This window comes from Chelon labrosus, assembly GCF_963514085.1.
Source record: "Chelon labrosus genome assembly, chromosome: 13".
NCBI lineage: Eukaryota > Metazoa > Chordata > Actinopteri > Mugiliformes > Mugilidae > Chelon > Chelon labrosus.
The window spans coordinates 5,234,300-5,351,581 of NC_140346.1; the positions used below are offsets into that span (position 1 = coordinate 5,234,300).

At 41.3% G+C, this 117,282-nt stretch overlaps 8 protein-coding genes across 11 annotated transcripts; 3 read left to right on the forward strand and 5 right to left on the reverse strand.

Moving 5' to 3' along the window:
- Nucleotides 1-3,992: 3,992 nt before the first annotated feature.
- sacs (sacsin molecular chaperone) lies at nucleotides 3,993-24,769 on the forward strand (the record flags this gene model as incomplete). Of its 2 annotated transcripts, XM_084559566.1 has the most annotated exons (10): nucleotides 3,993-4,015; nucleotides 4,937-5,087; nucleotides 7,966-8,056; nucleotides 8,131-8,216; nucleotides 8,839-8,950; nucleotides 9,214-9,360; nucleotides 9,613-11,098; nucleotides 11,534-11,625; nucleotides 12,198-12,224; nucleotides 12,740-24,769. In XM_084559566.1, the coding sequence occupies 10 exons, from the start codon at nucleotides 3,993-3,995 to the stop codon at nucleotides 24,289-24,291; spliced, it is 13,767 nt and encodes a 4,588-aa protein (XP_084415692.1). In that variant the 3' UTR covers nucleotides 24,292-24,769. The 2 variants fall into 2 exon arrangements, with proteins under 2 accessions (XP_084415692.1, XP_084415693.1); XM_084559567.1 differs by lacking the exon at nucleotides 12,198-12,224.
- A 1,991-nt stretch (nucleotides 24,770-26,760) lies between these two features.
- Nucleotides 26,761-39,099, reverse strand: sgcg (sarcoglycan, gamma). 2 transcript variants are annotated; one of them, XM_084558883.1, is made up of 8 exons: nucleotides 38,920-39,099; nucleotides 34,356-34,570; nucleotides 33,711-33,815; nucleotides 32,314-32,401; nucleotides 31,393-31,512; nucleotides 30,316-30,388; nucleotides 30,005-30,128; nucleotides 26,761-28,417 (listed from the first exon to the last, which is right to left on the reverse strand). In XM_084558883.1, exons 2-8 carry the CDS (start codon nucleotides 34,548-34,550, stop codon nucleotides 28,250-28,252), a joined length of 873 nt encoding a protein of 290 aa, XP_084415009.1. In that variant the 5' UTR covers nucleotides 34,551-34,570; nucleotides 38,920-39,099; the 3' UTR covers nucleotides 26,761-28,249. The 2 variants fall into 2 exon arrangements, with proteins under 2 accessions (XP_084415009.1, XP_084415008.1); XM_084558882.1 differs by lacking the exon at nucleotides 38,920-39,099 and having other exon boundaries at nucleotides 34,356-35,295.
- A 5,472-nt stretch (nucleotides 39,100-44,571) lies between these two features.
- On the reverse strand, nucleotides 44,572-47,034 carry rps25 (ribosomal protein S25). Its single transcript, XM_084559228.1, has 4 exons — nucleotides 46,985-47,034; nucleotides 46,310-46,399; nucleotides 46,011-46,194; nucleotides 44,572-44,738 (listed from the first exon to the last, which is right to left on the reverse strand). Exons 1-4 carry the CDS (start codon nucleotides 46,985-46,987, stop codon nucleotides 44,644-44,646), a joined length of 372 nt encoding a protein of 123 aa, XP_084415354.1. The 5' UTR covers nucleotides 46,988-47,034; the 3' UTR covers nucleotides 44,572-44,643.
- A 183-nt stretch (nucleotides 47,035-47,217) lies between these two features.
- On the forward strand, nucleotides 47,218-49,435 carry trappc4 (trafficking protein particle complex subunit 4). Its single transcript, XM_084559142.1, has 5 exons — nucleotides 47,218-47,480; nucleotides 47,837-48,011; nucleotides 48,141-48,244; nucleotides 48,861-48,987; nucleotides 49,095-49,435. The coding sequence occupies exons 1-5, from the start codon at nucleotides 47,306-47,308 to the stop codon at nucleotides 49,171-49,173; spliced, it is 660 nt and encodes a 219-aa protein (XP_084415268.1). The 5' UTR covers nucleotides 47,218-47,305; the 3' UTR covers nucleotides 49,174-49,435.
- A 1,077-nt stretch (nucleotides 49,436-50,512) lies between these two features.
- slc37a4a (solute carrier family 37 member 4a) lies at nucleotides 50,513-55,856 on the reverse strand. Its single transcript, XM_084559608.1, has 9 exons — nucleotides 55,307-55,856; nucleotides 54,484-55,087; nucleotides 53,887-54,119; nucleotides 52,888-53,131; nucleotides 52,372-52,530; nucleotides 52,206-52,291; nucleotides 51,625-51,738; nucleotides 51,407-51,545; nucleotides 50,513-51,118 (listed from the first exon to the last, which is right to left on the reverse strand). Exons 2-9 carry the CDS (start codon nucleotides 54,629-54,631, stop codon nucleotides 50,952-50,954), a joined length of 1,290 nt encoding a protein of 429 aa, XP_084415734.1. The 5' UTR covers nucleotides 54,632-55,087; nucleotides 55,307-55,856; the 3' UTR covers nucleotides 50,513-50,951.
- A 197-nt stretch (nucleotides 55,857-56,053) lies between these two features.
- On the forward strand, nucleotides 56,054-60,368 carry cfap45 (cilia and flagella associated protein 45; the record flags this gene model as incomplete). Its single annotated transcript, XM_084558125.1, has 12 exons — nucleotides 56,054-56,071; nucleotides 56,201-56,311; nucleotides 57,781-57,887; nucleotides 58,075-58,219; nucleotides 58,326-58,496; nucleotides 58,600-58,778; nucleotides 58,903-59,032; nucleotides 59,115-59,261; nucleotides 59,414-59,527; nucleotides 59,619-59,812; nucleotides 59,900-60,124; nucleotides 60,227-60,368. 12 exons carry the CDS (start codon nucleotides 56,054-56,056, stop codon nucleotides 60,291-60,293), a joined length of 1,608 nt encoding a protein of 535 aa, XP_084414251.1. The 3' UTR covers nucleotides 60,294-60,368.
- Nucleotides 60,369-60,443: 75 nt separating this feature from the next.
- On the reverse strand, nucleotides 60,444-84,393 carry LOC311497895 (clathrin heavy chain 1-like). The gene is made up of 32 exons (XM_084558270.1): nucleotides 83,682-84,393; nucleotides 82,022-82,229; nucleotides 77,237-77,505; nucleotides 76,702-76,863; nucleotides 76,494-76,607; nucleotides 75,685-75,858; nucleotides 73,862-74,059; nucleotides 73,472-73,672; nucleotides 73,082-73,234; nucleotides 72,791-72,913; nucleotides 72,483-72,620; nucleotides 72,128-72,292; nucleotides 71,812-71,992; nucleotides 71,529-71,692; nucleotides 71,312-71,437; nucleotides 70,910-71,052; nucleotides 70,522-70,756; nucleotides 70,300-70,422; nucleotides 70,032-70,177; nucleotides 69,614-69,797; nucleotides 69,301-69,493; nucleotides 69,008-69,165; nucleotides 68,719-68,883; nucleotides 68,410-68,517; nucleotides 67,808-67,975; nucleotides 67,522-67,671; nucleotides 67,261-67,392; nucleotides 67,013-67,123; nucleotides 66,731-66,901; nucleotides 66,410-66,631; nucleotides 62,538-62,613; nucleotides 60,444-62,419 (listed from the first exon to the last, which is right to left on the reverse strand). The coding sequence occupies exons 1-32, from the start codon at nucleotides 83,721-83,723 to the stop codon at nucleotides 62,289-62,291; spliced, it is 5,034 nt and encodes a 1,677-aa protein (XP_084414396.1). The 5' UTR covers nucleotides 83,724-84,393; the 3' UTR covers nucleotides 60,444-62,288.
- Nucleotides 84,394-84,531: 138 nt separating this feature from the next.
- vaspb (vasodilator stimulated phosphoprotein b) lies at nucleotides 84,532-109,682 on the reverse strand. Of its 2 annotated transcripts, XM_084558271.1 has the most exons (14): nucleotides 109,227-109,682; nucleotides 95,065-95,236; nucleotides 92,685-92,865; nucleotides 91,597-91,663; nucleotides 89,844-89,932; nucleotides 89,071-89,360; nucleotides 88,761-88,876; nucleotides 88,521-88,572; nucleotides 88,345-88,372; nucleotides 88,201-88,240; nucleotides 87,939-87,995; nucleotides 87,213-87,282; nucleotides 86,056-86,113; nucleotides 84,532-85,965 (listed from the first exon to the last, which is right to left on the reverse strand). In XM_084558271.1, the coding sequence occupies exons 1-14, from the start codon at nucleotides 109,229-109,231 to the stop codon at nucleotides 85,931-85,933; spliced, it is 1,260 nt and encodes a 419-aa protein (XP_084414397.1). In that variant the 5' UTR covers nucleotides 109,232-109,682; the 3' UTR covers nucleotides 84,532-85,930. The 2 variants fall into 2 exon arrangements, with proteins under 2 accessions (XP_084414397.1, XP_084414398.1); XM_084558272.1 differs by lacking the exon at nucleotides 87,939-87,995.
- Between the last annotated feature and the right edge of the window lie 7,600 nt (nucleotides 109,683-117,282).

Below are 117,282 nucleotides of genomic sequence, written 5' to 3' on the forward strand. Positions count from 1 at the left end.
ACGCTGGTGTGTGTCTGAACCGTGCAAGGCAAAGACACAGAGGACAAAAGTTCAGTACTGCAGCAAAAGTGGCCAATTACTCTACAAGTCTGGACATGTTGTGTATCAGTTCCAGGAAATCAGTGCCTACCTTGCGAGTGTAATTAGCTGTTCCTTAGCCTACCATGAAATATTGATTGGATTAGATATTATACTGATTACTGATCATAGATTGCAGTTAATGCACCTTGTAACAAACCTGTTATTGTCATTATTCTAACTTGACTTAAAGTATCACAGTAGCCTACTGTTTTTGTTTAGCTTTGTTCATTAAAGTATGTAGGAAATTAGCAGGTATAACAAAATATTATAGTTTCTCTTTTTGATTTTTCTTTGTGTTCATTTGTTGAAGTCAAATCCGTAGACCTGTGACCGGCATGGCACTGTGACATGAGTCATCTAGCGGTGACAGCATGGTACTGCAGTCAAACTTAAGCCACATACAGCAGGAGATTCAAGCTTTGCTCTTGTCTCCATCTACTGGTGTCAAGATTTGTTAGCGGCTCTAAACTGCTGCTGAAATGTTGTTTGTTCTGCAATAAAACATCTATTGACCTGTCATTTAAAAAAATATATACTCTACAGTATTATAGGGTTAATTGTTCTCCACGGTGTATAGTTACAATGTAACATTTCTAACAGCCCATGTAATTTTTTCTTTCAATGGTAGACATTTTTTTTACAGTCATTGTTTGCACAAATTAAAGCTCCTTTTTGCTCTGCCTCATGTTGCACGAAGCACTACCCCACAGTTTTTGTAATAGTTTTAGCAATTATTTATTTGTAAAGTTTCCATCCACCACAATGTACATACTGAATGTCTTTATACTTGTATTTTTCTCAATATATTTTTCAGTGTTGTCATTTTTGTATATATTTTTCAAATTTGTTATTGTCTTTTTCTAATTTTCCTGTCGCATTCGTTATTGTTTTTATTTTGTATATATTTTTACCAAATTCCGCTCTACTGTGACATGGAAATGTCCCATAAGTGGGATAAATAATGTCTTGTCTTTTCTGCAGTGTACAAAAATGAGTTCTGTTCTATTCTATCATCATGTTTAGGACTTGTAAAGTTTTCTGCATTGTCCTGAGAGACTATTCTACATTGAATTGTTCTGTTCTATTCTACATAGATTTATTCTATTCTATTCTGTTTTGGACCTTTGCACCATGTTTTTTGTTTTTTTCTTTTCTATTTGTCCATCCCATAATTTGCTGGTGTGGTTTGTCCCATTTGTGTCCCCCCCGGAGCTGTACATAGGGACTGTCTCTTTAAGAGACCTGTGCGTTAGACCTGCAGTATGAAACTGTCCAGGGTCGTTCAGACATTTTAAGGGAGATTCCATTTAAACTACCGTCACCGGAGTGTGCTCGTCACTGGAGTGTTAATGCGGTCATTTAGAGGAGTTTAACTCTGCGCTGCAGAAGGCAGGACAGAGATGCTTCGCTGATGCTGCTGCCTTTCCTGATGTGAGTATCCCCTTCTCTCTACTGCGGCATTAAGATGTGGTCTGTTGGGACGATAGGGCATTTGGAATTGTAGTATATATCAAGGGATATTTAAAGATTACAAAACATTACACTACGATTATCAATGAACAGTGATAAATTAGCATGGAGGCGATGGGTCTGTAATGTAGCCCTGGGCTGATTGACATCGTCGTACTCTGGTAAGTTTGACGTATTTGCGCATTTGGCTTAAGCTAGGGTGTTTTGAATGGCAGTATGACTTCTCTGAAAAAAAAAATGGTGTTCTGTAGATTGCATATGTGTCCTCGGGAATCCCGAGCATGATACCACTGAGAGCAAGTTTACATTTTTAGGTGCCCAGAGTCCTTGACTATCAGGTGATGTAATTTTGTACGTAAACCTGCTGGTTTCATCTAAAGCACTGCACCACAGAGTGATGTTTTCAAATTATTTGAGAGGTCCCTATGTTATAGCTGTGCCAAGGGTAACCAGATGCCATGATGTGAACAACCTCTAGCTACATCCAAACCAAGCCAAAGAGAAATACATCAGTGTTTATAAGTAGTGTTTATTTATTTATTTATTTATTTTTGCAGTGTGCTCTAAATGTTTTAACCTGATTTGGTCTTAAAATTGTCGCTGATCAGCTGGATGGGCATAGGCCCGTGTCTCAGCCTCTAATTGTTCAAAGTTGATGTGCGCATCTTAGACTGCAGTGTGCTGGCGATGGAGTCAGACTACAACTCCCAGAATTCAGCTGCATCAGATACGCAGGCTGGTCAAACTCGTGCAAGCTTAGCAAGCATTAACGTTTAGAAGTTTACATGTCACTGCTAAAAAACTTACAAACTACAATATTAACAAATGATGATGATGATAACAAATGATGGATGTGCAGAATAGTTGGTGGTGTTGGGGAAGGCTGAACTATATTAGCATGTTGATTTATTTATTTTTCTTTTGTATCAGCAATCAATACAATTTTTATCTAAAGAATCACAAAAACCTAAGACAAAAATATTAACTGACTTTAAATAATTGAGTATCAATTGTGTTTCTTCACTGTAAAACTAACTTTGAGTTTTTATATGTAACTTCTTAAATTCGATTTATTGTGTGTCAATATTATATTGTGTTATATTCCATCCTGTTACGTTTTCCATTTTATAATTGCACTGACTTGTGTTTATCAGAACACTTCATTAAACAACAACAACAACAAGATATTTATTATTGGACTTACCTTTATCTGGCAGCTGAACGACAACTCTAAATTAATTCTAATGTCCTTCCGTCTGCTGCATGCTAGATGTGGAAACAGACAACTAACAGCGTTTGTCACCGTGTCACTGGTCATATTATTTTCCAGTTTGGCCTTCATTTGCCCTCAAGTGACCAAAAAAAAAAATCAGTTAATGCAGTTTGTGACCCTTTCAGCACAGATGGTCATAGTGTGAAATGATGGTTGGAAGTACTCCAGCTGTCAGTCACTAATTTATCATTGTCAATGCAAAAGATCAATAGGTTACTTCCGGCACACTAGGTTTGTAGAATAAGAGTGGGTATTCTGGATTATTTATAGTTTCTGCTCAGACCTACAACTGATCTACATATTAGCGTACACGTCACACCTACAGTATAAAAATATATTTAGATGGACAAGTCCTTAAGGTATGCAACACTTAATACTTAGAAGAATCCTGTTAAGAGATTGTATCATGAATACGATACTACGCATGCGCGCACCCACCCCACCGCTTGTTTATAGGAATATCACAAACTACCCTTATAATATTAGTACTTATAGGGACTTATGGAAATGACCTTTCTTGTGGAATAATATAAATATTGGAAGGATATTTCAGAGAAACACAATGGCGCACTTCCAGTCAAACGACAAGAGGTAGCTGCGATTGCCTTTTCTGGCTGACGGGATTTAAGACAATCCGGAAGTAAGCCGGCAGGAATGCTCTCGCTTCATCTCCGCAGTCTTTGTCCTCAGACGCAGTGTAATTCATTATTATTAGAACATCGCCTTTGAAGGACTCAGTATGTAGTTGGGGGGAAATAAGTATGTCACCTGCTATTGTTGTTGTTATTGTTTCCAGGAACAGAGGCTGCCGTGAAATGTACCAGCTTTTTGAGAGGACCGTTAAGGGCGCGCACTGGACAGATTCAAGTAAGTGGGGTTTGTTGGGATAACGCTCCTAAAGAGGCTGAACAAAACAACCGGCACCGGCGATGTGCAGCTGAAAAGAAGCTTCTTAGCCACTGTCATAACAACATATTGTATTTTTTTTCGTCTTCCTTTCTGTTATATTCAACCAACGAATAAATGTTATGGCATTAGGCAGGTGTTTTGAGGAAAATAACGGGTTTGTTGTTTTGCGACAGTCGTTTTCCGGGCGGAGTATTCCTGCGCTCAGGGGAGAAGATAGTCCGATGAATTTGTGTGTGCTGGGACACAGAGCGGCTACGACATGGCAATATGTCCGGACCCGTGGTAAGTTTATTTTGTGCTATAAAATGTTTGTCATATTGAAAGTTTTTAGCTGACAGCCCTCCTGTGACAATTAGAGGTAATGTTCAGGCTTATCAGCAGAACAGAATTAATATTTTTCAGTTTCTCTGCTGCAAAGTGTCGGTCATCTATCTTTCTAGATAACGTTTTGATGGGTTAGTGCAGTTTAATAGGGGCTCATCGTTTGCTGGAGCTGGCTGCCACACCCACCCAGCTCCAGTGAATTGCACCAGTGTGGACTTGGCTGCATGGGTCCAGTGGCCTGCTGCTGAATAAGCAGGAATATTTTGCTTTATTGCTCTTAATGTGTTGACAGGCTAACTTAGAGGTTTGCCTTATGTAAGGGAAACATCCACGTTGTCCCCTTAAATAGCAGCACATTTCTAGAATGTATTGGGCATGGAGGCAGAGTTGACCTGCTGCAAAACGACTGAGGTAGCAGACCTTGTGGTGGGGAACAGTGCAGCTCTCCTGAGGGATCAATGATCTTGGCTGGGACCACAGTTACATCATTTGACTTTTAGGGATAGCATATCACCCAGCAGCGCTTCCTGTATGTGACGGTATCCAAGTTGATATGCACAAGATCAAGATGTATAACTTTATACAGACATAAAATGGCACTAATGGGCCATTAACAGATGGACCTGGTGAGGTGTCCATTCTCATATTTCCTTCAAACTTAAACCTTGATCAATACTGCAGTAGTGTAAGCAAGACTCTTCTGTCCTCTGTTGTTGAGATTAAATTTGACACCACCTCTTCTCTGCAGTTGAACTGCAGTAGGTACTCTTGTATTTGGTGTTGTCTCAATGCATAACAATTTTAAATTGTAATATGCAAACAAAAACATCCATTATATTTGCATTTGTTCCAACTTGTTATTATGTCTGTATTTTCCAGGCTGCCGCGAGTGACAGTTCGTCATGAGTGCATTGGCCTGAGGTCCTACCAGGTCTCTCCTCTCACATCTGTTCAAGATGTGAAACAGTTGCTCTACGAGGAGACAAACCTCCCAGTCAAAGAGCAACGGCTGACTCACAATGGGAGAATGGTGAGTGTGATTTGTTTGTGCAATGTGCAATTTGAATGTAACACTGTCATCCAATTATCACCGAAAAATGCAAACGATCCACAACAGCAGCATGGTTATATCTGTTCATGGTTCATTCTTGTTCCTTGCATTCCTTTAAATTAGAGCAGTACACAGGTCCAACACTTCATGTATATTTGTCTAAGTCTTTTAAGTTATATTTTTTTGCCTGATGTTCTGTGGCTCTGTCACATTTTACCAATATAACCGAAAAACAGCATGAAACGCCTCTGTTTTAATGACCCAATGCCATAACTGCAGGGCAGATACTGTGACACTCATATAAAGTGTTAACAGTGCTTTCTTTGTTAGAAGTGCTTCCCTTGAGGTGTTATTGGTTATTTCTGTTAGTCGTACATTTAGTTCCCTGTAGACTCACTATCTTCTTATGATTTCTTTATCAATGCTGTAATAAACAAAAGTGATTTAGTGACTTAATTAAGCCATTGTGATTTGTAAAACATCTTATTGGAAAGAAATGGGTGTGATAGTTTTGCTCATTTGATGATGTCTCTTTTTTGGTGGTTTAACTGACCGTATGATTCTTGAGTGGTAGTTTGTGAAAGTGCACTCAGTGATTGGCCTAACATGGCTACAGCTGACCTCGTGTCATGGGGCTCAGCTGATGGAAGGCACCAGGTGGTGGTCAGTGCTTGGCAACCCCCCCGATCTCATAGGCAGACTTTAACTGCAAGCCACACCACTAATACTACATACACATGGTTAGTTTTAAATAAAACCCATGTGTATGCGAGATCTTTCCTAGAATTAAATAGATTTCCCTTTAGCCCTCTATATGTGAGTCTGTATTTTGAGTTTCAATTCTGTTCTGCGTCATTAAAGCGTGCAGCAGTCTGATGGAGGAGGTACTGTGTCAGATGCTGTATGTTGCAGAGGGGTGCTGTGCTTTTAAAGAGAGTTTCCGAAGCCTGTTGGTGCTTTCAAATAAAATAAAAAAACTCAGTCCAGTAGTCAAATAAATAAAAACACTTTACTCTGTTACACTAGTATGTATGAAATGCACCGGCCACATTTTATTTTAAGTTCCTCTATTTGAAGTGTACTACCAATATGTAAATACTTAATAAATGTTTTATATTTAGCTGCATTATTCTGTTGTTTTGCTTACATCATAGTGTGTTATTAACCATTTACTAAACGTAAACTCTAAATTAGACTCAAGGGGAGGAAAGGTGTAAGCAAAGCACTCACAAGATAAAATGTATGTATTAGATATAACGCTCAAGTTTTTCTCACTTGTTTTGTCCAATTGGTATTTGTGTTGGGAACGTTACTTTAAAAAAGTAATTAGTTATAGTTACTCACTACTTGTTCCAAAAAGTAACTGAGTTAGTAACTGAATTACTCTACAATAAAAGTAACTCGTTACCAGGGAAAGTAACTATTTGCGTTACTGTTAAAAAAAAAAAGCTGCTATATGTCAAGAAGAATTTGGATTCTTTTGAGCAGTTTTCACAAGTCAGTTGAAATTACTAGAACAGACAGGTGGTTTGTACATAACTTTCGATATTTATATATATATTTTATATTTATATTTATATTCTATTTATATATATAATATTTATATTTCGATAGGGTTTAGACAGCGAGCTATCATCTGTGGTGGAGGTATCGGTGTTTTTGGCCACTAGCTTTGTAGATGCGTGTCGTTGTGTGATGCTTCATTAAATTAGAGTTGCTTACATGTACGTTCCTCCCTTTGACCACAATGAATTTTTTTATTTATTGAAGTAGTGCTTATATCTCCACCTTGAAAATGCCAACTTTTCATCGGATTGCTCCTGACTCGCCGTCTCTGCTGCTTCATCGAATCTCTGTTTAGCTGTTGTGTGTGTGTGTGGCGCGTGTGCTGGCATGTGTGTAAAAACACTGGCTCTGATTGGCTACCATGAAACATGACTCTGCCTTAGCCAATCATAATCGCTTACCTCGTTATTAACCCACCTCCTCACTAGGGTGAGCCAGGGGTGCGTTCGGATTACACAGTTCATTCAATCAATGCATAGTAACGCACCGCATTTAACCTCCAGTAACGTTAACGGCGTTGTAACGACGGGAAAAGTAATTAGTTAGATTACCCCGTTACTGAAAAAACAACGTCGTTACCTAACGCCGTTCTTTTAAACGGCGTTATTCCAAACACTGTATTTAACATAACCTCAAAGCCTCCCAGCCTTCAGTATGATGAACTGAATTACTTAGACTATGTATTTATTCTAACTAAAAGAGACGGGGGGTCAGATTGTTGTACCTGTTATACATTGCTTCTACATTAAATATCAATGTGACATTTCAAGACTTAAAATCCTTTGTTCTGAAGTGATTATCTCATAGTGCAGTGGCCATGATGAGGATGATGACTGAGGGTTTTTCTAGTGCAGCTCAGCTTGCCAGGCACCATGTTTGTGTGCAAAGACTGCTGAGTGCAGTAGGCCACAGTGTCACCTTGCCGAGCCCCAAACAGCAGTAGTGCCAGGCCTGTTGCCGAAACTGGCTCCCTGCTGCATTGATTCTGTAATGTGCACCAGGAAAAGATTGTCTATCAGCTAATGTGCAATAACACACTCTGCATGATTTAACAGTAGCTATGCTGAGATAGTGATGATACATCAGGAGACAACTATAAGTCTATCAAAATGTCTCATAAAAATGTTGGCTTTCAAACCGTTTTATGAGTGCAGCAAGTAATAAACTGCATGCAAAAGAAATTATTTTAATAGTCATGCAATTATATGACATTGCAGTATCCTTAAGCAACTGTCATTACTTTCTTGCTGTATGTTAAATGATGTCCTGTCTTTACATCGATCCTATACAGCTGGATGACAGTGTGCGGATTGGCACCTTGGTGCCGACAGGGAGCCCAGAAGTATCTGTCACTCTGGAGGGAAGAGGCCTAAAAGGGGGAGGTAAGATCAAACCACCACATCTCTTCTATAAACCAGTTATAATAGCAGCAAGGCTTACCGTGTGTCTTTTTCAGGGAGGTTTGGACAGACTACACCTCCATTAGTCGAATTTTTGAAAGATATTCTGAGAAGGTACCCCGAAGGTGGACAGATCCTGAAAGTAAGTATCATGTCACATTATTGGTTAATTTTCTCATTGACTGAAATGAATTTACTGTAGAAGGTTACGAATTGATGCTAAATGTATTTATTTGGAAAATTAGAATAAAACAAAGATGACTAAAGACTGCATTTCCTAAATTTCTCTTAAATCAAGCTCACTAATCCTAACGTGGTAATGTGGGTGAGATATAGGCCTCTGTGATAAAGCAGTCTGTGGTACATTCTCAGCAGTGTGTTTACTTTTTAACCTATTCTGGTTCACCAAATGACTATATAGGTCATAATTAACTGGCAGCCCTGGTAGAAATACTTCCCATGCAAGGTCATGATACAGATAAAGGATTTGGAAAGAGGAAATGTGTTTTGCTCGCACAAAAACAAAAGACATAGTTTTACTTTGGCTTTAACTTGCCAGCATCAGCTTTATTACCATATATGGAGGCACCACTGCCAGGGTAAAGAGGTGAATTCCCATCTGGGCCATCCACTCTAATAATGCCCTAATTTCACTGCAAGGTATTTTTGAACAAACGCATCCACACTAAATAAACTAATGTCACTGTGTACGTTCACTGACCTGTCCTATTAAATATAAACCTTTGCTCTGTTTTATTTTGAAGGAGCTGATCCAAAATGCAGAGGATGCAGGAGCCACAGAAGTCAAGTTCATGTATGATGAGACAGAGTATGGAGTGGAGTCACTGTGGTCACCTGACATGGCTCAGCATCAAGGTTAGCAGTTAATAACTACGAACAGCAGAATAGCTCAGTGATCAGCGACACTGCTCTTTAATCAGATGGCAAGATCAAGCTCTCAACCTGGCAAAAAAACATCCTGCTTAAGTAACACTCTGCAGCTGATGTTCTGCTCTGACCTCCCTATGAACAAAACACGGAAAGGCAAATTTATAAAAATACTGACATTTACTAATTTATTGTACATTTACTGCATATGTATTCTTCCACTTTCTCATCTTGTGTATGTTGGCCTACAGGGACAGCATTGTATGTATACAATGATGCTGTGTTCACTGTGGAAGACTGGAATGGGATTCAGGAGATTGCGAGGAGCAGGAAGAGGGACGATCCATTGAAAGTTGGACGATTTGGTATTGGCTTCAACTCTGTGTATCATATTACGGGTGAGAATTTTCTTAAATTTCTAAATGTTTACTTATTTACCATTTTCTCATGTGGAATCATTCACACTCTACTCTAGGTTTGACTGCAACACAATGTATACTGCAAGGCATTCTAAACAATAACTTTGAGCTTGTGAACCTTTTTACCATTATAGTCAATTGAAGCACCAACTATCCATTTCAGATAGAAATGTAAATGTAATATGTATACCTTTTCATGGATAATATGCGTTGTTTGCATGTATGTTTCAGATGTTCCAAGTATATTCAGTGGAGACCAGATTGCCATGCTGGACCCTCATCAGACCCTGTTTGGAGTGAATGAGTCTGGGCAGTGTTGGAACTTGAAGACAGACATTAAGGAGATCACAGAACTTGCTGACCAGTTTGCGCCATACATTGGGATGTTTGGGAGTTCTGAGAAAACCATTAAGGATGCCAGCTTTCCTGGAACTCTGTTCCGCTTCCCACTGCGCATGATACCCTCCCAGCTCAGTGGCAACATTTACAACAAGGAAAAAGTTTTGGAGCTCTTTGAGTCTTTCAAAGCTGATGCAGACACAGTGCTCCTCTTCCTTAAAAGCGTTCAGAAGATCTCCTTGCATGTACGCGAGTCCGATGGCACAGAACGCATGTTGTTTCAGGTTACAGCAACAGAGAATTCTGATGATAAGCTAGAGAGACCAAACGCCCTGAAGACACTGGGTCAGGCTGTAGACAGCTACAGCAATGGTGTTCCCAGCTCTGCCATCACATGCGTCACTTACCAGGTCAACATAGAGACTCAGGATGAAACAGTTAAAGAGACTCAGAGGATGACGTGGCTAGTATGCAATGGAGTTGGGGGTAGAGGGATGTGTGCTGAGTTGGACTCGCTGGCAGATGATTTGAAGTTCATGCCTACCATTGGCATTGCCCTGCCACTAACTGTGATCAACAAAGAGGACAAAGGTGCCACATCTGGTTTCTCAGGACGAGCTTTTTGTTTCCTTCCTCTGCCCCCTGGGGAGGAGAGCGAGACGGGGCTTCCAGTTCATGTCAGTGGCTTCTTTGGCCTCACAGACAACCGGAGGAGTATCAAGTGGCGGGAAGTGGACCAGTGGAGGGATCCAGCTGCCTTGTGGAATGAGCTGCTTATAATCACAGTCATCCCAAGGGCTTACTTCACTCTCATAATTGAGGCTATCAAAAGGGTACAGACCAAAAAGGACCAAGACTTTCCATTGTCCCCTATAGGGACCTATAGAGCCTGGCCAGATCCTAAGCGAATCAAATCCCGCTGGAAACCCATCCTCCAGCTGCTGTTTCATGAACTGCTGCAACAGCAAGTAATTTATTCTCTCAGTGAGAGCTGGATCAGAGTGGACGACGCTGTGTTCTCAGAGTTGGACACAGATGAGGACATTTCAGAGACTGTGATCAACTACCTCCAAAGCTCAGGAATGCAGGTGGCAAAGGTGCCTGCTGCGGTGGACTTTGTCATGGCTGCATACGTGACAGAGCCCACTGAAGTGAAGAAGGTGACTCCATCTTTGTTGCGGCAGGTGATCAGGAAGTACAAACACAAAGGTCCCTCACAGGAGAAACTACTGCTGCTGGAGTTTGCACTTCGTGACAGCAATTACAGTGACCTTATAGGGCTTGAGCTACTGCCACTGCAAGATGAGACATTTACATCATTTTCATCCTCTGTCAGTGAAAAGGATGCCATTTACATTTCTTCCGAAGAATACCCCAGGTACAGATAGGGTGATATTGTTTGTTTGGTAAGGTCTGTTTGAGTTTCAATCAGTTTTATTCTCCTAAGGAAAGCATTCCTGATACTTTGTGATGCAATTGTGTGATCTAAACCAATACACATAAACAGAGTAGTTTTTTGTATATGGCTTTAAAAGTAATAATTATGAAGTGAGACATTTCCACGTCTTTTAAAAAATACAAATTTAATATTAATTGGAATATTAATTGGAGGATAAAGCTGATTGAACGATAAACTGTAGACTTTGTTGCAGCCTTTGAAAATATGCTAACTTTTTAAGACAATAAATTCAGCATATGTGTGTCTTATTTTCAGTGTATACAGATGAATGTGATTGTCTTTTATACAGATACATGTGCACACTGAATTAAATTTGCTATTTATCACCTTTTCTTTCATTTGATATATTCTAAGGTCTCTGTATCCAGGATTGGAGTATCGGTTCATACTGGAAAGTATTAAGCCTTCAGTGATGGACAGTTTGAAGAAAGCAGCGAAAAGCAGAGGTAATTTACATCTCACCTATTTCACCTATATACATACATATCTTTGGTTTAAACAGTAACCACAAGATGAACAATAAAAACTAAATCTGGATTGGTGAATTTAAGGGATATCTTAAAACACTGTTTATTAACATGTGAGAATCACCTACAGTATAATGCAGAACTGCATCTCAGAATGAAACTGAAAAATCAGTGATGCAGTGATGACTATGTGGGCCATTCAGCCATGTTGTTGTAATGCTGGCTCATCTTACTCTCCAACAGTGCCAGCATGGCATTAAATCTGGTGCACTGCTGATGGATAATTTAGGAGTGAGAGACAGAAAGGGAAAGAGAGAGTGAACATGCTGATTCATGGATGAGTTTCACCCCAACACACTCTCCGCAACAACTTCCTGTTATCTATTGTATATTAGGCTGAAAAATTCATAATTAGATCAGTGGTTGACATCCATATTTTACTGACAATAACGAAGTAATTTTGTTGTGTGTCTATAATTCTTAAAAGTTAGTTGTTGTTTTTTTAACAAGGAAAAATAGCACCACTCCTAAATTTGTTATTTGAATTGCAGTGCAACAGTCTCTTTGGGGGTGCACAGGTAGGCATTTCAGAGTGTGCCACGTCAAATATGTCAAATATTTTGCTTTTATTATTAACCAAAACTAACACATGACTGAAAGTAATCACAGTTGTAACTGCAGTCAGAAAATCCTCACAGGTATGAGAAGCAAAATCTCATAACTTATCGTTATTCGTGAGGTGTTTTATGGTACACTTTATGACTTGCATTGTTGTTTGTCTCTTGCAATAATGGTTTCACCTACACTGAAATGAGGGAAATGTTTGAAACTAACTATATGTGTGCGAGTGCACATAACAATGTCTTTGCAAGTGTGGTTGCATGGCTTACATCAGAAATATTGCCACAGTATTAATATATTAATTATTTATATTTAGTTGTTTTTTTAAGTCAGGATTAATCCTGTAAATGTAATGTAGCTGTAGTTGCTGCATTATGCAATAACAACAACACCAACTTTCAAACTTAAACAATTTTGCAATGTCTATAATAATTACAGATGCAAATTAAACTTTTCCTTGTTATTATAACAGGAAGACCCTGCACTCAGATACAAGTGCTGAACCCTGAACGATCAGCTCGACTCATCAAGGAGATCCTATCAACAGCCTGGCCAACTAGAGACTTTAATGTCCGATGGGAACCTGGAAACAGAGAGTTGAAGCATCCTACAGTGTCTTGGCTAAAAATGATTTGGAAGCATCTCTACATACATTTTGCTGATGACCTATATACCTTTGAAGATATGCCTTTAATCCCACTTGTGCCACTTGACGAAAACATGGAGATTATTGGGCTTCTACGTCTCAAAACTCCATCCCCCATAATTCTTGTGGATGAGGAAGAGGCTCCGCTCCCTGAAAACCTTCTAGAAATCATGGAAAAACTTGGTGGAGTAGTGATAAAAAAGCTGGACTCTTGCTTGCAGCACCCTCTGCTAAAGAATTACATTCACCCATCCTCTCCTGGCATGCTTCTGCAAATTATGGATAGACTGTCAACACAACGATTATGTAGCCTGGTTTCTTCTTTCTCAGTCAAAGAGAAGATTGCACTTAGAAACTTTCTTGCAGGACTGTCTGACATTACAGAGAAGGAAAAGCATACCATCCTTGATCTTTCCATTTTTGAGAAAGTGGGAAACTGCTCTGAAGGTACCTCAGCATTTACATCACTGAGAGGAGCTAGAGCTTTACATCACAGGGCCAAATACCCACCAGATGTGAAACTGTCTGATAATCTTGTGGCTTGCAGTGACGAGGAATCAATCCGCCTCATCAAGATGCTGAATGTCCCACAAGTGAAAACAACGGAATGTTTGAAGATGATTATCCAGGATATTGAGAAGGGATTCTACACAGTAGATGAGACAACCCGAGTCATGCTCTGGGCTCTTAAACATCTGGCTTTTCTGAAGAATGAAAACTCAGCAGTAATTGGATGGCTTTCTGTTCTTAAATTCATTCAGTTGCCCTGTGGAAAGTCAGTCAAAGCCTCTGACCTTTTTGATCCTGAGCTCGAGATTCTACAGCATCTGTTCTACATGGAGGAGAAAACCAGGTTTCCCATAAGTACATTCACCTCATCTCCTGATATTCTTCATTCACTCAGACAACTGGGACTAAGAAATGAAGTGCAGCTCAATGAAAAAGATGTACTTCGAGTCGCAAAGAAGATAGAGGAGTTACAAAGCAGTGAGGAACCTGAGTGGGACTTCATAATCAAAAAGGCAAAAACACTCCTGCAAATACTCAACAAACAGACCAAACTAATAAAATCATCTGATGCACAGACATCATTGCTAAAACTGAAATGGGTACCAGTTGGTAAAGAAAGACCTCCAACTTACCCTAAATCCCTTGCTTGGGTTGGAGATACTCTCAATATCTGCTCTTTGTCTGAAATGTGTGAAATATCACATGCAGTACTTGTGGGATCGTCAGTAGCACTTGTTGAACACACATCTGCAGGTATGAAAAAAGCACTGAAACTAACTGTGCAGCCACAAGTGGATCAAGTATTACAGCACTTGAAAGCGGTGAATGACTGGCATAAATCTCAAGCGTTCACTACAGAGGACTGGTATCAGTTCCAGCAAATCTTGTTTGAGATTTATGGCTTCATGCAAGCTCATCTTGAGGACGCAAGGGAAGCAATGAAATCACTGCCTTTTGATTGGGTGTGGACAGGCAAGACATTCTCATCACCAGGCCAGACAGTCCTGAAACCCCTCCCTGATCTAGACTTACAGCCCTACCTGTACTCTCTGCCAAAGACAATTAGAAAGTTTCACAAGCTTTTCAAGTTTTGTGGTTCCGTTGAGGAAGTTGTCCCAAGCCATGTGTTTGAAGTCATCTCTACCATCCAGCAAAGATGTGAAGGAAAGATGACCAGGGAGGAGAGCAAACATGATATTCTACTTTTGATCAACATCCTGAGATGGCTCTACAACAATCAGATAACTGTAAACACTAACATGCATGTGCCGATTCTTTGTTACAAAGACCCAAGCAGATTAGCAATGAAGCCCATTCATGAATGCACCTACTGTGACATCAAGGTTGATGATTTGCATGACTTGCTTGAAGATGCATCAGAGCCAATCATATTGATCCATGATGACATCCCGATGAAAACTGCAGAGTGGCTGAAGGTACCATGTTTAAGTACAAGGTTGATAAACCCAGAAAATCTTGGCTTTGAACAATCAGGCCAACAAGAACCTCTAACAGTGAGAATAAAGAATATCTTGGAGGAATATCCATCTGTAGCAGATATTTTTAAAGAGCTCCTCCAGAATGCAGATGATGCAAGTGCCGTAGAGTGCAGTTTCCTCATTGACATGAGAAAAAACACTGACATTCGAGAGAATCTCCTTGACCCTGGCATGATTATTTGTCACGGGCCTTCCCTGTGGTCTTTCAACAATGCTGTATTCTCAGATACAGACTTTCTGAACATTACAAGGTTAGGTGGATCGGTGAAGAGATGTGAAGCAGACAAAGTTGGCAAGTTTGGCTTGGGATTCAACTCTGTTTATCACATTACTGATATCCCCATCATAATGAGCAGAGAGTTCATGATCATGTTTGATCCAAACATCAATCACATCAGCAAACACATCAGAGACAGGTCTAATCCAGGGATCAAAATCAACTGGAGCAAACAACAGAAAAGGTTAAGAAAATTCCCCAATCAGTTCAAACCTTTCATTAATGTCTTCAACTGCCAGCTTCCTTTAGCTCAGGATTCACCATACAAATACAATGGCACGCTGTTCAGACTACCATTTAGAACAGAGCAGGAAGCGTCAGTAAGCGAAATCAGTAGTCTGTACTACAATACCACAGATATCTATTCTCTCGTTGATGAGTTCAGCATATGTGGCCATCGGTTCATTCTCTTCACTCAGCATGTTGGAAGCATGGTTTTGAAATACCTAAAATTTGAAGAACCAAATCCAGCAGCAGCACAAGATGTTGTCACAATCAACAAAAGTGTGTGGTCATCCAAAGCCTCATATGGACCGCTGAGTATCCTAAAATCTGCAGCAAAGGTTATGAAGAAAGTGGCAAGCACTAGCAGGGTACCTGCTGATGTTCCCAAGTCTGGCTGCATCATACGGGTTTTGGTGGAAGAGTTTCATAATGTGTTCAAACGCATTGTTGATCTCCACTCCCCACTGTTCCGTGGTCCAGAGGAAGATCCCAACCAGTACTTTGAGATGGCTGCTAAAGGAGTTCAAACAAGAAGGCTCACAGATGAAATGCCACAGAAGGCAGTTGAGGTCACCAACTGGCTCATTTGCTCATGCATGGATATAAATGAGGCACTCAAGTTTTCTCTCAGTGATAGCGGGAAAAGACTTGGACTAGTGCCTTGTGGAGGAGTGGCTGTTCTTCTCTCAGAGGAAGAGAATCGGAAATGGACAGTGAAGACAAATGCCACACCAATTGGAGAGGTGTTTTGTTACCTTCCCTTGAGAATCAAAACAGGCCTACCAGTCCATATTAATGGCTGCTTTGCTGTGACCTCCAACCGCAAAGAGATCTGGAAGACCGACACAAAAGGACAGTGGAACTCTGTGTTCATGAGACATGTCATTGTCCAGGCCTATTTGGCAGCACTCACAATGCTACGTTCAATGGCTGAAAGTGGAGAACTACTTGAGTACAGCTACTATGCAGCATGGCCAGATCCAAGTCAAGTACATGATGACTTTACACTGGTCAGCCAGGGCGTCTACCAAGAAATAGCCAAAGGAGGTGACAGTGAGCATGCAAAGGTTTTCTCAGATGGCAAAACCTGGGTATCAATCAAATATGTCAGATTCCTTGATGATGCCTTACTCTGTAGGCCGGACATTGGTCCCGCTGCTTTCAAAATATTCTTGAAATACCTCAAGAAGAGTGGCTCACAAAACCTCTGTGCTGTTGAACTACCTGACTGGGTGAAGGAGGGATTTGATGATGCTGGGTGTAAAGGGAAGCTGATGGAAAACACCCTGACAGAAAAGCAGTTCTTTTCAGATGTCTTTTTCCCTCACATTCAGGAAATTGACAAAGAACTTCGAGATCCACTGATGCATTATGTTTTGAATGACAAACTAGAAGAGTTTGCATCAATCCTCAGAGTTACTCCTTGCATCCCATGCTCTGGCCCCAGTAAGGCACTGGTTTTACCTTCAAAACTCATTCACCCAGAGGGAAGAGTTGCTAAACTCTACAACACTGATGATGGAAGATTTCCTGAGGGGACTTCTAAAGACTATGTAAACCCAGTGTGTTTAGTAAAGTTAGTGCAGCTAGGCATGGTGAAAGACGATCTGTCATGGGAGGACCTGACTGAGCGAGCTCATTCTGTTCTTGAACTTAATGAAAATGATCATACAGCTGCATGCTTCCGTAGCAGTATACTTCTCAGTCTCATTGATGAGAAACTGAAGATGAGAGATACAGGAGCAGCTGAGTACTTAGAGAAGCTACAGGACATCAAGTTCCTTCCATTCCTGACAAGACCTGCTGGGTTCTCTCTACCATGGCATGGAAACAACTTTTCCCCAACAACAATGTTCTCTGCTAGAGAGCTCTTTACAACTGAACATCAGGACACAGTCTGTTTGATGAAGCCAATACTGAACGAGAATTCCCCATCCTTCAAAGGTTGTGGTGCAATATCATTGGCCGTGAAAGACTGTCTTGGTCTAATAAGGAAGCCCTCAGTTGGTCTGGTCATCAGCCAACTAAAGAAACTGTCTCAGTCATTTGATGGTGTCACTCTGTATCAGGAGAACATAACAAATGCCTGTTACAAGTATCTTCATGAGGAAATGCTACAGGATGAAAAAGCCAAAGGTCAAATAACAGAAGAACTGGAAGCCTTTAACTCCATCCTGGTGGAAAACACTTATGTCAGCCCCTCCAAAGTTGCATTTCATTTGAATTTTGATGCAGCTCCACATCTTTATCAGCTTCCTAACAAATACAGAAACAGCTGTCGTGAGCTCTTTGAAAATGTTGGGGTACGACCCAGCTTTCCAGTTGAGGTTTTCTCAGCAGTTCTTGAAACTGTTAAGGAAGAATGTGGGCGAAGGGCACTCACCGAGGAAAACTTCCAGTTATGTCGCAGAATTATTAGTGAAGGAATTTGGAGCTTAATACGAGACAAGAACCAAGAATACTGCCAAGCCAATTATGGTGGGATTCTGTTACCTGACTCCAATCTAACATTGCAGCCATCAAAATCACTATGTTACAATGACTGCCCTTGGATCAAAGTCAGGGACTCTTCTGTGAAATACTGTCACGGGGATATTCCAAGAGAGGTTGCTGTGAAATTAGGAGCAGTCCCTAAACGCCACAAAGCATTGGAGCGATATGCCTCAAATGTTTGCTTTACTACTCTTGGAAGTGAGTTTGGGCAGAAAGAAAAACTCACAAGCAGAATTAAAAGCATTCTCAATGCGTATCCATCAGAAAAAGAAATGCTTAAAGAGCTGCTTCAAAATGCAGATGATGCCAAAGCAACAGAAATTTACTTTGTTTTTGATCCAAGGACACACCCCACAGACAGAATATTTGACGATAAATGGATCCCAATGCAAGGCCCAGCTCTCTGTGTTTATAACAATCAACCATTCACAGAAGATGATATCAGAGGTATACAGAACCTCGGCAGAGGAACAAAAGAGGCTAATCCGGGAAAAACGGGTCAATATGGCATAGGTTTCAACTCTGTCTATCACATAACTGACTGCCCATCCTTCATCTCAAACAATGACATTCTTTGCATCTTTGATCCACATGCACAGTATGCACCTGGGGCTACATCTGTGAGTCCTGGAAGAATGTTTAGAGACTTGGACTCTGACTTTAGAACTCAGTTTTCAGATGTTCTAGGTCTTTACTTGGGAGCTAATTTTAAGTTGGAACGCAGCACAATGTTCAGATTCCCCATTCGCTCTACAGAAATGGTAAAAACATCAGAGATCAGTTCTGTTCCTGCATCTGACAGAATGGTGCAAAATCTTCTGGACAAACTAAAAACTGATGGTGCAGAGCTTCTGATGTTTCTCAACCACATGGAGAAAATATCAATCTGTGAAATTGATCATTCATCTGGTGACCTAAAAGTGCTCTACTCTGTGACAGCAAAAATAACAGATGGTGATCGACTGAAACGCAAACAGTTTCATGCCTCTGTCATTGATAGTGTAACCAAAAAGAAGCAGCTCACTGCTATCCCTGTCCAACAGATAACCTACACAATGGACATAGATGACACTGATGGAAATTTGACTACATGGATGATCTGCAACAGATCTGGTTTTCCTGATATTGAAAATGTTTCAAAAAGTGTGATCTCAGCTCACAAAAACGAAGATATAACTCTATTTCCACGTGGAGGGGTCGCTGCATGTGTGAGCCACAACTACAAAAAACCCCACAGGGCTTTCTGCTTTCTACCCCTTTCACTGGAGACTGGCTTACCTTTTCATGTGAATGGGCATTTTGCTCTCGACTCCGCTCGAAGAAACCTATGGAGAGATGACAATGGAGTGGGGGTAAGGAGTGACTGGAATAACAACTTGATGACATCACTGATAGCCCCTGCCTTTGTGGAACTGCTGATTCAGCTAAAGCGTCGATACTTCCCAGGTCCTGATCCCACCATGACTATACTACAAGGAACACCGCTTCATGTTGTTAAAGATACATTGCGGAAATATCTGTTCTTCTTCCCAGTCAACAGACTTGACATACAGCCAGATTGGTACTGCCTGGTTAAAGCAGTTTACAACTGTATTCATGCTGACCTAAAGCGTCTGCTTCCAGTTGTCAGAGCAGCGCAAATGGACAACTCTGACATACATTCTGTCATTTACATTTCTTGGGTGAATACATCTACTACAAACAGAGGCAGAGCCTATTTTGATAATCTCCTACAAGATGAGCTTCAGCACTTGAAAAACACAGAGTACAACATGACTTCAAGGAAGTCTGTGGCTGAAAATGTCTACAGATTGAAGACCTTGCTTCTTGATATTGGTTTCAACCTGGTTCACAGCTGCGATGAGACTGCAAATCTCTACTTCTGTTTGGAGGATTCTGGGATTCCAGTCAGTTATGTTACGCCCAGCGATGTCCGCAGCTTTCTTCACACTTTTTCATCACCAGACACATCTTGCCATGTTGGAAAACTCCCCTGCCGTCTCCAACAATCAAGCTTTAAGTTAGTTCATAACTTGAAGATTCTAGTGGACTACTGTTTCAAAGACATAGAAGGGGGTGAAGTCAAAATCGAGGGTTTGCCTGTGTTAATCACAATGGACAGTATGCTTCAGGTGTTTGATTCTAAGAGACCAAAGTTCCTGACAATACATCATGAACTAGTACCATCCAGGAAAGAAATGTTCATGAATACACTGTACATCAGGTACAGCAACATATTGTTCCAGGCAGGAGTTGCTAAGAACTTTGACATCAGCAGCTTTGGTGATCTACTAGGGTCTGTACTTCCAAGAGAGTATCGAACAAAGATCCCTGTGAAATGGAGAGACACCTTTGCAAGTGAATCTTGGCTAAAAAATGTGTGGAACTTCATCAGTGAGAATACTGCAGTTAAGGAGGATCAGATGGACATTAAACCAAGCTTCGACACAGTAGTTGACATTCTGAAAGACTGGGCTTTGCTGCCTGGAGTCAAATTCATGGCAAGAGAAAAGCTCGTTCTCCCAGAGCATGATGTGCTTTTACCTCTGAGCTTGATGAACATTGCCATATTTCCACATGGCCAAAATGACAAAGTCTTTCACACCCTAATGAAAGCAGGGTGCATTCAGCTTGCAGTGAACAAAATCTGTGCTAAAGATAATCAAATCATTCCTTGTTTGGCACAGAACACAGCAAACATTGAAAATCCATCAAGTGTCCTGAAAGCTGTAGAGTACATGATTGAGACATCTGCTTTCAAATCAGCAAACCTAACTGACAAGGACTTTGAGGCTCTTCTTTTGTATTTCAACAGCAACCTATCTAACCTCACGCAACAAGATGTGCAGAGCCTAAAACTTCTCCCGTGTTTTAAATCAGTAAGCGGGAGATACATCAGCATTGCAAACTATGGGGCAAACTTTATCCTTGCAAAAAGCATCCCATCTGCAGACATAGAAAAATGGGCTCACACAACCTCCTACGCCTTTCTTGCTGATAATCCACAGCTGAAAGAATTGTACATGTTCCTCGGCTGCATGCCAATTGATGACTTAGAAATCTACCTTGAACATCTCCTGCCAAAGTTTGAGAGTCTTTCCTACGATGCCAAAGTTGAGCACATTGTCTATCTGAAGGAGAGACTTTTGTCAATGGAAGAGTCCTGCAAGATGAAGGATCAACTCTTTGAGAAATTGGAGGGATTGTCATTCATCTATGACTACGCAAACAGACTCAGGCCAACTAAGTTTTTCTATGATGAGACAGTGAAGGTTTTTGAAGTTATGCTACCTGCAAAGTCATTCATACCAAGTGACTTTTTTAAGAAAATAGAGCAAGTGTCAAAACCCAAGAATGGGACATTATTGCTCACCTCATGGATAACTTTTCTGAGAAATATTGGTCTCAAGCATGAAGTATCACAGCAGCAAATTCTTCAGTTTGCAAAAGAGGTCAGCATCAAAGCCCAAACAGAGAGCTGGACCAAAGAAAAAGTGCAAACCATTGTTGATGTTCTCTTGAACCACATTTTTAAAGAGAGGACAGACCTGTTCCAGGGTAATTTTCTCAAGGAGCTCTCAATGATACCCTTTCTGTGTCCCGAGAGGGCCCCAAAAGAACTCATCAAGCTTCATTCTCAGTACCAAGAGATGAGTGGCACACTTCCTCTGATTCGTTTCAGTGGGTCTCAGGTAAATCCAAAATTCAAGCAGACGGATATCATCCATTTGCTTTGGACAGCTTGTCCGATTTTGCCTGAGAAAGCTACACCTTCAAGCATAAAAGAACAAGAGGAGAACACTTCCACTGGACAGGAGCAACTTGACCAAGTGCTGAACATGTTAGGTGTCAACTTGGACCCGCCACTGGAGAAAGTCATAAGCAACTGCAAGAACATCTGCAACATACCCAATCCAGATGACGAAATGGTGAAAACACGGAACAAGGTGTTAAGATCCACATATGAGTTTCTCAACGGAGATAAAAGAGATTTCCGTTATCAGCTACGTGGGGTGGCTTTTGTCATGGTTGAAGATGGCTGGAAATTGCTGAAACCTGAAGAAGTGGTCATTAATTTGGACAATGAATCAGACTTCAAACCTTACTTGTACAAATTACCTCTAGAACTTGGCACATTTCATCAACTGTTCAAACTTCTTGGCACTGAAGACGTAGTGTCAACCAAACAATATGTTGAAGTGCTTTGGAGAATTTATAGAAGTTCAGAGGGAAAGCAGCTTGACCCAAATGAAATGAGAACAGTAAAAAGGGTTGTTTCAGGATTGTTGAAGTCTCTTCATAATGATCCAGTGGAAATTCGCAAAGACCTTGAGAGTCTCAGAGATTTGATATTTTATCTGCCAAGCCATGATGGTAGATTAGCAAAATCCAATAGTCTGGTGTTTGACGATGCTCCACACTACAAGAGCAGAATTCAGGGAAATGTTGGCGTTCAGATGCTTGTAGACTTGAGCCAATGTTACATGGGCAAAGACCATGCTTTCCACACAAAGCTGATCATGCTACTTCCACAGAAATTAAGGCCTCGACTGCTGAGTAGCATTCTTGAAGAGCAACTTGATGAGGATTCTCCAAAAATGTGTCAGTTTGGAGCTCTTTGCTCACTGCAAGGTCGCCTTCAGCTGTTGCTGTCATCAGAGCAGTTCATCACAGGACTGATCAGAATAATGAAACACGAGAATGATAATGCATACTTTGTGAATGAAGAAAAAGCTATACGTCTCTGCAAAGCACTTTGTGAAGGACTGAAAGTGTCTTGTTTTGAGAAACTCCAAACAACCTTAAGAGTGAAAGGATGTAGCCCCATCCCTCACAGTCGCAGTGAAACACTTGCTTTCCTCAAGAGATATGGAACAACAGTGATTCACCTTTACATTCAGCATTCAGACAGCAAAGACATTAACTTTCTTTTGGCACTAGCTATGACATTGAAGTCTGCTACAGACAATTTGATTTCGGACACATCCTATCTGATTGCCATGTTGGGCTGTAATGACATCTACAGAATCACAGAGAAGCTGGACAACCTTGGTGTTAAGTATGACTCCACAGAGCCCTCAAAACTTGAACTACCACTCCCAGGAACCCCAATACCAGCTGAGATACATCACACTCTCCTCATGGATCCAATGAATGTATTCTACCCAGGGGAATACGTGGGTTACCTTGTAGACTCTGAGGGTGGAGACATATATGGGTCCTATCAGCCCACATATACATATGCCATAATCGTTCAAGAAGTTGAAAGAGAAGAGGAGGATAACACAAATTTTCTTGGGAAATGCTTTCAGATTGACATTGGTTACAGCGAGTACAAAATAGTCAGTTCCCTGGACTTGTACAAATTCTCAAGACAAGATGAAAGCACCCAGGTCCGAGACACTAGTGCCCCATCAACTCCTACAAGCCCAGACAGTCGTTCCTCTGGATTGCGAATGATCCCTCCTCTTTTTCCTGGGAAAGAAAATCTTCGACCCCCAACTCAAAAAAAATCTCCAAAGAAGATTAAACTTCATGCATTGCCTGAAATTCTGAAAGAAGTGACCTTAGTAATTGAACAAGCTTGGAAGCTTTCTGAGGCGGAAAGAAAAAAGATAATCCGCAGATTGTATCTCAAGTGGCACCCGGACAAAAATGCAGAGAATCTGGACATTGCCACAGAAGTCTTTAAGCACTTACAGAATGAGATCAACAGGATGGAGAAACAGTCTTTGGCTGACCAGCAAAATACAGACAGGGCTTCCAGGAGATCCTTCTCCACATCATCAAGCCGCTTCCAGTCTGAGAAGTTCTCATTTCAAAGGTTTTATTCATCGTGGAACCAAGAAGCAACAAGTCATAAGTCAGAACGGCAGCAGTTCAGGGAACATTATAAAAGCTATGCAGGTTCATCACACTCTCATCGTTTCTTTGTGCCGCCAACTTTCAAGACAGTTGGAAATCCAGTTGAAGCCCGTCGGTGGCTGAGACAAGCCAGAGCGAACTACTCTGCCGCTCGCAATGATCTTCATAAAAATGCCAATGAGTGGGTTTGTTTCAAATGCTACCTGGCCACAAAGCTTGCACTGATAGCTGCAGACTACGCAGTGAGAGGAAAGTCTGACAAAGATGTCAAACCAACTGCTCTGGCTCAAAAAGTGGAGGAGTACAATTCCCAGTTAACAGGCCTTTCCAGTGACGTTCAGATCCTGGAAGGCTATGGTGTGGACAGCCTAAGAACTCGTTACCCTGACCTCCTGCCATTTCCACAGATTCCCAATGACAGATACACATCTGAGGTAGCAATGAGAGTGATGGAATGTACCGCTCGGATTATCATAAAGCTTGAAACCTTTGTGCAGCAAAAAATATGATACAGTTGTTAAACGTGAATATTCTCTGCGAAATAGAGGACTGTGGCTGTGTGCAATACTGATAATGTGTATCACTTTGAATAAAACTGAAGTATCCAGCTGGCAGCTTATGGTACATATGCAGTTTCTACCTGTAATGGCGGTGCTGTGGCCCATGCACAGTAAATAAATGTATGGCTCCAATAACCTATTAGGCTGTCTTAATATAGATTTGCTGTAATATGTGAGAAAAAAAAAATTCTGCATACGCTGTATATACCAATGCCTCAGCAATATGTTTTGTTTACCAAAGTCCCCACATTGACTATAATTGCTCTCAGTTAGATTAAAAAATATGCTGCTTTTTTACTTTATCTTTTATAAAATAAATAAATACATATATTTTCTTGCCACAGAAAACCAGTTGAGTGTATTTAAAAGATGGGCTTATAAAAAAATAGATTAACTCCATCAAATACTGCAATGTTTGTCATGCAACATGTCCTATCTCCAAAAGTTCTGCAAGTCAAGGAAAAACAGTCATGTTTGTACGTTTTCTTTTTTGTATTTTTTATGGTTGTTTTCATATAATTTCTGTAAAGGTGTACATTTTCTGTAAAATAATCACTTGTTTATGGATAAAGCACTTTTTGGAAACTCATATACTGGCACTTGCAGTCCAACTGTGAATATAAACTCTTATGTTACGTTTCAAACTCACTTTTCAAACAACTTTTCAATGGAATTATGTTTAGCATCATTAATGTTTCATATGAACCACATGTACTTGTACTCCGAGCTGTAGATTCCTGCTTTGATAAAAGGTAGTGAAAACTCATGTAGTCATCCAGATTCTTTTTTTTAACCGTCTTGGAATACTCAGCAGGGCATTGTGATAAAATAAAGAGCCTATACTTTATGCCATAATATGGGCACAGACTGCAACATATTAATTTAGGCTGGCATGAAACCATGTTCATACATGTTTTGTAATTTTAATCTTTTCTGGTTTAAGGAACATGCTCATGTGTTTTCACTGCTTCATCGGCTTTATTTTAACTTTGATTTGAAGGACTATACGCACACTGAACACATGATGTAAATGCCATTTTGAAACAATTTAAATTACGCTTCTTGGTATCTGTTGTCTTATTACACCTCAAGCCTGAGGTGACTCAGCTGAGGGTGTCTCCTCAGAGAAACAATGAGGAACCTTGTGTATGATATATGTTGACATACACTGTGCCATAGCAAGGCCTAATAAATTCTCCCTTAAATAAACTGTGTCTGTTTTTGTTACTTATTATAAAGTAAGAAAAGGAGTGTGTTTGGGTCTTAAAGTCCTAGTTTGTCATATTAAGTATTTTAAGTGTTGTTTAAAGTGTGGCTTGAAGTAGCAAGCAAACTATTAATTATTTTAAATGGCTTGTTGTTGTTGAGCCTGTTGTAATTTACCCTGTTTATGGAGACTGCTACCACAGGGGTGTCAAACATAAGGCCATCTGGCCCGTGGGATGAATTTGCAAACTACATAAGGACAATCTTATTAATAAAAGTGACTGCTATTTGTAATTTATCCACTCGGGGTCGTTCTGTTTTAGTAAGACTTACCGACATAACAGTAAGAGCCAGAACTAAACCGTAGATGGCAGCAACTTGCCAAAATTTCAAGAAAGATGCTTCACATTAGGTTGTTCATAAATGTTTTTTTTTATAATATGATAGTTCATTTAATGTAAACGTTTTCATAATGTACTTTTACCTTTTTGCACTAAAACAATGGGAAAACTTTGTTGTTATTTAGAGAACATTATGCTATTATGTTTCTGGTCCAACCCCCTTGATATCAATATGAGCTGTATGTGGCTCCTAAACTAAAATGACACCCCTGCTGTGCTTGTGTGGATGGAAAGGCCTCATCCAAACATATGTGACATAATTTCAAAGCTAGTGTTGTCCTCTCTAAGGAACATCAGGACTTAGCAGAGTGGCATGTATAATATGAGAGATATAAGCAAAAACTGAATGTGTACTACAGTGCACAAAAATAAATTACTGGGTCTCAGAAGGCTACTTGACTATTCTTACCTTGTTGCCTCCAAACTGCCTTTTTAAAAAAATAAAAAATAAAAAGCATGGGAAATTACTGGCCTCTGGTCCATCTGACTGCAAAATTAGTTAAACCTTAAAGAGATGATCTTACTCACTGAATTTAAAGTAACATTAAACGGCCTGCAGGTATGCACATCTGGTGTTCATACTGATCCTGTTTCATCCATCATATTGATGACTTGTGAAGTATTTTGATGAATGTTTTTGTGTTTCTGTAACTTGATCCATATCTGAAATCCTGTCTGCAGACATGTAATTTGTGCTGCTGCTTGTTTTGGTTATGCTTGGTTTGTCTTTTTTTTAATATCAACAGAATAAAATCTCATAAATAAAGATTATAAATTGGTGCTAATGTTATGACCGGGTGAGCTTACAATGACTCGTGTGCGCCTTCTGAACAAAGCAGAAAGTTGCTTCACCTGTGTAAATCCCTCAGTCTGTTGAGCATCCTGGTGGTGCTGCATAGCGTTTCCACTAGAGTGCAACAGAGAGCCAAGAATAATGGATGATCCAATCTGCACCAGTCTGTATGCACCACCACTACACAATTCAAGAGCAAAGCAGAAAATACTTTAAGAAGAACAGCAAAGTTTATTCAACATACAAAATGAATAAATACACATAACACACTATAAAAAAAATGCCAGCACTGCAAATCAATGACTCAATCAACACTGACATCGACATCACCATAAGGTCTTCATTATGCTATGAACTGTAAGGTTAGACAGTGTTACTGTCATTGTAAAATATTGTCCTTTTTGGCACGGCAAACTGGGGGCCTTAATGTCACAACAGAGCAAATGTTCTTCATTTAAATAATATTGTGATGAATGAAAAGAAAATCGAGACAAAAAATAATGATTCCCACTCAGCCATGACCGTCCTTATTAGACCTTTTTTTTTTTTTACTGTCGTCCCTCGGCTGTAAAGGAGGTTATTGAGCAAACAAACTCGCAATAAAAAGTTTCAGTCTTGTAGATGCATGATTATATGGTTATGAAGGGCTTCAAAATAACACAGGGCAAACACACATAGACTCAAAGCTGGAAAGAACACATAATTACACATGGGATACCAGGCTAGTAACACTTTGTGGTGCCACAAGGGCTTGGTATTTTAATCTTAACCCTATAAAGGAAAAGAAGCAAAACAAGAAGTGTGTTGCTTCGTGAACGGGAGGTTGAAAGAAAAGAAGAATTTGTAAAAAAGTGTGGATTGACTGTGACAATACCAAAATATGCCAGCATTTATCTGATTTCATTCATCGGGTCAAATAAAAAACAACATGCTAAACACCAAAACAAAAAAAACAAAAAAACACAGCATACCGAGGGCTTGGAGCCAGAAGGGCTTGTATAAACCAAAATAAATAGCTTCAATAACATTCTGTCGCCATTTCAGGGATATATTTTTTAAATTTCCAAGCCCTAGATATGTGTTAAATTCATTTATTGCACCACAAGATAATATTGCATAGGATGTAAGCTGTTACCAGCTCCTCTTTGCCCAGCCATGATACTGTGTGTGTAAAAAAAAAAAAAAGATTCTCCACAAAGCTCTGATGCAGACAAATTTAGATAGTGGAAGTCAATTTGTTTGAGCTGAATAATTAGACGTCAATAAATGCAACCGAAAGGATACATTTCATGATGCCTCCCACGTGTATGCCAGGAGGCATTTGTGTTTTTACAGGCCTCAGTGTGCCTGTGGGACCATCATAGATCCAGGGCTTGTGGTATAAAGGGCCTGTGGTATAAAGTTTAGAAAATGAAAACCCAGGCTGCATATAAACAGTTGTGCTTATTTCCTCCCACAAGATGCATCTTCTGAGAGATGGAAAACCAATGACCTTGTCAGTGTCTATCTAGCACTCCTGATTATCGCTGCAAGTGGAAGTTCTTCCAGCCTTGGAGAGGAAGAGCTTTCCGCTGGGACAGACGCAGACCTCGTAGAGGCCCTGAGCGTTTCCAGAGTCCCCTTCTTTGCCCAGAGGCAGGCTCGGCATGCGCACTGTCTCAGCATCCAACACCAGCTGCACAGCAGACATCACGGAGAGCAAGGACGATTAAAGGAGAATGTTTCATTGAATCAGCGAGCAAATATCAGCCTGCTTCATTCTTCTCATTTAGCACACAATATGGAGGGAGCTATACTGTAGAGGGATGTCTTGTTAGTGCCCTACATGTGCACTACCCATGGGGATATTATAATAAAGAGAAAATTAAGTGAATAGTTAAGCCCACAAATTACTTCTACTATTATCAAGGACAAGTTTACACCAGTTTTTGACTTGGCAGCAATTGAAGAAGCGGGGATGTTAAACCCTGCGACTTCATTGTCATATAAATGCACTCGTCGACTGAGAATGAATTGTTAAAGGTCAGATAAGTGCCTGTGATAAACATGCTTTAAGTAATTCAGCCGCTTAGCTGAACCACATCAGTTAAGCAGGACATATTCAGCCACAATCAGTTTCCAAGACACACTCTAAACAGTAACATGGAAACTGCAAACCACAGCACCACAACCAAACAAACAAATGGTTGGTAAGTTCAAGGCACTGAACTCGTTACAGATGAGTGTTTTACTGTGCCCTTTGCTCTGTTAGAAAGTACTCAGTTCAGAGATACAGAATAATTCTGCTGTGGCAACAAAGATGTATAATAGTAACATTTCAATGGTATATATAAATACAAAGGAAAAAAATGAAGTACTGAGCTACAGTCTAACTGCAGATGAGCTACCAGATGTGAACCGTAATAGAGGCATATCATATACACCAATCAGCCATAACATTATGACCACCTGCCTAATATTGCATAGTGCCCCCTTTTTGCCACCCAGCCCTGACCCCTGGTGCCAGCAACGCACACGTGCCTTGCCATCCACCTGATGTAAAAGAAAACGTGGTACATCAGACTAGGCCACCTCCATGCTCCATCGCTCCATGGTCCAGTTCTGATGCTCACAAGTCCATTGTAGGTGGACAATGGACTACAGGGGTCAGCATGACAGCATTACATTTTTCAGCAATTTGGGCTTCATGGGTACTGACCACTGGGATAAGGAACACCTGTCAAGAACTGCGGCCGTGGTGATGCTTGTTGTCCATTTTTCCTGCCTCCAACACATCAACTCTGAGAGTAAAATGTTCACTTCACCCCCCCCATACACATACACTTTAGTCAGATGTATGTATCTATGACAGATGTATGTGTATCTTGTTCCACCTGCTGCTCTCTCCTCTCTCTTTTTCTGTCTCTGTCTGGTTGTCTCTCAAACAGACTGGTCCCTCCGTATGAGTTGGGTTTTGCTCAAGGTTTCTTCCTGTTAAAAGGGAATTTTTCCTTCCCACCATCAGATTCATGCTTGCTCTAGGGGTTTCAGACCGGATTTTGTAAAGTGTCCTGAGACAGTTTGTATTGTTGTTGGCACTATATAAATAAAATTGAATTGAAATGAAATGAACTGAACTGAATAATGTGAGATATTCACTTCACCTGTCAGTGGTCATAATGTTATGAATGATCAGTGTATGTTTCCTCGGCAATCTAAAAACTGAAAGAAAGCCAAAGATGGTATGTAGCAGACGGCAGGAAGTGAAAAGCAGTTTGCTTACCAGTCCATCACTTGACTGCAGAATAATGTCCATGTTGGAAGCAGCTTCAATGTTGCCAGCCAGAGCTTTTAGATGAACTCCTTTTGGTGCGTCCATACTGAGTGACCGAGTTGGAGACTCCAGCCTAAAGAAGCACCACAGTGTTTGTATGCTCTTTTATTTCTTTTAAACAACACAGTTTCAGATATTTAAAATGTGCTGAATGCAGAAATCAATTTGCATAGTAAAGCTAAAGTTTTCTGAATTCCTACTTTAGGACAGTGTTCTGAACCTTCCTGATATACTTGCTAGCAGGCCATTTAAATGCTCACCGAAGATCCTTCAGCAGTTCAGATCTCAGCTGTGGCACTTCCACTGAATGCTGGAAGAGAGCTCCTTCAGGACCTGAGGGAGAAATAGCCACACTTTCACATACATCTGAGTCCAAATCATCACTTTTGTGCTATCTACTATGTACAAACTGACCACAGGGATAATGGCCACATTGGCCTTTAAGCCAATTCACCACTTGGTTCCCAACTAAAATATCTAAATAATGACAAATTGAAGATGAGGTAACATAAAAAAAATTAAACTTATAACTAATTTAAGGATTTTGCCTTGCTCTCATGCATCCTGAGTGATCTCAAGTATCTAGCTTTAAGCCAGCACTCAAAATCCGATCACAATTGCAAATAAACACTGTCATCCTCTGTGAAGTTTGTGAAAGGACACGCTCTCTCTATTTGATTGCTACGACTGTATCAAAATCACAAACAGCACCTTTTTGTGTGTGTGTATTTCGAAATGGGGATATGAAAATTTGGCCTCGGTGAGTCGAACTCAACTCTCCTATGTCTTGGGTGTGTTTCATCTGTGATCAGATCCCTCAGGACGCATGTTATACCAGGTTTGAACAGGGCCTGTGGATCAAACCGACTCTATGAAGCTGTAAAGCATTAATCAGTCATCACAGTGGGTGGGCGGTGACACACACACCACCATCAATACACACAGAGAGGCAGAAAGATGTAAAGCGCTGTGGAACCGTGACTTAATATTTCATTTGCTGACTCTAAACTATAAATAAGAGCTTGTTTTGAATCTTCTATTAATGTGATGGATATCATTTGTGAGGCATGCTGAGGTTCAGATAATTGAACTCCTGACATTTCATTTGTTTGTGTACTTGAGAGATATCCATGCTCTCAAGTGAGCGGTGCGAACGATTGTGACTGCGACTGAAAATGACTGCATTTGTCTTTGTCCTTGGTTGCCGGATTGTTGAGCAGATATCTGCCATCAAACCAAACAGCTCCTGTTGATTTCGCATCTGTCGCGAGCGCTCAGTGTTTGTGGCCAACAGGTGTGAGCGATATCCAAGGGGACAGCACGTAGCAGCCGTGTACCTGTGACTCGTAGTTTGTCTGGACCAATCACAGTCTGGTCGCCATCTGCAGTGAACAGCATGTTGTCATTGTGGGAGTTAATGAGCAGGTTCCGAATGTGTCCCTGTGCCTCTTTAGGACCTGCAACAACAACAACAACAACATCAAGAATACCTGACACGGTTAGACAGTAATACATGTACAAAATGTTATCATCGCGATCAATACTCCTTCTCTTCCTGCCATATTTTGTGGTGCTCAGAGATTAGAAGAGACACGTTTACGCTGCAGAGAGGTATGGATGTAGAAATGGTGAGTAAACAACCATATGTTGGAGAAAATGAATGGATTCCAAATGTGCAAATCTGGAGTTAAATGACTGAAACATCATTTGAGGTTATTTTGCTTTGCCCTTCACTACATCAGACAAATCTAAGGCAGGTAAATCACTCTCTGGGATATTTAACCCACCTATGAGCCTACAACTGTGAACCGAACAGTTTTCCCTAACAAGCATTTTACTTTTATTCACAGAGGGCCGAGAGCAAGCAGACTATGCTTTTTACGGCTTAATCATCAAGGACACGTAACGGCTCAGTGGAACACAACAATTAGCTGGGTCATTTGCTGGCCTTTTAATTATGACACAATACCCCAATGTGGCCGTTGGTAAGCCATAAAAGACACACGGATATGATCCTCCACAGGCCCCGGGCCCCTCCGTGTAATACAGAGTGATCCAGACGCAGCAGCAGAGAAAGGAATGCTGCATTTAATGGATTTTAAATGGAAATCTAAGAGATTATAAGTTAAAAGATGGCCTCTTGTCACCGTTAATGTTGAATGAGAAATCCCCGCAGGAGAAGCAGGAGAGTGTCTTTACCATCGCCCTCATACATCAGTGAGTGCTGCGCGTGTCTTTGTGTACATGTATCCTCTTACCCACAGATATCCTCCCGGTTACATTGCCATTGTCATCGCGGGCATTGAGGGATACGTTTTCAGATGAATGCGCTAGAAGTGGAGAGTCCTGTGGGGTGAAAAAATGCAAGATTTGCTTATTACCACGCTGCAAAATCCTGCTGATAACAGAAAACAGAAAAATGACATATATGCAGGTTGCACGTTTTTAAACTTGCTAAACTTTTCCTTCTAGCGCCACTAGTGAAGTATCAAGTCAGGTTGGTTGAAGCTGAATTGTTTTTATGAACCTGTTAGCATGCTACCATTAGCATTTAGCTCAAAGCACCACAGAATAATTAGTACAACCGTAGAGTCTATTAGTCTGGTTCCACTTTCTGAGTAGCTCTTTATGAAACTGTATCAACTGTGGATTTAATTATCGTTGATACATTAACATATACATAATTGGTAACTATAAAATAACAGCTTCTGGGTCAACAAAATCATTTGGCTGGGATTTTTACACTTATGGATAATTTTGTTCAACTGTCAAATGGATGCATCCTGCTTGGAAGAAGATACACACCAACCATACAAAACATCATTACTAGACCTTTTTAAAAAGCCATTTCCTGCACTAAACCCCGACAAAAGTATGCCTTATTGAATGTGCCACTTATTATTTTGCATAGATATTTTCACATGACAGTTACCAGGTTTGTATCAGCACACATGGGCAAAACAACTGGAAATCATATAATGTTCAAATGCTTATCACTTCTGCCCCAAGACATGTTTATAAAAATGAGCTAACTAACTTTCAATGTGGAAGGCGATTCTCATTAGAAATCCATAGAGACCGTGTCCGTCTATAAATGAGAAAGACATTGCCTTTTTAATGAGGCCAACGAGGCAAAAAAATAAAAAAATGCTAAAAAATTTGCTGCTATGAGCAAGAAAAGCCATAACATGTAAACAACTGCAGCAAAGTGTTCCCATCTGCTGCAAGCAGGCGGGCCATAAACTACTTTCCACCACAAATATCCTTGAGGTTAATGGGGAGCTCAGTGCAGCAGCACCACGTGCACCGTGAGGGACTGCCAAATCCAGTTTGTTCTGACACATCTCCCAAAAAAGTACAGTCAGAAATATGCAGTTCACTCACTGCAGCTGGATAAAAACTGCTCCACTGTCTGAGAGGAATTAGATTTAGATGATAACAGGATGTGCTGTCTGCACGGATCCCACTCACACTCCTGTTTAAGTTTGGTAAACAATGAGATGAAGTAACAGCCAGGTTGTCAGGCTACTTAACTGTGCAAACAGCAGTTTGAAAATGAACCGAGAAGAAGTGAAAAGAGAGAAAGCAGAGTGAAGAAGGCTGTGGGAAGAGGGGAAAGCAAAAAAAGAAAAGAGTGTGTTCTTCATTATCTTACTTCTCTGGAGTGGATCTCCTCGGCGAATACAGGAAAAAGAAACTCAGACTCGCCCTCCTCCAGCTTGACCCCATCTGAGTGTACTTGTAAGAGTCCCATCCCTTCCTACAACCAAAAATGAAAACACAAAGCTATGTATTTGGACAAAGAAACAAGATTTACCGTACTTAATTATATATTGATCAAATAGCTTTGTCTGAAAGGCAGGAGTGACAAATATGGAGGCTAGAAGGGGAAGCTTTTGTTTAGCAATTCTGGAATACATTTAAACACTAGCAAGAGGCTCTTGTGTATTCTTTTCACGGTAGCGCTGTGTGTCCAAGTGTGTGTTGTTGTTTATTTCCATCTCTTTTTCTCTATAAATCGAGAGTTGCCATCTGGGCTTGAAACAGAAAGCTGACAAGACTCCGTGAAACAACAAACACATTTACTATCCTGTACAGACAAGCCAAGTGCCAGTTTATGATGGATGGCACTCTCACTACAGCTACTGCTAATAATAATAAGCAGCTAACAGTTGGTCATCATATAATATTAATGGGTAGTACTGATCACTGAGAGTTTGTTATAATAAAAATATAAAGGCAGGAAGAAAGAAAGGGAAACTCCCAACACAATGTGCCAGTGTGAATGAGTCATGCGCACCGAGTTGAACCACATCACCCGGAGGATCCAGATGGTGAGGGCGAGGTTGACCACCAGGATGACAATGAGCAGTAGCACGAACAGGTAGAGGCAGCGCTTCCTCCAGCCATAGATGCCGATCTTGTAGATGCTGTCAGGCACCGGTCTGGGCGAGCTGCTGCCCTCGGTGGTGGTGACATACTGCTCTCGCACCATCTGTTGGCTGGGTACAACACCTGACAGGCACACGGGCAACAGAAATAGACGTAAAAGACAAATGATACCTCCTGGATCTTCCATGCTTTTCTGTGTTTTGACATGGCTTGGCGCAGAGTCCAAGTTTGTCAGGGATAAGAGGGAAGAGGCCACTGAAAGTAACTTAATTTTAACACCAGCGTAATGTAGATCAGCTGGCTGCCCAGACAGAAATCTATTGACAAAGCTTGACATAAAGTGACGCATAACAGACATATTGTCACCTTTTAAAGTGATCTGGTGACCCTGTTTGGAAAAAGTTGCTTATTTAGAAATCCAGCAGAGGCAGCACAACATTAGCATTATTTGATCTCTGTGTTTGGTTTCCACCACTGCAGTGGGAGACACCAGGCTCTTTAGCTGCTGAATTGTTCTCCAGCTAACCACTAAGTGCGTCTGTTTTCTGTCTTTGTTTCTGGGTGAGTTTTCAGAACTTTCTTGCATGACTAATAACTATGCTAAGATAAAAGTGAGAGTGCACTTTCAGTGCGCAAAACCAATCCAAGAAAGCTGCTATAAATGTTAGTAGAGCTGAGCAGCAGCGTGTAGCTGGGTTACAATTTTTTGTGTCTCTTCTCCTCTTTAACTTTTGCTTTATTAATAAACAAAAACTGGTTCCATTCACTGACTAAGAATCTCAGTGTGCAACTAATTTAATTTTAAAACAACTCATTTTGTTGTTAATAATAGCAGCTTTAAGACAGACTCAGAGTGATTAACAACATAGTTGTAGCACACATCACTTGCCAATATAAGATAAGACCAGCTTTTCATTCCATTTACACTGGTTTGCTTGTAATCAGTTTAAAACATTTATATTTTCCTTTCAAGAAGGTCCCAGGTTCGAATCCATGGGCCACGCCTTTCTGTGTGGAGTTTGCATGTTCTCCCTGTGTCTGTGTGGGTTCTCTCCAGGTACTCCAGCTTCTTACCACCATCCAAAGACATGCTCATTAGGTTCATTGGTGATTCTAAATTGTCTGTAGGTGTGCAAGTGAGTGTGACCCTTCACAGGAACACAGGAACAAGAGGTTACAGAAGATAACAGAAGATAAATGAATGAATGAATTTTCCTTTCATTTTTTATTATTTTTTTTTATTTTAAGTCATTATAGAAGAATTATTTACTGAATTTGAAGCCATCTACTGTATATTGTATTGTATTGTATATTGTAGTATAGAAGAGAGAGTGATGGTTTGGAGAAAGAAATCAGACATCAGCAAGCTGCAGATATTGTGAATGAAAATATGGTATTGTAACATAAAAGATGGTGAGCAGCAGATCTTTCCTATGGGTGTGGTCTGAGGTGTCTTCATGCTTATAGAAATGAGTCATGGGTGGGTTTCCATCTCTGACAAATTGCTTCTATAGACCCTGCAGAATCTTCTCAAACATTTTCCAGCCTTTAGGTTTATTTTTACACATTATATAAAGTTGCCTAATTGTACCTCCTACATAATGCCTTGTTCACACAGCGTGCAGTTTATGATTCATGAGCCCAGAGCTCGTGTTCAGACCCAATGGATATCTGGCTCGTTGCACCAGTGGAAAACTTGACTCCATTTCCAGCCGTTTTTCAAAAAGGCAAAGGAAAATGCCACTTATTACAGAGGGGAGGCGGAACTTTCTGGCTACACAGCAGCTGGATATCAGTGACAAAAGCTAAGTCGATGAATGTCAGCATATTTCAAACCGTAGCAATTACGAGTTGCGACACAACAGAGGTTTTCTGTATTCGGTTCACGTGAGGGCAGACCGAGCTCCAACTGCAGGGCTGCAGGACCTGCAGGCGAGGCCTTCCAGTCAGCACATTTGGACCATCTGACACAATGACAATCGGCAACCTCAGGGACAGATTTCACAGCCGCACAGGAAGTGTGTGTGTTCAATCAGCCAAGGACCTCAAAGGGCTGCAGGCAGAGGGGCTGTGTCGCTTTCTATTGATTAATATGCATTAATAACCAGAAACATACTGCAGAGGAAGAAAAGGCTGTCAGCTGGAGATCACTGTTGGTCAATTAAACACCCAAAACAAGCACAAACACAAAGACGCTGCAGATTTTAAACAGCGCAGCATCTCTAGGAATTCTTTAGAGCCACCACACTGTAATTGTTTAGGAAAAGCTATTTGAACAAAGACCTATCAGTTGTCTCAGCACCTGGACTTGACAGCTGGTGCCAGTAGCAAGGCTGATTTACATACACAGACAGATGTTGCATCTCACTGTCAGAGTAAAGGCATTTTCCATCATGTTAAATGAGCCACTTTTCAAACCAAATAGTGATTCTTCCCTGACATTAACAGATGTTCAGCAGAGCACATCATCCCGCTGGAACTCCCATGGGCCAATGATGTGCAGAAGAAGGAAGCCGGCAGACTCTGCATGCAGCAGCGTAGCGTATGAACAATCATAAGTAAGCTGTGTTTCTGCAAATAAGGATGGTAAACATCACTCTGTCCTCACACCCAGGCCTGGTGAATGAAAGCAAACAGGCTCGATGCTGGGATCCAAGCTCTCGGAGGTTCAGGAGAAGACATTTTTTGAGAGGAGATAATAAAGGCACAGGGTTTGTTTCTTGTTGTTTGCAAGAAACAGCCTCTCCACAGTACCTGTCACAGGGCCTGCAAGCCTAGCTGTGATGAATAGCCCTTCTTTCACAACCAAACAGATGAATGTTGCCAGCAAAAAGAAGGAAAAAATGTGTTTCCACAGGGGAAGGTAGATAAGGAATAAGTTATGTGGATTTTCCTTCGCTTGCATCTCTCCTCATCTACATGTATTAATCATGTTTGTGAAAATGTGTCAAAATAGTAAGTGGAATCTCAACAGCAGCATTTAGCGAGGGTGTCAGCTACAACATGGCTTAGATCTGTTCATTTAGGTTTGAGAGTTTGGTGTGTTTTCTTAAAGGGAGTTCTCTGTTGAAGCTTGAAAAAGGAGTAAGAGCAGTGAGTTTCTGGTAAATTGACCAATTCCAATATCCCCACGCTGTGTCTATTAACAGTCTCCGTTAAAGAGTTAACATGTTGATCGGTTCAGCGCTAGAGCTCTGGCATTGTTCATTATGACGGTAATGAATTTGATCTGAGCCAGGCTAATTACTTTAAATGAAGGCATTAAGAGGCCCCCGTACTTCGGGAGGAATCAGCTTCTGAGGCCGGGTCTTTAAAGGCATCTTCCAGCTCTAGTTTCAGTCTCACCACTTCAGCCACAGACTGATCCTTCCATAGCAACCCAAATAAACACTCCCCGGACAGCTTTGCTGCTCGAGCGCCAGGAATGCTCAGTTTTTGGGACTTAACAATTGGAAATACATCTGACTTGATTTTTTCCTTGTGAAAGAAAGCTGGTTATAAATGAGCTCCGGTATTTAATCTTCACAATTATGGACCCTGCACCTCAAAAGAGACAACGAATAACTGTTTCAAAAGTACCGTGGCCCTCTAACACAAATTTTCTTCTCCCTATGATGAAGGCGTATTTAGTTCAGCACTGTTAGCGGGGCTATTTATCTCAGGGCACCTTTTCAATTAACCTTACGCAAGTGATGCTCCCCGCCTGGCTCTGGCTTTCTGTCTCTGACCTCTGGATGAAAGCGAGGGCCGGGCCAGACGGGCTAACTGCTCACTTACAATTCTCAGGGTCCGGCTGTAATTGAGAATCCAGGCTTCCCTGTGAGCTGAGGCTTGACCTGACAGAACTCCTGAAGTTTCAGCAAGTTAGGGGAGCGCTAAATGCGTTTAGGTGGAGGACCATACTCGGTGTGTGGAGTGATCGAAAGCTCCTGAGCGCCGGGCTGAACTTTCTGTCTTTCTGTCTGTCTTACTGTCTCTGTGTGTGTGTTTGTGTTTGTGTGTGTGTGTGTGTGTGTGTGTGGTAAGTAGCCTGCGTCAAGTCTCCACTCCGCTCTGATGCCTTAACTTCTAAAAATAGGGCACAGCATTGTGAACTAAATTTAAAAAAGCACCAGGGCAAACACACAGACACACAACCCCTACTCAGTGACTAATAAACACTAATGTATTGCTGTTATCACATTTAAAACATTGATAACAAGCTCTTCAGCAGAGTTATTTTTGTATTTCAATACAGTTGGCCATGTATGGTAAAACTGCCGACAGCTGGAAGACTAAAAACACATTTTCCAAATCCCAAACTACCTCTGTGAGGACTGCAAAGTAATCTCAGCACAACTTAGGACACAGAGAAAGACTGAAAGCATGTACAGTAGGCGAAAGGTTGCCATTATAAAACACTTTATCTTAAGAGGAGGCGGTGGGAGACTCATAGAAATGAATATTTCTGGAAGAAAAGGCAGACTACTCACCGTAGTGTGTTGAGGCACGGCGGTCCTCTTTCCTACAGCACGCAGAGCTCGAGCTGGTACGAGCAGCTTGAGAAGCAGCAGTGCTTGAGCTCCTCACACGTCTGTCAGCCACTCAACAGCTGCGTGCCATAAATCCAGCTCTGGAAGTGCCCTGACTAATCACCACGAGACGGCGCTCCCACTCTCCTGCATGCCCACTCCCTCTGCATTTTTAGCCGTCCCACTGACATTTGAACATCATCATCTGAGTGCATGTGTGAGAGAGAGGGAGAGACAGAGGGAGGAGGAGAATTAACCATCAGCACCAATGTCTTTCTCTCTTTCCTGCACACACAGAGCCATCCATAATGAACAGAGGCAGTTGTTTGTCATGCACTCCACTGAGTCACTTTCCCCAGCCAACCCAGGGCTCGGTGCAGTGCAGTCTAATTTGAGACTTCAGTCATGCCTCTCAACGCAAAGTTAAGCTGTTCGTCCAGATAGCTCCGCTGGCTGACAGTCAGTGGGAAGGGTGGACCTTGAAGAGGACAGTCTGTAAGTCAAGGGGGCGGAGGGGACGGGCAGAAAACACACACCAGTGTTGGTTACTCAAATGGAAATTGTTGCATGAGCTTTCAATTATATTAATAAGCCTGTGTTCAAAACTTGATATAAGTATGTCAGGTAAATAGATTTGAAAGACTCAAGGTCATCTGTCAGTATCATTAAAAACGCATGAATCAGACCAAGTACTAACACCAGTAGGCTGTTTCAAGGCTGTTCAAATTATAGAACACATTTTGGTTATGAAATATTTTCACATACACCACAACATATTTTGGGGGGCTTGAGACAACAATGAAGACACGTTAACAACTCAGTGATAGCCACTGGATCCATTTGCTGTTGGTGAACTGACACTAATCTTTGGTGACAAGTTAAAAAGACAAACTCCTGAAGCTAAATTTCAACGCAGCACACTGAGGGAGTCCACATTGATGTCTGTGCCTGAAAGGAAAGAATTAAAGGAATATTCTGGAGGACTTAGGTGCACCAATTGTAATTATACCATCTTCAGGGCAGACATTTTGAATTGTCAGTGTAATCATGCTAATTACAATAGTGCTAGCTACATTACCTGCAAGTCGTTGCCTTCAAATGCAGTGCCTGTGCTTGTGGTTACAGCATTGGAGGACGTGTACACAAAATGTTTGGTGTTCAAGGAGTAACCTCAGTCATAAGTCATCAGAACATTGCCGCCAGGCAACGGTTAGCGTCAAGAACCCACTGAAGCTAATAGTTAGCAAGCTAACTAGCAAGGTAGCAGTAAGTTCAAAGACATACTGAAAGAAAATGTCTAGTTGTAATATTGTGAATGCCACAAGACGGTGCTGTTTGAAGTCAGTAAGTGTGCCAATGGAATTCAGCCAATATTCATTTTATCTTTCTCCTTTTTTTTTTTGCTTACACATGCTCTTTTCCCACTGTGGCACATCAAAATGCATTTAATATATTGGAATATTATCTGACGTATCCATTTACTGGTGATAGAGGTAGTAATAAAATTAACAGGAGACAAAAAGCACAATCTGCTCCTAAAGTTGCCAAATACCAAAATTCCATGTATATACAAACTGGAAGCAGAGGAAAAAGCATGAGTAGGGGTAGTAGAGACAATTCACTTCTTAATTTCTTGTTTCTTATCAAACACCCCTAACCTGTCCCTGTCCTGACACTGACCACAGCCAAGCAGCAATTCTTCTTCTAAAGATCCTTTGAACAGAATCGTTTCTGATGACTTTTAAAAGCTGAGTTAACACTGGTATCATTTCCTTCCTTCAAGTGGTGTTGTGTACACCAAGTAAACACTCTGATGACCGTCCTCTTATGGTATTCACAACCGTGTACGTGTATGGATAAGGCCAGAGTTCCTGAACTGTGTACACGAGTTCCCACGTCGCCATCACAAACTCACAACTTCCATTTGAAGGCAGCATATGATGACATTAATTATGTCCCTGTCCTTTTAGTGTGGGCCAGGGCTCTGGCCTACCTAAATGGAACAAGGCCATAATACATTTCATCAATTAGACTTGTGCTTAGCTTAGTGTGACATGTCAAAATGGCTGTTGTGGAACGGGTCCATCTTTCTACCCATGTTTAATCCACTTGTAAATAATAATATAGGGATTAAAGGGATTATTTCAGGAATGAAGAGCCAGTGCCACACTGTCTCCCAAACTGCTTAGACAAGGGGTGTCAAACAAAGTGCAAAAAATTACATAGATGACACTGAGTTCATTTTTTCAGTATAACTGGCACGTATTCCCTGTTTGTCCTAAGGGTCGCACTGTTTTAGTAAGAGTTGAGGATACAACACAACACTGAGACCCAGAGCTAAACAGCAGATGGTAGCAATGCACCAAAATGGCACTTATTTTTATTAAGAAAATATGCTCATAAAATCTTTTGTAAAAGGATAGTTAATTGAATGTAAACATTTTCATAATGTACTTGTACTTCTTTGCACTAAAACAATATCTGGTTATTTGTAGCTTATTATGCTATTATATTACTGATCAGGCCTGCTTGAGATAAAATGTGGTTGTATGTGGCCCCTGAACTAAGATTACATTTTACACCCCTGGCTTAGAAACTGAATTTAGGGGCATCTAAGTTTAATCGGACTAAACTGAAATGATGCAGGCCAATTCACAGCTGGAAGCAGTTTGGCCCACTTCCACAAAGAAATAATAGGAAGTGTTGCGACTGCGTCATGAGGAAAAGTATAATCAGGCAAATGACAGCTTGATGACCAGCCAATAGCCAGAAGCAATGGTGCACTGTTTTTCAATGACTATCCTTGAATTGTTACCACCGTATTTTGAAGCAATATTGCCCTAACAGTCTACAAACTGCAGCGTTGCTGATATCAACGGTTCACGGTGGTTGTACTGATTGGAATCATGACGTCAGATCCTGTTGTTGGAGCTAATTGCAGGGCAATTTCATTTAGCTGAATCTGACTGTATCTCCACCTGCAGTCTGGTGACTTCATGCAAAGTTCCAACCACCTTCAGCCTGTGTGTGTGTGTGTGTGTACTGAGCCTAAAACACTGTGATGCATTCATGAGCAAACAAATACAGGAATTCACAGAGCTGGCACAGAGACACAGCAGGAAAATGATTACTGCACTGATTACTGTTATTCCATTGAAATGAGAACAGCCAAACACTGATTGCATTATTCAAAATTATAGTTCCATGTTAAAATGCCTTTTCTGTGCCCAACAATCATTGTTACTGACACGTGAACCAACACCCGACGCCATTTACACCTTGTAATGTGAAGAAACAAGTGCTTCTAGGTCTGATAAGTCAAACATCTTTATCAGGTTGATTCTTTGCATCAACGTGCCACAGACAACCTTACAGAGAAGTAAACCTGTGAAAATAAAGGTTTTACTACTCCAGCATGTGACAGTTGCTCGGTTAAGCAGCCACTTGTGGGACACGTCAGTGAACAGTCAGAGGCAGCATTGTGTTTGTGTCCTCCCAGGCTGATGCTGGAGCAGCTGATGGATGGTGCATCTGTCAACGTGGGGTGTAGTTTGTTTTGCGGCTGCCACTTGAGGCAACGCCGGGCGCTGACGAAGGGACGTCTGACGGCATCCATCACAAGACTCCTGCAAACCTGGTGCCCTGAGCAAACATTTGACGGGGAAGACAGCTTCTTCATTTGGCACCATTCTTATCAATATCTTATAACCTTTCACCGCCCGTGGCTTTGAAGAGACAGACAGAGGACATAAATGATGAATCTTTCCAAACAAGTTCAATTACCTGTCTTACACCGAAAACAAGATCAGTTGAGTCAGGATGCCTCTTTATATTTACTGCATGATAACACTAGGTATATAGTGTAGGTGGAGAACTGGGGACTTTCATTATCGGGGACGATGAAGGTAACTGAACGCAGCGCGCTAAATGAAGTGTGAATGCATCCAGCAGCACAGGCTGTTCTGTTGGTGTAATAGTCATCCCTTTTGTCTGCTTTTGAACACAATGTCTCTGCTTTAGTACTTAGACTGGCTCCATGCATGTACTACACATAATGCTAAAACAATAACGTTAAACAACTGCTGTTGCATTCTTTATGTCAAAATGTGAATGAAGTGACCTCAGTAACTGCCCTTCAACTGTAGACTATATGCTTTTAATTTTTCACTTTCACCCCACAAATGCCCAGAGCCCAGTTTATACTCTGACAATGCATCAATGCAGAACCTACATCCAGTGTTGGGGAGTAACGGAATACATGTACCGGAGTTACGTATTCAGAATTCAAATTATGAGTAACTGTATTCCGTTACAGTTACAATTTAAATAGTTGGTATTTAGAATACAGTTACATTGTTGAAATCAATGGATTACATGACGATACTTCTGTTTCACGAGTTTATTCACTTTCTAAATAAATTAAGTCAACTCCATGCATTTCCCAGAAGCCCCAATATGAAAACGAAAAAATGAGCTGCGTGATCAGTCACAATGGAGTTGGAAGAGGAGCTGGCAGAGGTAGAGCTGGAACCGGCACAACAGGGCAAGAATGCGTTTTCATCGTGGAAATTCAAAGATCATTTCACCTTCAAGAAAGAGAAGGGACGCAATATAACTGTGCAGTGCAATCTCTGCTTGCCTCATCCTGAAGTTGCAACACCTATGTTAGATATATTAGGTAATAACAAATTCTGTACAAAAACAGAATATTTTATGTTTGTCTGTTTTCCCACATTTAACAGCTGAGTAAATAAAGAAACTGAAAAGGGAAAATTGGTAAATTCTTCACTTTTTTAACAAAGCAAAACATCTTTTGCATAAACATACCCTTATAGTCTTGTTTCTCTACAGCAAATTATAATATATAATTTGCACTTTAAGGGAGACTTGGGCCTAACACATTCAGCCAGTTGGAACAGAAGAACACACCAGAATAGGCCTGTTTAGTAAGCAGGATTTGATGGTCGCATTCCTACACTTATAAAATGCAATTCAATGTGGAAGTAATCCAAGTATTCAGAATACGTTACTCAGATTGAGTAATGTAACGGAATACATTACAAATTACATTTTTGGGCATGTATTCTGTATTCTGTAACGGAATACATTTTGAAAGTATCCTTCCCAACACTGCCTACATCGGTGAAAACCTTTCTACCTTTGCACTGGTCTGTCAGCATTCTGTAACTACACTGCTTATATGCTATACAGGGACTAATCAGCTGTGTTGAGACTTTGTGTACAACTGATTGGCTCATGTTAAAGTTAATAAATATAAATGAGGTTATTTTCATATAAATCACTGCAGCACAGAAAACAAGAGTTGCTTTCTGTGTAGGAGGCTGAACACGGAAATGCACTGTAGACAAACGACAGCTGTTGTGGTGTTTGTTGTTCTGGTGCAGAGCAACATTTCTGTGGAGGTGCACATCAGGCTATGCAATAGAAGTGATGCATTACTATAAACCAAGCTTGAGACTAATTTTATATTAGTTTCACGGCATCATGGTCATCTACAAGGTAATGAATAACCAATGACTGGTAATTTTATATACCAGTTGGCAATAAAATCTGGTGAATGGCAGACAAACAGGAAAAAATACACAGCAGAGATTTTTGTTTTTACATTTTTATTTCACCTTTCATTACAAACAGCTCATCACAGGAAACAAATAGGAGAACTGATTATGCTTTCTCTGCTGCTGCCTCCTCGTCTCCACCCTTGGTGTTACGTGTGTAAATCAGCTGTGCTCTGTGTTTGGACACCAGTTTGATCATGCCTGGAAAACAGAACAGGAAAGTTCTCAGTCAGCACATTTTCACCCACAACACACTTGACCAGTAGATGTGTGGAACAAAACTTTAGTGTCACCAACGGTGCGTGAAAGGCTGAGTTTTCAAACACTGTCTGGTGCATGTTCCATCATTTAGATACAAATTACAAGACGATTAGAAACAATGTTGCTTCAGCTACTCAGGTCGACCACAACCCTCACAAATGATAGCAAGACTGACATAGGTTTTAGCTCCAGGAATTATGCAACTCATTTTTCCTCATGCCAATAACTGCTGTCTACCTGCAAATGATGCTGCACCATGTGTGGGACAAGAAGTTGTACAGGTTCACTTAATGCAGTGAAAACACTCACGGCTCTAATGAACTTTAATTTGTGACAGGAATGAACAGCATGACTCAACCTGACAATACTTACTATATTTTGGTGAAATTAAAATAGTCTTTTCAAATTCACCATTGAACCGTTTGATATGTGATGGGACGCACTTGTTAAGCACAATTCGAGATTGCTGAAATGGAAATATATATATATATTTGGAATATTTTTCAAATTAGTCTAAATAATGGTGCTGTGCTTGGCATCGTAGGCTGACAGGACAAAGGCTCTGACATTGAACCCGTTGCCCTCTGTATGTAGTTTGTGTGTTCTTTTTTTATTGGCGATTCCAAATTGGCTGTAGGTGTGAGTGTGAATGGTTGTCTCTGTGTTCGTCTTGCAACTGACTGGCAAACTGTTTATGACGTATCTTCAACGTCAGCTGGGGCTCCATCACCCTTCATATTACCCATGCATATCAGTGTCATTTTGGAACAAATGTTGAAATGCTGTAAAATATTAATTTATAAACAGACCAGTGAAAAGTAGAGCCAATGATTGCTGGGCGAATTCATAGCTTTATGCTGCATTATGTTATTATGCGGAGTTGGAGCCATCTGCACTCAACCTTTTCTGCAGAGCTTTAATTTAAAACTTTAAACTTATGTTACCTTCGATTAACTTATTCAGTGCAATAAATCATTCATTGTAGATTTATGACCTATCAAGACATACTCTTCTGCTTCTTAAAAAAAAAATTTGCCCTGCAATTGCCCTCTCTGGTAACTGGACTTGAAGTCCAAATACACCAACCCATAATACCGAGACCATAATCCAATGAGACTCCAGTGCAAAAACAGCATTTCATTCAGATGGAGCACTTGCTTTATATCAAGACTCAACGTGCATCATTTGGGGACTGTGTGAGTTGAGGTTCACCTTTGCCAAGCAGTTCCTGCAGGGCGTTCCTGGCCAGGGAGCCACGGATCTTCAGCCTCTCAGACACAACAGCCGGGGTGATGAGCTTGTAGTTGGGAACTTCTTTGTACAGCTTGTCGTAGGTAGCCTTGTCGAAGAGGACCAGGTTGTTGAGCTTGTCCCTCACTTTTCCCTTGGACCACTTCTGCTCAGAGTCACAGAAATTTTAGTGGTTAGAAAGGTTCAGTGCTCCTAGGTCAAAATATGCCTTAAGATTCAGGTGGTGTGCATTCTAATTTCTAGATGACTAAACCACGTACCTTCTTCTTGGCTTTGCCTCCGGACTTGTTGACTGGGTCCTTGTCCTTCTTGGACTTCCCAGCGTCCTTCTTCTTATCCTGCTTAGGAGGCTGGAAACAGAGGACATCAGTTAACCATCACCATCAGTCATGCGTAACCTAATAGCACATACCAGGATGTACTTATAAACAAAGATTTTTTATTTTATTTTATGTTTTTAAATCTAGCGTTACAAAGATTAAAGAGTCCAGCTAGTTGACACAGTTATCCGTTAAAGAGGAGATCGGTTGGCCGGCATGGGACGGCCTTGTCTTCACTCAGCCTTTCTAGTGTCACATTCATCATTATTCTCAAAACATTAAAGCACGCTCATCAGTGTAGTTATATGATTTAGTTATTCGTATGTATGTGCATCATTAGCGAGGAATTAAAAAGGAAAAACTTTATTCGGCTTGTTTTCGGTAAGCACAGTGTAGCTAGAAGCATGGTGGAATTAGCTAACTAGCTAGCTAGCAAGCCAGTGGTTTAATGTGTAAAATCTAACTACATATCGCTTCACCCACACACCAATATCACAACGTAGGGAAGCCCTTTCAAATCGCAAGATATTCCGACTAACTGCGACACTAGAAAAGTAACAATAAAGCGGGAAATGTTTTATTTGCTTTAACAAAACGTGTAATAACTGTCCTCACCATGTTTCCTCGTCAAGATGTCGGAGCGAAAGGAAGTCCACCCGTGCGAGAGCCCCTTAGACAACCCGTATATGCGGAAGTGAGCTGAGGAATTCTGGGAAACTGAGTTTTTTCCCGGTGTGTTGGCGTCCTTTTTTACTTAAATGGTTTTTAACACTCGAAACAATTATATACTGAGTTTATTTTTAGATTATCTTGTTTTAGGGCAAACATTCTCACAAAACAAACTGTCCAAGTAACTACTTTAGATTATTAATAGCTTTTACGTGCTCTTGAGATCACGTGACACTAGTTTTGTCAGCTGGTCGGGGCGCCGCAAAGATGGTGATCTTCAGTGTGTATGTGGTGAATAAAGCTGGAGGTTTAATTTACCAGTATGACAATGTTGTTCCGAAAACTGAAGTCGAGAAGACCTTCAGCTACCCTTTAGACGTAGTGCTCAAGCATCACGATGAAAAGGTGGTCGTGTCGTTTGGACAGCGGGACGGGATCAGAGGTAAGAGCATATAGCTAGCTCGTTTCATTAGCTGCCTGATACTGGAAATACCTGCTGGCTGTCCTGTCATGTATTAGCTAAACAGCCAAGGGGAAATTAACTTTTCTAATATGCTATCCGTTTAATTAACTAGTATAAACTAATCTGAATAGTTCCCTACAGGCCAAGCTAGCTAGAATTATCTTGCTTTGCAGTTAGCTATCTGCATTAGCATTACTTAATTTAGCATTCACGTTGTACAGGTGAGTGTTAATCAATATGTTATGGTGTAATTATTTGACCATTAGACTGATTGACTTTAGGTAGTATGCATTTCTACCTTGTGAAACTGAATCGCTCATGTTGTCATGGCTCAGTGGGCCACGCAGTGCTGTCAATCAATGGAGTCGACGTGATCGGAAAGAATACGGCAGATGGGAAGGACACCCTTGAATACTTGAAAGACCCCGCAAACTATCCAGTGTCTATTCGATTTGGACGAGCGCGCCTGAGCTCCAACGAGAAGCTGATGCTGGCCTCCATGTTCCACTCGTAAGTGTACAAGACACTAAACACAACATTCAGGACTTTTTTTTAGCTCTGATCTTTTACCTTCTCTACTTCCGTGGCCCTGATGTGTCTCAAACATAAACATCACTGTGGTTTTTCTTTTATTTCCAGGTTGTTTGCTATAGGTTCACAGCTGTCCCCTGAAGTTGGCAGTTCAGGGATCGAAATGCTAGAAACGGATGTCTTCAAACTCCACTGCTTCCAGACTCTAACGGGTCAGTGGTGCAAAGAAGGACTTTCTTAGTTATTATCAGTGTCTACCAGTCAGCCATAACATTATAGCCGAGTGGTCATGGTCACGGGTCAAGTAATAAACACTTATTATCTATTAATCATAACACTTGTCAGTGGGTGGGATATGTGTGACAGGAACTGAACATTTTTGTCCTCAAAGTTGATGGGCTAGAAGCAGGGAAAATGGACAAGTAGAAGGATTTGAGCGACTAAAGGGTGCAATTTCGTTGCTTATCTGCGGAACATATGGCAGCAGAATACAAGGAATGCCCCCATGTCATTGCCATGAGGGGGTATGCCCGGCCTGCAACAATGTTCAAAGTAACTTAAATGCCAGGACCCAGCTTTCCTAGGGTTTCCTTGGGTTTTAATGTCGTGGCTGATCGGTGCATATTCTAAATGGGATTTAAGTACAATACATGAGTAGCTGAATGGCAGTGGTATAAAATGCAGAGATGACGACATGCAGCTCATATTTGCCCATTAAAGACCCACCCCATCAGTAACCTGCATTATCCTACATTTTAGCTTGTTGTTCATTTTACAGTCACTGTTTAACCAGCGTCTTACTTACTTGTTTCAATTTTGGTCTTTCAGGAATAAAGTTTATCGTGCTGGCAGACCCCCGACAGTCTGGCATCGATGCGCTGTTGAAGAAAATTTACGAGATCTATTCAGATTTTGCCCTCAAGAACCCGTTCTATTCTCTGGAAATGCCAATCAGGTAACAAAGAGGATCGAACTGATGTGAATTTATCTTTGTTACATTACTGATCACAGGTCACATGTCTAACCCGCACGTATCCGATTCTTGCGCCTTCTGATTTTCAGATGTGAACTCTTTGATCAGAATCTGAAGAGTGCTCTGGAGGTGGCAGAGAAAGCTGGAAACTTTGGAGCTGGCTCTTAAACCAGAGAAGACTGAAAGAAAATGAAGATTTTGTTTGCTTGGACTTTTCTGAAATTAACCCATTGTAAATATGTTTTGTAAATACTTAAAAATGATTAAATCCGACAGTGTATGTAAATGTTCGTATTTGTTTTTTGCTGCTTGTGTGCTTCACTGCTGAGTGGTCTTATTGTAGTCTTTGTCACAGCAGCCATTTTGACATGAAATAGTGGGTAAACACAGTAGTTACTAAATGTTTTATTGAAGGTTCTTCTCCATTGTCTTCAATCTTTCTTCTTCAGGGCATTTGTGTGTGAAGACCACACACTGTGCCTTTTCAGAAAAGATTCTTGTAATTCCAGTAATAATTTACAGGCATGCAAACTGGTCAGGGGTCAAAAAGGTGAGAAGAGTGTGAAGAGGGAAATGGCCACGAACCCCCCCCCCCCCCCCCTTGGTAAACAGAGATTTACAAAGACAACAGACTACAAATTCACTAATTTTTACCAAAAAAAAAACTTTTGAAACTGTTTTTCCTCGGGCCTGAAGGGCATATTTCACTGCCGGGCCTTTATTTTACTCAAGCACATCGCGGTCCAGGCCTTTATTGGAAGGAGGCCAGAATTAGAGGCAGGCCTTAATTTCTATTTGAGCAAAACGAACTACGAGTAGAATGAATAAAAACAAGATTTTGTGTCTATTTGAACCTATAAAATACTAGGTTCATTTATTGAAAACGTACCGTTACCATAACATGGTATGCATACAGAATATTAACAACAAATGAGCGGCGCGACGCGGTCGGAGCGCACTGAGGACAGTGAGTCCGCTGCCGGTCGGCAGTCGCGCCGGGAGCGAGTGGGACCCGTCCCTCCCCGCACGGAGAGAGGGCGCAGTGAGCACTGATTCCACGACCCCAGGGACCCCAAGTGAGATGCGGGGGGTCGCTGTAAAGCTCGCGGCCGGAGCCGACGAGCCACCTTCGCCCCGAGCACTTCCAGGTCGACCCAGAGCCGGTCGCGGCGCACCGCCACGGAGGAAATGCGCCCGGCGGGGGCCGGCCGACGCCGGGGAGAGGTCCCGCTGAGGGGATCCTCCCACACCGTGCCGCCGAAACCCTGACCCGCCGAGATGACCGGCCTTTATTTACCTCCGCTGACAGCGAGACCGGCAAATGTTGGAGACCCGGCCGCTAATGGAATACAGGCCAATATTAGAGGATTTACGGTATATAGAACATTATATTATTATATTATTAAAATATATTAAAATAAAAGTCAACGAGTAGGCTACCCCCCCCCCCCCCCCCCCCCCCCCAAATATTTTCTCCTCGGATTTGCACGAATCACATAAGTCACCCAATTTGGATTGAAAACGGCGAATTTCGCCGAAAGGTGAGGAGTTTGCATGCCTGATTTATCATTACTCAGTTCATGTTGCAATAAACCAGGATCCAGTTTATTGCCTTTTTTACAGTATGACAGTGGCCTTTGGAGAGAAACCCCTCTCTTGATATGTTTTTATCACATTTTTTTTGCATGAAAAACGCAATGTGCAGTCATTTTACATTTCTTTGTTAAACTACTGATGCATTGTGTTTACAGACTGTCAAGGTGTACGTGGAGAAGCACCTTGTGCAACACGTATCTGAGGAAAAAGTGCTCAACTTCTCTGAGCTGTCCTGTAAGACAGTGGAAATAATGAAGTATACATATATAAAAAAAAAAAAAAAAAAAAATACAATGATGTCTCAAAGCATTCAGTGTTCCTCTGGGCGTAGTGGTTGAGGTGTGATGATGTTAGTCTGCCTTCTTGGAAATGTGTCCCATCTTGGTTTGGATGTTACGCAGCAGGAAGAATGCGACAGTGGCGACTAAACAGATGATCTCTGCTACCCAGAAGGCCATTTCCCAGCCATGGTGCTTGGCAATGCTGCTGAATGGAAGTCCAGACAGGAAGCCACCAACTAAGGAGGAAACAAATGGATAAGCTAACCCCGAAATCATAATAAAATATAAAAAATACATTTTATTCAAGGCTAAACCTGTCCCAGAAATGCCAAGTTAGCATCCTGTGGAAAACTCTAGGGCTAAACATAAACTACACTGAGCTAATGCTAAGGATTATTATTTTTAGTAGTATGCAGTTAATAGCAGTTTCTAATGGCTAATTCTTGCTATATATTAGCAAGAATTAGCCATTAGAAACTGCTAGAAGAATGTGATAATTTTCAAATGACGACTGGTCAACTTACTGTTGGCCATTAGAGCAACTATGGCATGCGATGTCCCACAGTAGTTGGATGGAGCGCTCTCATTGGCTATAACTCCAAACAATGCGATCGGTCCATAAGAGGAGAACCCAAAAACGGCACCCAGGCTGAGTATCCACATCTGAGAGTGCAGATGATTGCATTGCATTAGAGAAAGGCACTGATTATTTTATAATTGTCCACTGGGAGGTGGTCATTACCTTTGAGCTGTCTGGAGTAACTGTGACTCTGAACAAGTACATGGACACAAACATTCCCGCCATCATGCAGATCAGGAGGAAGTGGCGGGGATTGCCATAGATTCTCATCCCTTGCTGTACAAAATAGGGAAATAATGATGAGATGTTGTTGGCTTCAAGCAGAATCATTGTCTTGAGTGTGTTTTCATGTTTTGTTTTGTTTTTGCAAAATTGGATTCAAATGAAATGAGGAAATGAGGGGTTATGGCTTGATGTGTATCTTACAAAAAAAGTTATTGTAAGAGGGAAGACCATTTAGTGTGTACATTTTCACAAATAGTTCCCCATGAACTGTCAGCACTAAAGTTATGTTGTAAAAATACAGCACCACATTTCTTTGACCTTGTTTCATTAGGTGTGCTTAGCTGGGGGTTTCTGCACCAAGCTAAGTGAAGCTCACATCATATTAATGTAGACTCAAACCATTCATACAAATAAAAATATAATCAATTTATTAAACATTAAATTTAAACCTATTTGCAAATCTTTCTTGACCAAAGCTAGATTTAAAAAAACAAAAAACAAACATAAAGTAAACTCACTTTGGCCACAGCCTTATCAGAGAAGTAACCTGCTGCGAGACTGCCCAACAGGCCTCCAACCTCCAGGGCACTCATGTATGAGCTACCTATGAAGAGGAATACGGTGAATCACCAGAGGTGGTAAGATGAATTCTCAGCACATGTCTACTTCACCCTTCTCTCGTACCCATGAGAGTGGACTGGCCCTTGTCTTGAATGAGAAACAGCTGGCCCCAGTCGGTGCAGGCCGTCTTCACCCCAAACACCACCAGGTAGGAGAGGGACAGCAGCCACAGGTAGGGTGAGAGCAGGAACTCAGACAGAGTGCTTTCATTGCTGGAGGATCCTGAACAGGGAAAGAAGCGATTATCATCAACAGGCCACAATGGATGTAAGATGACACCCCCTTCTATGACTGAGGTGAGTTGAGGAGGGATCTCTTCCTGCATAAAACACCACCTCACATACTGTGTTGTCACTTTGTCTTTGTAAGAGCTAGACACCATTCACACTAGTTGCATGTGAGGGGCACACTGGGTACGGAGTCCACAGATTCACTGACCTTTAGTCATAACACTAGAGGTGCACACTGTGTAACAGCACACATGGTTACATGTTATCTGAGTAACGCCCGTATCAGACGAGAGCACTGGCCAAAACTTGTTCCTGATTCTTAGCAAACCTCAGTAAAAGTAAGCCTCACCTCCTTTGCCCTTCTTGGCTGCCGCCTCCACATTGGGCAGCCCCACGTCCTTGGGCTCGTTCTTGATCAACAGCAGGCAAAAAAAGGAGACGACCACACAGATCATTCCTGAGACGGACAGTATCGCCCTCCAGCTGTAACTCTCGGCCAGCACTGTGGCGATAATGGGGCCCAAGCTGCCAGCCAGATTCATGCTGCAGGACAGAACTGCCCACCACGTCCCGAACTGTGAGGGCTCAAACCACTGAGAGCAGAAAAAGAAGAAGAAATAATGGCATTGAAACATGACAGCGTTGACAGGGAGTGTCACAATACTGCCTTTTATATACAGAATTGAATCAGTGCAGTGTTCTAAACTGACAGCAGGTAATATGTGAGGTTATTTGATAGTTGACATATTTTTCCATTTTATAAAGACAATATTTAAACATAAGAGCTACTTTTTATTTTTATTTAAAGGTTTAACACAGTAAACATTTTGAAGTATTTAAGCTTCTAAAACCGTCTAATCACAATCTGGGGTAGATATCAAAAAATTACATTTACAGAATGTTGTTAGTGGGGGGCCTTTGGGTCCTATGGGTTGAGAGGAGGAGCCCCTGTGGATCATCCCACAGATACTTGATCAGTTTGGGATCTCGTGAATATTGAGGTCAGGTCAACACCTTGTGCTGTTCATATGTTTTAAGTTGTTCCTAAACCATCTTTGTGTGTGGGCCTGTGTCAGGCTGCATCCTGTTGGGGATGGCTGCTGCCATCAAGGAGTGTCATTGCTATGGGATGGGGGTGTCTTGTCTGGTCTGGTCTAGATGGGTGGTACATATGTAAGTAAGTTTATATTACTAAGTGTGTTTATATTGTAATGTGTCTTTTAAATATTAGGGTTATGTTCCAGCTTATTTTTATCTTTATAACACTGAGGAGGAAAATAAAAGTAAAAATAAACTGAACCAGATACCAGTGTATCAGCGCTCATATAGTGGGATGTGGGTTATGTACCTTACGCAGCACTCTGCCACAGGGAGGCCAGCCCAGGCCTTGGCCCAGTCCATTGAGAAACCACAGGGCAGAGAAGACAGCAACAGTAGAGGACCAAGAGAAGATCACGTTGATGCCTCCCACCATGAACAGGCCAATGGAGAAGAGCCAGCGGGCGCTGATCTGGTCCGAAAGCACTCCACTGATGAACTTACTGATAGCGTAGGCCAGAGACTGACTGCTGGTGATCATACCTAAACAAAGAGAATGCAGAACACAGTGCACACACAGCAGATCAAACCCATGACAAGATTTTCTGGTCCTACTCTAAATATCTTTGGCATCCAAATAATTCAGAAACACACACATGTTATAATGAAACATATCTGTAACACAAGAAAAAGTAGTATTTATGAGCGGGTACATTAATGCAGCAGCGTGCGTAGAAGTTTAAATGTTGACTCTTGATGTGCAAATAGACAATTTACTTTTAAGTTAACTTCTGTTAACTTGTTATAAATTACGGAAAAGGCATGCAACATTCATGTAACAGCATTAATTATAAGTTAAGTTTCTTCTAATATAGAATATACAAAACAATCAAAAAGTGTCTCATACCCAGATCATCCTTATCCAGCTTAATTTCTTGCATTAGAGAAGGCATCACAAAGGAGAAAGTCTTTCTGTTAAAGTAGTACAGCGTGTAGCCCACAAACATGGCCAGAAATATAGTGGTTCTGTAGTATCCATAATTCGCTTTAGCCATGACTGCAGATTTGGTCCCTAAGAAAAAAGGCGATGCAAAGAACAGAGCAAGCTCCTGAGGTCTGACAGACTTCTGCTGTCTGTGACAGTGAACTTTGCTTCAGGAGTCACCGTGCAGAAGCAGCTGCTTACAAGTGAAGAAGTGTTTGCAATCAGCGCTGGAAGTTAATGGTCAACTTCTCTACCCTGGAGCTGATTGAATTAGTTACCATGCGCTGTAGGCCATCCAGAGAGGGGAGATGGAAAAGGAAACCATCGGTTTGTGACTCAAGAGCTGAATATGATCCGTTGTTTCCTTTAAGCAACAGTCCTTCTATTTTAACAATGACCTTGGTGCACGTCTTGTTGTTTGTGAGTCCTCACAGCCTGATGTGTTTAATGATTTACTAAAAAATCCAATAGACTGGGGGGAGGCTCCTCTCCAAGTGGGGGTATGTGATCCTCATCAATAGAAGACCTAACAGACAGAAGTATAATATAATCAATGAGGTGAGAGTAGTATTTGTTGTTGTACACAGATACACGAGATAAGGCATACAATATTGCTGTACACATTCATAAAATCTGTCAATTAAGTTCAAGTTGAAATCTTACATTTACTAAATCATACTTTACAGTAGGTAGTGTGTAAAACATAAAAAACTCTACAAAACTTGATTACAAACAAACCAACAACCTCTGTATATGCAGCTCCTCTCCTTGGGACAAGATGGTGACCGGGCTGAACTTTTTCACAAAACAACTTTGGCTCTGATTACAACGACGGTGATTTAAAATGCAGCTCATGTTGTGTCTGTCAATGAAAGGAGAAGTAGAGGATGTGGCAATTCCGCATCACGTGGGGTACCTGGCACCGCCCAGCCACGGAAGCTAGAGTTACAAACAAAACAAAGTGTATTGGTGACAGTATAAACTTCTTGAATACACTTAAGGTCCGTTATAAAAAAGTAATCGTCAAACCACAGAATGCAGTCTGACTTGTTCTCTCGCCAAGCACAGTAGCTGTGTGCTGCTTAACAACACGTCTTTTGAGTGGCTAACTTAAGAAGCATCATTTTGAGCCATTAATTCATGAATTTACATTCATCAAGTTAACTAACTAAAGCATTTAGTATAGCACATTAAGCTAGCCGCTCGTTAAAATGGACTATTCCTTACTCTTCTTGTTCTTGCTGTTTTCCTTTTTGCGCATAATACTCAATGAAACATAATAAATTCGTTCGCATTTCATTAGTTGCACAGGATATTCTTCCGGGTTAGCTACAGTCTCCCTCTCCCTTCTGTCCCTCCTTTGTTCCCATGGCAACCGGTAACAAACGTTTCAAAATCGATGTGAGAGAATTTCAGCCAAGTTTTCTTTTTAGTTAGCTAGGTTTGAGTTTTTATATTTTGGGGCTAATTTCTTTCTTTCTTCTCCGTCGCCATGGAGTCCAGGACCATGGTGAGTCTAAAAGAAGTAGTGCAGTAACGCTTTAAAAATGCGCATTCATTTCCTGACAGTCGTTATTAACGATGACAGAGAGCGGTTGTGTGTTGACAGGTGTTTTGACATTACTGTTAATCCCTACAGAGGCTGGCATCCAGCTCCGCGTCTTCAAGGAGCAGATCTCTTCCGGGCCGGTACCGCACAGTGGCCCCCAGCTCTCGGGTGGATGAAACCTTATTCGCGAGCCCCATACCGGTAAGGGGGTACTCAGGTCTTCTAACCCAGTAATAGTTACAAGACCACAGGTTACAATAAAAAGGAACAACTAAAAGTCCTACATTCTAAACCACTTAAGTAAAAGGAAAAAAATATCATCAAAATGTACTTGAGAGCATTTAAATAGTAGGCCTACTTGTGGAAATGATATTTTTACATGGCAAATAAGTAAGCTCACGGATTCTTGGGAATTTGGATAAAAAATGAAAAGTTAGTTAAATTACAAAATCTGAAATTACTTTGCCAAAGTTTCAAGAATCTGTGAGGTGTAGTAGAGTAGAAAAACAAAAGATCCAACAGTCATGACATGCATGCTACTGATTCCGTGAAATTTAGTCATTAATTAATTGAAATTAGTTTCAATTCTGTGAAAAAACAGGTGTCAATCAGGTGGCTCTTATTTTAGGACAAAGTCACCAAATACTGTACATGCTAGTTATAGTGCATTTCTCTCTGAAAATCGGGGTAAAATGGGTCGTTCCAGACATTGCTCAGTACTTTGATTAAAAAGCTGAACAAAGAGGGGAAAACATACAAAGAAGTGTAGAAAATAGGCTGCTAAGCTATAATGATCTCATTTGCTTTAAAATGGCAACCAAGACCAGAGAGGCGTGGAAGAAAAAATGGCAAAAGACTCAGCCAATGATCAGCTCCAGGGAGATCTAAGAAGGTCTAAAGTTACCTGTGAGTACTACAACAATTAGAAGACACCCATGTGAAGCCAAGCTATCAGAAAGATGCCCCGTAAAAAAAAAAAAAGCGACGTGCTGAAATGGTGCAACAGTTTGTGGACCGATGAAAGAAAGATTGTTCTTTTTGTGTCTAGGGGCCGCAGACAGTTTGTCAGATGCCTCCCAAACACTGAATTCAAGCCACAGTACACTGTGAACCATGGTGGCATAAGCATCATGATATGGGGATGTTTCTTGTTCTGCGGTGTCGGGCCTATTTACCGCATACCAGGGATCATGGATCAGTTTGAATATATCAAAACAAATAAATAGATAGATAGATAGAAACTAAAAATAGATAAATATTTCTTCATGTTTTGGAATTCAATGTGCAATGTTCCCAATACATTTGTGTGCATGGCAATAAAAGCTATTATTAGGGTTTTTTTATATCACTCATAAACATCTTGAAACATTTTTTAAATCCTAATCTGCTGTGAAGTAAATGTAGTGGAGTAAAAGATCCAACATTTCCCACCTGCAAGTAGAAAGTAGCATACATGTAAAATACAGGTGAGTGCAATGCTTTCTGGAGAAATGCACTTAGTTACTTTACACCACTGATCGCGGCCCAGCACACACACACACACAGTGAAATGTAATGCCTTTTAGCCGGTATATTGAAAATATACCAACAGTACACAACTAACACTGGAAATGTTCAGAAATTGTAGGTATGTGTATGTAACATCTGCCCATACATCATCTTCATGGCAGTCGGAGACACGTGAAAACGTAGCCACTAAAGTGAAAGATTGGCCCCAGAAGAATGAAGGAGGGGAGATGGTTCAAATCATCACCAAAGACCTCATCCGCAATCTCAGGTAGACTAACTCTCTCTGGGATAGTTTATCTGTGGGTTTGAAACAAATAATGTGCATTTTAATAATGTAATATTATAGAGATAAAAAATTTAAGTCATGATCATGTAAAGATGGTACAACGCGGTGATTATGCTGTGCTGAAACCCAAAAAGCATATCTAATGAACCAATGTCTGTACTTGTGCCAGGATCCCACTGAAGGACCCCTCGGGAGATTCCATCATTCTTCCACGGGCTGAGTTTGGGCGGATCACCTCGACATCCCGGGTTCTCTTCAAGGAGGAGAGGGAGGCCTTGAAGCAGGCTTATCAGAGGAAACGGGATGAGGAAATTGTATGAAACAAGCATTCAACAAAAACTGTCCTTTGACTTGCAGATTGACAACGGCACACAAAGCTCCTTACTTATTTTTTTTCCTCTAAATATACTCCTCATTCAGAAAGCTGCAGAGGAATGGAAGCATAAACTCTTCGCAGCGGACCTTTCACGTGAGGAAAACCAGGCCCTGACTGAGATGGAGCTGGAGGCCCAGGGCCGTACACAGCGTTTGGTGGAGCAAGCTAACATTTTAAGGATGGAGCAAGAGGAAGAGATCAAAAGGCTCAACCAGGTAAGAAGCAGCTGCAGACGTGTGGGTGACAAAAGTAAAAAAAATAAATAAATTAAAAAAAGCCTGGGGTGCATCAATACTTGTGTGTGTGTGTTCCCCTCAGCTGATTCTAGGTGCTCAATGTCAAGCTACACGTGATGCCCAGATCCAAGAGAAGAAACAGATCCAGGCGGAAATGGAAGAGGAGGAGAAGCGTCTGGATGCCATGATGGAGATAGAGCGACGCAAGGCTTTGGAAGCAGTGGAGAAGATTGATCTACTATGCAAACAGCAGAAGATCAGGTATACCATTGTTCTCTTAAATGCATATCACCCTCTTTTAGGGCATCTTTGTCATGAGATAAGTTACTGAGAAGCAGTGGAGGGAAACGAGGAGCATCGTCACTACATGTGTCTTATATTTCAGAGGAATGGAGCAAATTTGCAACCAGATCCAGCACCGTCTGGAAGAAAAGCAAATGCAAAATGAAATCAAAGAGCAAGAAAAACTGCAGTTAAGAGAGAAGCAGGAGAAAATGATCCTAGAGGACCTCCAGGTATAACATTTACAGTACATACTCAGAAGGATAGGAAACCAGTGGAGTATCTTTCTTCTCTGAACGGCTTTTTTTTGTCCAGGCCCTGGAGAGGAAGAGGTTGGAGCAACAGCGTCTGCAGGAGGAGGTCATGCGCATCAATGCTGAGACTATGCGGGCCAAGGAGCAGAGGATGGAGGAGGAGAAGCTGGCTGACATGAGAAATATGGAATTCATCCAAAAGAAACTGGTCAGATGAAAAGCAGCTCACCTCCAGATCCAGTCCACAGATAATCACTATGCAGCAGAAATATAAAAATTGATACACATAGTTTTGATATGTATCCTTTGTATCCTTGCCTGCTCTGGGCGTCTTACACTAACATTTTACGACCTTTGCAGGAGCGAGAGGAAGAATATGAAGCAGAGCAAATTAGAATCAAGAAGGAGAAGGAGTTGGAGATTGCTAGGCTGAGGGCCCGGCAACAAAAAGCAAGAGACTACCAGGCAGAGAAGGTCAGGAAATAAAACCATTACATGTGACTGCAGATTTTAAACACTGGCAATAAATTGTACTCAACCACTTGTGCGTCTGTGGATTTGGAAGGACGAGCTCCGTGCTAAAAGGAACCAAGACATCCTAGACAGAGAATGGAGGAAAAAGGAGAAGGAGAGAGCAGCAAAGAAAGCGCAGGACGAGGCGATGCTCAGGGCGGCTCGGTCAGAACAAGTACTATCCAAAGAGCACTGCCTGTCTGTCGAGGCTGGCCGGGAGAAGGCTGAGTTTGGGAGGGTGCTCAGGTGAGAAAGATCTTTTTAAACTACATTTTACACAATTGAAATGTTGCTTTAAAATGTCCTTGTCCACTTCTACCTCTCTCCACACAGGGCGCAACAGGAAGCCATAGTCAAAGAGAAGGAGCAAGAGGAGAGGCAGGCTCAGAGGGCCAACTTTCACGCACAGGCCATCCGACAGCAGATGAAGGAACGAGAGCTGTCAGCCATAGCCAAGCGCAGAGAGATCTTCAAGGAGGCCGATCGGCTGGTGGAGGAAGCCCGGCAGAGACGTGCGCGCCTCGATGAGATCAAAGGGAAGAAGCTCAAGGAGCTCAAGTAAGTATGGGCAGGTTAACAGACTGTCCTGGAGGTGGATAATTCTATGACCGGGAGTGTGTATTAAGTGAATAAACCTAATGTATGCTTGTCAATGTGCAGGGCTACAGGGCTCTCTGAAATATACTGCAGCGAAGTGGAAAGAAAGGCCCGGACTTACTTACATTGATTCAGATGGTGAGAAGCCCTCGTCTGGTTCCTCCATCACATCTACCAGCTCTCACCTAACATGTTTCAAGTACTAATGTAACTTAAAATGACAAGAATGTAACAATAAAACTTCTATTGCACTTTCATACAGTTTTGATCATTAGTCTACACATATTTGATTAATGGATTGTATTATAGTGTTAAAATAATGCAAAAATACACAAATCTGGCTTAACACCTTCCTAATATTGTATAGGTTTCTCTTGTGCCTCTAAAACAGTTGTGATTCGTCAGAGAATGGACATGGTCCTTCTGAGGGTGTCCTGTGGTGTCTGGCAACAGAATGTTGTTAGTGGGGGCCTTTGGGTCCTATGGGTTGAGGGGAGGGGCCTCTGTGGATCATCCCACAGATACTTGATCAGTAAGGGATTTAGGGAAGTTGGAGGCCAGGTCAACACCAGTCAGGATGTATATGTGACACATTACTACTTTGTCTCACACGCACTGACCTCACAAGAGACTGGATACAATTTTTAGTTTTTTTATTTAGGCTAGTATTTCCCTTTCAGTGAAGTCATATTCTTCCACTTATCAATGACAGAACCCCTTTATTATTAATATGCATGACAACAGAAAGGAATTCAACTTAATGTTAGGGTTAGGATGACACTTTACACACACACAGCTTAAAGCATGTAAGGAAGTTAAGTACATCAAGGTAAATAACAGGCTCTTGTTTCATACCATTCTTGACAAAGAACTGGATGTACGGAGACCTAATTTCTTCATCATTACCATCTAAACACACAGCCTACAGGAGTGTTTATGGATCAAACAGAGCTGTCTTTAGGACACCAAACATTCCGCCAGCCTGTCTTCTTCTGCCTCCTTGTTTGTTCCTGCCGCTAAGCATTAACCAAAGAGGAAACAGGACAGGGGAGTGGGCGGAGGACAGATAAGTGGGAGTCTCCATCTAAAAGTTTTCAATTCTTCATGTTCACTGTACACGCAAGAGAGAGAGAGAGAGAAAAAAAAGTAATGGTGACCGAGGGAAACAGCACAACACCTGGCATACACGGACCTCAGCACGAGGAGGGTTCAGAGTAAATACACACACACGGTACGGTTAAGGGGCCTGGGGTTTGGTAGCCGTGGTCCCGTCCTTGCACATACACAGATACAGTCTCAAACAAGCACTGTACACGGCACAAGAGGTCACCTAAATACATGGAGCCAATGAAAGAGAGCTAATATCTAGGACGGTGGATTGAACAGCCCAGTACAGGCTGAAGGAGGGAGGAGGGGTTAAAATTCTTATTTTGACCTTCAGGTCACACTCACACACAAACACACCCTCAGTCACTCAGTGACATACGTCTGTATGCATTTAAAACTCCATAAAGCTACACGCCTGTGCAGAATATACTATCATTACTTAGTGTTGCTAGCTATAGCCATTGAAATGGCAATATATGTTCAATATTATATGTAACCTTTTTTTCTCAGAATATACAATGATGAAATGCATTATACAGACAAACAAGACAATGTAAGCTGTTCACATGTTCAGTACATCAAAAGTAAGAGCTTCTCTACATTAATTTCTTCATGAGTGCAAAATCCAATGCTCCTCCACCTACTTCAAAGGTTCATTGCTGAGCTGTAACAAGTCCACTTCTGCACAAACCAATAAAAAAAAACATGACATTAACATAAACACAAAATAATCTAAATAAGCAGTCATAAATATGGAATGTTCAAAAACAAACGTGTGGTCCAATTTCTTTCAAACAATACAAATAAAAGTCCTTCGATGCGGTTAATTGTGTTCTCTTGTAACAGGACAACATAATAAAAAAATAGTACTCAAAATGAGAGTGGGCTGTTGCTTGCTTGTGGCCCCTGTTGTGAGTAGAAGACCATGGGAAGCTGGTGAGGAACACAAAGAGAGGAGGACAGATGGAAGGAAGGTGTTGGGTCAATTTGTGGTGGGGGTCGGGGGCTGTGGGGGTGTTCACATGCCATAACCGAAGCTGGGCTGCGGTGGCTGGCTGTAGCCGGGTGCTGCTGTGTAGCCGTAGCCGTAGGCCTGCTGAGGAGGCACGGCCACGTTGGGCCCTGCTGTGAGCATGAGCTGGGGTGTGCCTGCAATAAATATGGCAAAAATAACTCATCAGAAACAGCCCCGCTAAATTCATATGGTCAAATTTATTCTTGCGGTTCCCTTTAAATGTGTTCAGCAACATGCTTATCATCTTTTTACCGTAAACAATGGGTTGAGACTCTGTCGCCTGCTCCTCCTGTTTCCTCAGAGACTCAGAGGCTTCAAGTTTGTCCACCTGTGGAAAACAAGACAACAGACACCGTGTCAGACATCAGTTAAAAAGCAGGCGGTGGGGCTCTTGAAGAGCAAGGGCTGAGACGCCAGGTTTTGTAAAAAAAACTGACCTCGGGGTTATTTCACTGGCTGACGGATGGGACCATTCCTGACGGGCGAAGACGAATACAGTCCAGATTTAAATAAAAACAGGCTGCAGGAGGCAGGCCTCGCTAATGTGTTGGGGGCCCTCTATGGGCCGAAAGGAGGAACTACAACTAGAGAGTTGGTGGCTAGTCTATGAAGCCTGGCTACAGCGATCTGTTACATAGATATCCACGCATTTGTGGAAAGAATTAGGGATTAAGGAGGGAGACAAAGACAAGCTGCTACTGGGCAATAATGGTCCCACCATCCAGCCACCCAAAACACCTACGAGTATGTAGAGAACCAACCCCTCACCAGTGCCAACAGACTTACAAAGAAATGATTTTCTTTCTCCTTACAGTTGGCAGAAGACCAAATTGCTCTGAACATTAGTCACAAACACATGAGCACACCAACAAGTTTTATTAGCCTACTCATTATTCAGTAATGCACTAACCACATGGTTTAAAGATTGTCAGAAAGAAAAGGTCATTTTCTACATCTGTAGTTGATAAAAATCATGTCTCCAAACCTGTAGCATATCACACAGGTTGAATTTGTGGTTGTTATCAATTACACATGCTTATTAACTGTAGTTCAAACCATCAAATATACTAACAAATATGCTTGCACCAACATCTATTGTCTCATTTGGTTTGTCAGTAACAGTGTGTGTAGAAAACAACAAAACAAGTCACATTCACCAATGATGTGTTATAGTGTGTCTGTTTAGAGAGGGAAGCAGCTGGTCATCACACATGGGCATAAATGAAGTCACTGCTTGAGTGTAAAAGCTTAAAGAATCAAGCTGCTAAAGCTGTCTCCTGGTTTTTGGTTGGTGCTTTAGTGTCTGCTAAGCAGCTCAGAGAAAAGACAACGACAGGAAAAGGACAAAAGATAGAAGGAGCAGGCAAAAAGCTTCAGATATTACCCTTTGCAGTGTCAAGGGAGTTTAAAACAGTGCTAAAGGATCACCTCTTACGGTGGCTTTTGGGTTCAGTTCTCTACATACCATCTAGTTCACTACTACACCAGTCAATCTAGTAAAGCAGGCTGTTTCAAGAAAAGACAGGCTTGTTGTTTCGTTTGAGAAGGGTTGAGAGAGACATGCTGAAGCGGCAGTTTAGTTATTTTCTTCTTGAAAGGTGCACGAGAAAGAAAGGCAGAAGCAGAGAGCCGTAGTGGAGGGAGTGTGAGCGAGGGTGGAGGGGATGCTTTTGTACAGCCAGTTCAAGATTTCCAGAAGCAGGCACAGCCAACCACGATGTCTCCTAGCCTGGCCTGAGTGCTGCTGATGCTACCGGGGGAAGGGGGGAGTGCATGCTTGTCGTTCTACATGAATTATATCCCCAAAGAACATATGTCAACTACATATTACTTGCCCTCATGCACTTGCTGTTTGTTGCTATACAACAGGAAATAATACACTCTTTAATAAAAACACAGCCATCTCAAAATGCTTGTTCCTAATGTTTGTGGTTTTTATCACCTGTGCTCTTCTATAGAATTGAGATAAACTGAGCAGTACAGACAGACACTGAGAGGGAGAACAGAAAGGTCTCTGAAAGAATAGTCACTTCTTCATAATAAAGTGGCTCCTCTGTTACTGTAATTAGGTCTTACACTTAGCTGCAGTCTTTGCTAGCGCACCACTGACCAAACACATACAGAAATCAAAATGTCCTCACCTTCACCTGATAGAAATATATTATTAATAATCATTCATTCTCTTTGTCTTAACCCACCTCAATAAACCGTCACTATATCTACGAGGTGAAAACTTCCTGATGCTGTGATCAATAAAGTCAGGAAAATGGCTAGCAGTAGACTGCAGCTGAGCGGTGTTACAAGAGAGTTTTATATTAGAATTCATCTACATGTCTTTGAGAAAAGGACCTGACCCCAGAGCGGCACTCTTCTCCCACAGCTAAGGACAGATGATTGGTATGCTGGCCTAAGTGGCAAAGTTGCACATTCTCATAGTGGCAAACCCACAGAGAAGTGTCGAGAAACTCTGCCGTTACCCTCAGATCCATGGGCATTTACGTGGTTGTGGTTTACTGTGGTTCACTAACCACCACCGATTAAAATGTCGAAGGTGTTATCAGCTGATCTTGAGTAAAAATCTGTTAATGCAGGTTTAAAAGAGGCTTGTAAAAAGACAAATTAGCAAGTGACCTCATTAGCAGATTTTCCCTGCATTTAAGTGCCAGGAGTTAAGCTCCAAGATGTATAAAAAAAGAATCATAGCATATTAAATTTTAGAAGCCATGTTTACACAATGCTTAGTGGCTTATGGCAAAACCTGCCAAAAGGCTTTTCACGCCTCCTCTTGCTAAGAGTTGTGTGCTTCAATTACTTGTTTCCGAGGCACTGACACCAGCAAACCAAGCAGGGCCCGGAGAGATGGTTAAGAAGAGCCCCGCTCTGGTTTCACATGGGTTGTTGGTGGGTGGTCTAGTGGAGATGTGGAATGTACAGTCAGAAGCAGCAGAGTGACACAGAGAGGGGAGAGAGGGGGACATGCAGCTTCTGCTAAGTTTACTCCTCCAAACTACAGGCTACAGGACAGGGGAGAGGGGTCAAAAAGAATGATTAGAAAATGGATTCGACTTTCACCTTTTCCTTTATCGCATCAACCTGGAAAGGAAATTCAGAGAGGCAACTTAAGGAGGAAAAAACAAATGGGAGTCTCCCAAAATAGAATTTTGACAGAGAGAAAAGAGCAAAACAGAGGACTTGTCACTTAAAGAAGAAACACAAAAATCCTAAAATGATGCGGGTAATTAATGCCACTTTTGATACAAATGCAGACTTGAGATTTTGGTTTCTTCCACTGGTGTAAAAACTAAAATCCTGATGCTGACTAATGGGGGTTACTGTAAACTAAATAATATACACTGATAAATATGTAATGCAGATACTTCAAATGATATATTGTCATACTATACTAATGATTCCTCATTTTACAATAATGTTGTGCAACCAACAGCTTATTGGATTTTAAATTAAAAATTAAATTGATGCTGCGGTCCAAGCTCAGCAAACAAATGAACTAAAATCTTCACTCAAACAACGGGTGGGTTGTATCATCCGCCATGTAACAGAGACAAATGGCATGATGAGCGACACAGCAGATGTGAATCTCCTCTGTAACACATTTGTATGGAAAAGTAGCTCAAATGGATGGAAACCCAAATGAAAAGGAAAACACCGGTGATGGCCGACAGAAGCGTAGGAAGATGAGCATGAATGGAGGAAAGAACTGGCAGTACTGAGGGGCTTTGTTTTTGACAGAGGAGGGACCGTGTGAAGCCGTCGTATTGTCAAATAGTATTTGCAAAGAAGTTTTCGTAGCTGCCACTGCTTTTTTTAGGTCATGGAATCCTGAGCATTTTAAGGTCTCTTCCTGTGATCCACCCCTCTGACTGACATGTTGGTCTCCACACATCAGTACAGGATAGATGGTAAAAGTTTGCAAATACTATTTCACAAGTCTCAACAGCAGGAGAAGAGTCAATAGTGAATACGTAGCTTATGTTTCCCGTTCCTATTCTAATAATGACATTATTTTATTGTAGTTACCTTAGATCTGTAAAACGTACCTCTCTTTACCTTTCTAACAAAGCCATCTAGTTTGTCCTGATACACCACTCACACTGGTTACCCACCTTACTGAGATACTCCCTCATGACCTGGATGAAGTATGGCATGGAGAAGTCCATGATGTTGTGTCGCCAGGCGGTCTCCAGCACCACATCGGGCCGCAGCAGGTCGTAGCAGGTGAATAAGCAGGCGGCAAAACACTCCTTCTTGTCTTCCATCAAGAACCAGGCCAGGAGCTCCTCTGCCAGCTCAGTGTCTTTGGACTCTGATGCATACTGCATGGCATCCTGCAGAGAGGAACGCACGGTTATAGGTCAAAACCAACTAAAGGGCACAGACCACGCCATTTTACATTTCAGGTTAAAAGTAGTTGAGTGGCCACGCACCTTGTAGAGCTTGTCCTTCTTGCAGAGCTCAACGCTCTGTTTCCAGCGGTTGTTGCCCTTGAAAAGGTAGGCTGCGATCCTCCTAAATTCGATCAGCTCGTGCTTCTCCAGGCCCTGGGCCAGTGAGATGTTGTCAAAGTTGTCATAAGCGTCGATGGAAGTGCGCAAAGCCTACACAAGAGAGAGAGAGAGAGGGGGGATAATTAGTTAGGGCAGAAAATGATTTATTCCGCTGGAGAGAATTAAGAAAACATATTGTATTGAAATATCATCACATCATACCGCATAGTCTTCCTCAATGATGAAGAGGTTGTTGAGCGCTTCATTGACAGACTTGTTGTTGTGGTTCTGGACAGACCTTAGGTAAGGTTTAACCAGAGGGAGCTGTTTGACCTGAACAAAGAACCATCAGTGTAGAAACCATCAGAGTCATTGTCAAACTGTCATTCATAACTTAAAGCAGATGAGCCACAGTAGCATTCATACTTTAATTTGAAGCTACATAATTACTACTAATAATGAAGCGAGACCTTGCTGAAGAAGTTGACAGCACGTGTGTGGTCCAGTCTTGGAGAGAGGACAATGAGCAGGTCGTTCAGTAACAACGGTTTGAACTCCAGATAAAATTGGATGGCCTTGTAGTACAGCTCCACATTGGCCACCTACAATGAGAAACCACATTTATTCAACTTAGTATCTACAAAAGTTTTTTAACTCAAAAATGGGAAAGAATTACAACTGTTACATACAGAGTTACGATGTTTCTTTCTTTTCTTTTTCTTTTTTTTTACCTTGGTAACAATGTCTTTGAACTGGCCCTCCTTCCAGGCATCAGCTGGGTGGTTCATCATGGTGATGATGGCATTGTCATACTCCTCGTACTTGTCATAGAGGAATACAAGCTCTGCCCAGAGGTGGGCCTGCTCGGCTGCCCTGAGAACCTGACCCACACAAACACAGATTAGTTCACAAACCTATGTTTTACGGTCTGTGTAGAGAGAGCTCTGTATGACTGGTTCAAATTTAACAGTTGTCACACAGACTCACTTCAAAGTTGATAATAAATCTGTCTCCTACCTTTGGAATGTTAACGCGGGACCAGAAGAGCTCCAGGTGTTCCCTCATCTTCTGAGGTTTGAATTTGGAGTAGAGAATAGCCAGCTCTGTGAACATACCCATGTGAGCACGCTCCAGGCCCAGGGCAGCCTCCAGCATGGTGATCAGCTCCTCAAAGTAACCACGGTCCTGAAGGATACAGGCAGACTTAATGACACTGACCAAAATCTTTACCAACCTTCATTTAAGAGGAGAGAAAATAGGATGTGGAATGGTTGGAGCTTTTAAATCAGTACCAACAACACTTTGCATGTATTTGCATATACTTAAGATTCACTGGCATAAAGGGGAATTTTATTATTTAGGTGCCAGATGTGCAACGTGCAACTGAACTGTTCTGTGCATTATGTGATATATGATCGATTGTGTGTTATACATTTAAAAATGCCCAGTCACCATGGGTATACAAGACACAATTAAACAAAAAAAAGACCCTTCAACATACAACAAAAAGAACACCTGGCATTAATTCTTATTTATATGCTTGATTCCTGGCAGTGTTCTGTAGTGTCTCAAAATTCTAATTAAGTTTGTTTTGCACCGGCCCCAGTTACCATATGTACCTGATAGTAGTTGATTAGCTCCTCTAGTTCATCAGCGTGGACGACAATATGCAGGCCACACATTTGGGCAAGACGGAACTCCTTCCCATCTACACAAGCGAAACACACCTGGAAGAGAGCAGAGGATCAAACAGATCAACGACTACAGGTGAATGGACACCATTTCTGGATTTTTTCTTTACTAGTGGATAGCCTGGCATCAGACAGAGAAGAAGAGATGTAGAAAAGTAGTCTGAATCGATTAACTCTTCATATGTTAAAAAACATTTAGATGTCAGTAATGACTCCATCAAACAGGTCATTCCTCACCTCCTTCCAGGTGCGGGTGCTGTTAGCCTTGCGGGCTCCATCCACGGCTGCCTGGTATTCTCCCAGGTGCACCAGAGTGGAGGCCAGACGGCCAAAGTTGGACACGTTGTTGTAAAGCAGTTTGGCTGCCTCGTACATCTTGTCGTCATAGCAACGATCGCCCACCTGAGGGAAGATGAACAGAAAAAGAACAGCTATGTATCAACTGTAAACAGAAGGAGGAGAATGACATGGTAACCAGTGTGTATGCGAGTGTCGGCTGCACGTCTATGTGCTTCCTGGGATGTACCTGCTGAATGTGAGCGTTATTGGGTCCGTTGATGAACTCTTCCAGCTCTGCCAGGCGGTTAGTCTTGGCCAGGGCAAAGATCAACTCTGTTTCAACGTACGACTCGCGGGCCTTCTTACGGGCCATCTGCAGAAACTTCACCAGGTCCTCCCAGTTTCCTGCACACAACAACTAACTCCCATCAGTCTTGAACACACCAATCAACCAAAACACCATTAAGCTGAATTCATTAAGTAAAATACTAATTACGTTCTTTACATCTAAGCAACAAATAAAGTGATGTATCATCTTACCGCTTTGGGCTGCAGCTTGTCCCACCTCCATGTAAGCAGAGGGGTCATCAGCCTTGATGTAAGAGTCGATGGCTTCTTTCACCAGGCCCTTCTGAAGCTGAGCCTTTGCCAGCTGACTCCACACCGGTGGCTCATTGCAGCGTTCGGCAAATTCATAAGCTCTGTCTAAGTTGCCAATGTGTTCAATCAGAACCTGGACAAGAGAAAATAATAACAGAGTCCTAATTATAATTAAGGCTCAAGACCAAAACAACACATTTAAAAACATTTTATACTGCATACACATTTAAAACACAAGAAAGAAGCCACACACCTGCACAGCAGAAGTGTTGACATCAAATTTTCGAAAAATAGCAAAGGCCTCCTCAAACAGCTCATTGCTGATGGCAATGTTCGCAATGTCTGGGGCGTCGTAGTTGTCCAGACGGTTAATGTACTCCATGACCCGTGTCCGATCAGCTTTAATGGCCGTCAGAATGAGCAGATTCTGGAGGTTTCTGCAATGACAGGATGCTTTCAGTTCATTGTCTTATAAAATAAAAGCAGTTTATCAGTGAATCAATAACTCTGAGCAGTTGAATGACTTATGGCCAACTTTGAAATGATTAAAAAAAAAAAAATTATACATAAAATATAACATATTTAACAGGGCTCTTATTGCTATGATAAGACATGTATAATATAAAGGAGATGGCAACAACATTGGGGATGAAGATGTAAGCGCTTCTTACCTGTGCTCGCTAAAGACAGAATTGTCCAGCACAATCTTTTCCAGAAGCTCAATGAGCTCATTGGGAAGGTCGGCGGTCATGAAGGCCTTGACTGTAACAGACACCTCCTCTGGATCCTGAGTCTCTGATAAGGCTGTTTGCACAACCTGCAGCAGAGAGGGACAACACACTTGATGTATGAAAAAAATATCAACTAAATTACAGTTTAGAGTTTAGTGAAAATGAAGTCTATAATTTTGGTAGAGCTCATGTGGCATGATTAAAGTACCTGATCAATGAGTGGTCGCCTGTAGTTGTTGGTCTCCAGCAGCACACTTGCCCACAACTCAGGGTTCTTGCGACGAACAAGGTACCGGGAGAGGCTCTTGAAGAGTGAGTTCTCATTGCATACCTAAATGATAACATAGGAGACGACACTTTATTACATTACAAATGACTGTGTCACTGGGTTTGTGGTCAAAAAGAGGTCATGGTGTCAGTTTAAACTCACATGAATTAGTTCCTGGTCACACTGTCCTCTTTCGTAAGCCACACAGGCCAGGTGGGGGTCTCTCTTCTCACAGTACTTGCCCACCACACGGCTGTCATAGAAGGGATTCTCCCTCAGGAAGCGCTCTGGGTTGTTGTTGCTGTCGATGTAGATCTTAGCCAGAGCGTTGTGAGTTGCAGGCTCCTCACAACCTTCGTGAATACGGGCCTCCAACCAAGGCAGCAACAACTTCAGTCTGGAGAAAGAGACATAAGGAGTGTTTGGAGAAGATACCCTTTGCTGACTCAAGACACTAGAAACAAAACAAGTTATCACACTGTGGTTTGAGGTTCAAAAATGGCATAAATCATTCCACTGTTGCTTAGCAGTTTAGTTATGTCGTTCTTACCGATTTCGTTTCTCCACTTCAGCAACCAGTTCATCTGTGGAAAACTGTCCTCTCACCACCATGATCAGGTTCTTAATCACGTCCTCAGCACAGTCCACATCAAGTAACCCTCCAATGACTACCGGCAGGCGGCTTGGGTTCACCTGGAATGAACGATCATGAAATTATGACATGCTTCCATTCAACCACTGTTAATCTTGAGTAAGGAGTCAGCCAAGTGTCTACTTGAGCAGTGAGACAGTAAAAATGTCAAGATGGATGGAGGAAAGGGAACAAACTAAACAATCTCCAAGACACTTTCCAGTCAATCAAGGTTTATGATTCAATAAACCACAGACTAAAAAGAATGTGTAATTTCTATTATATTATTGATTCTATACTCTTCTGGGTGTAGTATTGTACCTTTTGCACGTAGATCTCAATATATTTCTGCAGGCTGTTACGGTACAGGTACAGGACCAGATCGTGGACAAAATCAAAGCGGTCACAAACAATGATTAAAGGCAGCTGGTCAGTAAGCTTGGCTTCCTGTTGAAAGAAAAAATATTGAAAACATTAGTGGCTAAATTTCACACTAAATAAAAAGATAACCATTTATTCAGCACTGTACATTTCTGACCTTGAGGAAATTCTTCACACGTTCAGGGTCGTAGCAATTACTTTCTCTGCAGATTCTCTCCACCTCTTTGATTTGGCCTGTTTTGCAGGCAGCCTGGATGTATTTGAAGTGAACCTCTGGATCCTGGCTGAAGTTCACAATTGAGCCCAAGAAATAGAACAAACCTAAAAGACAAAAAGGTCAAAATAAGGAGAACAACTAACAGAAATCATCTTTTAAGACTTGCTGTATTCTCAAATGAAACAGAAAAGACTGATTAGAACTTGGTATATTCCAAACATACCCTCGAAGCTCTTGAATGACTCAAAAAGTTCAGTGAGGGACTGAGTGCTAAGCTGTTCATGGTACTTGGAAGCGACCTGAACACAGATCTGCAGGTTCTGACGGATGTTGGCAGACAACATGGCCCTCAGACATTCAAGAGAGTCCTCCACAGAGAGGGAGCCAAAGAAATTCACCAGCCACTGCAAGGACAAATACGTATAAAAAATTTTTACAATGGGCATCACGAACCAAAACATCAGAACACATTAGACCATACTGGACAACTTACATTACAATTGTATTTTGTCACTATCGTTACAAGATATGTATTGTACCTCTGGGTTGAGAAGGTGTGTGTGCACCACAGCACGTTTAATGTCATACAGGTCAGTATAGTGCTCCAGTGCCCTCTGCAGGAGACCAGCCTTCTCACACAGCTGTGCTACATGAGCACGATCATAGTGGGTGAACATCTGATTGCCAAGGATGGCATCTGCAACCTGCAAGACATGACACAGGGAGTAAAACATTTCAAACAGTGTGAAGCTTTGTTAACAAGACGTTTTAGGATGAAATGTTTGGTAAAAACAAAAAATAAAGAAATAAATAAAGAAATGAAGAAAGCCAGCTAAAGGTTTAGTGTTATCACTTTAATGTGGGTTAAAATGAGAAACACAGATGTTTATGTACCTGTGGTGCATGGACCAAATTCATTTCCAGCAGACGTGTCTGCAGTGGTCCTTCCATTGGTCTGTTGTTCTTCAGGGCGTCTAGTAGGAAGGATGTGCACTGCTGGATCAGGTTGTACTCCATGAACACATCAACAATCTGGAGAAAGAAATATAGGAAAAAAAAGACGGATGTGGTTTGTGTTTAAATTATTCACTGTAGAGCAGCAGCCATTGTAGAATACTTCGGAATTTGCAATCTTATGTTCACTTTTCTAAACTTTAGAGTACCACGACTACAAGTGGTGCAAATAAGAAGTGTTTTTTTACCTGTGTAATGTCAGCAAGTGGCTCTTCATCCTGAACCAGCATCTGGGAGAACTGAAGGCCCTGCTCTGGACTGATCCGCATTACGTTCCTCAGCAAAAAGATCCAGTCTGGAGTGTAGCCCACCTGAAGGGATGAGAGGTCTTTCATTTTAACAGTCCTTCATATGAGGTGTAGTCTATCAATAATAGAATTAAATTTTGACAACAGTGGAAAACTGCTTACAGCCAACACTCACTCCAAATTTTCTAAATAAAACATAAATGCACAGTCACAAAATCTGTCATCACAAACCTTCTTGGCATAGAGGACAATCTTCTGGAACTGGCCAGTCTCTGCAAAGCACTGAATGACCTTATTGGGGACGTTGGCTCTGAGGTAGACACTGAGGGCAAGAGTCGGATCTACAGACTTCACCAAGTCTCCAAGCTCCTCAGAACACTCCAGCTGTAAATTCAGATAAGTCCAAGACAAATCAATTTAGGATCCAGGAATGAATCACAAAACCTTTTCAAGCCAAACTAGCACTAACACATAAATATCAGCACTGATTATATGTTTCAACAAAAGGAAAGCACCGAAAAGGATGAAGGCATTACTGCCTTTCAAATTTAGAAAAATGCTCCACCAGGCAAGACAAACTCTGTTTTTCTAAATGTTATGAAAACCAACCAGTGGACATACCTTGTCCTCTTTCAGCCATTTCTCCAGCAGCTGCTTGCGGCCCTGCTGGAGGACAGGCCTGCACAGCTCCAGAGACTCAAACTTATTAAGCTGGCCCTGGTCCAGCAAGATGCCAAAGTACTGGAGCAAAGGAGACGTCTGGCCAGGTTGAGCTGGAACACTCTGGAACCTTCGGATGGTGTCTGGGGTCCGCAGGATACCCTGAAAAAATGAAATGGGTGGTTTTAAAAATTTCTTTTAGTGACGTTTGTATCCCAATGCTTTTAAACTATTTTGGTTGGCAAACCTAAGCATTTTCAACATATACCCTTTGGAGTTTATTGTTATGTTAAGCGACAAAAATCTGCTTAGTCTTAACAGTCTGAGTGCACGGTGGCACACTGGCAGTACCTTGGGTGCATTGGCTGCCACCTTGGCAGCTTCTGAGTAATTCCCTGCTGCAAAGAGTGTGTTGAACTTGCGGGCAAACAGCTCCTCAGCCCCTGCAAGGTTGTTGCGTACGGCCATGCGGAGAGCCAGGTCTGGGTTCTGGAGTACATTGGTGATGTAGGGAATGATGTTTTCCTCCTCAACGCACACTGACAACACCTGGAAGAGCAAAATGGGTTATTATATGTATACAACAGAGGATATCAAATTGTTTTATCCCTTAAGGGGAAACAGTGTAGTGTCCACATCATCAGGCTATTTAAAAAAAAAAAAAAAATCGTCTTCCTTCTTCCTACAATTAGGTGACTGGGCTTCTATATTCACTACAATAAAAATGGCATTCGCATGGTTAAAACTGAGAAACCTACTTATGCTTTTTAGCTGAGACTCAGCTGTTGCTGTTTTTACCTACAGTTTAATACTTCTAGCCATAACTCCAAGAGTGTCCAAGTTAGCCTTCCAGTGGGGTTGTTGTGATTATTTTGACAGTGTGAATGGGAAAAACATAAGAATGACGGGATTTGTTATTATATATATATTATTTTTTTTTTTTGCTATGGCCTGTACAACGCAAGCATGTTCCATTACATCTGGACAATATGATTTGTATCCTGGGGCGTCTCTGTAACTAAACTTCAATTAGAATGTACAGTATTTTCTGACCCATTTTACGTTCATTAAGAAATTGACTTAGCTAGATTGTGGTTTCAGTTAGGGATGTCAACAGATTAAAATGTTTAATTGCAATTAATCACGATTTGCATAGTTAATTCGCGATCAACACAAATTAATTGCACTTTTTAAAAATCTGTTTTAAATGTACCTGGTCCCAAGTTTTTATTACTTATCTCAGACACTGCGGTGCCAATAACTCTGCTCTCAGCTGTATGCTTGATACATAGCACTTCAGGCACATTCCTGTGGTTTGGGACGCGGTTATAATAACAGAAGACACGTGCATTCATTGCCATTGTCTAAAAACGCGTTATTAATGTGTTGATTCTGCGTTTCAATTAATTCTTTATAAACTGTTCAACACTACCTTCCAACCAATCAGAATCCAGAATTTAAAGTGGCCAAGATATGAAATAATATAAACATCCAGAATGAATAATTTTGTATCCATAACACCAACAATTATTCTTCTTGCACTGGACACCACATATACTACTACACTGAACATGTAACTGACACTGAAATTAGATTTGAGACCAAGTTTAAAAATAGATTTAAGTGAATTACATGTTAAGATCTGTACTTGTCTTGTTCCTAAATTACATGCAAGGATTACCTCATGGTGTCGTGTAGTGTTAAATTTGAGTGTGCACTGAGCTGTGCCTGGCACACCTGCAGGTGAGGGCCAAGAGCAATAACAGGATTAGATAGTGTAGTCTGTCTGGCCAAGCTTAGGCCTCCTGCTGTGATTGTCACATGTTGCCTGACACCAAAGATGCTGCCACAGCCTGATATTTTCACAGAGATTTCCACAGTCAAGGTCACACTCAAGGACCTACGCGGCTATACAAAAGGGCTGACACACCAGAGGGAAGGTGAATCACCAACAATTGCCGGCAAGAACAGACGAACATTAGACAAGAGTCTGGCACTGGCACTCAGTTCAAACTAATACCCCACGCTATAGCTTTGTATCTGTGTATGGGCCTGTGTCCAACGTCAGTGTACTATTCAATTTCATGTTTAACATGAGGTTCCTGCTTTGATACGTCAAGATGAATTACACACAAATTTCACTCTGCTACATTACATTAGTGCCATTAGGTTACCTGTCCTTTCCTGTTGACTCCAATGATACCAGCAGTTGGCTCATGGGGGGCAGTGACAAAAATGGTCTCCCCGCTGATCCTGTTCATGTAGATGCAAGTTCCAGTCTCCAGGTCATACAGGTGGATGTAGCCATATTTGGTGATGAGAAAGACTACATCTTGCTTGGAACTGATCTAAACGCACAGAAAGATACTTTTGATTATGAAATGTAAGAGATAAGCAAAAAGCTCATTTCTAAAATGCTCTTCAGACAGAAATAATAAGAGCCATGTAAATACTGCTATAGTCTGATATGCCACAGTAAGTGGCACTTAAGAATGGCTTGTTCAAAAGTTGCAATTGACTCTGTTGGCTTTCTGATTGCTCTGCTGACCAGAAACCAAAGGGTTCCTACCCTTTGTCAAGTCCCATCTTCGCGTTACTGTTGCTAGATTAGACAAACCCAATAGCTATGTGGGGGCCCATTCCTATTGAAAACGTTAAAAATCTGTAGACTTAGCATTGGAACTCCTGCTTATGATTCCTCTGGGGTTTGGTCACCAGACCCATCAGAAGGCCAACAAAGGGTGAATAATCAGTAAACAATTAAACAATACTGTTGAGAAGTACCAGTTAAATATTTGTAACAGCACCTAAATAAAACCTGTCAACAGCAAAGTCATTTTTCGTTTTAGATAAAACTCCTCGACAAAGAATATTATAAGCAGAGATAACATAGTGTGAACCACTAGAGATATTGACCAAAAAAAACAGAGTTAAAAGGAGTTGTTACAGGCTCTAGATATCTCCTCATACATAGGTTCTTTACCTGCATGGCTACAGGAAAGTCATTTTGTGCTTCTGGAGGAAAGAAAACATCCACAGCTTTCTTTGGAAATGGCTGGTTCCCTGTTGGTGGAGTCCCCACTTCAATGATATGGAGCTAAAGCAAAAAGACAATAAGACAGAAGAAGATAAAGTGAGGCTAAGAGGATCTCTGGGGAGTTTTAAAATGTTGCAGTTCCAGCAAATCTTACTTTTCCTCCTGCCTGTCCTCGCACAGCGAAGCAGAACAGAGTTGACTCCTCTGTGTTGCCCTCCATCTTGAACTGTGCAAAGCCGGCGGCATGGCCCTCAATAGGCTGAGACACCTTTCTGTCCACGGAGTACAACTGCATGGCTCCGACGACACGATTTTGCTGAACATGAGAAAAAACCCTCAGGTTAGAACGAAGGCCAAAACATTCTGCGTTTCATTGTCATATTGAGATTTTTTTTTCTTTAACACCTCTGCTATCAGCATAACACAACTACTTAAGTTCAATGTTTTATTGCACACAGTTGCCCACCACACGTTTCTGTATTACACCTTACGGTTAATGAAACTATGTACAAGTAATTGATCATAAAAATGTTCTACTGGTGATTAAGAAGACATATTTTCAACTGCTATTTTTGCAGTAGAACAGCTCTATGCTAAAAGTGAGTCAATATTACTCTTTCGGTAAATATATTTTGTCACAGTGAACACTAATCAGGCTGAAGCAGCTTTCAAACACACTGCTAATTCACCTGTGCTGAAATTCCAATAAGCAGCAACCACTTCTGCTTGGCATCAGTGCGGTAGTTGATGATCTGGCAGCCTGCCAGGCTAGAGTGACGGTCGAAGACTTTGATTGGCTGAGAGTCACCCTCCATGCTCCAATGGTAGACTGCGTTGTCTGTGACCAGGGCAACAGTGTTGAGGGAGATCCACTTCCAGAAGGTCACGTCATCTGTCATCGTGTGAGCCTTCATCTTGCTCTTCATCTCAATGTTAAAGATCTGCAGGGTCTTTGCCGCTGAAAATATGAACAGCCAAGGTTAACGTTCTCTGACACAGGCCAACGCCCTCACTCTAAAAAGAGTCTCAAAATAAACAATCAGCCTAGTGATTTAAGCCATGGCACACAACCCACACAGACTTTAGGAGCAGACATATGGCTGGGGTATAACCTTTTCCATTTGCCAGGGAAATGTTTTGTTTGAGTAACACTGACAGACCATAGAGCCAATACCAGTGTCAAAACAAAAGGCAAGACCAACAAAAGGGCAACCACTTAAAACAGTGGATCTGCATTCAGTTAGGTTCAGCTAATGCAATAAACCTGCAGAGGTGAAACACATCCAGTTGTGGCTGAATAAGCAAACTAAACTTCTTGTGATAATGTGAGCAGAAAATACTAAGTTATCTGTAAAATGGAATTTCAAATTGAGAAACTAACATTAGCACTGCATCAAAAATTACAGCACGCTCCTTCATTTCAATGACATCACTGGCTACGTTTACATGGGCGCTAGTATTCAGCTAATAAATAGATTAATAGTCAAATCAGAACAAAATGCCTCATGTAACCACCTTAATAGGAACAGAACGGCCCCATCAGAAGGTATTGTCAATCAGATAGAGTGGGATGGAGTAAACCTTTAATAATCCGATGAATAGGAAAATACTGGCAGCAAAAACTAGATCTGCTCGGTTCTCTGTGGTTTTAATAAACGCATTCGTTCTGCATTCTTGTCCCATGTGGGCTAAACATCAGGTGATGTGACAAGTTTTTGGGAGGGACTGAAACAACTAGTGCGTATGTTTAAAAGGATGAACAAAGCCAGAGTTGTTGTAAACGCCGCCGTTGAAAATTCAGGTCTATGTCTCGTTGAAGAATTGAACAAAGTCATAGTTGTCAATAAATTTGTTCTTGTTGTATTATATTTCCAGCAGATTTGATTCTCCACGGTAGGCAGAACCGATTTGCACAAAGTGGCAAAACGTGCCAACCAAAGTTCCAAGAAACTATCTTCTGGTCGTGTAAACACATATCTCTTAACGGATCATCCTATTTAATCTGGTTGGATAAACATTGCCCATGTAAACGTAGCCACTAAGGTAACACAGGGAAGGAGGACAACAAAACAGCCAAACATGGCTCATCACTGTAGCAAAGCAATACCATAGGCAAAGTGACTGCTTTGGCTATATACAGTATGTGTGAGTGCAGAGTCCAGGTAGATTCATTTTTCAATGTCAACAGTATTGTTGACTGTGCAATCATTGCAACAGATATAAAAATAACCGTCACTGAGATTGCTTTCCAGAGTTTTACAATCCAAGATTCAATAAACTTCTGAGTCATGAATCTGTTAGTCAAATCAGCGTTTTTGGATACAATTTTGTGGTATTTATACAGCAAGCCTGCATCAGTGCAACCAGTTGCACTTCTTAATGCAGTGCTGGAGTTTAAGATATTGCTACCATTACTACCGCGTGTAGGTTTCTGAACTTTATCATCACAGACTTTCCATGTGCTTTCGCTACAATGTTTCAACTCCCTACTCATCGTTTCAACTAAATAAATCATCTATAAATCAATAAATCAATACTGACATCTGCAGAGAAACATGGCATGGTGCCCTGTGCCAGTCAAAATGAGACTTTTATGGCATGTGTGGAGCCCTCCACCCCCACCATCAAATAGAGAAATGAAACTCTACACAAGTTGTTATGGCTCTGTTATGGCAATTCACGTTGAAATTTAATCCTAAAATGACGGATGTTGGAATTTGGGCTGGGTCTGAATGCAGATTAGCAAAAGAAGACTACAAAGCACACAAACAGATGTGATGATGATGCTGGACGGATGCAATCACATCCATTCTGTTTATTGGAGGAAACACACTCCGTTTCATTGGGCCCAGACATTTAGTGTAGATTCAATCTGGCCCAAGCAAGCCTCAGCCAAACTGGACACTATAGTGACAGCCATGAAGAACTGCTTTGGTAATGCTGTGTGTATAGTGCACTGTAAAATATGAGAGGTTGTGAAGTCAATATCTATAATTTTTTTTAAATACAGTAAATCAGTATTAATAATTACCTTTTTTTTTTAATCAGTTTCTCTTAAACATAAATTATTCAACACATACTAAAGGACACATTTTAAAAGCTACTTACATGAATCCTCTGTTATAATGTGAATGACAGAAGACCCTGTTACAGTATTTAATGTAGAGTAATATGTAATTTAAACGTTAAAAATGTGTAAAATTGGACTGGAATACAGTCCAATATTTAACACGTTTAACACCTGCCAAAAGGGGGAAAGTACCCTCAATAAATGCAAATGTCTGCACTCTCCTGAGACTGAAGGGTCAAGATCATACATGCACAATCATGATCATGTTTATTTTATCTACGAGCCTGGCGTCACACGTTGATCCCTAATCAATGTCATTCTCAAAAGCTGGACACTGCAGCTGTTGTTGCAAATATAACAAGAATTTTGTTGCATCCAATAATTGAACAATTATTCGGCTTTCTGTATTTTTAATACATTATGTTTTACTTTCATTTAATAAATATCTGTAATTGCGCATTTGGCTTTTCCATTTTTTCGATTATCTTTAATAGTTCCACTGGCGGCACCAAGGAGAAACATATTCAGATTCTTCAAATAAAAACTTGGGCATCAAGTATGTAACCTTCACTCATTTGCCAATTCATTTGGTACATTAGTGAAAATGAATGCAATCCAATATAAGAGTCCTGCACTAGATCCCCCTTTATGACTGTTATAATGTTCAGTTTATGATGAAACTATGTAGGAAAGGCATTAATTCAATTACATTATCATGTGGTGTTGTTAAACTCGATTGAATTAGTTATTTATGTATAATGTGTGTCAATACAATATAATTCAATAGTACTATAACCCACAGCCTCCAATGTGGGAACATATTTGAATCAACTGGCCTCTGTTATTCTAAACAATTGCTGAACACCATAACCTTCATGAAGATAACAGTTAGTGCAGCACTGTTATATTGGAGTACATTTGTTTTAACTAGTGTACCTAACAGAATGGCCTAACCTGGCCGACCTAACAGGAGTGTAAGTAATATTACAACTCTGTCATTTGTGGCCCGAAACTAGATATAAAAATGTAGAAATGTATCATCTTCAACTCAATATAAATATATTGATTTCTTCTAGTTGATATTGTCTATATAAATATTCAGATATTCAACTATATCATCACAAGTCAGTGACACACAATTCTTATGACGATAAGGCTCACATCATAGGAACATGGCCATAAGACATAACAACCTTACCATTCATTCAAGACTGACCTAAATGTCACTGCTTGCAGCTTTCCCCATTGTTTAAAGAACCGTATCCTTTTTCTGTATGTTTTAGCCCTTTTACTACATACACATATACTATATATTACTACCAACCATTTTCTAAGGCACCTAAAATTTCTGAATATTCACCTGACGTTCTAAATACTCCAGGGCTTGTTAGTCGTTGGTGTTTGTTATTCACTCTGGATCAGATGTGTATTAGGTTATGTGGGTGCCTTCAGTTTTGCCATTCGTGAGTCAATTTCCCAGATTTTTAAAACACCATGTAAATGCATTCATTCAACTACATTACCAACAAAGACACATGGTCTATAACTACCACACAACAATAACATTACTTAGAGAATATGACATGCAAGCAGGATGTTTTTGTTTTTTTTGTACTTTATTATGTATCTGAAGCTTGTTTTAAGCCACTTAAGTGTTAATTTTGTTCATACTGTACTGATATTAATGAAAAACAAAGACATTAATAAATCTGACATCCAGTACGTTTCAGAAAATGGCCGGCTGTAATATAAAATATATGCACAGTGTAGCAAATGGGACAAACACACAAACACGGAAAAAATAAAAAAAAATAAAGACACACTCCTTTAAGCTACAATCTTATTTTTGCACTGCTCTGCTTGTGTTATCACTTCAAGTTCAAGCATTCATTAAAGCTACTTTCAGTACTGTGCAGACATTTCAAGACAGTGCATACAGGATCACTTTGACAACTCATGATATGTAAAATTCAACTCACCGTCTGCAAACATAAGAAAGCCGTAAGAAATGAAAAAAGAGCAAAAACAAGCAAAATAGACAAAGCATTCATGACAGCATGACATTTTACTAGTACTGCTATTACTGCTAGTTGTCTTAAAATATCACTGTGTTGTACATTCAGATGTGTTACACTATACTTTAGTTACTTGTTGTTTTTGACAAACAGAAATGCGGTGGTCTACATATGAACATCAAAATGAAAAGCAGACTGTGACAGCTACATAACTGACTGACAACACAAACGAAATTTACACAAATGGTCCAGTGTCTTAGAAAAGCATCGTATCAAAGTACTTGACCAATTGAGGCTGTAACTGATTACTTTTTAGTCCATGTGCTTTGAGATACCTAGCACACTGGCTATGTTGTAATAGTGCTAGATGAATTTTAGCTGGAGCTTACCTTTGAGGGCAATAACTTTGCTCGCAGGGTTCATGATGGCGCTGTCGGCTGAGATGGGACGGCGGATGGGGTTGTTGGGATCCGCCATATCGATGATGACAACCTGGGCCTGCTCACCCACTTTCTCCCTTATGCAGATAAACTTGTCCGACTCCATGGTTAGGGTGCTGAATCCAATGTTGGCTGGGTTGATCCCCAGGTTCTGGAGCTGACATATGAATGCAAGATATGTTATACTGGCAGCCCGTGGTTTACTACAAAAACGAATGAGGAATTATAGAACAGATGCAAGGCTGTTACCATTAGTTATTTTATTAGCTATTCTGAAACAGCAATAATGAAAGCGACCGCCAAATTACCAACAAAACAACTCCAGCACCATGATCCAATCTTCTCCCTTGAAATACGTTAAACAAATTCTAACTAGGATAACAAGCTTCATGTTCATGACAAGCAATCATTTTAGCTTTTATGGAAGACTATATAACAAACAGTTTAAAAATTATGAGGTACAAATATCTAAAGCTAATGCTGTGGAATAAATAGGCTCTGAACTCCAACTCCAGCTGAAATTTATAATGTTGAGTTTTGTTGAAACTGATTTAGAAAGGTTAGAATTAAATATTACGGCTACTAAGAGTGCTTTAGTTTAGATAGGAGTACTTGATGAATTGGGAGCTGGGTGCCCATTGTCCCTTTGCAAAGGTCATTCAAGGTGCACAATATGAAAACAATTCCCCCACAGGGTTCCATCTTTAAGATGTTAGTGAGAGTGCCAGACACACCTAACAATCCAATATATTTAGAAGCTGGGAGGCACAAGCTAAGCTTAAACCTGATTGAGTTTGCGCTGATCCTTTCCAGTGTGAATATGAATATGCCCGAGGAGGGACTATTTTCGGTAGAATGGGCGGATCACCTGATTTACCTGAGACAACGGGATGAGGATGGGGTTACATTTGAGTGAGAAAATCCTACAGAATAACCTCAATCTCCCTTCGACTGTTAAAAAAAAACACGGCCTGTCGTGACATAATCATTCTGTGTGACGTGAAATGGCACAGGATCCAGTCAGACCGCAGCTGACCGTGGTTTAACAGCTACTAACTGGTTAGTTTTACAGCATCGCTTGACACATGATCATCCGAGGGTCCGTATGACAATAAGAAAGCGGTTGCATCAACCCTGTGATGATATATGACGATATCCAGGTCAACGGTTTAAATGCCTTGCATAGCTACGATTAATGACGTTGACTCCAGCATCCCTCACGACACACTAACGGTAACGGTTAACAAGCTAAAGCAATAGCTACTAGCTAACCCAACTGTAGCCGTGCATACGTCTGTTACAAAGCAACAAATAACTCTTGAAGGTCGGCAAAGTGTTAATGTGAACTAAATTATCCTGTTGTTCGTCGTTGACAGCAAACACTGAGTCGGCTGTGCAACAGCATTAGTGCAATGAATGAAAGGTGCTAGCTTGAAAAGCTAGTTCTTAGCTGCTGGCTAAACGGGGGATGGGAGGTCATTCATTTGCTGCGGGTATTGACGTTTAACGTTAGCTTAGCTCGCAAGCTGTCAAACGAATATTAAGCGGGCAATTCAGCAAATATTGAGGATACTGGGGGTTTGTGTAGCTGCCAGGTTTGTCCACATACCTGCAGGTGCTCCTGGAAGCGGATAGGTAGGATCTGAGCCATGATGTTTTCCTTGAGCTTCTCCGGAGTCCTGAAATTCTAGCTGTGCAGCTAGCTAGCTCGGCAGTAGCACCGCGCTAGCTACGACCTCCTCACTGTACGTGTAGGTCGGAGCCAGTCAGTGAAAACGATAGCGCGAAAAAAAAAGCCTATATTGGGCGTAGTTAGTCGTGTTTCCCAAAGCTGATATCAGTCAAAATGTTAAATATGACCGCCTTCTGAGTATGCTTTCTGCACTGCATCGATGGATAGCAGTGGCTATGGCTGATCTTCTGTCCAAAATCCGCAATGGCGGCGGAAACAGCTCAGAGCCTTCCCAATCCGGAAGCATCCAGGGAGCTCTGGAAGGACACTGGCTCTGCCCCTGTGTGTAAAAACGATTAGTCTTTTTAATTTAACCAAGAATAATACTAATTCAATGTGTTCCTACTCTTTCCGGCTTTACAGAGTAAATAGATTCCCTATTCTAATGAAATCAAATTTGGCCATGTACGTCAGTTCCGTGACAAATCAGTTAACTATTTTTTTTAAATCCCCGATAACACATCTATACAGCTTTAGTCCCATTAACCCTTCAGAGAAAATATTACAATTTAGAAAATACAAACAAAAAAACTGTCAATTTTAAAGAAACAGTCTTGTTAATTTGCCCCCTGTTCCATTGTATTTCTGAACCAAGCTTTAATACATTTTTATGCACAGATGAGTTTAGATTTCAGTTAAAGTATGTTTCTGCACTAATTCGAAGCCTAAATTGAAAATTGAAAGAAATCTTACAACGGAATGCCAAAGATGACTCGAGACAAAGAAATGCATTTCAAGAAGCAGCTGTATTCGACTATAAAGGCATTTCTAATCCAGTGTCTCTAAGCTGTTTTCTTTATATTTCAGTGTAAAAAGCCTAGACTATCAGAAAAAAGAAACAGTAAACCCAAAATAACATTTTTTAAGAAAACAATCATTGAAAAAAAAAAGAGAAAAGAAATCCCCATTCACCAGTCATATCAATTAAAATAGAAACACCATTTCATTTTTGATAACATTTTCCCTCAAAACAAATATATATTTATTCCTTATATATATATATATTTATATATTTATTTATTCTCAAGGCAGTTGGTCATGGCCAAATTAATTGACCTCATCATGGCCATTATTCATGTCTCAAAATTAGAAAAGAAAAAAAGAAAAAAACACAGCTAGAATGGAAGAAAACGACAACTAGCCGAAGCACAGTGTCCAGTAGGACCACTGCACCAGCCAACAAATAATATCTCATTTTGAGTGAGAGGGAAGAGTCTATATCAAGGCAGTGTGGCACACCGACACACTTCCTCTGGAACAAGTGCAATGCAAAGAGAATAAATTTCTCACACCTCATAAAACTACAACACACTCCTCTTTCACAGCACTCTGGTTGTCCATCAAATTCCCTTTGCTTGTCTCCTCTTCCTCTAACATCTCTGTGTTGCAGCAGTGAAGGCATGTGTTGTGCTGTTTTAGTTCTTTAGTCATTGCCGGGGGCTCGAAGTCCGCTTGACGGAGGTCTGCTGCTGTAGTGAGGGAGATGGGTTCCCTGATCCATCCTCAATTATTGTTGTTTTTCCGCCTGGACTACCATTATAGACGATAAGCTACTAACCAACTGAGAAGGAGAGGAAAAAGGATCCCAGCATGCCAGCATCTTGCCATTACAGTAAAAAGTATGACTAATACATTGTCCCTGAATACTGAAGACTGCTCTATCAGTAAATGGTGCCTCTGATAGCAGGAGGGAGAGAACACAAGTAGCAGGATTTCTGCAGAGAGGGGAATTATGATGACAAATTGGAAGAGAAATTGGCTGTAGCTATGTGCTCTGAAATGGTTTAAGTTGAAGCGAACACATAGAGGACATGAGGGGTGAATGAACTGGGGGAGAGATGGTACAGATGGGATGACCGCCGCAACGATAGCTGAATGATCGTCAGAAGTGCCGGATGGCAACGTGAGGAGGTTCCCTGGGTTACCATTTACATGAAGTGAATATGCATGTTGTACAAATAAGCAAGTATGCTCACATGTGTCTGTGTAAGAGAAAAGAGAAAATGTGTAGGAGAAAAAGAGAAATCCCTGGGCTACATGAGAGGGCGCAGTAGAGGAGAGGTCCCGACGGGCCTCAACCGCCTCCATCTATCACATCCCTCTGATACACCTGACACTCAGCAGAACTATGTGCTTCTCTTCTGAAGCTCCTGAATAAAGGCTGTGAAAGGAAACAAGCATCACATGATAAGAATGCATACTGAAGCAAAACAACATTTTGGATATTTTAAAGACAACAAAGAAATCCCACCTCCAATAATTTCCTCCTTGACTTTTTGTAGTTCTTTCCGCACCTCCTCTAAGATCTCCTGCAAACAAAATGGCAAATAAATTGTCAGATACTGATAGCAGTGGTAGGGAATCTCCTCCTATTAGGGCAATCAGGGAATGTTTCTACATGTCCTACAGTAACCAAGTTCCTGTAAATCTCTGTATAATCAGATTTCTTTCCTACAATCAACCTCACTGTACAGAAGATATAGATGAATTACGGTTTTATTTTTACTGTATTGTGACAGAAGAGACTGCAGTGTTCCATATTCCCTGCTATGATTAAAGGGATTAAGGGATTCTTGTCTACATGAGATTTAATAAAGAAATCTAAAAAAAAAAAGTCTCTAGGCACCCAAGTCACCATAATCTGTAGTTAAGCAGTGGGACGTGGCCCCTTAAAAGCTAGGTTTATAGTGAGCATACTGCATTGTAAGCACTTATACTTGGATTATTGGGCAAATAGGCAGTTCAAGTACTTTGTATAAAAAACAATTGCGCGAAGAGCTGAAAATCTCATGTTGGAGCCGGAGCTGATAAACAACCGTTACTATTACCAAGTTATGCAACGCAGAAAAGAGACAAGACATCTGAGTAGATGGTGTGTAGAAGGCAGGAGAAGAGTGAACTTGCTGTGCTTGTCTGGCCACAAAGAGACGTGGACATAGAAAAGTATTTGAGACCAATCATAGTCTGTGAAGCCACAACATAATGTTACATTTCTGGGGAGGTGTAGCTAAGGCTGCAGTGTAGGGTGTCAACCTGATGCAGACATATTAATATATCTCAAGGTTTTATGGTGATGTTGCTGCATTAATCTAACAGAGTTGTGTTGTTGTTGTTGTTGTAGGAGCCGTCACTCACAGCGGTATCTTAAGTGGTCCAAGTGAGAAATCGTCTGTCTCTACTTTCCTACCATCTTTATACAAGTTGTGTAACTACAGTAAAATAAGTCATCATAATTTCATGTAAATTCCATTTACTGACCCTGGATTACAAAAAGCAGTGTAAAAAACAAAAGTAGATAAAAGTTGTGTTCGCCAGGAAGCCAACAAGAAGGTTAAATACGTATAATCACACTCATTGAGGTTCAGCCCTGTCAGTCAAGAACTGATAACTAACTGATGAGAAACTCACCTGTTTCATTTTCTCTAAATCGGAGTCATCCGTTCCACCTGCATCATTACTGTTGCTCGCACTCTTTGCTCTGTACAAAGACAAGAAACAGACAAACTATATATGTTATATCCGTGTTTAACAAAAAAAAATAAAAATTTTAAAAAGAAACTGCATTGACAGGGTCGACTTATCTCTGTAGTTTAAGAGGGATGAAGGAACAGTGAATGGATCATACATCAACTTTGTGGATGCCAGCAATTAAATAAAAATAAATAAAAGCCACTGATTACTTTAAATTATTTTAAAACTTACTGGTCGATTCTGAATATATAGTTTTCCTACATATACGGTGTGTATAAGTTGGAATTGATCCACCTTTAAACCACTGCAGCTTCATAGACGTCTCAACTACAGCTTATAGACAACCATTAAACACAGCTATGGAAAAAGTGTCAGAGAGTGGTATAGTTTACCACAAGAGGACAGCAGTAGCCCCAGGCCAGAAAACTGATGTAAAAATAAGCATTAATCACACTGCCACGATTCCACCTTATTATTCAGTTTTCAGCGATAGCACAAGTCCCTTGGGTGCATGCCATTCTCTGATCCATTAGATGGTGCTATCATCTGTAAGATATGCTACCCCAGCAAGCACGTAGGTTGCGCTGATGCTGTGCTAGCCTGAGAGGGGGAAAAAAAGGCAAGTGGAGCTATGGTCACAAGTGAATGGGACAGAATGTATACCTGGAACCTTGGGACAATGAGGAAGGGGAGTCCATGCTCTTGGGGATGGAGTTATTCCTGTTAGTGAGACACACACACTCTGCTCTTAGAGTGAAAATGAACACACTTAAAAGCACACTTGTCCACATGTGAGCACAGATGCACATATGGTCACGAAAATACACACACACTGATGGAGAACTACTTGTATGGTGAGTTCAAACATGTGACATCAAGATGTTACTGGTGGCGGCAGCACAGAAATAACTGCATCCAAAATTACCTGACCATGGATGATTTCTCCCAAGGTCTTCTCAGGGTGTCTGAGAGGGAGAGGGAAATAGGAGTTGTTCATTTCCATTGCATGTGTTGGAATATTAGAACCAACGTGGGTGGTATGTTAGTGATAAAATTGTTGAGTTCTCACCGCTTTGACCTTGAGACTCTGAATCATCCTGTACAGAAAAAGAGTGGGGACTTCTGTTAATAGTGAGTCATCCTCAACCGCTCCTTATTTTTAAGCTATCCATTATCTACAGTGGTTTGGTCATCTGTCAAAACATATTATCCTTACTTAAAAATAATCAAAAAGCAAAGCCTTACATTGTCTTGTGTCTTCGGGGGTGGCTTCTCTCCAGTGTCTGCAGCTTTTCTCCTGATGTAAAAAGAATCAGTCAGGTTAGACTGAGAATGTCTGAAGAATTATTTGTTAAAAAAAAAAAAAAAAAGATTTAAATCTAAATCCTTATTCACAATGGGGAACAGGGCGTGGATTACTTTAAAACTACTTAATATAAATATTATGGATATTTTATGTGACAGCAAGCCTGTGGTGTCACTCACCTTCGTGCCAAGATAGCACTCATCTCACCCATCAGACCACCTCCACCTCCTCCTCCAATGGAGGAGTTGCTGCTGCGGCTGGAGTCAGTTCTGCCTATTGGAGCTGCATCCTCCTGCTGAGGGCAGCACATCACAAAAACATAGATGTTATCATCTTAGGTCTGCTAGTCTGAACAACTGCACTGGATCAATACAGAACATCATGTACACAGTGTAGTGATTGTCCGTAATGCGAATGTTTCCTTCTAAAGCAGCTGCAAAGTAACAGTCCAGACAAAATCGCAAATTCTAAAATGTGATTGTTACTCACCTTGGATACTTTGCGGAGTTTAGCCCCTGCTAGGGCGGCTGCCAAGCCCCCACCTAATCCTCCCCCACCACCAAGGCCATCCCCTCCTCCTCCTCCTCCTCCTCCACCTCCTCCTGCAGCGGGAAGGGGCGGGGCAAGTGGAGGACCTGAGGGAGGTGGTCCCGGAGGGGGAGGGATGCCAGCAGCTGGGGGAGGGATGCCGGCAGCTGGGGGAGGGCCAGGGGGTGGAGGAGGAGCAGGTGGAGGAGCGGGGCCTCCAGGGGGCATAGGTGGAGCTGGAGGAATATGGACTACAGACAGAGAAGGAAAATCATTCAAAGATAATAATCATGATGCACATCAATGAGTGTGGCAGGGCATTAGCATTAGCTTCGTTGAGAAGAGTTTGTATGAGGAGAGTCATCCGTATTCACAGCTTTACAATTCACCATTACGCAAAGTCTGTAGCCACAGAAACTATGAATTGGCATTGAGATGATGGCAGCTGACAATCAAGGAAAAAAATACTAAATAGACATTTTAGATTGTGTCCACACATGGTCAATGTAGAGCTTCTGGGCTCATAGACAGCCTGTGTCAAATTTCTAAGGGACCAAACGTTGCAGTGTCAGAGCTTTCCTCGTCCTTCTCTTCACACTAAAGTCTGACTTACATTTCACACCATTTGGAATAAAGTTGTTGGTATGCTTTCATAGCAAAGATAATGACATATGAGGAAGCTATGAAGACTGAACAGTACATAGTTATCTTGACCAGCCCAGGTGTTTCCTGACCTGCAGCAGTTTGTCTTTCTCTCTCCTGCCTCTCTCTTTCCTGCCGCTCTTGTTCTTGTCGCTCCTGTTCCAGCCTCTGCTGCTCCAACCTGTGTACAAACAAACACATCTGTTACGGTCATTCGTAAACAGGCTCAAAATAAATCAGTGGATTAAGACAACACATCATTTAAAATATGAACCCCTATAAACGGGCTAAGCATAAAGTGAGTAGAATACCAAACATGATGAATGACACCAGCCCTTTAGATTATTGGATTATTTATGCGCATTCCATTGTTATGGGACTACTCTGTCTAATTACAGTATTTGGCATTTGTACAAAGAGCGACTGTCAGGATTTCTATTCCATATACTTAGTTTTGTATAAAGAATGAGTGCTGGATTTCACCACTTCTGATTAGCCCACCACTGGAAAGTCCACAGCTGGACGAGGCGGCTTAATTCTAGCTGCTTCATTTCGCTTCTTCCTCCCCTCTCCCCCTACACATCTGCCATCTACAACAGCTGTATACAGAGTAACACACATACTATTTACACATACACTCATGCACAGGTCCCCACACATGCACAGTCACACACACAGTCAGCTGTGATTTAAAGCTTAGGCAGTGTGCCCAGTAAAGGGTGGGGGGAGATCACATTTGTGTCTTTCATTTAGCCTTTATCTAGCAGCCATTTGATACTAGTGAATATTATGAATCACATCTAAAAGCATTAATAGAAAGAACATCAACAAACACCTGCACCTATGCTGGTATTCAAAGGTTTTAAAAGCTCTCTAAGCCACAGCGTTCCAGCAGCGAATGGGTCAGCTTGACAGACGGTCCCTAGAGCCAATCACAAATGCTCCCCGACTGCGCAGTATATCGCCTTTTAGTCTAAATGAGATTAAAAGGTTAATGCGTCGTCTATGCCGGCGTGCATGGAGTCACCACAATGGGTCTGGCTGAAGGAACAGATAGATGGATGGCGAGAAGGTGGGGTTGATGTCAAGAGTCGTCCACTTTGCTGCCGCTTTAACCTTTAACCTACAGAGGCTGGCCGAGGGTTTAGCAGTGTCAGGCTAATGCCATCAAATCCTCCACATATGCGTGTGTGCAAAACTGTGCCAACTGGACTACTGCAAAGCCAAGACAGCTTGACATGCTATTGATTGTTATGCAACTAAACCCAGCTTCTGTTAAGAACATAAACGTCACACAGTACAGTGCACCCACTAAAGTGGTCAGACTATTTATTTAACAAACACTGAAATTGCTTATCTCTTACACTAAACCTAGAAGAAATCTGGGCCGGTAATCAGGGTTAGCAGATGGAAACTGAATCAGGCCCAGATATGTCATGTGACTGAAGGGATATTATAATTAAATCTGACATGAATATAAAACGTTTCCAAAGAAATTATCCTTTCAAAAAAGTATTTGACAAGCATTTGTCCATCACTATCTGTCAGGGTTACCCTATGCCAATTAGCTCCACAAACCTTATCGCATTGTAGGAGAGTGCCAAAGAGGATACACAACAAGCTGAAGTCCAAGGAGCTTTGAACGCTATCAGTGTAGTAGTAATCAGGTTGTTGGTATGTAATTCTTGTCACTTTGTAAGGAAAATTTGCACCCGACTGTGGATCACTAGCAAGCAGATATCTTGAAGCACTGCAAGATGGACTGTCGTGTGATATCATGATCTTGCAAACTTCACGAGAATCTAGCTGTCTTGCAAAGTAAATTAAAAGGAAGCCTGACAGTACCTCCGCTGTTGTTCAAGCTCTTCTGGAGAAGGTCCATTTGACACTGGGCGTGGGAGTGTAGCATAACCTATGAAAACACAAGCCAGGAAAAGATACTTAATGAAAAAATATAAATTGTGGGGAATTAGATTGTGCTGTGAAAGGGTTCAATACGATGAGACTAGATGCAACATGTAAGTGTATATCCCTTTAAGATTGGATATGGCATTTGTAGACAATTCCCTTCATTGCCAGATGTGTATTCAGAAAACCCATGGGTACTAAACAATGATTAGTTTTAAAATGCTTTTATAGAGAGTGACGTAGTTCTTAGTGGGTTCATTCCTCTTGAATAATCCCTCTGTGAACTGTATCCAACTGTGCTTTTATGGATGTACACACCTTTTCTACCCATGCTGCTGAGTGTACAAAGTCTACGGACCGGGTAGACAATATCACAGACGAACTGAAAAGGGTGGTGCCCACTAATCAAGCCTCAACAGCACAGTATTTTTTCTGTTGTTTTTTTAGGGTTTAGAAGCACAAGTTAAGCAAAGGATCAGACTTAACTGAAATACGGGTGGCAATAAACGGAAAAAAAACACTCATAAAAGAAACATACAACAGATATGGATGATCCAGTGCAGACAACTATACTCTTCACAGACACAACAGGAAAGGCCTTTCCCGTTTTCTTATTTTCTCAAACCACTAATTTGTTTGTCTTGCGTGAAAGTCTTGGTGAATCATGTTGTTAAATTAGATGCACTTTCCAGGCAATCCAACCAAAGTACGTCAGTGTTCTGTAATGTTGTGAAGGAAATTCAGTAATCGGTCGAACTAGGGCACATAATGGGAGAATAGTAACAATACTTTGACATACCAAGCAACTAATGTGTAAGTTCCACATTTGAGTCTATTTGCAAGGTAGCATGTCAGTGTTTTTACTTGGTCTTTCCTGGCTGTGACAAAACATACGAAAATTAGTGAATATTAGTTGAATCCATAAGTTAAGATAAAATCTGCATGGAGAAAGGTTCTATCAAGGGATACACCAAAAAGACCTAGCTACAGACGCTGTAACAAGAGTCTAGAAAGAACTCACTTACCTGCATCTGCAATGGAGTTGAGGACGTCTAGAGCATGAGCCATGCCGTTGGCAAATAGAGTAGCATCCTCCTTGCTTCCAAAGTTGAGTCCCCAAACCTGTCGTGCATCTCGCCACTGGTGAAAATTGGGTGTGGCCTGGTTATACTTGAGACCTCTTACGATTGGACAGTTTATAACCACCTGGAGGAGAGAGAGAGGGAGGATTGATCAACAAAAATCTCTTTGATAGAGCTGGTGTAAAAACTACACCATCACGTGCTGTTTTATTAGTATAACATGTGGTGACAGTTCTCAATATCACATTTTAAAATATTAAATCCGATGATCAGACGTAAAAGGAGAAGAAACAAAGGGAAGCTTCTGGTAGCCGTATCCTTCACTATGAAACTGGAAAAACTAATAAGAGAACCACAAACTGCAACCTAAATCTTAAATACACAAACCCACATGCCAGATCATGCCACAAATGATGGTGCCTGCTTTAACGTTTTATGGGTCATCCTGGTTTTTATTCCACCCAGCAGGTGGCGTGAAGCCTATAAACCAGGGAAAAAAAAGAAAAAAAAACGTTCTGGGTTTGAGCGTTGCTTGAATGTGCTGACGTGCCTTTTCACTATTTGTTTAACAGCTTCTGGATTCCACAGAGCTCAGGGGAGGAGAGGAGACCCCGTCAGGGTGACTATCGCAGGGGGCAACACATGCTGAAAAGAGAGGGTAGCAAGTTCAGCTGCCACTGCACATGGTGGTACTTTCCAAAACCCTCTTCAATTGTGTGCAAAGCCAAAGTATACAGTACTGAGAATGTGACCAGAAGTGAAAGTCTTTCTAAGAGCAAGTTTAAAATGCTTGAATTCCTGGACAGCCTTGCAGTGCTGTTCATTCAATCACACCAGGAAGCATAAATCCACTTAAAAAAGAAACAAAAAGTTGATGTAAATGCAGACAGAAATAGAACATGTAGGAAAGGTGAAAACAAGGAAGTAGAGAGAAAATACACCCTGCTGCTCCCATCCACCGCCAACCTAAACCAAGCTGCATGTCTCCATCAGACACAAATATAGAGTCCTTGCTGGGTATCAAGCTTCTTCCTAAACTGTCACAGGAAATGGTTGAACGGGTTGGCTATCTCACAGGAAACATCATCCACTTTAAGACCCGTCTCTGGGGAACACTTTAGAGTGCTGAATGTTTAAAGAAGGAGACAGACGCTGAGGCAAGGAGAGGGGTGTAGTCGAGAATAGACCCACCCAAACTCAGTTCACCCTGCTTTATATCTGCTCACCTTTATCTGTTGGTGAGTCATAGTCTGATGATAAGTAAACCTCTTTGTTCTCCTTGTCTAGCATTCGTACAGCTTTCAGGTTTAGTGACACTTTTCCACTTCACTACATATAACACAAGCTTTAAGTTGGCAAACAATTGATATTTAAATTGACTGAATATTTAAAAGAACAATATCCAGCCTGTCGTATACTGTATGTGTAAAAGCAGGACACACCAAACCAATATCAAAGACTGACGCCTCATGTCGCCTGTCAAAAACTTCAGCTAACTGCCAACTAGGACATACTGTGCGCCTCCAAGTCACGAGCGCTTATCGACTGCCCATCAAACCGCTGACCAACAGCTTGATGCGACACAGCCTTTAGTCTATGGCTAATTCAAAGGTCAAAAAACCTGTGTCTTGGTCTACTGATCAAATCGAACATTAATCAATGTTTTAATAATTTCTTAGACTAAAGAGAAATAAAACATTACATTTGAGACACAGTAACATGGTCTGAGCAGTATGAAAACGTGGGTTTAGCAACGAAATTTTGTTGACAGGCTTCCTTCCTTCCTTGTACTATCAGATTAAGAATAGTTTGAGCATGGGAGGGACACTACACTAATATGCACCTTATGCAACTACGTTTTCCTCTCCGAACATCAGAGTTTAAGTTTAAATTAAGTGAAATAAAGCAGTTCTTACCTCAGATGAAATTGTGAAACAATACTGGTGTAATAGTTCAGTAGGTTACCAGTTTATTGTGACACCACAGTCAGTTTTTCTTGCGCTAAGTGTCTTACTGATTCATAGCACATGCTGGAATAAATGTATCAGTTGAAGGTAACTGCAAAAGCAATAATGCAAGCTATCACATATGTCGGGAAATATTCTCCATAAAATTACAACCTCCAGCTTTACTACGTGCTATCAGACAGTATTAACATGTATGGATGTCCAGACCATCTTACGCCTGCTTACTATGACATCCTTAGGCAACACAGATGCCCACAGGGCCACAACGCAGCTGAACTTCACACGACTTAAACTTCCAGGGGAACATCGAACACACATGCACACTCCAAACATATATCCAAAGCTGGCAGATGTACCTGTTGGTCTGTCTGCATCTTGCGTCCCACTATCCTGAAGGCATTGTTGGTGGGGTTGTGATAGATCTGGACTCTGCTGAAGGCTTGGGGTCCAGCGCCTGCGGGAAGCCACTTCTTATTGCCATCATCATAGATCATCACAGTGGCCCGAGCCTGGCAAATACTCGACTCACTGGAAGACAGAAGACAAAAAAAATTAATTTACAGCCTAGTGAGGATCTTGAGAGTGTGAGGACATCAATAGGAATGTAAAACTTTTGTGCTAGAAATCAAGTTGCAAGTTAGAATTCTTATTAATTAAATGCTCATCCATGCCTGCACAACACATGTAACCCTGAAAATGAGAAGAAAGCTTTTGTGTAAAGCATGTACTTCGTATAAACTATAAATTAAATGTGTAGCCACAACAATTAAAACCACAATGTCGTGTGGTAATTGACTGTAACCTCAGCTGAATAAGGTATGACTCAGTGTTGTGAACAATGAGCTACAACTAACATATATCATTTATTATTCTGATGACAGCCATTAAATTCCACTGTGTAATTGATAACACATCTTCATATCTGTATGTAAGGATAATGGGGGAAAGGAGCAAATACAATACCAAAACTCAGAAAACTTGTTTTTTCATTGTACTGTAGGTATCGTACGAAGGGTAGATGCTGGAGATACGGGTGATACCGCACAATAACACAACATGCAGGATGGTGGTGGCAGGCCAACTGCAACTTCTGAGTTAAGCGCAAACAATGCCACAGAGAGTTTCAAATGGAATGAGGAAACGCCTCAGACTTAGCTATGAGCTCAAAGACAGGCTGGATCTTAATACAGAATCAGAGTTCCACTTGTCAGTTATATAGATAAGAACACGTATTTGAAAAATTCACATACTGAAATGTCCCCGCTAGCGTTTGTGAATTGTGTTAGTTGCATATACAATGCTGCAACAGAATTGTTGAAAATGCAAAGTAGTTGTGCAGACCACACTATTTTAGATATAGTTACCATGCTAGTTACAACATAAATACTATCTGAAGGATGCTCCAGGTCAACATTAGCTTTTGGTAAATCAAACCTTTTACTATTAACCATACCAAATTTAGAAACAACTATACTGCTATCAGTTTACACGCTATCTAAATAAGATTCCAGGCTAATTAGTATAATGCAAACAAACTGCTTAAAATTTAAACTGGACAAGGTTCTTTTGTTTAGGATGCAATGTGGATTGCAGCTGGAAAGGAAGAAACAAGCACAAGGGGAGGAGAGGGGGAACTGGAGACACCGGAAGAACAAATGAATGAAAAACACTCAGTTATAAACAAAACCTCTTAAGAGATGAGAGCCAGGCCTTCCAGACAGGGCAACAGTCAGTTTGACTAACTACCGATGGAACAGTACAGCTCGTCTGAATGTGTGCTAATCATAAACTACACTTGACTCGTAACAAGGTATAATTTGTCTGAACTTCAGATGCTGTCTGGCAAGATGCCACAGTTAAGTACACCTAACGTGGTGACTGGATACATGAAGTAACCTCCTGCCGCAGGTACCAGATAATAATTGTGAAACTAAAGCATGTGTGTAAAGAGTAGAGTTGGAGTAACTGAGGGGTAGAATACAGAAGAACATGGAGCGCATGTGAAAAAACAAACTAAAAAATAGTAGATTTCTGTTCGGAGAAAGAGAGATTAGTTTCATCCCAAACGAGAAGGGAGGTGAGACAACAATGGCGGCTGACAAAGACAGGAAGCTGTGCCGAGCGCCGCCAAACAGATGAGGCGCTGGAATCTTCCACCTGCTCTACATCAACCTCCACCTCCACATGCTTTGTAAGAAAACATGTTCAACATGTGCTCTGAGATCACTGACAAAACATTTATTTATAGTTCCGTGCAGGCAGAACACACAGAGCTACACATCATTCAGGTATTCCGGCTACGGTTTTTGGCAGCAATGAGGCTGCAGAGTTCGCACATACGTCGTCAGTTCAGATAGTGAGAAAAGATTAACAAATTTCTCCTTGTAGAGAAGAATACCACAAAAAAAAAAGCTGCCTGTAAAAAAGCCCTGCACAAAAATATTATGCTTCATACAAATACATATGGATGTATCATCTAACATCTATGTTGTATATATTACATTTTTTATTTGAAGCATTTAAAAATGCTCTTGTTGATGATTTATTATTGCACTCATCAGTTTAATATTCTAAAAAAGTTAAGATTAATGCATATGTGCAGGAGGTCGCAGTTGCAACAAAAGACAATACGAGAACCAAACAAGAATCAAAACAAGTACAAAGCCAATAGTGAGTCCAGGAATTAGACACAGGCGGACAAACACAGGGAACAAAGGTGGCCGACTGTCAACTCCAATTTTTTACCATTCCTCCCCCTCCTCTCCTTACTCGACCCCCATGCTCTCCCTATAGTCTCCTAATCCATCTCTTCCACTTCTCCCTCCATCTGTCCCACCCGTGATACAATCTGCTGCTTCCTGTGACACAGCAGCAAAGCCACAACCCACTTCCTGCTGCCCACACTGCCTAATAAGGACAGCTCTGACCCGAACAATCGATGCATGGACACAAACGCAATGATACAACATTTCTCCTACAAGTTCATCATGTTTAAAGTCAGTTCCTATTAACCTGAAATGACATTGAGCCATCACAGATAAATGAAAGAGATGAGAGCATAGTGAGCAAAGAATTGGCATATTTGGGATGCTGGCTTTTCTCCAATGAAGATATACTCAAACGTTCATGCCTACAAATACCCCTATAAACAGGATTATTTCTAGGAACAGTGATTTAAACTGAATCTGTCTGTGTAACAGAGTGGTTCAGAACTTCGCAACACAGCAGATTTTGGGTTTACCAACACAGAAGAGTGCATTATGTAAACTTCAAGAACACCTTCCTGTGATTGTGTTATTTGGCACATGTCTTATAATAATAATATGCCCATAGAGAATGTTGGTCCAGTTTTTCATAGTCACTTTCTCTTGTCTTTGCTCGCTGGTAATTTGTCACCTTGCAGCAAAGCTTAAATATCTCATGCACTTTACTCATATTTACTATTTAGAAAAAAAAAAACTATTGCAACAATAATAAGAATAATTTTTCTTTTTCATAAACTCTCCATTTTAACATTTGCATATGGTTTGTTACATTCTTGTGATGTTTTTCATGTTTTCTGAGTTGTTCCTAAACCACTTTATATGTGTGTCTGTGTCAGGCTGTATCCTACTAGGGATGGCTGCTGCCATCAAGGAGTGTCATTCCTATGGGGTGGGGGTGCCTGGTCTGGTCTAGGTGGGTGCTACATGTCTAAGTAACATCCACATGAATGCCAGGTCCAAAACTTTCCCAGCAGAACATTGAATTGTCACAAGATGGTCAATGGTATTTACTTCTTCTGTCAATGGTTTTGATGTTGTGCCTGATCTGTGTATTATTCTTTTACAGAATATAAAGGAAGTATACAGTCCAAGCCTTCACCGTCACCTTAAATCCTTCAGTATGCACAGGCCTGCCCATCAGTCACTTCAAGCAGGTTAAAACCACCTACGGCTGAACAGATCCAGTACAAAATCAGTACTGCAGTGTTCTCCGATCTCATGTGCATTGAGCATTCTATTGAGGGCAGAGGGGGCTTATGGGAACTGGGAGGGGACAGAGACTGGACTGGGAAACAGATGCATATTTAATGGCAGAGAAAGCAAGGGCTCTGGAGTGAGACTGAGAGTGAGCAGCTGCATTATTGATAGAACTACGGACACTGAGACTCTAAAAGCTTGTGTGGCACACACACACATACACATGGACCCGCATACACCCTTCCACCTGTCAACCTGCCAACACATGTGTTAGTGTTCACCCAGTCCCCTGGGTATTAACAGGCTGCAGGGGCTCGTGGCTGGGTTTGACTGGACTGTGTTTGAGCGCTGGTATAAATCAACGACAGGCGCGACCATAAACAATCTATTCCTGTCCTCCCTCCGACAAAGACCACCAGTCCACAAGTGAGGCTGAAGCTGGCTGCACAGTCAAGCCAGCCAAGTGACCAGTTGACTTAAGAGGTTTTCTCTTAAGCGCAGATAGGTCGCTGGCTGATTCTCTGGGAGAGATTTCAGCAATCGACCTCTTTAAAACCTCAAGCAAAGCATGTTCAATATGACTTCAGCAAAGGAAATGCTCGCCGGGAAGATGTGAAGATGGCTCATTTAGCACAGCGCAAAGCTAATCTGTCTTCACTTATTACAGGCAGAGTGAGTTCCTCATCACACTGTGGTTTGGTCCTACTGGTCAGTGAGGGGTTAACAGGAAATCACAGCGCAAGGCTGGGGCACATGCTCACTTGGAAATGTCTGTATAAGGCTGTGCTCTCAGAGCTTTTCTCCAAACGTGCTGGCAAGTACAGTCAGGCCCAGTGGCTCTGTCTCCAACCCCTCCTCTTACCTGACCCTCCCACCAGACTCCTCTGTCATTCTTTCTTTTCTCCAAATCAAGTATAAAATCTGTACAGAGATGGCTTTTGGTGGCATGATTGCTGAGCTATATCTTACATAATACCGCAGTATATACAGTGAGGGGATAAGTAGACCAAGCCAAAGCTGAAGAACATAATTTATCTTGTGTAGCATAATAATGACATAGATGAAATACAGACACAAGTCCTCAAATCTGGATACGACATACTGCAGTTACATAGCAATGTCTAGACACTAAGTAGAGTAATACAATTCGTCTCTGAATCCATCCCAGGATCACTGTCCGTCCTAATTCATCAGGTTTTTCCTTGAACAGGAGCTCCTAATACCACTGCATGAAAAGCCCGCTCCCCCTCGCAGCTACAGCCAACTATCATTTTTTAATGCTGTACAGGATTTTCGAGATATTCTTGCCTTCAGGAGTAAGTGTCTATTTTTGTGGCAAAAAAAAAAAAAAAAAAAACGCAGAGAACTCAAATACTTCAACAAAATCATCTTTCCACAGCTGTGACAAGTGATTCGCACACAACTCGCGGCGAGATATGAAACATACATTGACAAACAGGTGTCACATTAAAATTAGTCAACTTTAGGCGGCAGCGCTGAACCTGAAATGAGTAAATAGTGATTCATTACCTATATTCTTCTTTGCCTGCACACTGAAACCAGACAGGGACTGAAAATAAGTCACCTAATAATGTCTGCACGTAACCAAACTACTTGACAAAAATAGACACCACGTTTCACAAATGGTGTCCACATCTGATAAGTATTGACACTCTGAAAGAAGTGTCAAAGCGGTAGAATGTTTTTTATGCGATTTACCTTACTGATTACAAGTATATATATATATATATATATATATATATATATATATATATATATATATATATATATATATATATATATATATATATATATATATATATATATATATATGTGTGTGTGTGTTATGGCCCACTAAAATCTAAAATGCACCAGCTTGCATTAAATCTTGGCTTCATGAAGGTTATGATATCCAGTTTTGCATAAAATAACAGAGTTACTGATTCAGCTGTGTTTTCATTTTGGATGCTGTGGTTTGTTAGCTTGGCGTAGGTTATTTGGATTTCATTATAGGGAGAAAAAATACTTCTGCACCCCATTTGATAGTCCTACAACCAATCAGAGCAACAAATTGCGTGACGTTGCTTTGCTACAAATGCCTTAATCAAATTGTTTGTAAAGTAAAAGTGTCTTTTTACCGTAGACATTTTAGGGGAAGGGAACTGGGCTGGCTTCCAGGCTAATAACCTCGAGCTCATAAGATTAGAATGCGGTAAGGCCGATATATGAGCAATATATAACAAGCACTCATTCATAAGCATGGACTGAAACTTTCCCTTTCCATCGCAACACCTGAATGGTTGATGCAAGAAAGGAACAGAGAGAGTCATGTTCCAGAAGTGAGAAAAGGAAGCGTTAAAGGTGAATGGGCCATATGGGAATACCCAGGATGAGTCAGTACGTCAATGCAACTCTGTACACAATAATCTAAAATCCAGGCTTTTGTGTGGTAAGAGAATATAATCTGCCATTTAGTAATTTTTCAGTTGCAAAATCTCTTAAATAAGGATGTTTTCGGCACCATATTTATGTAACAGGCTTACAAATCTGAAGAAAATATTCAGAATGAAAACTGGGAAGATACCAATCATTACAGTAAACTGGGTTAAACACTGTCCATATTAAACTCGCTGAACTGAGGTCATGACGGTGGTGAAGTGCTTGACCTCTCATGCTGACTAGGAAAGAGGGGAGCCACAACAATAGCCTTTTGGCGCTGGGCCTGGTCATCTGACAGCATACTGTCCTCATGTCACCCTAAGGCTACATACAGCCAGTGATGTTCAGCTGGGCCCACATGACTCTGAAACAGACCTCTCCAAACTACATACATACATACATACTGAGACCACAGTTCAGTTGACTATCCAAGATAAGCTTTCAAACGGCAAAGTACAGTTCCTGTTGTACTGTGAGATACCACCGGCCCATAAACGTTAATAGGTAGCTCGGTGTCCAGACTGAGTGAGCTTCCCATTGATGCAGCTTCTTTTCAACCACAAAATACATGGATGAGGAACATTAACAAGGGTAATTATCGCACAAATGCAAATCATTTTGAGGATTATTCTTGTGTTCTTATTCAGAAACAGGAAGGATTTTTGCTGAACATTTAAAAAAAAAAAAAGCAGTAAAGCAGAAAAAAAACTTGTGTCAGCTGCTTTTGTTATTGCAATTAATTTAAATCAGCATCTCCTTTACTACACACATTTCCCTCTATGATCTTTTCCAATTCGGTATAAATTAGAGGTTTTATTTAATTTTTTACAACTTGGGGGAGAAAAACGTGGATCTTTGCTAGCTCTGCTGTCTTTCTCTGTCCTTTTCCTTTCAGCTGTTTCTTCCCCACAGGTCCTAGCATGCTGCTAAACACACACAAACAGACCCACACTTGCTGCAGGCTACTGCTTTCCATCCCCATGAATCAGCCAAACAGAAACAGGCATCCAGGCCGTCTCAGCTATTCTTGAACTCCCCTTCGCCATAGGTTTGTCAGACACCTTCAGCTGAAGCTCCTCTACCAAGAAAACCCCTCAGCATTCTTTGAGCGCTGACTCATCGTCCATTGAGCATTGTGGAAAAACTGAACAGACATTAAGCCACAAAAAAAAAAAAAAAAGTTAATTTTGTTGTCTGACCACTTCAAGAGCGGAGATGAATTCCTTCCTGCTTCTGAGGCAGTAGATGGTGTGTGTGTGTGTGTGTGTTTCTACACATAGGGAAATAACTGGTACGCTCGATGCCCTTATTTGGAACCATCTCACCTCTGTCCTCCTCACTGAGAACTCAATTCCTTTTACAGGTTGGAGCATATCCTCCTCGACTCAGGCTAAGGAGGAGGCAGGGCTTCTTCTCTGGAGGAGAATAATAGTCTTCTTAAATGTCCTGACTTGTACGCCCCTTTCCTTTGCTTTGAAGAGGAGATGTTTCTTTTTCACAACTTCAGGACCAAAGTTGAGAACGGGAATGAGGCAACACCTAATTCAAACTTCCTGCTTCTGATTAAACCCGTGGAAGGAGTGCGTAGACTTTGACCCAACATTAGTCTACTTTGGACTTGCCTTTTTATTTTTTTGCCGACTCACACCCATTCTGCTCTGCGCTGGGTAAACATAAGTAGCACATAAAGAATTTATTAAGTTCCTCTTTGTATTCTTGTGCCAATAAACATCAGACACATTATTTGCTTAAAAACAGTCGATGACTTTCGCACCCAGACTACTTTACACAGAGATAATTACTCTTACTACTGACTCCAAGCCAAATACAACAAGACTAATATTCACCCATAACTGAACACTGGGCTTTAACTACTTTAACAGATGGCAAAATGAGAGTCTATTTACTATTGTCTGACCTCCAAACCTAGAGCCTGATCTTCAATTCTGCCATACACGAAGAGCAGACTACCTCTCAAATCACAAAACTGGACAGAAATGGAAATGGTGTCAGCCTCATGTCGCACCCAGGACAGCAAAGACGACAAAAAACACGTCCGTTTCAGTAAGCAATATAATGCGCATCACTGTTCATGCACAAAAAATGTCAGCCATGCAGAAAATGGTTCACTACTTGACAGAAGAAACAAACAGATAATGACATATTTAAGATAAGCTTATCTGTTTAAGTTTAAACCTTTAAAAATAAGTCCGTATCGATGCTTAAACTCGCCATGGGTAATGTTATCCGTCCTTACTACACAATGTACAAGTGGTGCCTCATGATAATGTAAGAAGCTGCCGAGTACTGGGTTACCGCCAAGACTGTTCTGTCTAATGCAGCCTCTGTCCGAAATCACCATCATCTCTGATAAGTGACGTTAAGATCCAGGGACCTGAACGATTGGAATGTCTCAAATGACTGACGGCATAAAGCTGTTTTTATACTAACTGCCGTCCATTATGCTCCATTAGGCAATGAACTCCTGATGAACCCGCTGTATCTTTATGCCCATTAGCAGTGCTGACCATACACAACATCACAGCAGAGTTTCTGCCCACAACAAGCTTTGGTTTCACTACAGTGTTAGACCCAGGCTCGCCATCAGCTGGAATGATGTCACTCCGTTTGGCTACTGCAGAGAAGACCACAGGGTGTGTAGATGTGTCTGTAACTTTGTCCGGCCACTGTTTGTCCTGCTCAATTTCCCACCAGTGATTCCTAGACCTTTGACAAAAGAGACCACAAACAAACTAAAATGCCGAAATTTAGGGTGTTCTCACGTCTAGGTTATTTTTCTGAAACCTCGGGTTGGTTCGTTTGGGCTGGTGTGAACACGGCAATCGCACTCCCTTCTGGAACAAATTAACTGAGCTGGGCCCGGTCAGAGGGCACAGTTCATTTGCAGTGTGAACGAAATGACTACCATATAATTACATAACCATGAACTTTACTTGAGGCTTCTTTGGAAGAGTGTGCACCGAACAGTGTTATCTGGCAGCACACACCTTCGAAGGAGCAGCAGTGGGCCTTCTCGTCGATGCACATAAATGTCATTTTCTACACATACCCTTGTTGCTTGAACATGTTGTTCATTTTGATGACACAGACAGACCTGCAGAAACCGCATAATAGTGCTCACACTCTCTGCATGCGCTCGAATTTCAATTTGAAAGTTTTTCTGCAAAAGTATGGCCAATCAAAAAACTGTTTGCAAGAGAGCAGTGTCAAGGGCGTGTCAGAAATTTGTCTCGTTTGCCCTGTGAACACGAACCACACCGAGATTAAATTTAACAATGTAACAGTATTGTATCAACTGCTCCCTTAATCAGAATGAAATGGTATGAAAGCACACTCAAATGCCCACAGACAAATTATTATCCTGTCTGTCTGCCACATCTGAGATTTATTTATATATTATATACGCACCGTGCAAAGTTTTAAAACTTAGCAGGAGGCATGAAAGCTCAAAACATCTAGCCATAGACATGAAGAACTATATTGAATAGAAAAGAGAACAAAGAGTTCTGCAACGCTGACCTAAAGTCAGACTGGAACTTCATGAAGAGACATAAGAAACTGAATCAGCCTAAATGATATGAAGAACTATTTAAGTTCTCCAAAAGCCTCACTACTACTGCATTATATGTATATATTTTTTGGTTTCACAGGTTCCCAGTGAACTCTAAAGGTTGACATATGAACTTACTGGTCTGAGAGAATGATCATCAGAATCACCACGTCTCTACAAGACGGGACATCAAACCTGCCGTTTATAAATAGCCAAGATACCAGCAACTAGTTTTCTTCATCTGCAAGAGATTCTTAGAAAACGGACAACCCGCAAAATATGATCAATTGACCAAGTACAGACGTTCCTTTGTTTGATTCTCCCAGCAGTTTCACATGCATGGGCATCAGCATACAAATCCTGTCTATGTCTGGGAGGTGCCATCTTCGGTAAATCTTGAAGTTAAGATAACTGTTACCTGAAAAACCTGGAAGCCGGCCCGACTTCCCCCACCCACAAACTTTTTGTGGCCAAGTTGGTCTGCGGTCACTCCGCTGGGAAGTGATTATGTCCCGGCAAAGCACATAAAATCGTTTGGGGCAGGATTCATGTGATGATGCATGTCATCCAAGCGCCTTGGCGCCGACTTTGTTTGCAATAAAATAGCTGTGATTGGTTGTAGGATTATCCATTTGTGCAGATGTATTATTTATTTGTGTAACAGTTGAAACATGCCCCATAATGAAATCCAAAAGGCTAGAAAATGCTAAACGGGGTTTAACAGAGGTAGTAGCCTTTGCTTTGGGCCAGGTTAATGTTTATTTGCACAATGGTCAGTCACAGAAGAAACAATTGCTTCCTGTTTTCAATCTTAAACAGCAACAGCTTCACCAGTAGTGCCTAGATGACTTATGAGTAAGACCTGAAACAATTGAGTTAGACCATTATAGCCACCCCTTTAAACTCTCTCTAATTCTCTATTAAGAAGACTGTATGCATATTACTTTACCAAGTAACAACCATGTTCTGATTTTCTGTAGCAAACCTTTTAGCATCACTTTCTAAAAACTAAGCTCACTAAAAAAAACTAATTAATATGGGAAAGAAATCACTAACTAAGTTAGGGTAACGTTGTGGTGACAGAAGAAAAACATAGTTCAGGGGGAACACAACCAAACAGGGGCACAATTAAAGAAGCAAAGCATCAGCCACCACCAAGGAAACTGGATTTGCCACAAAGTAGACAATAGAGGATTTTGTATGTTGAGCAACTCCTGTTGCAAAGCGTCTAATCCAAGAGGCAAAGGCTGGCATAATGGCCTATTTATGAGTGCGAGAGGTGGGAGGACCAAGAGGGGTAAATTGTTTCAGGGGAGGGGGGTAGCAGTGATCGGGTGTTGTGGGAGGCAAACTCACCAGGCAGGGCCATTTTAATAATGGAGGGTGCAGAATGATGGCGCAACGCAGGCTTTGAGATCATTTAGACACACTGTCATACCAACTGCACGGCGACCTACTGAGGAGTCTTTTGAAGTGCACATCAACATGCAACTCTTTATGGTGCATGAAATAAAGTCATTATTCGTAATCTTTTATAGATAAGAATTCCCACAAGCACACCCCAATTACCTCAAATTGTTACTGCTTCTGGGGCGCAGGATAAATGTGGACACTAGGAGGTCTGTGGCTGAAAAATGGATCTTAGAAGGCTGCTTATGTTCACAATTAAAAATAAGTAATAATGTTTTCAGTGTGGTAAAGCAATTGTAAATCAAAAATCTGATGACAATGCAGGTTCGCATAGCTCTAACAGAAAAACATCAGCGCTCAAGCTCAAGTTATCTGAGTGAACACAAATGCGCACAACATAAAAGTATTTCTTTAATATTTTGAACTGTAAGACACATTTTTGAGAGTGGCACAGATTGCAGAGAGTCCTTCCCCACTGATATCAGACTTCAAAAGAAAAATCTGACTGTGCAAGGGAATTAGGACGACAAGTAGAGACATGAAAAATCAGCATCCCAACACACCAGACCCACACATGAACATTACACAACACCGTGGCAGGAACGCGCTGCTGTTGCAATCCCAATGAGTTTTGTCTTCCTTACATGGACAAATGCAATAATATTGCTAAATTCCTTAAATAACAGCTACTGGCCTGTTGGGACATGGACTCAAGACGAACATTTTAACAGAGGAAGATGACAGCAAAACTGCAAAGTTCACTGTTAGAGCTGCATTCCTTTCTAGTCACTACCAGAGAAGAAAAATGTTAGTGTCGAGACACAAAGGAGACTGAGGGGGAGGCCAGTTGCCTGCTTTTAAGACTGATCAATAACAAGCTCATGACGGAGTATACGAAGAACAGAGGAGGAGCCCTGTTTGGCATCACTTTCTCGCATGTTGAGCTTCTAAACTGATCTCAGGAAGCTAGTTAGACTGCAGACAGTGTGTTAATCAGATGCATTACACCCGTCTGTATGTATGATCGGGTCCCACGTGCTCATCCTTGCCCCTGAGGCAGACATACTGCCAGATTCAGATAGGACATCTCTTTCAACCAGAGACCCAGCCGGTGAGTCACAATGGGAGATGGTAGTCACTGACAATAACAGTGAATCATGATACAGATGGATCCACTTCCTGTGGCACCGAACCCAAGGATAAGATGGTCTGAAAAGCTGACGCAATTATCTAAACACAGCCAGTGTTATTGTTCATTGAGACAAGAACGCGGAAAGAAAAAACAAGTCAAAGCTGTAAATCTGTTCATTGAAACTCTGAAAAGTCAACAAGTGTGAAGGACCTCGGAGAGGTAACAATGTATAAATCTAAAATGCCAGCCCTAAGTTGGGATGCTTTACTCAACAGTTTCTCAACTGGGCCAATTGTTAAACTTTTGACCAAGTGAATGCACTTCTGTGTCAACATTTACATTCCACAGCGACAAATGACAATGAACATGGATGGAGCGGCATACCAGCCTTTACCTATTATACAAGGTGACGTGAACTGTTTGGGCTTCAATGGAAGGCCAGACAAAGCGATATCCATTTAGAGTAGGAACTACAATCATTAAGCCAGTTGCTACCTCCCTCGGAGACGCTATCTACATTTACACTGCGTGCGTGTTGTTTTGTGCAGCCTAGTTGGTGCCACGGTTTATGGTCAAGGAGTATTTTTAAAGTCTAGCTGAGCTATACAACAATAAAACAGTTAACTTCACTTATTATACAATGAGTAATTGTTTTATTATGCACAATGGTGGCTGGACAGTGTGTTGTCATGGTGCTGTGTACCTAACAGTAATTATCAGACAATGCTTTCAAGCTTATCAAGATAAAGATACATTTCTTCTACAGATTCTATAGTTTGTATTTGTTTGTTAGCTGAAGTTCATTTTAAACTGCCTGTTATGTAATATATGTTAATCTCTGCATTAATCTAACAGCCTCATTAGAGGGGTATGTATTAATGCACTGGTGTGACGGGACTTCAGGCAGCTCAAGTGCCACCAGTTCCTGCTGCAATCAAAGTTACCACGTACAAATATGTGCGAAACAAATACAAACCCCGGACCAACCCATGCGCCAGAGCAGAGGTATATTGTTACAGAAAGGGCAGCGCAGTAGGTTTGAGATAAAGAACTAGTCACTCAGGTTATCAGCTCTGCACAACCACGACTTCTCACACTTAACAGAATAACCACCGGGCTTTCAAACGACCAGAGATGTTCTTTGGTTAGAAGTACTGCCTAAATCTCAAAGAGTGTGTATGGTGGTGGTGGGGGGGCAACTCAGGCCAGAGAAGTCCCAGCCAGGAAGCTTCAAAGCATGTAACTGCCAACCGCACAGGCTCTGACAAGACATGGAATTCGTGGACACGACCTTTCCACATTGCAATTTTTTTCGTTGCTGGTGCAGAACCTCTGTAGTGCCAGAGGAAGGAAAAATAGCACAACCGGGTTTAATGCCTGTGGAATGCATGACACGACATAAAAAAGCACATGCATTTGGAGAACTGGGGGGGGGGGGGGGGACCAAGTAATTATTGTGCAGCCCCCTTTTCGAAAGGCATGAAACCACCCTGCTTAAGTGCCCTTGAGCAAGACACTGAACCCCCCTTTCCTGCCCTATAAATTAACCCGACCTCTGACCTCAATCATGAATGCACTGTTGTTCGGCTCATTGCACTGTATTTAGTGGTTTCATTCACAACAGAGGAAATCATGCAAGAGAGAGAGCCAACAATGAGTGTTTGAAACAGATACAAAAGTATGTTGTTGTCATCTGACCTGTTCAACTACCCCAACTCGTGAATGTATCTTTAAGTCCCCCGCACTTTAACAGGTCGGAGTGCCAAGTTACTCAGTGGCAAAGCTCACAAAACCACGCTACACGGTATGTAGCCGAAACACCACGAAAAACAGTTATTTTGTGAATGAAAAATACTATTTGGCGTGTTAAAACAATTGGGCAGACTCTGGAGAGGGCGTACCGGGTCGGGAATTAACCGCCGCCTTTGTTAAACTACCAGCCGAAACACAAAATGTAGCCTGAAAACACAATGAAGACGAAGGGATTTGAGCCTCTTTACCCACCTCATTGTTCGGCCAGAGTGGAGCTCCTCTGCTCGTAGGCAACTTCGGCTGACTTCAAGAGGCGAAGCCCGGCTTTAAAAGTCACACTACTGAAATATTTGAATAATAAAAAAAAAAAACGACCAAAAACTGGAGGAAAAATTAACACATCTACACCCGAAAACGGGGTAGCCACAAGCGGGATAAAGAAGCACACCTCGACGATTTCCTGGTTGTGTGGAGCGGGAGCGAGGAGGAGGAGGAAGAGGAGAAGGAGGAGGAGGGGGTAGATACAGTAGTGGAGCGGGCTTGTCAACTCCAATCACTATCCCACACACTGGTTTCTTGCGAGCTGAAGAAGGGAAGGCGACAAGAAGAAGAGGCTGCACCTGGAAACTTCTCCTCTCGCACTCTCCGCTTGTTTACCGCCCAGTTTGTGGATACACGGCCCGGCGCTGGGCTTCTCTCGCTCCCTCGGTCGCTCGGTAGGACTGTGTAAATTACGGGAGTCTGGCCCAACCCGCCGGCTTCAAAGTAGGCTACGATCCAACGATGCGTTCAAGTGCGCCTCGTAAAAACAATCAGTTTGGGAGTGTGAGCGTGATTTTCGTTGCCTGTGATTTACATCAATCAGCCACAACATTAAAACCACTGACAGAAGAAGTAAATAACATTGACCATCTTGTGACACTACGATGTTCTGCTGGGAAACTTTTGGACCTGGCATTCGTGTGGATGTTACCCACCTAGACCAGACCAGTCACCCCCGCCACATACCGGTGACACTACTTAATGATAGCAGCCATCACCAACAGGATGCAGCCTGACACACACACACACACACACACACACACAAACACTTTCGGAACAACTCAAAAAACATGAAGAACAGCACAAGGTGTTGACCTGGCCTCCAAATTTACTAGATCCTGACCTGAGACCAACATGTGTCCTGGGTGATCTGATCACAAGTGAGCAGCTTCAGATGTAGGTGAAGGGTTATTAAGTACTGGACTGTAATATTAGAATGCATTCATTGCCACTAAGGAACTGAGAAGTGCGCTCTAGTTACTTGTTACTAATGTAAAATGACGTGACATGTCACAAAGGGCTGCTTAAGTTTCAACATGCTATGTTAACGTCTTCACACAAAAAGAAAAGAGCTGTAACACAAAAGGCTAGAAAAAATATGAGGGTTTTATCCAGCATCCAGTACTTGCAAAAAGCATGACTGATATCTAATTTGTGAATAACAAGTAAGAAAACAGGCAAAACCTAAATAAACATCACATACAGTACTTCTTCCTCTTCTTATTCAACTTGGTAGGTAACCTGCTTGAATGCATGGTCTAGTTCTGTGAATATGTTTACAGCCTCGTGTCCTTCAAGGACAGATATCACAATGTGCCGTACAATGAAGTACCACAGACATAATAGTAACAGAAAGGTGAAAACTAATCACAGGGCCTTGAGCTTGTGGACCCTGAATCTTTTCCGGTTTAACGGGTGGAAGGAGGTAATGCTGCCAAACAATGACCACAAGATGTGTCGCTTTATGGGATTGTAGTAGTAGTAATCAGGCTACTAGTGAACAATAGGAAATAATGTTTGCTTTATGGACCTTCAGAGATAGAGAAATTAAAGTGCATTTTTAGATTATTTAATGGCCGCTTGATGAGATTATAGCAAAAAACGGATAAATCTCTCACCATTACATGTATAATTAAGGATGAAACATGAAATCATTATGTTTGTTCATAGTGCCCACAAAGAAAAAAAACATATGTTAGTGTGTCTATAAAAGAGTGTAATGTTCTGGACACATCAGAAATCAGATTAATAAGTAACATGCTTCGTGTGTGAGCCATTCCCTTCACTGTTGGACGGGCTGGGTTTTAATTTGGTGGTTGGTAGTTTTATTTTCCAACAGCACTTGAAGGCATCGTCACATCTAACAAGCCCGTAGCCTTGCCAAGCCCTCCACCTCGCCCTACCGGCTGTTTGGGTTACTTCGGGTTTCTGTTGGCTACTGTGGTTTTTGTGGTTATTCCACAGATAAACATTTCTCGACCTTGAATGAGGAATGTCTCTGGAATTTAAAAAACAAACAAACAACAAAACATACTAATACAGCCAATACACTACAGCTTTGATCAATAAGACAGATTTAAGTGGAAGCAGGAACAAAAATTATTAGCGGATCCAGAGAAGAGTTTTTAAATATACTACATGGTAAAGTAAAGCCCAGCGATGAATGGAAAAAGAAGTTAGATGTCTCCCATGGCCCAGTTTCCAGCACTGAGAAATTGCACACAGTAAAAGCAAATCTTCCTCCTAATGGGGACAGAAGTGGAGGAGAGGATGTGAAAGGAATGCATTACGTCTGCATGGCATGTGTAAACATCCAGAAAGCCAATATGCCTTTAGTCTCACTGCACACACACGCACCCACTCTCAGACATACTAGCTGACTGCTCTGAGCAACTGTTGGTCTGGTATTTTTTTTTTTTTTTTTTTTAGCCTGTTGTCCCCTTTTAACCTTGCCGTTCTAATAAATCAAGTAAAGCCCAATGTCTGGTAGACTTTTGTAATTATTAACATTAGCTCTCACGTGAGCCTGTGCTCCAACCTTTACGGATGTGTTTGTGTGATTTGTGGCTGCTCCCACTCAAAAAGTGGCCCTGTTCCCGGAAAGTAGCCCGTAAAGAATCAGAAACAGTCATGCAGTAATTTTAGGTTCCTCCTTTGCTCCTCCCATTTACCGCAACTTTATTTCCACAGCTTGACGTCAGTCGGTCAACACGGTCCGCAGCTGGCAGTCTGACAGAAGACATTCTGGATGGCAGCAAAGAGGCCTCGACAAGACACTTAGCAAAGTGGCCGCAATAGATGCTGTGGGTTGGGGGTGGAAATGAAAAAGGGGGATAAGGTGAGGAAACACAGAAGAACCAGGTAGACGTTGTTGATCTGCCTGGCAGAATGACACTTCTATGTATCTGTCTATCTCCGTCAGTTAGCCGGGAGTCTGTTACGTAAACAGGCTTGCCTTCTACTACATCTTATATCAGACAGTCAAGGACTTGCTAAAGCATCCAGTCCTGGGGCAGTGTCTGAAAGCCTCAGCCTCCACTCTTGGTTGAATAGCATGCGAATAAATAGAATAATACAAGTGAACTTCAACCAAGAAAACAGAGTGTCAGTCTGACTGACAGCAGTTAGCCAGACAGGGATTGAGAGTAACAGCATGGACCAATCCGGACGACCCACGGTTTTGCTGCATTTTTAAGAAAATCCTATGAACACAGAGAAGGAGATTACTGGTCAAGTATTTTAAATCTCCTTCCATCTCTTTGGGATGGAGGAGGGTAAAACCTGTAAATGGGTGTAAATGGGGACGAGACACAACAGTTCACTAAGAGGTCTGGGCTGCAGGCCAGCTAAGTAAAGGGCAGCAGGAGGATTTTAGCGAGTCTGAATGACATGTCCTGAAATGTAGGCCTCGAACTCTTCATTACTCAAACACACTCACACAAGCCATTACACAACAATAGATGACACGCTACTATGATGAAGAATGCAAAAGGAAATCATGCATTGTTCTCAAATGAACTCACGTTGCTGAATACAATATCAGAGCATTGTGCTACATGCCATTGAAGGTAACAGGTATGTTATAACAAATACCAAGTACATACCAGAACATCGTAATGGAGAAAAAAGCATCCAAATGTAACGGTCTATGTACCATATTAGACGACTCTTTCAAGATAAAAGTGTCAGGACACTTTTTAACTGAAAGACGTTGTTAGACAAGCTGAAGAAGGTCTCTGTTGGAAATCTCTGTACGTTACATTTACAACCCACTAGATGGCAATATGACCTAAATATATAACTGATTCAATGATTCACACAGCAGTCCTCTGGAAAAGTCTGCAGCATTGTGAGGGTTTTAATGTGTAATCAGCATGCTATTATAGCCTATTAACCTGTAATATAAAGACCGTCCTCACTGACATTCAGACACTTCTGTTTGTTAATATGACAGTAACTGAAAACACTAAGATGTACAGTGAATGCTGGCAGTGAATTTTTTTAACCCACCATCAATCTTGTATCATGATCACCCAGTATCATGTAATCTTGTTTGTATCATGTATGTATGCTCCATGTATGCTTTAATCAGATGCATGCATCAATTGATCTGCTTGTTCCTTTTCTTCCTCTCCTCTCTTCTCTTTTGTTCCATCTCCCTCCATTTTCTCTCTTTCTTTGTACGGCAGGCCTCAATCGGATGGGTCCCCCCATATGAGCTGGGTTCTGCTCAAGGTTTCGTCCTGTTAAAAGGGAGTTTGTCCTTACCACTGCTGCCTTAGCGCTTGCTCTGGAGGTTTCAGGCTCTGGAATCTTGAGACACTTTGGATTGTTACTGGCGTTCTAAATCAAACAAAATTCAGGTTATTTGATATTAAATGTCAAACTCAGGCAGATGTCTCTTGAAAGGAGTCACAGAAGGTCTAATAGCTGAAAATACAATTAAAAAAAAGAAAAAACATTTTTGTTTAAATTAGGGGTTAGGGGTTTTCTATTCTGTATGCTTTCATGTGTAAGTTAGTCATAAGCTTCCTTTTCAGGATGAAGTTCCTATTATGTCAAACTTATTTTTAATATATTAAACACACACACACACACACACACACACACATATATATATATATGAACATTAAAAAAAACAATACTGTACATTTCAGTTGCAGAATATTTGAACCCTGACTGTGATATTTTTTTATATATACAAAAAAAAAAAAAAAACAACAATAATTTGGGCAAAATAAGAACAGTGTTTTGTCATTAAAGAAGTTGAATATTTTAAATAATAAATACTAATTTATTATTGACAGAAATATTTTAATAGACTAGTCATAAATGTCTTATCTGTGGAAATTTGGACTACTGAAAATCCTATGGTCCTGCTGCTTGGCCTGAAACACTACAGCTATTGCACACGAAAACAACAACAACAACAAAAACCTATGTCTTGACCTATAGATATATATCGGAAATAATAATTATTTTATGGCCCAAGTTTATCTCCCTTTCCTCACTGCAACGGTGCTTGTTTGTAAATAGTTCCTAATCTACATGCTGCAGCTCGATACACCTGATCCCTGTTGTGGCTGCGGCTCCATGCGTCCTTGCGCATACTGTCATTCACACTTAAAGAGAGATGAGTGAAGGCAGTGTTTGTATTTACTGAGCTGATACCTCCGCTCCCATCATCATCACCACCACCACCACCACCACTCCTCCTCCCCTCCTCAACCCCTTCCCTCTCCACCTGGCCTGCCGGCTCTGACACCCGGACCGCGGCTCTGCTTGAAAACAAACTGCGGCGGCGGCTCCGGTTACCGGGGCCCGATCGATGCGCTGCAGGGTGTCGCGTTGCTCGGAGGGTTGAGTATCGATGCATGGCCGATCGCTATCATAATCACACTTCCCCCCTCTTATCGCTTACCTACTGAATAAAACATCTGCCTTCCTGCTCACGGATCGCTCGTCCCTCTCCACCCAAAATCTGGAGGGAAACGGGCTTCTTGAAGTGTCTTTGAGAGGAGTGAAGAAACATGAGAAAAGTGCGCGATGATACCCAACAAATGAGGTCCCCGAAGTTGTTTTTATCTCAGGCATCTCCAAATAGATCCACCAGCTATTTGACAGGGTCTTGTCCCAGGATGCTGCAGCTGGGTTTCACTGTAGAGAGATGTTATTTGATCCAAAACAAACTTTATTTGGTAGATTAAGTGTGTCATTGTAAACAAAAATAAACTCATAGGTTATCTGGTCATTTCCTGGTCACTAGGCCAAGACATTTTGAGGTCCTGTGTTAAGTGTTTTGGGGGGTCCAGTGGTGATCTGCAGGCCTCGAAGAGGCAGTTTGATTTGCTTGAAAGTGCAGACAAGGACTGACGGGGCAATCTGTTGATTCTGACAGCCATATGGTAGTTTGAGCTCCTTTAAACACAATTAGACACATACAAAGCAAATAACTAAGCTGGGGAATATCATGAAACTATTTATATGTACAAATAATTGGTTTCTAACCATGACCTTTACAGCTCCCAGATTCATCTCCACTTTTGCAGCACCATCATCATCAAATCATGAGGCCTGTTCAGGCCTGGTATTGACATGCATCCTGGGCGATCAGCTTCAAATACAGGTGTGAACACAGCCAAGTTCCAATTAGGACACATTTGAAGAGAGAATTTTCGGAGCTGGGTCTTATCACTCAACTGTATGCATGTACACCGATAGGGCACAACATTATGGCCACGGACAGGTGAAGTGAATAACACTGACCATCTTGTGACAATGGGAAACTTTTGCACCTGGCATTTGTGTGGATGTTACCCACCTAGACCAGATCTGACACCCCCACCCCAATGACACTCCTTGATGGCAGCAGCCATCCCCAGCAGGATGCAGCCTGACACAGAAACACACACAAAAAAAGTTTAGGAATTACTCAAAAAACATGAAGAACAGCACAAGGTGTTGACCTGGCCTCCAAATTCACTCGATCCCAAACTGATCAAGTATCTGTGGGATGATCCACAGAGGCCCCTCCCCTCAACCCATAGGACCCAAAGCCCCCCACTAACAACATTCTGTTGCCAGACACCACAGGACACCCTCAGAAGGCTCATGTCCACTCTCTGATGAGTCACAATTGTTTTAGAGGTACATGGGAGACTTACACAATATTAGGAATGGTCATAATGTTATGCATGATCATGTTTTGCCAAGCACATATTCAGCTGTCTTGATATGTAATCACTTTTCATATGTGTTCAGCAGTCTGGCCATATTCAGAGACAGGTTTCTGTATTCCAGTAATGATTCAGTGGGTGTTGTTGAGAAACATTTTGACTGATCTAGTGACAAAATCCAGTTTCCACACTTAAAAGTACAAGTAATATTTTCACTTTCTTCATTGTTAAAGTAACACACCATACATGAACTCATTTAACTGATCGTATACATTAGGAAAACAGTTCTGTCTAATTAGTATTTTCATTGAAAGATGAATTTACTTAAGTGAAACAGTAGTTACAGCCACTGCTTTAGTCCTAAATACAGTAAGTTCTTATTCATACAGTGGAAAACTATTTTTTTCCCACTGTTACAATCAAATTATTAATTATGGAATTCTTTTAACACTGAAAGATAAATGGTTAAAGACAAACTAAAAAGTTAAGTAAAGAATTAAAATCCAATATATGATGTAACTGAGGTCCTATGCTGAATGTGTTTGTTGTCCAGTGTTGATCTACAGACCTCAAAGCAGATTGATGTAACTACATATTACATGAGCTATCATGCTATAGTAGATGGTACCATCACATTGTAAAGAATGAGCTTCAGTGTTTCTGCATTACAAGTTACCTTTTAACACATTTCTTTCTATTGCAAAATTGACAATACACTTAATGTTCTCCTACAAATGAACAGAGCAAATGACTCACGTGGGGCCCTCCTGGTGACTACGGGCCCCTACCCGGCTACTTTGTTTCCTCGGGCTGCCTGTGCACAAACTTGTCCGTGTTGCGGCCCCCGCAATGTGATCTCCTCAAACTTTTAGTAGAAGTCAAGATTTGCCTCAAGCAGAAGTGCAACAGGTATGAGTCAGAACTGTCATAAAAGTTCACTGCATTTCTGTTTGAGAGATCAGCCTGATTCTCCTGGTGGAGCAGTCCTTCTTCTGACCCAGCAGGCTTCACCTGAGAGTTGTAAATCACTGAAGACTTGTTGCCCACACGCAGATACTCCACAGGTGCTGGGGTTACGGGCACTCTATGGTTAACAGAAAGTGTGCAGCGTAAAGCCAGGTAGCAAACAATAGGACAACAAAATACTGCAGCTGAAAGTTTAGACTGCTTGGTTGTGATTTCTTTCTTGCATTTCTAAGTAAATATAAAATGTTTTGGACAGAAAATAGCTTCTGGGGAGTAATATCCTAAATTAAATGTTGTACAGAAAGAACCAGAGGGAATAGTAACAGTCATTCAAAAATCAATGG

Bases quoted from the DNA above. Each gene is read 5' to 3' on its own strand.
- sgcg (XM_084558882.1), bottom strand. From the start codon at position 34,805: ATGTCTGTTATGCGTCACTTTATGTCAAGCTTTGTCAATAGATTTCTG. The intron at 32,402-33,710 runs GTAAGATAATGA...TTCACCCCACAG, and splicing joins AGGAGATCCACTCCAGAGAA to GACTCTCCACTTCTAGCGCA. The intron at 30,389-31,392 runs GTACACGGCTGC...TTTCTCCCTCAG, and splicing joins AGACAAACTACGAGTCACAG to GTCCTGAAGGAGCTCTCTTC.
- rps25 (XM_084559228.1), bottom strand. The intron at 46,195-46,309 runs GTACGTGGTTTA...GACTCTGAGCAG, and splicing joins GAGGCAAAGCCAAGAAGAAG to AAGTGGTCCAAGGGAAAAGT. The intron at 44,739-46,010 runs GTGAACCTCAAC...TCTGTTTTCCAG, and splicing joins GCAGGAACTGCTTGGCAAAG to GCATGATCAAACTGGTGTCC.
- vaspb (XM_084558271.1), bottom strand. The intron at 92,866-95,064 runs GTACATCTGCCA...TCTCTCCTCCAG, and splicing joins AGATGCAGACAGACCAACAG to GTGGTTATAAACTGTCCAAT. The intron at 89,361-89,843 runs GTCAGGAAACAC...CTCTGTCTGTAG, and splicing joins AGAAAGACAAACTGCTGCAG to TCCATATTCCTCCAGCTCCA.
- trappc4 (XM_084559142.1), top strand. From the start codon at position 47,306: ATGGTGATCTTCAGTGTGTATGTGGTGAATAAAGCTGGAGGTTTAATT. The intron at 48,012-48,140 runs GTAAGTGTACAA...TTTTATTTCCAG, and splicing joins CTGGCCTCCATGTTCCACTC to GTTGTTTGCTATAGGTTCAC. The intron at 48,988-49,094 runs GTAACAAAGAGG...TCTGATTTTCAG, and splicing joins TCTCTGGAAATGCCAATCAG to ATGTGAACTCTTTGATCAGA.
- LOC311497895 (XM_084558270.1), bottom strand. From the start codon at position 83,723: ATGGCTCAGATCCTACCTATCCGCTTCCAGGAGCACCTGCAG. The intron at 69,166-69,300 runs GTAAGATGATAC...TGTTGTGTGCAG, and splicing joins ACAAGCTGCAGCCCAAAGCG to GAAACTGGGAGGACCTGGTG. The intron at 67,124-67,260 runs GTCTCGCTTCAT...TTCTTTGTTCAG, and splicing joins CTGTCAACTTCTTCAGCAAG to GTCAAACAGCTCCCTCTGGT.
- slc37a4a (XM_084559608.1), bottom strand. From the start codon at position 54,631: ATGGCTAAAGCGAATTATGGATACTACAGAACCACTATATTTCTGGCC. The intron at 51,546-51,624 runs GTAATGACCACC...CTGCACTCTCAG, and splicing joins TTACTCCAGACAGCTCAAAG to ATGTGGATACTCAGCCTGGG. The intron at 51,119-51,406 runs GTAAGTTGACCA...TTTCCTCCTTAG, and splicing joins AGTTGCTCTAATGGCCAACA to TTGGTGGCTTCCTGTCTGGA.